The following is a 144,179-nucleotide window of genomic DNA, read 5'->3' as shown; positions in this document are numbered from 1 at the left end:
TCAGAGATCATCCCAACCACTCATTTTATAGATGAGAAAACGGAGGCCCAGAAGAGAAGGCACTTGCCTAAGGTCACTCAGCACCTTACTGGCAGAGCCAGGAGAAAAGCCTGTGGCTCAGGAATTCCAACCCAGCATCCTTTAAAACAGCCCCGCTTCTCCACATTACTTTTCAGACATACTCGAGACTTTGATTGAGGATGGAAAATTGTTGGAATTTGGTCTTACAGATGAATGTATGGAGGCACCCAAAGGACAAGAATGCCTGGTGATCATTGAGTTCTGACTGTTGTCATTCTATGGGAGCATGGGAAAAATAATTTAAAAAAAAGTTCTTTGAGAGTTCTTTACAAGTAGTGAGGGCATGCTGACACTTCACTGAGAAGGTTCAGAACCACTCCCCTACCCTGACAACAGGACCTCAGTCCAGCAAGAATCCCTGCTTCTTTCCTCCATCTTCAGTCTTCCCCTCTCTCTCTGACTTTCCAGCTTACTACAAAACACCCAATCCTACCCACCCCAACTAAGGAAGAGCCTTTCCTTGACCTTTCTGCCCTTGACTTTTCTGGCTTATCACCCACTTCTTTTCTATAGCCAAACTTCTTTTACAAACCATTTCTACCTGTCACGTTCACTTTCTTATCACCCAGTCTTTTCTTAAAACGTTGAGACCTGACTTTTGCCTGAATGACTCTGCTGAAACTGTTTTTCTTTTCAAAAATTACTATTGCCTTCTGTGGTCCCATCATATTAATTTCTTAATGTATCCCTTGTAAAAAATTAAAAAGGAAAGAATAAAAATAACTCTAGCAAAAGCAACCAACATGTCAAGTGTTGGTTGACAGTGTGCTTGACAGTGTATATACTACTGCAGAACTGTAGTCCTCCAACTCTTCAATGAAGGTTGGGAGGGGTATTTTCTTAACTCTTCTTTGGGTCCAGGTTGGTCAGTATAATTACAAACTGTTTAGTTTCATTTTGTAACTCTTTCCATTTATAGTATTGTGACACTGCTTTCTCGGTGGTCATCGTTTACCTCCAAATATAGAAAAGAAATGGTTTCTCCTCTCCTCACCTGCAGAAACTAATTCCCTTCTTTTTTAGCTCTGTGTAATATTGAATTTTTTTGGAGGCAATTAGAGTTAAGTGACTTACCCAGGGTCACACAGCTAGTAAGTGTCTGAGGTCAGATTTGAACTTCGGAACTGGGACTCTATCCACTATAGGGTCAACCAAGCTGCCCCGATACTGAATTATGTTGATGACTATATTTCATCCACTGAGACATTGTCTTGGTTTCCCTCTTGCCTCTTTTACCATGATCTCTGCTCCATCTCTAGATTCTTGTCCCTCTTCCTGATCCTTTAAGGTAAATGTTTCCCAGGAGTTTGTCCTTGACACCCTTCACTTTTCCCTCCCCCTGGGTGGTCTTATTCTCACCCCAGACTTCAGTTATATCTGTGAAGAAATTTCACAAATCTCAATCTCTGTCTGGTCCAGTCCAGCAAGTATTTATCAAACAAGGCCCTGGAGATACCAAGAGAAAAGATGTGGCCCTTTGAAGCTCTAGGCGGTCCTTATTTTGACTCCTCCTTTCTGAAGCCAGACTATATCTTCTCCTCAGGGCTCTAAGGGTATTCCCCACCAGGGACTGCCAATTTCTTTCTAATACCATCAGATCAAGCCTTAATCTTGGTGTGTTCTCTCCGCTGTCAATCCAGTTACAGTGAGTATTTCCCTTATATCATCGAATGACCCAGTGATTAGTGCCTTGATATAATTTGATCAATGGACATAAGTTAACTTTTTCAAAGGGATATTTACTGAGAAGTTATACCAAGAACAGTAGTAGAACTTTGCCCCTCTCCTCCAGGGGATATTCTCCTCCATAGCACCTCTGCCCTAAGTAGGCTTAAACTTTAATTTTGTCACAAAGCACTCACCCTCCCCCCTCTAAGCTTCCTTCTAAATGCAGGATAGAGAGTCATCTCTCTAGAAAATGTTCCCTGGCTGTTCCTCTGTCTGTTCCATTTACTCTTTCAACCACCAATTATTTATTAAGCTTCTACTGATTGCCAGGCACTACTGGGCTAAGCATTAGGAATACAAATATATACATACTATTTACAATGGTGCTTTTTGGGGGTAGCAAAGAATTGGAAATGAAGGGGGTTCACATAATTGGAAAAATAGCTGAACAAGTTATGATAAATGAATATGTTGTATTATTACCCTGTAAGAAATTATAAAAAAAAAAGACTCAGAGAAACCTGGGAAGACTTCCATGAACTGATGCAGGATGATTTATATCACATTACAACATTGTAAAGAAAATTAACATTGAAAGACCCAAGAACTCTAGGCAATGTAATAACTAACCATGACTCATCCAAAGGTCTGATGATGAAGCATGCCCTTTGTCGCCTGACAGAGACGTGATAGATTTAGGATGCAGGTCAAGATCACCATTTTTGGACAGGATCAATGTGTAAAGTTGTTTTACTTGTCTATGCTTACCTATTACAAGGGAAAGGTTTTTTTATTGAGGAGGAAGGAGGAAGATCAGAAAAGAATGTCACTGAAGCATTTTAAAAATGCACAAGAAAGGACACAAGGAAGTTCAGTGAGAAATATAAACAAGCAGAAGAGCCTCAAAATTAAAGTATTAAAAATTTTAACATATGTTTAAAAAGGAAATAAGCAGCACTTCAAGGAGTTTTATAGTTTTCTTTGCAATTTTCTTTTGGGAGTCTTTGTATATAGAAATGTTTGTCAAATTCAGAACGAGATTTTGTTTTTAAATTAAGGGACTTTTTTTAAAAAGACCTCACTTGGAAAAGAGATGCCCCTCAATTGGGTAATGGCTGAACAAGTTGTTATATATGAAAGTAATGGAATACTATTGTTCTATAAGAAATGATGAGCAGGTGGATTTAAGAAAACCTGTAAAGATTTACATTAACTGATGCTGAGTGAAGTGAACAGGACCAGGAGAACATTTCACACAGTAAGAGCAACATTGTCTGATGATCGACTTTGATAAACTTGGCTCTTCTCAGCAATGCAATGATCTAAGACAATTTCAAAAGACTCAAGATAGAAAATACTATACACACCGAGAGAAAGAACTATGGAGTCTGAATACAGATCAAAGAATACTATTTTCATCTTTTTTGTTTGTTTTTTCTTTCTCATGGCTTTCCCCTTTTGTTTTGATTCTTCTTTCACAATGTGACTTAAGTGGAAATAAGTTTAATATGATTGTACATTTAGAGCCTGCAAAAGATTCCATGCCATTTTGGGGAGGGGGAAGGGAGGGAGAGAGAAAAAAATTTGGGACTCAAAATCTTATAAAAGTGAATGTTGAAAACTTTCTTTATATGTAATTGGGAAAAAATGCTATTAAAACAAGAAGGAAGGAAAGAAGAAAACAGCATTTATTAAGCACTCAATATGTGCCAACAAAAAAGACCTCATAAGGTCACCCCTGGTCCATTCCATCCCCAGCATTTAATCACCTAAGAGCAGTAAAGGATAAATGCATAGATGTGGAGAGGCAGGTTGCTATGTTCACACCCATGTGTCAACCTGGGGATGGGGGGGGGGGGAGATGAGCACTTGGCAGAAGGAAGTGGCTCCTGTCTCTGCTCCTACCTCTCTCTCTCTCTCCCCACCCGGAGGTTTTCAGAAATTATTGCCTCACTCGTTTAAACCCAGCCAGGAATAAAGTAACAGGGATAGCTATGGTCCATTATGACATTTTGAGTGCCCACCCAGTTCCAAATCAGCAGCCAATTAAAAGTCCCTTTCTTCACTAGACAGCAAAAAGTTACAGAATGCCTATATGTATTCTGATAGCAGCAAGCACAGTCTACTGTGCATCCTCAAAAGGAATAGACCCCAAAAGTCAGTCAAAAAAGAACCACCCTTACCCCTCCCCAAAGGTCATGTTCTATTCGGGGGTGGGGGAATAAAAATGCAAACTGACAAGCACTTACATGATAATTTGAGAAGAAAAGAGAAAGAGGGTGCTAATAACTAAGTGCAGGGCATCTATGAGCTTGTTTTAAAAGTATTTGGACAGCTGAATTTCGATATAATTGGTTTCCTTTGTAATCCTATGTATCTTAGTTTATACATTTAAAAACATGGCTGAGCAGCAGTCGATGGCTTAACCAGGCTGCCAAAAGGGTCTGTGATACAAACATGGTGAAGAATCCCTGAGGGGAATCAGAAAAGGCTTCCTCTAGAAGATGGCACAGGAACTTAGCCTTGTAGTGGTTTTCAGAGGTGAAGGTAGGAGGAGGCACAATCGTGATGTGGGGCCAACAGAGATGAAATGCCAAGTTCTAAGTACAGTAAGGAGGGGAGTGTAGCAGGAATGCAGAGTATGTGAGGGGGAGTGATGTGAAACAAGTCTGGGAAGGGAAGCAGACTTCATAAGGCTTAGTATGGGGATGTGAGGAGATGGAAGTTTTTCTGAGAAGCCTGGACCTCTTCACCAAGTTCCAAGCCCACATTTCTAACGCCTTGCAGGACAACACCCCACAGGTTATGTATACCACAGAGAGCATCATTTGGAGTCCTCCATATTCTCTCTCTGGGATTCCATTCAATCTGGTAGACTTTTGTGTATTGCCTCCTATATGCCAAGCTGGGGGAGATACAAAGACAAATGAGAAACAATCCCTGTCCTCGAGGAGCTTACTTTTTTGCGGGGGGAGGGGATACAGGGAGCTTATAGAAGAATGCAAGCATCTGGAGGGCAAGGGCCATTCCATTTTTTTGTTTGTGTCCCCAATGCCTCCCACACTACCTAGGCTATAGGAGGCAACCAATAAAAGTTTGTGGATTAGTCATTTGAAATAATTAAGACATTGGGACTGTGCCTGTGATTTCACAGGGATAGGAAAATCCTACATGGGGAAATTCCCTCTAGGTCAGCACCTTCTCTGCCCTCCATCATTTTAGAGACCCACCTGGAGCAGCGAGTGGTTAAGTGACTTGCTCTGGATCACACAGCCAGTATATGCCAAAGGCTGGAACTAAACCAAGATCTCCCTGGCTCTGAGACTGGCTGTCCAGTCACTACTCTCTACTGTTTCTAAGGAGAGCACCAGGAAAACTGAGAAGGAAGTGAGTAGTGACAGTTGATTGCAGACAACTAAAGGATGAGAGGAGATGACCCAGACATGTGCTGATCCTTAAAGGAAGATCAAGATTTGAAGGGATGGAGATAGGAAGAGGATGAATGCTGGGCTTGGGCTCTTCCATGGGTTCGTGAAAATGCATGGAGGGAGGAGATGGAGGGCTGTGTTCTAGGAATGCTAGAACCTCAAGCACAGAGAAGAAAGCAGTGTGCTGGAGAGGTGGAGCAGTTAGTGGAGAGCCTTTAATCTGAGACTAGGTACAATGAAGGTGTTTGACCAGATTACTTTGGCAGCTGTGTCAATGATGGACCAGAGGTCATAGGATGGAAGAGGTGCCTAAGAGAGCAGCCCAACAGACCTGGCAAAGGGGAACTCATCATAGTAACTAGTACTTCTGGTAGCACTTTCAAGTTTTCAAAGTGTTTCTTGTGTCATTTCATTTGATCATCATAATCCTAGTAAAACAGATGCCATTATCATCCTATTTATAGAGGAGGAAACCAAAGCTCTGGAAATGCAAATGACTTGGCCAGGGCAATATAGCCAGTAATGGGCCGAAGTGGGATTTGAACCCAGGTCTTCCTGGCTTCACTCCAGTGGGTCACATTAGAGGTGGTAACATAGTGAGTGGATCTGAGATACTGGTGAGAGATGTGGTGGCAGAATCAATAAGACTTAATAATCATAGGTTGCAGTTCTATGGACATTAAATACATTTTCTCATTTGATCTCCAGAAGCCCACGAGGTCAGGACTGTCACTAATACTCATTTTACAAAAGAAGAAATTGAGGCACAAAGAGATCAAGGGACTTGTCCAGGGTCACACAGCTAGTGTCTGAGGCAGGATTCATTGGTCAAACTCACTATCCCCTCTGCCCTCAGCCATTTGGCAGCTGGCTGGGTATGAGGAAGGACAGAGAGGAAGAGGAGGAATGATTCTGAGCTTCTACATCTTGGTGATTAGGATGCTGGCAGTGCCTTAGCACAAAGAGGGAAGCCTGGATGGGCAGCAGGTTTAGGAAGGGGAGATAATGAGTTTGGTTTTGAACATGTTGAGCTAGAAAGGCCGAAAGGACATTTAGGAGGAGACAGCAGGAAGCTGATGGTGTGTGACTGGACTTCAAGAGAGAGATTAAACCACCAAATTGACCATGTCACGGTCTCACGTTTCTCATTTTATAGGCGCTGTCTTTATTCCAGGCCATGACCTGGCAGATTCTCATGGAGTTAGAACAATGGGGGAAGGGACTACAGAACTGCACAGAATGTCAGAGGACCTGAGGTTAGAGATGGAAGGGACTTTGGAACATGGATTGTAAGAAGGTTCCTCAAAACACAGAATGTTAGACCCCAGGATTTTCACATTGGAAGGGTCCTTAGCCCATGGAATATTAGAACATAGAACACAGAAGGCACTAGGTGACTGACTGGATAGAACACTGGACCTAGAATCAGGAACACCTGAATTCAAATCCAGCCTTAGACATATTAGCGATATGGTCCTGGGGAAGTCACTTAACCTCTGCCTCAGCTTCCTCCTTTGAAAATATGCACAATAATCATTCCTCCATCCCAGGGCTGTTGTGAAGAAAAAAAATGAGACAATTTTGTAAATTGCCTCAAAAGTCTGAAAGCACTATATAAATATTAATTGCTCTCAGACTCCTCATTAGGAGGTTAAGGTAGGAGCTGACCACAGGCATAAATACCAGAGAAAATAGAAAATCTAATACTCCAGCTGGGAGGAACCTTAGAAGGGAAAATTATACCCTTTAGAACCTAATCTGTCAAAGCTCAAAAGTCATGCAGTCTAGCCTCATTGTACAGCGGAGGACACTGAGGTCCAGATGTGAAATGGCTTACCCAAGACCACACCACCAGTTGGTGCCCAAGCAGTCTCCTTCTTTTAAGTCCAATGTTCCTGGTACTGCACACACCGTCTTGTTTTTTCCATTCCTTCCTGCCCTGGGAAAGCATCGTTATTGGGAACATTCACAATGGAAGCCAGTATTAGGAGTAGGTAACCTGGCAACCCATCTCTGTGGCTCTGAGGTCCCATATTTTCGTCAGCAAACATCCACAGGCCCCTGTGAAAGGGTGTTTAGTTTATTTGTTTATTTGACTAACACTCTAGAAACAAACAATATTAATAATAATATATGTTACAGTGCCTTGGGGTTTGGCGTCCAAGACAGGAAGACCTGGGCGCCAACGTTTTCTGACATCTTTGCTGGTTTACTATGGGCCAATTGCTTAACTTCTTAGGACTCTAAGTTACAGACAGGTAGCTTTTCTGTATTGATGGAGAGAGTTTCCACCCCAGGAAGTTCCCAACACCAATGAAATCTGGACCAAAATAATAATGATGACAATAATCTATAAGACATCATCCCTGCCCTCAAGGAGATGGTGACTCTGAGCCAACATTGTCCTGGGCTCCCAGAGTCCTTTCTTACCTGGATTTATTTCCCATGTTCTCAGCTGTTAAGATGTCAGAGGAGATGGATGTGCAACAAGGCATGGCTGTGTCTGAGGCCGGGCCGTCATCTGATCCTGGTGCGACAGCTTGGGGGGAGGTTCTGCCTGCCTTGGCTTGGCCCAGTTTCACCAACTAATGTCCCCAGCATGTGTGATTGTGATTGCTTTGGAAGGTGGCTGCGGGATCCAAGCAAGCATGCTGCTTGGCCTATATCCATGGAACAAGATGGGCTGGTGGTCATTTGCTCTGAAATGTTCCCCAGGGAACAGAGGTGGTAGAGACAAGTCAGATGCCTCTCGTTTGCTGCTATGGTATACAGGTCAGTGGATGCAGTTTTAAGCCACAGACTTGATAGTTAAGTTCTCCTTCAACAGTTAGCACTTGTTCCAAAGGTCAAAGTTTGCCTGGGTGTCTTCTCCAGCTTACTTTGATCTCTCCTCATTCTGACCTAGCGATGTTCTTGTTTATACTAATTCTCTAACATCCCACGTGCTTGTGGAGCAGAAAGACAACAACACCTTCTTTTAGGAGTGCTGCTTTCTGACCAACTACTCTCTCACCATAGGATTTCTGGGCTCACACTAGCCCACAATGCCCTGGTGACTGTGTTACATATTTTCAGCAAAGAGAAAGTAGGGGATCATATGGGACTTTGGTGTCACAGAATGATGTGTCCCTGAAGAGTCTACTCCCTTGGGTAGCTTTCTCTATTTGGCTGTTCTGGTTTTCTCCTTGTGTGCTGGCCTATATCCTAAGCTGCCTAAAGTTTGGGCCACTGAGCACACTTCATGGATGGGCAGTGATTTTTTTTTTTACTGGATGAGTGTATTTATTTATTTAATATTTTTAGTGTTCAGCATTGATTTCCACAAGAGTTTGAATTATAAATTTTCTCCCCATTTCTACCCTCCCCCCACTCCAAGATGGCACATATTCTGATTTCCCCGTTCCCCAGTCAGCCCTCCCTTCTGTCACCCCATTCCCCCCAATCCCCTTTTCCCTTACTTTCTTGTAGGGCAAGATAGATTTCTACACCCCCTTGCCCGTATATCTTATTTTCCAGTTGCATGCAAAAACAACTTATTTTTGAACATCTGCTTTTAAAACTTTGAGTTCTAAAGTCTCTCCCCTCTTCCCTCCCCACCCACCCTCCCTAAGAAGGCAAGCAATTCAACATAGGTCACACATGTATTATTATGCAAAACCTTTCCACAATACTCATGTTGTGAAAGACTAACTATATTTTGCTCCCTCCTATCCTGTCCCCTTTATTCAATTTTCTCCCTTGACCCTGTCCCTTTTTGAAAGTGTTTGCTTTTGATTACCTCCTGCCCCTGTCTGCCCTCCCTTCTATCATCCCCCCTTTTTATCTCCTTCCTCCTTCTTTCCTGTGGGGTAAGATACCCAGTTGAGTGTGTATGTCATTCCCTCCTCAGGTTAAATCTGATGAGAGCAAGATTCACTCATTCCCCCTCACCTGCACCCCCTTCTGTTCCAATAAACTGCTTTTTCTTGCCACTTTTATGTGATTGTGTTTTATGTGATTATGTTATTCTATCTCTCCCTTTCTCCCTCTCTCAATATATTCCTCTCTCATCCCTTAATTTGATTTTATTTTTTTAGATATCATCCCTTCATATTCAACTCACCCTGTGACCTCTGTCTATATATATGTATATTCCTTTCAGTTACCCTAATACTGAGGTCTCATGAATCATACACATCATATTTCCATGTAGGAATGTAAACAAAACAGTTCAACTTTAGTAAGTCCCTTGTGATTTCTCTTTCTTGTTTACCTTTTCATGTTTCTCTTGATTCTTGTGTTTGAAAGTCAAATTTTCTATTCAGCCTCTATTTTATTGAAAATCCATATTTTGCCTTGGAGCATTATACTCAGTTTTGCTGGGTAGTTGATTCTTGGTTTTAATCCTATCTCCATTGACCTCTGGAATATCATATTCCAAGCCCTTCAATCCCTTAATGTAAAAGCTGCTAGATCTTGGTTTATTCTGATTGTGTTTCCACAATACTCAAATTGTTTCTTTCTGGCTGCTTTCAGTACTTTCTCCTTGATCTGGGAGCTCTGGAATTTGGTGACAACATTCCTAGGAGTTTTCTTTTTGGGATCTTTTTCAGGAGGCAATCAGTGGATTCTTTCAATTTCTATTTTACCATCTGTCCCTAGAATATCAGGGCAGTTCTCCTAGATAATTTCTTGAAAGATGGTGTCTAGGCTCTTTTTTGATCTTGGCTTTCAGGTAGTCCAATAACTTTTAAATTATCTCTCCTGGATCTATTTCTCCAGGTCAGTGGTTTTCCCAATGGGATATTTCTCATTGTCTTCCATTTTTTCATTCCTTTGGTTCTGTTTTATAATATCTTAATTTCTCATAAAGTCACTAGTTTCCACTTGCTCCAATCTAAATTTTAAGGTAGTATTCTCTTCAGTGGTCTTTTGGACCTCCTTTTCCATTTGGCTAATTCTGCCTTTCAAGGCATTCTTCTCTTCATTGGCTTTTTGGAGCTCTTTTGCCATTTGAGTTAGTCTATTTTTTAAGGTGTTGTTTTCTTCAGTATTTTTTTGGATCTCCTTTAGCAAGTCATTGACTTGTTTTTCATGGTTTTCTTGCATCACTCTCGTTTCTTTTCCCAATTTTTCCTCTACTTCTCTTACTTGCTTTTCCAAATCCTTTTTGAGCTCTTCCATGGCCTGAGAGCAATTAATATTTTTCTTGGAGGCTTTTGATATAGGCTCTTTGACTTGACTTCCTCTGGCTGTATGTTTTGGTCTTTTTGGTCACCAAAAAAAAGATTCCAAAGTCTGAGTCTGAATGTGAGACCATTTTTGCTGCCTGTTCATGTTCCCAGCCAACTACTTGACCCTTGAGCTTTTTGTTGGGGAATGACTGCTAGTAGAGTAGAGAGTACTTTGTCCCAAGCTTGTTGGGCTGCACTGCTGTTTTCAGAGCTACTTCTACACAGCAAGCTCTGCCACACCAGTTCTCCTTCTCCCCCAAGAACCACCAACCAGGATTGGGGCCCAGATCTAGGCAGGGCAAAGCAGGCTTTGCACTCCTGCTCTAATCCACCACTTAATTCCTCCTACCTGGTGGGCCTGGGGCTGGAAGCAACTGCAGCTGTAGCTCTGGAAGCAGCCACAGAGCTGCACTGCCTCCGCTGCTCCCTGAGGTGGTGGCCCACCATGAACTGCTTTCACTCTGTCCCAGCAGCTTTTCCCACTAACCTTTTCTGTTGTCTTTGGCATTTGTGGTTTGAGAAGTCTGGTAACTGCCGCTGCTCAATGATTCAGGGCCCTACAGCCTGTTCTTTCTGGCTCCTGGTCTGGTTGCTCCTGGCATGGCCCATGCTGGGCTGTGCTCTGCTCTGCTCTGCTCCCAGCTCCATGCAATAGACCCTTCCCAGCAACCATCCAGGCTGTCCTGGGCTGGAGCCCTGCTTCCCTGTGCTATTTTGTGGGTTCTGCAGCTCTAGAATTTGTTCAGAGCCATTTCTTATAGGTGTTTGGAGGGACCTGGGGGGGCAGCTTAAGCAAATCCCTGCTGTCCAAGCCACCATCTTGGCTCTGCCCTGGATGGGCAGTGATTAAGGGTATTACATCCTTCAGCCTTGGGATCACCTTATGACAGGATCAAAGATTGAGAGCTAGTAAGGGGTCTCAGCGTCTTCTAGTCCAACCTCCTCATTTTATCTGAGTAAACTGAGTCACAGTGAGGGAAAGGGACTTATCCAATGTCACACACATTGTTAGTGGTGGATTCATGATCGAAACCCAGGTTCTCTGATTCTGGGTCCTACACTCTTTCCATTGTATGATGGAGTACATTCTCCCTAGCATGTCTGTGTGAGAAGTCTTGGAATTCTGACAGTCAGAGGCCATGGGATCCTGACAATATCGTTCATTTTAGTATTTATTCCTGCACTATTTTATATGGTTATTTTAATTCAGTTTTATACAGGGTGTCCCACAAGCTTTAGAGCGGTTTTAAGCTTTAATAGCTACCAAATGAGAAGCTATTAAATCATAAAACTGTACAAAGCAGCCTGCATATATATAGTCTTATCTCTCCAACTAGAGTCAATAGGATTTTGGAAGGACTATATTGTATACTTCTTTTCTGTCCTACACACTAAAGCACATTTGAGTTAATCCCTTGAAAACCTATGGCACCGAATGAGTGTATCCATAAGCCATAGGTAAAAAGCCTCCAGTCTAGTTCAATAAGCATTTATTTTGTACCATACTTAGGTAGCCAGATGGAACAATGGATAGAGTACTAGACTTAGAGTCATGAAGACCTGAGTTCAAATCCAACCTTAAGCCGAATGACCCTGGACAAGTCACTGAACCTGTGTGTATTTCAGTTTCCTTATCTGTAAGATGGGACTAAAGACAGCACCTACCTCTCAGTGTTGTTATTATGAGGATGAAATGAGATCATATTTATCAAATGATTTGTTATTATTACTAGGCACTGTCCTAGCTCTGGTGACACAAAGACAAAATAAAAAATGGTTCTTCCTTGAAAGCATACATTCTGTACATAATGTGCAGATATTTAAATACATACATAATACTCTGAGAAGGAGGAAGAGGATACATTTACCTACTAATTCTCCACCTTTCTGCAGGCTGACTTCCAGCTCTACCAATCTATTGAAATTGCCTCCTCCTAGGCTGCCCATGCCCTCTTCATCGACAAATCTTTTTTGTTCATTCTCGTCCTCCTTCACCTCTCTGCTACATTTAACTCTGGATCACCCCCTTGAAACCCTCTCATCCCTCAGAGTCTATGATGCTATACTCTGCTTAATCTGCCTCCTTGACTACCAAGTGTCCTCTGCCTTCTCCCATCCCTTAAATGCAGATTTTTCCCCAATCTTTTGTCCTTCGTCATCTCTTCTCTCTCCTTTAGCAATTCTCATCTGCTCATAGCTTCGAGTTTCTCTCTATGCACATAATGGCCAAATCTTTATTCTGATCATAACCTTCTTCTATGAGCTGCAGGCCTACATTTCCAACTGCCAACTGGGCATCTTTACCTGGGTATCCCACAGGCATGTCCAATTCAAGATATCCATAGCAGAACTCTTTGTTGTTTCCCCCAAACCAATTCTTTCTGTCTTCTCTATTTCTGCAAATGGCACCACTCAGCTTGCAACTTGGGTCATCTCTGTCATCTTCAGTCCCTGCAACAAATCCGTTGCCAGCTTCCACAATATTCCTCAATCTGCCCTTCTTCTGTCATCACCCTAGTTAAGGCTATCCCTGACTATTGTAATAATCACCTGGACTATTATATTAACCTCCTAATGGAGTTCTCCATCACTGGTCTCATCCCTCTCCAAACCATCCTATATGGGTCACTGGTCATCTTGCCAGTGCACAGTTCTATGCAAAATACTCCCTTATTCAAAAACTCTCAATGGTTTCTTATTACATAAGAAATAAAATTTCATATCTTTAGCCTAACCAAAAAAAGTTAGACGTCAGTGGGGAGAAAAAGCAGAATGGATTTGAAGAGCCCATAAATTAGGCAATAAGCCTTGGTTACAAAATTGTTCATGAAATTATCCAACCTTACAAAAAATCAACTTTAGTGTTGGACTCCATATTTGATATTGGCTTTTGCAGTAGTGAACCATCTGTCCCAGGAAATTTCATAGGCTGATTATAATTTGTGAAATTATGTCTTTTGAATTACCAGGTGGAGAAACATTTCCTTATGTTGCTAATTCACTGGTTGATTTCATCCTGCAGCCCCTTAACATCCATCGAATTGGAGTCTGCATCGATGTCTCTTTAATCATCTTGTCTGAGATCATACTGGGGCTGGGAATCAAGCTCACTGGTCTGTTAAGTAGGATCCCAGAAGGGATCCTGGCAGCCATCTATTTCAACCCCAGTCTGCACAGGAATCCCAAAGGGTGGTCATCTGGCCAACTGTTCTGGTTCAGTTCTCTGGGACCAAGCAGAACCAAGCTGATCCCTCTACATGACAATCCCTCAAATAATTAAAAGGCAGCTGCCCCTCTGTCCAGATATTCTCAGCTCTCTCATCCAATCCTTACTGCAAAATGGAGAACTATGAAATAGAAATCAAAGGATGTAAAGGATGAGGGTTTGCTAAACCCACACTTTCTGAACAGTGGACAGCTTATGGTGGAAAGAGTGATCGATTTGGAGTCTGAGCCACTGGATTCGAATCTTGGTTTTGTCAGTTACTATGTGGATGACTTTGGGCAGGTCGCTTCACTCCTCAGGCCTCAGTTTCTTCACTATTTCCTGCTACGTTTTGTTCCATCGATCGCTATCTTTATTCTTTTTCTAGTACCATTTTTTATCATTATTGCTTTATGGTATACTTGTTGAGGAATTACTTCCATCTTACAACTGGGGTAACTGAGGCTATGTCTTACTCAAAATAACACAGTCAGTACCCGATTGAATAGGGACAAAGGACAGCAAGTCTTCTAGGCTACTGCATTATAAAACATGGGTTCCCATTGATCTTTTCATCCGGGAGATGGAGATCTGTGCAATCTGCAAACCTGAAAGTAAAGATTACTCAAAATGTCCTTCTGCTCATTAACCAAATGAACACAAGGAAGGTGCCCCACTGGGCCAATGACCTCACTGGGTCTTCATCTGCTCATCTTGTGTTTAGAGTCTATAGCAGTATCTAAAGCTGTGCAAGAGGGGCAGGCTTAAAGACTCTAATGCTGGCTTGGCTACTTAGTTGTGTGAGTTCCTGATAGTCACTCCCCTTCTCTGATGTAACTTTACTCCAATTTAAAATGAATGGGTTAGCCTAGGAGAAATTGGAATTTCTTCTAGCTCTAAATGCTCCATCCACAGGTCTGAGTCTAGACTACCCACCAGCCCTCCCTTAAGGATGGTAAACAACATTCCAAAGGACTAGCTTACAGGGAAGCAGATGTGGGCTCACCGCAAAGGGAGATTCCTTAACAATTAGAACCCTCAGCAATGGCATGAAGAGTCTTGGTAGGGAGGGGGAATGGCTTGCCATTGGACATCTGCAAGAAGAATCCTGCTGGTAAGGCTATAGATAGAATCCCATTTAGGTATTGGATGCCTCAGATCATCTCTAAGCTCATCTTCCCTTTCTCTCTTTGCCATGGCCCTGCTCTCTGACCATCTAGACCCCATTAAAGCTTGGACTCCACCTCTGTATCACCTAGTTCTGATAATTGATCTTTGCTCTTAAGTCTTGCTCCAGTCCAGGACTCCACACCACTTCCTGTCTCCATGAGATGCTCCCACATAGCCACAATTCCACAACCTGTTCAGCATTGCATCATGTGTTGTTTTCCTCCATTAGAATGTAAGCTCCACAAGGACGGGAAATGTCTTGCTTGCTTCTCTCTCTCTCTCTCTCTCTCTCTCTCTCTCTCTCTCTCTCTCCATCTCTCTCCATCTCTCCCCATCTCTCTTTCTCTCTCTGTCTTTCTCTCTCTCTCTGTGTCTCTCTCTCTTTCTTTCTGTATCTCTCTCTTCTCTCTCTCCTCTGTCTCTCTCTCTCTCTGTCTCTGTCTCTCTGTCTCTGTCTCTCTGTCTCTGTCTCTCTCTCCTTCTCTCCCTCTTTTTCTGTCTCCTTTTGTATATCATCTTTTAATCTGTAATTATATGGTTTTCCTAGTCATCTTGGGAATTAATGAAACTTTGTGTGAATTTAGGTAAAAGAAATCAGATAAAAATCCTTTGAATTCTTATTGTGATGTGATGATCCTCTTGGCTTGCTATTAGAAGGTATATTTTAGCAGATCTTACCAAGCTGCTTGGGACTAATACCAGGTGATGGATGGTTTGTCTCTTCTCCAAGGACTAGTCTAGTTGAACTCAAATCAGTTTGTCACCATAATGGCTGTAAGATCAATTTTTATCCACAGAAATTCACAAAAATTCTACTGAGGCATGAAGGGAGGGGCTGGTTGTGATCCACTTGGGAAGCAGCACCTGCACTGAGATTGCGGATCCCTGTGGCACTGTAACAGTTGGTGTGGGCTAGGTGTTTCCTTCATGATGCTAGAAAGGCAACAGCAGTTGCAATGTGCTGTGTTTCCTTATAGAAAAAGCAAGTTGAAGATTAATTAACCACCTAGTGGATGTAATGCATACTCTAGCCACCAGGTGGCACCACCTTCCAGCCAACAGCTCAGTCATTTTGTCTGAAGATGTCCAACACACAGGGTCGGTTGCAGTAGTACCCTCCCTCATTGTTCGCCAGATGGTGCTTAGTTACAGACTGTTAGACTTCTCCATCCCACTGGTCTGGATCCTGTTCAGGCCCTGGCATCTAGGTGCTGGTGGACCCAAGTGAATATTGACCTAGGGTTATGGGGAAAACATTTTTAAAAATCACCCTGAAGTATTGAAAATAGGGAAATCTTCAGAAATGCCTTGCTTTTGACTAACCACCCTCAATCATAAGGCTGAGACGATGGACATTTTAGTGTGTAGGTGGTTTATTAAAACAAAGTTAAATAACTGAAAATGATGGCATATTGTTAAACTGAAAAGAAGCTAGGTCATCAGCTGCACTGTCCCTCTGATCCTCCTTCCTCACTCTCCTGGAGACAAGGGCCTGGAGACAAGGATTAGAGATGGAGTTGCATGTGTTTAGAACTCAATGACATCGGCTCGGTAAGCAATCAAGAAAATGGAATCAGGGACAGGAAATCTCTGTCGGTTAGAAATAGCCTCTTTCAGTCTCCCTAGGAGCAGGTTTTTATGACAGCTGCTAGTCTGTTCATGCACATTACAATCCATGGTACTGGGCTGCTGATTACTATCTCCCACCTTGGCTCCATTGCACTTTGACCCCATTGCCACTCCAAACCTTTGCCATGGTTACTACAGCTCTCCAGGATGTGCCCTAGCTCCTCTGTTGTGACTGATATCACAGTGGCCATGCCAGAAGCCACAACTAGCAAGCAGATGCAATTTGTCTGTCCCACCTGCCCAACTCTCTATCTCAGTGACCTCTCTCCTCTTCTGGCCATGGGGAGGGAATGGAATCACATAGTTAAGGAGTTAAGGGAGGAAGGTCATGCTGCAGGCCTACACTCTTACCCTGTCTCCTGACCTCTCACATGGCTTCCTCCTGATTTAAAACACTCATGTGATCCTGCTTTTTGCATAACCTGGTGACTCAGTTTCCTTTGTGTCAATGTCAGAAAACCTCAAACTCTAGAGTTGAAACATATCACAAGTCTCTTTTTGGGTTTTAGCGATGCCTTTTGTCTTACACCATAATCATTCCAGATGTATCCTCTCTCTCATCCTCTTAGCACAATGTCTGGCACATAGAAAGCATTTAATAAGTGTCTTTTCCTTCATTTATTCATCTAAATCTTGATAGTTAAATATATAGATCAATCAACCAGCATTGAATATAGTATAGATGATACGGTGGGGCACACTATGAGGCATCTAGTGTGGTGGCTAGAACATTGTACCTGCAATGAGGAATATCTGAGTTCAAATCCTGCCTCATACACTAGCAACATGTCTAACCTTGGGCAAGTCACTTAACTACTGTCTGCCTCAGTTCTCTCATCCATAAATGGGGATAATCATAACACTTGCTTCCAATAGTTGTTGTGAGCCCCAAATGACATAAATGTGTAAAGTGAAGCTTAAAGTGCTATGTAGATGCTAGCTTCAATGTGGCCCAGTGTCATAGGACCTGAAGAGTCAATTCTGAAGTTAGAATGATCAGAGTCCTGCCTCTGATAAAATCTATATGTGATGAACAACTCACTTAAGCATTTAGTGATTGTGGAGGGAATTTGCACACTTAGAGTTTCCTACATAAATACAATAACCAGGGTTGCTCAATAATAAAGTGTGTGCATATGTTTTAGCAAATGTTTAGTTTTATATAAAAATGTGTGTTCAGGAGAAAAAAAAAGATGAACCAGTCACATGGTGAAAATGAGAGATGACTGCTGGACAGCTCCACTGGTGTACTCTTGATGTCAAGAGACAGGGAGGAAGGCCTCCAGCATGTTAGTGGACCCTCCCAGTGGCAAACCTATGGAAGGAGATGGAGAAGAGTCCCACAGGCTGGGGAGGTAGAGATGGTTTGTGGTCTGCACCATTGGTGGGGATGTCCCACTCCAAGGACTCAGAGCTGGAAGGGATGCCAGAGATAGTCACATCAAGCCTTCTTTACCTGAAATCCAGGGATTTGTTTTCTTCCCTTTAAAAAAACCTGATAACAGTATGTCAGAATAATAATTTCCTTTGTACTCTGCTGTATCTTATTTTACGTATTTAAGAGCATTACCCTGAGGAGGGTCCATAGGTTTGACCAGCCTGCCCAGGGCAGCTAGGTTGTACAGTGGGTAGAGACCTGGATCTGGAGTCAGGAAGACTACAAATGCCAGTGATTATTGTTGTTATGGGATCATGACACAAAGAATTTTTAGAACCCCTAAGTGAGATAAATACCCACTCTTTTTTTTTTTTGGAAATGGAGGTCTAGAGGTCACAGAGGTTAGATAAGTGTGAGAGTCAGGATTCAAGCCCAGGTCTTCTGACTCTATGGTCAGTCACTTTTCCACTCTACATTCATGGGATCACAGCTCCATTAGAATATTGGAATATATATATATATATACACACACATACATACATATATAATCAACATGCATATGTGTAAATATTATATGTACATGCATGTGTGTATATATATTGTATGTGTGCATATACATCATATATACACACATGCATTTATGTGTATGTAGTTGTTAGAGAGTGTTTTAGCTTTAATAAACTTAAAACTGGGCAAAGATTTTTGTATTGAATATACATATTTTATATACTCATGTTTTTTATTTATAGCATTTCACTAACACTTCAAGGTGCAGACAGCTCTTTCATACAACACCCAGGGAGATGAGGAACACAAGCATTTCTCCTATTTTTCAGTTAATGAAATTGTCACCCAGAGAGGTGAATCGATTTGGTCAGGGTCACACAGCCAGGGAGCACATTGATCATGGTGGCTAAGATTGTGGAGCATGCAAGAGCGAATAGCGATAGTTTCATGTCTCTGGCAATTTTGGCTGTGCACTAGCATGATGGGAGTTGAGCCGATCTAACCTTAGTACTGGAGAAGAGATGAGGGAATACATTCCCTCCTTTCATCTGAGACGTAAAGGACCATGGGTGTGGACTACTACATGCATTGTCAAATCCGGTCCTCAGGTTACTTGTTTTTGCTTAATCCTTTTTCTTTTTTGTAAAAAGGAGGGTTACTTCCATAGGGGAGGAAGGGGGAGTGGCAGAAATGAAATATATCCAAAAACGATCCCCTTACAATGAATATAATTTCCTTTAAAAAGAAGAAATTGAATTGGTCTGTTATGTGGAAGTCATCTCCCGCTGACACAAGTGAAATGATAACTCAGGAATCAGCTTTATTTTATCTTTAATTACAAAGTGCCATCTCTCCAGCCCTCCCCACATTTGCTTTCCTTGTATTTGGAAGCCTGCTGCAGACCTTAGAGCAAGCCCCCTAGGTGGGCTCTTTTGATGCAGGAAATAGTTTGAAAGTTTCCTCCTAGAAGTCAGCCTGCCTTGACTCCTGAATGGAGTCTTTGTAAGCAAAGGGAAAAGGAATCGGGGACAAGAAAGCCTTGGGAGACAGAGCGCTGAGGTGTGACAAAGGGAAAGGGGGCAAAGAGCAGGGCAAGGTGGAGAGGAAAATGAAAGAAAGGGCCATAGGCAAAGAAAAATGGGGAGACTAGGGAAGGTGACGTTAATGTCTGCATTTTGGGTCACCTTATGTTGATCTGGTGTTAATACAGCTGGGCCCCATGAGGAGTTATCCTTGGTTAGTTTGGTACCAAAGGGCAGCACCAGGAATGAAGGGTGAAGAAGCAATTGTTGAGAAGAAGATTTAAGATTGGGAAAGGGAAAACTGCTTAATAATTCGGAGTATCCAGAAGTGAAAGAGGCTGGCTGTGCCTCTTATTCTGGGGCGAGCAAAGGCTGAGTAGCTATGTGCCAGGTACATGATGATGGTGATAGTTTATCAGGTATGGGTTAGACTAGGTGGCTGCTGAGGTCATGGGATCATAGATAAATAGCTGTAAAGGACCCCAGAGGTCATCCAGTCCAACCCCCTCATTTCCCAGATGAAGAAATTGAGACTCAGAATTTAAGTGACTTGACCAAGGTGGCACAGATAGTAAGAGGCAGAGCTGAGTTTGAACTCGAGTTATCTGCCTCCAAAACTGGCCCTCTTCCTGCTACCCCCACCCCTCCTAGTTCTCTTCAACAGGACCCTTGGCTAGCTATGGAATTCTCTGATACACTTATTCAGAGGTCAACCTTCTCACCACACCAGCTCTCCAGTACAGCAGATATACAGCCAGAAGAACCTCAAAGGTGTGCCTTGGTTGTCACTGAGCCCCATGTCCTTTCTTCCCCCAAAATAGACTCACTTTTGACTTAGAATTCCTGACAATTTTCTCCTACATCAAATGTTGGAAGTGACAAACTGGAAGGGAGCAGGGTGCTCTAGGGAGGAGGTATATGGTATAATGTTAGGGCTCTCCAACCAGTTGCGAGGTTGATGGAATGTAATGATAAACAGGTGGGGCTGGCTGAGTAACAACCTAAAGTGGAGGTGTCTAACACACAGCCCACCCACTACATTGCCACCGCTAACACTCTTCAGTTCATCCAAGCTAAAATGTGATCAAGAAAATTAACAAAACTAAATGAAACACAATAGAAAAGAGATAATGTTAATATGTGATCTTCTAAATCAATATGTCGCCTTTGGGCATCCTTGTGTATGGTTTAATGACCCAGCTTCTATCTGAACTTGACCCCATTGTCCTCAGGTTGCTAGAGAGGCTGTATGAGACTCACTTAAATCTATGAAGAAGCCTGGCCTGCAGCCAATGTGGTGGTATTCTGTGGATATACCAAAGCCCAGGGGCAGTGTGTGTGTGTGTGTGTGTGTGTGTGTGTACATGCATGCACATGTGCGACCGCCACACACAGTCTCCAAGGGAGGGATCCTATGAAGAACACAGGGAGACAAGCCTTTGGGACAGGACTTGGGAATGCCCCAAATACAGTCATATCCTCTGTGAACCCTGGTGCTTCTCTGGAAACTGAGGCACTCTCCAAAGGTATTCTTAAAGACTTCTTAAAACTTCTTAAAGACTCCACAAGAGCAACAGCTCTAGAATTCTCTCAGCGAGTCTCATTTTCCCTCTTTTGTATATTCCCTACTATTTGCTTACCTCCTTGGTCCCTTAATGGAAACGTAAACAAACCTGTGGCAAGTACTTGGATCTGTCCTTTTACCACACTGCTGACAGTTAGCTGCTGCTGAAATCCTGAGAGAGGAGGAAGAAAAAAATAAACAGCATACATTTGGTATTGTTGTTCAGTCATTCCTGATTCTCCGTGACCCCATTTGGGGTTTTCTTGGCAAAGATACTGGAATGGTTTGTCATTTCCTTCACCAGCTCATTTGATAGATGAAGAAACTGAGGCAAATAGAGTTAAGTGACTTGCTCAGGGTCACATAGTTAGTAAGTGTCTGAGGACAGATTTGAACTCAGGTCTTCCTGACTCCAGGTCCAGTGCTCTATGTACCGTGCCACCTAGCTGCCCCAAAGCAGATATAGAACCACTGTCTCAAATTACCATTACTGGTGTTCCTAAGGAAAGAAAACGTTAAATCGTGTTCACTAGCCTTGGAGGCAGAGGTAGGGACATCTGGCAAGAGAAATGGCCAGCGTGAGGGAGAAAGGATCCCTGCACTCAGGGATCTGTGGGGCAGAAAGGCTCAGTAGCCTTAGCCAGGGCACAACCCTGTCTCCCACTCTGAAGCTGTCTGAAGGCAGCTTATAAAAGCAGAGCTGGCCTGGCTTCTGAAACCATGTTTCCTGCTTGGTAGATAGCACTAGGCTCTTAATAAATGCTTGTTGACTGATTGTTGGATTGATCGGTCTTTCTACTGCAGAGCTGAGTGTGTTGTCAGGAGAGAATGAGAGATACAAAATAACACTCCTCTATTGAATCTGGTTACCTGGTCAATTTTTCCTCTGTGCCGGTGTTTGTATTCCCCAGCATTGTCCCTGGGGAGAGCCTTCTGTAGTGGGCTGAACTGGAAGAAAACACGGAGAGAGTGTGGGGGTGAAGAGAGACTTCAGTTCAAAGCCACCTCCACCATTTATTACTTGTATGCCCTTTGGCCTAGCATTTAACCTGAATTGGCCTTGGTTTCTTCATCTGTCAAGTGGAAACGATGCCATTTTTATTAACTGCCCCACAGGACTGTTGTAAGGAAAGCCTCTGGTAAATGCTAAAGTGTTCTAGAAATAGGAACTTTTAAAATTATTATCATGTAATTTATATGTTATGATATATAACATATATGTTTTATATATAATAACTCATTATTATATGACATAACTTAAGGTGAGTTTTTGGAGGTCTTAAGACAGATCATATGCCAAGAGCTGGCCAGCGATAACTAAGTCATAAGTTCAGTAACAGCTGCATTCTTGAGAGCACATAATCATATAATTTCATAGATAGAAGGGACCTCCAGGCCAATCCATACCTCACCAAGATTCTCCTTTGTATCATATACAAATGTTGACCCAGCATCTGCTTGAAGGCCTCCGGTAAGTGGGAGCCCAATCTCCCTGGAGGCAGACTATTCCACTTTAGAACTGCTCTAAATTATTGAAAGACTCATGAAAGAGAATTGCTCTTGGGGAAGGAAGGTTGGAGCCCAGTAGAGACCTACACCTAAAGGGAACATCATGAAGACTTGACGAAGCAAGAAAAAACAAAATTCCAGTCATCAAGAGAGATGAGTTTACTGGTGTTTGAGCCCGCTCTCTCCGGGGATCTTATGTATGCACCCTTGCTTTAGTGAGATGTTTCTATTCTATCTCTCCTCGATATACCCACTTATTAAATACCCTATCTAAAAGCTAGTTCTTGCTAATAAATGAAGGGAAGCACACTAATGGGGGCTTATGGGTGACAATACTCCATTGTACCCTGAAGGCAGTAGCAGTCAGCCACATTCTAGGGTCCCAATCTGCTATTTCTACTGGGAGTTAGGGAAGCAGCCTCTTCAAGGGGATAAAACACAACCAATTGTGTAACCAATGGATTTGACAAACATGCTGTTTATGCCTCAGTTGGTTAGCCCTTAAAATAGTTTCCTCAGAATAGCTTTGTGAGGAAGGTTGTGCAAATAGCCTACCTTCTTCAAAAATTTGTTAAAAGGAAAGGGTTTTTTAAAGGAAAATATCAATGTAGGCTATCATGATCGTTCATTTTACAGCTAGGGAAACCCTTCCACATATACTGAGCATTCAATTGTGTCACACTATCCTCCTTTTCTCATATCTTAACTGCTAAGTTTCTTCTACTTCCCGATCACCTTCCTTCAGAATGATTTGCATAAAAAATGCACAATATTTGGAAAATTGCCCATCCAGGAGTGAGTCAGGAAGATTTGCAACCTCCATCTTTCCTGCTGTAGCCAAAGCAGTAATGCCTTTCCCTTCCCCTGGGCTCTCAAAGTTCCTGGTTTCTATTGATTTGAAACCTAAGTCAGGTAAATGTGGTTCTCTGAGAAGCATCCAAGAGACTCTCCAAATCCATCCCTGGGCCCCGGCACAAGGGAATATTTTAGAAGCTAACCTAATAGCCAAATATTCCACTTTGGTCTTATCTGTGAATCTCCACTTCATCTCTAAATTACATTGGGCTCTGGGAATTGTCTGTAAATTGGCCTTGCTCTGGCCTGAGTCACACATCGGTTAAATCTTAAAAGCTATGGGGAAACGAATCCTGTAGCATTTTCCTATTGGCCCCAACAAGAGCCGACCATTTTGCGAATTCAGCTAAGGCCTTCATCTTGTCGATCTCCTTCAAAAGCCAATCTATTTACCATCAGGATTTGAGCAGTTTTCAGATGCCATGCTAGGACAAAACAGGCCAGACCCAGGCATTCTTGGACTGAGGCTGGGGAAGGAAAGCTCTGTCTTGCCAAAGCATGGTAAGAAGTGTTAGGGCTAGGGAATCTGAGTCAGGAAAAATAGGTAAAATTAAAATGGTGATGGACTTGCTCCAATCAAACTGGCTTTCCCCACTTCCTTCTTGTCTTCCCCTCCTCCCCCTACTAGAATATAAGCTTCTTGAGAATATGAATTGTTTCATCTGTTGTATTTCTATCCCGAGTACGGCAGTGAAGTGTCTAGGTACTTAATAAATGCCCGATTGACTATTCCTCATACAAAGTACCCCATGACTCACCTCCCTGCCTTTGAACTGGATTTTATCCTTGACTCTTCACTATCTTTCACCCCCAATGTCCAAGCTGTTGCCAAGTCCTGTCGATCTCACCTCTGCAACATCTCTCTAATACACCCCCCTCTCTCTTCTGACGTTGCCCCCACCCCAGTGCAGGCCCTCATTACCTCTGCCTAGACTATTGCACAGCTGTTGGTGGGTCTGCCTGTCTTGAGTGCCTCCCCGCTCCAACCAATGCTTCATTCAGCACCAAAGAGATGTTCCTAAATCCCAGGTCTAATCATGTCGCTTCCCTCCTCAATAAACTCCAGTGGCTCCCTATTGCCTCCAGGATCCAATACAAAATGCTGTGTTTGGCCTTCAAAGCCCTTCATAACCTGTCCCTCCTACTTTTCCAGTCTTCTTATCCCTTATCCCCCAACAAGTACTCTTTGATCCTCCTGGCTGTTCTACAAACAAGGCCCTCCATTTTTAGGCTCTGAGGGTTTTCACTGGCTGCCATCCACCCCGACCCGTGCCTGGAACATTCTCCTTCCCCATCTCTGTCTACTGCCTTCCCTGGCCTTCTTTAAGTCCCAGCTAAAATCTCACCTTCTACAGGAAGTGTGTCCCCACTTCTACTCATTCTACCACCTTCCCTCTCTTACATTTATCCTGTATATGACTTGCTTTGTATGGATTTGTTTTGCTTGCTGTCTCCCCAATTGGATCATGAGTTCCTTGAAGGCAGGGCTGTTTTTTGCTTCCTTTTGTATCCCTAGTACTTAGCACAGTGGCTGGCACATAGTAGGTACTTAATGTTTATTGACTGACCGATAAATTTAGCTCAAGAAACACCTTCTACATGTAGACCCTCATCCCTCAACAGTTAGTACCCTCCCTTTCTTTACCTCAAATTCATTTTGGATTTATTCCATATAGACATACACATGTATATGTGCACATCTATGTATGTGTGTATACATACACATTCGTGTTGTCTGCCCTATAATGTAAGCTTTCTGAGGGCAGAGCCTTTTTCATTTTTGTCTTTGTGTGGTCAGTGCCTAACACAGTGCCCAGCCCATAACAGAGGCTTTGGAAATGCTTGTGGATTGCTGATTGTATGAAATTAAATTTAACTTTTATTAAGTGCCTACTAGGCATAAGGCCCAGGGATGTTAAATGACTTATCCAAAGTCACTTAGGATAATGGGACTGGCCGGAAAAATCTACAGGACAGAATAAATGAGACATTTTGGTGGTATATTTGGAAGCAAAGTACAGGTCATATTCTGCCTTAAAATGAGAAAAATCTTCCTAACACTTGGCACTAACCAACAATAAAACAGAATGCCTTGCGAAGTAATGAGTTCCCCATCACTGCAGGTATTTCATTTCCACTGGATGGATAACTACTTATGGTACATAAGGTGGCAATAAATTTTCGAGTCAGGAGTTGTACTAGATGACCCCTATGTCCCTTCTAACTAAAACTAAGAGCTTAATGCAATGAAATAAGCATTTAATAAGTGTGTACTATAGGCAAGACCTTCTTCCTAGGGCTTTTTGTTGTTGGTTAGTCCTGTATGACTCTTCATGACTCCTTAGACCATAGAACAGCAATACTGTCCATGGGGTTTCCTTGGCAAAGATATTGGAGTGTTCGCCATTCCCTTCTCTAGTAGATTAAGGCAAACAGAGGTTAAGGGACTTGTCCAGGGTCACACAGCTAGTGAGCATCTGAGGGCAGATCAGAACTCAGGTCTTCCTCATTCCAGGCCAAGCACTCTATCCACTGAGCTACTTGGCCTCCTTAGCACTAGAAATACCCAAATCGATATGATACAGACACTGCTCCCAAGCAGTCATTGATAATTTAATGGGGAGAAGGACAAAGATGTGAATCATATGATACAAAGGAGCCTGAAATATGGGCAGAGGGTAGACCCAGGAAAAAGTGCTTGGGGAAATTGGAGGAGGGAGCAATTATGTACCTGGAGGGGTCATATGATGCTTCACGGAGGAGTTCAAAGGAAGGGAATGACTTCAACAAATCAGAATGGGGTCATTCCAAGCATAGAGAATATAAATGAATGAATGAATGAAAACAGAAAAGGTCAGGGAAGATGAAGTATCGACTCTAGACATTTGGATAGGAATGTAGAACATGTACACCCCCCTTCAAAGTAGTCCTCTTGGTGAAATAAACACTTATAGCCATAATGTGCCCATTTCACAGAACTCTCCATTCAATTTTCAGGCGTATTCTTTTGAATGTCTTTAGTGAGAGTAGATCTTTATCTTTTGGGGATAGAATTAATTTGTGGAAACAGCCAAGCAGCCGAAACTTTTGTAGCTAAATCTCAGGAAAGAGGCTGAGTTGAAACAGAGCATGGAGGCTGGTTTTCTTGAGTGAGTCTTCCAAGAGAGGGTTTGCAAATGTCTTCTGAGTGAGCTCAGCCTCGTTAGACTCAGTCTGTGGGTGTCCTGGGGCACTGACTTTGAGGGTTGCAGGGGAAATTCTGGTACAATTTTCACATAAATAGAATCATAGAATTTCAGAGCTGGATAAGCCTTACTTTAAGATCAAGTATCCATGAAGCAGCATAGTACAGCGAATAGAGCTGCCTTTGAAGCCAGACGGATTTGGGTTCAAGTCTTGCCTCTGACACCTGTTGATCAAATGGCCCCAAACAAGCTCCTTAATATCTCCATGCTTTTGGTGACACCAACTTGAGAAGAGGTGCTGAGCAGCATTTATAGTAAGCATTTCTTCACCTGAAAGTTCCTGACACCAATGAAATCAGTTTGGTCCCTATCCTTATTATCTGGGAAATAGAGTTTCTGAGAGATAAAGATGCTAGGCTTGAACTCAGGTCTGCTGACTCCAAGGCACAGTACACCTCCTATTCCTTTGTTTCTCTGCATCAACAAGCACACCTACTGTATGCCAGGCACTGGGTTAGGTGATGAGTCTATGGAGACAAAGAATGAAGTGATTCCTATGATCTTCACGAGTATAGAGAATGTTTCATTCTCTGCTTTTCCAAAGGCATTCTATAATTGACCCTGAGGGTCTTCCCCTCCCAGTTTGATTTTTTTAATTAAAGGGGCCATCCCTTGACTCACTTCTTAAAGAGGCCTATTCACTGAATGGGCATTACTACACTGTAAGTGAGTACTATTCTCTATGCCTTAGCCTAAAAGGGCCAGGGTCTCCCATTGCATACTGGGCCATCTCCAGTGGTCTTGATGAATATCTGGCCACTGGACCCAGATGACTCTGGAGGAGAAAGTGAGGCTGGTGACCTTGCGCATTCTCCTTCACTCAAACCCAAGTCAATTGCAAGTCATGTCATCATCTCCCCAATGTCATGCTCCTCTCAGAGAATGAAGGACAAACACAGTATTTTGCTTACAAGTCTATCCAGAAAGAGACAGAATGTAAGTTTCCTGAGGGTATTACCTGTTTTGTTTTCTCCTTCTGCATCCCCAGTGCCTACATAGTACAGCCCCTAGGCACTCACCGACATATATTTTGAATTTAATTCGTTATAACCTGTAAAGTGTGATAGAAATATGAGTCCATATGGTCACAGGATTCAGATACATAATAATAATAATAATAATTAATAATAAGTGATATTTCTGTAGCAATTTAAGGTTTGCAAAGTACTTCTTATTTAATCCGCTCAAAATCCTGCAGGGCAAGTGCTATTACTGTCCGCATTTCACAGATGAAAAAAAAAACTGAGGCTCAGAGAAACTAAATAAACAAGTGCCTTGGTTCAGAGGTTCCCAGAGCTCTTAAGTTTCTGAAGTGAGAAGATTTAGGAGTCCAAAAACATATTCACCGTCATGCTGCCTATCAACGTTTGGTAAAGATGATCTCATTTGATCCTTGCAGAAACACCGTAAGCTAAGCATTAGAGGTCTTGTGATACCGATTTATGGATATGGAAATTCAAGTTCCTAGAGGTCAATGACTTGCCCAAGGTCACTCAACTTGTGTGAGAAGTGGGAATTCAATCTAGTCTTTCCTGACTTGGGAACCAACCTCCTTTGTGTTGTCGCACACTGATGTAGAGCATATCATTATGGGAATGTGTGTCTCAAGCTGGAAGGCTCCAGAGGCCATCTTATCCAACTCCTTCATTTTACAGATGGGGAAATTGAGGCTCAGAGATATTACATGACTTGCCCAAGGTCACCAAGGTCACAGAATTATAGACTTTGTCTTTTCTTTACCTAGATTGTTATTGTCTTATTTTTTCTTGTCTTGTTACTCTAGCTAGCGTTTGTAGTACTTTGCCCAGGAGAATTGATGCCAATGGCCGTACTCATTTTACTCCTGATCTCACTGGTAAGGATTCTAACTTATCTCCATACAAATAATGGGAGCTTTTGGTTTGAAATATACACTGTTTATCATTTTAAGGAAAGGTCCATTTATGTGTTTTTTCCTAATTTTTTTAAACAAATAATTGTTCTATATTGTCAAAGGCTTTTCTCACTTCTCTGGATATTTTTCAGGCAAGGGAACCTTAGTGCAAAGAGGTTGACGTGACCTGCCCAGGTCACCTAGCTAAGAAGTGACAGCCAGCATGTGAACCCAAGGCCTCTGACTCAAAACCCAGCTCTTTTAATGCCATAGCCCCCCACCCCCAGTTGTAACCCATCAGGTTTCTTTCTTCCAGGAGCAGCATCCTGCTTACAGGAGAGGCCAATGTGTACCTGTTTTCCTGTGTGCTTGAGCACCAGAGGGAGTGCACAATCCCTGTGCTGTCAGAGAAGGGACTTGATAGTGGAAGCTTTCACATCCTATTAACGTATATCAGGGATATAGGAAAGGTTGAGCATTTACTTACCAGTTAAGCGGCTGGACTTTCTCAGGAGAAGCACTCTGTCATGTCGAAATGACTTCTAGGAATAAATCAAATTTCCCTGTGTACTTAGGGGAGAAGGAATTATTGAAATGCCATCCCTGCTGGTAGAGGCAAGGAACCTGCAGTCTTGGTGAGAAGCCACCAGGGGGAGCGTTTGGCTCATCCCTGAGCGGCTGATCAGATCTAGCAGAGGTTGCTGCTGCCAGGTTTTCCAACAATCACAGTACAGCTCGCTCTCTCTCTCTCTCTCTCTCTCTCTCTCTCTCTCTCTCTCTCTCTCTCCCTCCCTCCCTTTCTCTTTGTCTCCCCCCCCCTCTCTTTCCTCTCTCTCTCTCTCTCTCTCTCTCTCTCTCTCTCTCTCCCCCTCTCCCTCTCTCTCTTCCCCTTCTTTCTTTGCTCTTTCTCTCTCTTTTATCCCTCTCTCCCTCCTCCCATCTCTCTTCCCCTCTCTCCCTCTGTGTCTACCTCCATCTCTCTCTTCCCCCTATCTTTGTCTCTCTCCCTCTCCCTCCCTCCCTCCTCCTCCTCCTCCTCCTCCTCCTCCTCCTCCTCCTCCTCCTCCTCCTCCTCCTCCTCCTCCTCCTCCTTCTTCTTCTTCTTCTTCTTCTTCTTCTTCTTCTTCTTCTTCTCTCTCTCTCTCTCATTTTATGGACCACCTTATGAATTATTTGTAGGTCCAATAAGAGGCAATTATCAACACTTCCTATGATTTCAAGAGTAATATATTCTGACTTAGAGACCCTTGCCTTTTATCCAAATGGCTCCATGGACAGACAATGAAAGCAGGGCATGGTGAAACAATGGGGATCCCCAATATGAGGGTCTGATCCCTGGCCCCAGTGTGTATCAGAGATCTGCCCTGAAGGAAGTGGTAGCTTAATGATATTGAGAGGGGAAGGGAGAAACATAGCACTAAACCAGGGGAGATTCTTCTTGGATCAGGCCTGTCCAACTGAGCTAAGGCAGAATAATCAGGCAGAGGCCTAGCTGAATTGATGAAAAGTCAGAATTATAGATTTTGTTTTGGGAAAAAAGAAATGTGGTTTTATTATTTTCAATTACACTCCATTCATTAATATAGCCTAACAGCTAACGAGGCTGCCAAGGAGAGGTCTGGCTGGATCCTGCTTTAACACACTCATAGAATGACTGAGCTGCAAGGGCCTTGAGACATTATCCATAATACATCCTCCTCTCCAGTCATTTTGTAGACCAGGAAACAGGCACTGAGAAGAGACCGATGGCTACATACCCAATGGAAGCACCAGGGATAGCATTCTGGTCTCTGACCTCTCTCTGTCTCTCTGGACACTGATCTAGTGTCCTTTCTGAATGGACATTCACTGTATGTGGGGGTAGCTAAGGGCTTGCAGCTTTTTATGGGCAGCCTGGCATGGTGGAAAGCATGCTGGTTTGGGAGTCAGATGACTTGGGTTTGAATCTCAGCTTGGCTATTTTCTACCAGTGTGACATTGGGTGGTCACTTTGTCCTGTGGTCCTAAGTTTCCTGATGTGTTAAATGACTAAATGACCTCTGAGGTCCTTTTAAGCTCTAACTCTATGACCCAAGGATTCTATTCTCCTGCATCTGTTCTCACAAATCTTGTTCACACTGCCAATTTGCCCCGCCCCCCATCTCTGTCTAGAAATCTAGAAAAAGAGGTTGTGCCTGAATTTCTAAAGATTCTGAATTTGTGAAGCATTTAGGGGTTTATCTTTCCTCCTCACCCAGGAGTTCAATGTACCACCAGTACAATGAAATCACCAGTCCCCTTTACATTTAAGGTTGCAGTTTAGCACAAAGAAAAGTGACAAGGAACATCTATTTTTGGCCTGGGCACATACCTATTTGGGGCAGCCTGGCACATCAGGACATCTTTTGGCATCCATTGGCCTGGTACTGTGAGTGGTTGATGAGTCAGGCTGGTAATGGAATAGGAGGCAGAGATCAAGACAGAATCCATCCAGGAAGCTGCAGAACTTTCAGTCACCCCAAGCTGGTTGTTGCCGCAAATGCCATTGTCAAGCTCACTCTTCCCTCAGCAATGCCATATGGCCAGGGATCGTGGAACATCCTGATCTCAGCTGAATTCCAGCGGCAGGTGTGGGCTCTGGTGAGGGGCATGGTGGATGTGAGCAGGCTACAGCCTAGTACCCGTGATGACTTGTTATCAGCAGGCGAGGCATACCACAAGGTCTTATTTTGGCTGTGTACAATGAGAAAATGTGGTAGGTCAGTTGCAGGGCAAGACTAAGACAACAGATGGACAACTTAAGTGTCATATGGGCAGCCCTGAGATGATTATAGCATAATAACTCATGTTTCTATAGGGACAGGGAATAGAGCTGTGATTCCACTGATATCTGGAACTCCCAGCTAATGGAACTCCCATCTACTAATGCAGAGCAGCACCTTGTCTGCTACCCATAGCCTACAACACCAAGAGCTTAAGTGATTTGTCCAGGGTCATATGGCCACTAGGTACCAGGGGTGGGAATTGAACCCAAGCCTTTTGGTCTCCGAGACCAGATTTCCATCTACTCTGGCATGTTGCCTCTCAAGTCAATTCAATGAATAGATATTAAATAATTCTTATGGGTTAGATGTTATGTTCAGCGCTAGAGATAATTACCAAAATGAAGTGGCACCTACCCTCAGGGAGCTTGTGTTCTAACAGAAAAATAATGAAAGTATTTTAACCTTTAGGGAAACCTCTAGCTGGTTGGGTTGATCATCTCTAGAGAGAGCTCAGGGGCAATCATGGACAAGAATCACCCAAGCTAAGAAAGCATGAAGGGATTTGGGTCTGTATCAGTGGATGCAATCTCGAATCCAGCAAAGTCTCAGCCCATTTGGATTAGAGGTTGCATCAACGAGGGTTTCCTCTCCTCGTGAACCCACGCAGATGAGACTTGAAGGGATCCAAGGAAGACTTGAGGCAGAGAGGAGGAGGAATGTTCCAGGGGTGGAGGATCTTGTCCTTCCCAGCTCTGACGGTGTTTCTACTTCACTTCAGAGATTTTCTGCAGGCCGGAATGTCTTGTTTATGATGACACTGGTTTACAGGAGAGGAAGGGGAGAGAGGCTGGCCATAGATAGAAGAGGGGGCCTCAGGTAGTGATCTGCCTGAGTTTGGAATCAGACCCCACAGCTGCTCCTCCATCCATGGCCTCATCACCATTCTCAGTACGGGGAGCTCCTCCAGGCTGATTTCCCTCCGTATTCACAGGCCAGCACTTTCTGACTCATCAGTTTAGATTAAGAGCTGGAAAGCCTATCAAGTCTAACCCCATCATTTACAGATGAGCAAACTGAAGATTGGGTAGCAAGGTGGTACAATGAATAGATCACTGGACCTGGAGTCTGGAAGACTTGAATTCAAATCTTGCCTTAGATCCTTACTAGCTGTGTGACTCTGGGCAAGTCACTTCACTCTGCTTACCTCAATTTTTTCCTCTGTAAAATGAGCTGGAGAAGGAAATGATCCAGTAATCCAGTATTTTGGCCAAGAAAACCCCAAATGGGGTCCCAAAGAATCAGACACAAGTGAAAAACAACAGAAATTGAAGAACAGAGAGGTTAAATGACTTACAGTCACACCACTAGTAAGTTCTTAAGGCAGGATTTGAACTCAGATCTTCCTGACTCCAAGTTCAGAGCTCTATCTGCTGAGTCACCTAGCTGCCTTATGAGCACTTCCACCAGAAAGAGAGAAGAAAAAACTCAACATCAGTATTCCTTCTTGTTAGAGGTCTACGAGAAGAGATTTCTTGTAGGATGTCGGGTCCTGGAGGGACCAGAGAGCATAGAATCCCAGATCTGCCAAGGACCTTTGAATACAGAAGCTGAAAGTTTGATATGGCTTTTGAACCAACAATTTTTCAGAACTGGACGGGACCTTAGAATAGGGAATGTCAGAGCTGGAAGGGACTTTTACAGAGAACTCATGAGAGGCAGGTACTCACATGGTGGTCAGAAGAAGTGATACAAGGACACTCTGAAGCTCTCTCTGAAGAACTGTGGAATCGATTGTGTGAATTGGGAGACACTGGCAAAGGACCAGCCAGCATGGAATGCCCAGTGCTCTGTGAGCAAAGCAGAACCACAGTAGCTCTAAAGAAATGTGATATGTGCAGATTTAGAGCCTTCTCCACTTCCAATGCTCATGTGGATGATTTGTGCCAGCCCTGTGGTGGAGCCTTCTGAGCTCACATTGGTCCGATCAGACACAGTTGGCCATATTCTACCTCGGTCCCAACATAGTGATGTTGTTTGGTCCTCATTGATACTGAAAGACAAGAAGCATTTTCTCCTGGGATTGCCCCCCTGGCAGGAGCATAACTAGCACCAGGTCACTTGGGCTTTGCCCCAGGGTGCCTCCCCTTCCTCCCTGAAGTGGCTGCCATTACTTTCACTTTCTTTGAGGCCCTCTCTAGGTATGAGACCTTCCTTCAAACTCAGGCCATCTCCACTGCCCCAACCCATGGGCTCTATCATCTCTGGAGGGATGCTCCAAATATCTTGTGTCCTTCACCCCCCCAATACCTCTGCCCCAACTGAATGTGTGCCACGTACTGAAATTCCTCACTACAGCTCTGTAACTTGGACTTCCTCTCTCTTTAATTGCCTTTTTAATCCAATAATGTCCAGAGAGGCCAGGTGACTAGCGGAGAGAGCTAATTAGATTTAGAGTCAAGTACCTGGCTTTGAATCCTTCTTCCTTCACTAACTACTACCTGGGCAAGTCACTTAACCTTCATTGGTCTCAGCTTTCTTTTCTTTGACATTCCTTCCAGCTTTAGGTTTGTTATATGTGAACTTATGGCTTCACGGCCTCAAGAACAGTCTGAGAAGCAACGTAGTCCAATAAAAAGCAAAGTGGGTTTGGATCCAGAGGGCCTGGGTTCAAACCCTGCTTCTTTTATGTACAATCTCCAGTTCCATTGGGTGAAAGGAGTCCCTTTGTCCTGAAAATCCTGACCCTATGGTCCATGTTCCATGTAGCTCAGGAGAGAATTGGGTGAGCCAAAAAGGTCTTGCCCAAGATAGGGGTCAAATCCCCAGGACTGTGGGATTATCCTGTGGTGTCCTGTGGGTCCCTTCTGTTAACCACCCCGGGACATTTCATCATCTTCCTCCATTAGGGATCCTAACATGGTTCCCAGGGCAGTAAAGCAGGGTGGTCAGGGCCACTGCTGCTTGGATAATCACTCTGCCTCCTCATTGTGTGCTCCATCCACATTGTTGGCCAGCTGACATGCCCCTTCTACAGCGTATCTATCACTGCCGAAAAGCTGCTTTCTCAGATGTTCTTTCTTAGATCAGTGCAACCAACAGCCTGTTTTTTGACAACTGCATCAGCCCTCTGGCTCCCTGGTGACTGAGGGCGGGGGATGGGACAGGCAGGGCCTATATTTTTCTGCTTCAGACAGTTTAGTTTGATGAAAAGGTTTATGTGACTTGACAAGCCAAAGAGGGAAATTGTCAGCCCCCAAATGCCATTGGGCCCAATGGTCAGGATGGCCTCCCTGGACGAGAACCCCGCCTCGGAGGCTCGTGGGTAGCCAAACCCACCTCTGTGGGCTGCGGTGCGCTGAATAATCCATTGTGAGGTTCAGATTTGAAAATAAGAAGTCAGCAGTGAAATCAGAAGAGAACAGCCCTCCCTGGGGATGCGGGAGGCTAGAAAGCATTTTCCTGTGTGCAGGAGCTCAGTTCACAAAGAAAGCTATTCTCCTTTGAAAAGTAAAAGGGGGAGAAACACAGAATGCCTTGACCTTCCACGTCTACTCCGGGTAGCTTGTCAAGTCCTCTCCATACCTTAAATCCTCAGATGGAGTGCAAATATGAAACAGTCACCCAGTGACACCTGGGACACCCATGGAGTCTGCATGGGGGAGGGATATGTGGAGATGTCTCTGTTCATGCCGCCCAGAGGAAAATGGAGCTCCAGTGGAGCCCAAGGGGTCATTCTCTAGTGGAGAAGGAAGGGGCATGCTGTCTAGTCTAGTCTAACCCAGTCTGGCTGACTGAGAGATGAATTATCTTGGACGAGCAGGAGAAATCCATCTTGGCTGCAGACGATGAGGTAGTAAAGTTCCTTCCCAGTGAGCCTGCAGCACCCAATGTGGAGACGAGTAGGGATTTATGGACGAGTTGAAGGTGGCTTTCCAAATGCAGGACTCAGGCAGTTGCTAAGGAGGACACACTCAGATAGGCATGTGGCTATTGTGGGGGAAGGGGAGTGAGTACTGGGATGGGAGAAAAGGGAATGATTTTTTGCACCCCAGGAAAAAGTGAATATGGGCTACCCCCAATCCTGCCATGCCATTACTGGTCATCTACACAAAAGACAGCAAAGACAGAGGGAAAAGTTCTGTCCACATAAGACTATTTTAGCAGTATTTTTGGTAGTGGCAAGCAATTGGGAGAAAAGCAGACACACATCAATTGGGTGATGACTGAAAAAATTATGGCATATAAAAGAAATGGACTATTATCGTGCGGCAAGAAACAATAGATAAGAAGAATGAGAATTCAGAGAAATAAGTGGAGATTTGGATGAATGGATGAAGAGTAAAACAGAACCAGGAGAACAACATATGGAAGGAAAGAAGGAAGGAAGGAAGGAAGGAAGGAAGGAAGGAAGGAAGGAAGAAAAGAGGGAGAGAGGGAAGGAGGGGATGAAGGAAGGAGGGAGGGAAGAAAGGAAGCAAAGAAGAAAGAAGGGAGGAGAGGAAGGAAGAAAGGGGGAAGGTGAGGAGGGAGGGAAAGAAAGAAGAAAGGGGAAGAAAGAAAGGAAACACATTTATTAAGCACCTATTATGTGTCAGGCTATGTGTTAAGTGTATTACAAATATTTTTTCATTTGATTCTCACAACAGCCCTGGGGTAAAAGTACTATTATTATCTCAAATTTACAAATGGGGAAACTGAGGCAAACAGAGGTAAGTGACTTGCTCAGGGTCATGCAGATACTAAGTATCAGAGGCTGGATTTGAACTCATATTTAGTCCAACCCCTTCATTTTACAAACTTGTCAATGGAAGCCCAGAGCAGCGATTTGCTCAAAGTCAAACAGACTTTCTGGTTGAGTCAGCATTCAAACCCATGATCTCTGACCCCAAGTCCATCACTTCCTAATGTATAGCAGAGCCTATCAGAATGACTTGGGGAGTGGGGAGAGTGTAGACAGTCCCAAAGCGCATCGTTGGCGGTTGGTGATGATGGGGTGCAATCACATGGAATAGGAAGGGAGAGCTTGGCAGGGCATGGAAGGGCAGCATGAGGTCATTGGGACTTTAGTGTACCATACATTGTTACAGATGTCTGGGACAGATGCTACACAGAGACAACGAGGGGGGCCCAAAACAGAACCAGGAAGTGACCAAGCTGAGCTTCTGGAAAATTGCACAGCATCTGTAAATCATTCCAATTTTCTCTGTGAAACAGAGACTCATCTTTTTAATAACCATGCTATTTGGGTGTTTCCTTAAGGCTCAAAGTCATGAAATACCAAAATTTTCAAAGATGGAAAGGTGAAGGTGGTACCCCAAAATCAGTGGTGAGACTCATTGTTGGGGTAAGTTGCAACACATTATCATCTAAGTATTACACAGGGGAAGGGGAAAGGAATAAGAAGAAAGGAATAAATATTTCTATAGTACCTACTATGTGCGAGGCACTGTGCCAAACACTTTACAAGTATTATTTCACTTGACCCTCACCAAGCCTGGAAGGTAGGTGCTGTTATTATCCCCTATTTTACAGATGGGAAGACTGAGACAGATAGAGGTGAAGGGACATGCCCAGATTCACACAGTTAATGAGTGTCTGAGGCTGGATTTGAACTCAAATCTTCCTGATTCCAGGCCCAAAAGGAAAGAGAGGTGGTAGAAAAGATTTCATAAAGGCAATGTGTGGTCAATTAGATTGTAAAAAGACAGAAGTATGCAGTAGTATAGGATAAATGCAAAGACGTGGCCCAGTCCCATAAGAATCAGTCCAGGAACACTAGTGGCCAGAATTCATTAAGGCTGGTGAGGAATGCTGGGTGCTGAGGTCTCTCCCAGAGCTGAGAGTCTGTTCCAAGGTGCATTCCACTCTTGATGTTCCACATTTAAAGGCTCCTCCTAGCTCTGATGTTCTATGTGTTTATGCCCCTCCCATCCTGATCTACTGAGGCCCCTTCCAAATCTGATATTCCATGTTGTAAGATCCATACCAGTTCTAATATTCTTTGTTCTAAAGTGCACAAGGTATAATCAATTCCTGCATTTGGGAGACATTATCTAGCATATGAATGAATGGATGGAAAGATATATTGATGGATGGATGGATGGATGGCTGGCTGGCCGGATGGATGGATGGATAGGTGGGTGGATGGATGGATGGGTGGATGGGTGGATGAATTCTTTCTCCTGTGTGAAAGACCCTGCAGTATTTGGCATTAATGCTGAAATGCCTTTGAAAAAGAATAAAATCCAGGTTGATGTCAGGAAAGTGAAGGCAGACGTATTTTTTTCTTCCAGGCAGCTGTAGCAAGACATTAAAATTCACCCAGGAGTCACTAGAATTCATTCAGCTGGAACTGAGACCAGCTAGGAATGTGACTGACCACATTTGTTTACAGTGTGCTAATCCCTCTCTGTTTTTAGTTCTGCACAGAAAGACTTCAGGAGAAATGTACTAAGTCTAATTACAGACTGTCGGCACTGAATATCTCAGGGGAAAGCATGTCCAGAATAAAAGTATTACAATGGTATATATGTTGGGTTGTATTTTTTCTATCCTGGGTTCCTGGGTTCATACTGCCTTAGCTCTGAGGAATTTCCTAGGCCAAGGTAGGAGAACATTTCCATAAAGATTAACTCTGTTCTGTGTCCAGGGGCAGGGTCAGCCTTACCTGTTGTTAACAATGAACATCATAGTGGAAGAGTCCAGTTGGGGCTGTTTACTGAAGATGAATGTCATGGGCTTCACTTGTAGCTTTTCAGAGAACAAACAGATATTTATGCTATCATATTATGATATTTATGCACACTGTCTCAAATGTTAATGTACCCTGGTCAAACCAGCCTATCCTCTGCAATCGCCCATGGGTGAGAAAGCCAGAAGAAGCTAGCAGGTATGTCTTGGAGAAGTTTATAGCAGCTTGGCTCTGGTAGTCCGGGGTTTTCATTCTCATTTTTCTTGGGTTTTAATTGTGTGGCTGTGGCTGCTGTCCTTTTCAGAAGCAGTCAAGAGCCTGTGTGATCTATCCATCCTTCTTTATGTGTCTCGAATGGTCAAGGTCTACACAGATAAGGAAACTGAGTCTCAGTGTGAGGGCCATAAGACCTGTAAGAGTCAGAGCTGAGTAAATCGGCAGACATAACAAAGGATGGGAATAGCCAATGTTGCCAGGACACAGACACATTAGTGCATTGTTGGTGGAGCTGTGAGTCAGTAAAGCCATTTTGGAAACAAATTTGGAATTATGAAAATAAAGTGCCTAACTGTCTATACCTTTTATCCAGAGATTCTGCTATTAGGCATACACTATAAGGAAATCGTCGATTAAAAAAATGTCCCCCCAGAGATGCTAAAATATTTGTAGTAATGTGTGTGTGTGTGTGTATGTGTGTGTGTGTGATATCAAAGAACTGGAGTAGCTAACAAAAGCAAGTTTTTGTCTTTTGGATTTTTGAATCAGACCAGTTATTGCAGTGGCTCATTGAGGAAGCGGCCTCCGTGCTGTTCAACTCGCAACTTAGAATTTTAAGAAATGGTCTGAGGCACTGAAGGTGTGAACGCCTTGCCTAGGTCACATAGTCAGCATATGTAAGGCCAAATTCGAACCCAGGTGTTCTGATTCCAAGACTGGCTCCCTACCCAGCCTGCCAAGATGTTTCTGCTTTCACGTAGATGCTTTTTCAGCGTTCGACTTCCCTTCGTCCTTCCCTTCAGTCAACCAATCAGTCGACAGGCACTCAGTAAGCACCTACTATGTTCTAAGAGCTCCTGGGTCTTCGGACAGGCAGCACGCCTTGCCCCTGATGCTCCTGTGGACCCCTTATAAAGCCCCAGTACAGACATCAACAACACCATGACTGCAGACAAACATGACATACAGAATGTGCTAGGCGATAACTCATGCCTGCTGGGAATTGGACATGAACAGTGATGCCTTTTCCGAATGGATGACCTTTGCTTCTGCCACTCTGCTCTTTGTCCCAATCTATCTCTAACAGAGCCCTGCAATTGAAAGCAAAACCCAGGGACTCAAAGGGGCTTTTTATAGTGTTTGACATTCACCTCTGAATACACGGTATTGATGCACCCCAGAGGGAGTAGGGTCCCGAGGGAAGAAGAGCTAGCCTGGGGGTCAAGAGACATAGGTTCCAAGCCCACCTCTGTTATCTAGGGACTGTGTGACCTTAGGCATGTCATTTACCTCTCAATGGCCCACATCCCCCGTATCGTGCATTTCGTGTGAAATGCCTTCTTCCTTTTCTCTCTTCTGCCCAATTTCCATACTATGTTTCCCATTCCCTACCTAACCCATCCAATTTGCCTTCCATGTCTTCTAGGAGCAGCCAAGGCAATATTCCTACAGTATAAGGCTGACCTTGTCACTCACCTGCTCCACACACCCCCAGTTCACCACCCCAGTGTCATCCTTGGCTCCTTATCCTACTTCATTCCACACCACCAATCACTTGCTTAATGTCACGACTCCTACTTTTTCAGCCTCTCCTGTATCTGTCCCTCCTTCGCACTCAAACGACCATGACCTTAGTCCAAAGCCTCATCATCTTTTCCTTAGATGACTGTGACAATTTTCCAGTTGCCCCAAGCCTCTGCACTCTCCCATTTATCCTTCCACTCAGCTGCCCAAGTGATTCTCCTGAAGCTTAGAACTGACCATGTCACCTCCATCCCTCTACTCAGTAACACCAGGGGCTCATAATTACCTCTGAAACCAAACAGAAACTTCTCTGTTTAAAGTCTTTCACAATCTGGCTCTAGCCTACCATGCCACCTTGTGCTATATTACTCTCCTTCCCTAGGTGGATAGAGTGACAGATCTGGAATCACATTTAGCAGAGTGCCTGGTACATGTTAGGTGCTTTGTAAATGCCCGCTTCCTTCTTTCCTTCACAAATTCTATGGTTCAGCCAAATTTCACTGCATTTTTTCTCCACTTGCCATGCCTTTGAGCAGGCTGTAACTTGTGCTTGGAATATGCTCCTTCCTCCTCACCTCTTAGAAGTCCTAGATTAGTGCCTCTACTTCAAAATCACCTTTTATTTGTTGGATATATTTTTATATCTATATATCAAAGAAGTTGTAGGTTTGGCTTCTATTCCTACATCTTGTATGATCTTAAATCTATGTGTTGATAGGATTTAAACCCCTTAAAATGGCAGGATATGTTTGCATAAATGGCTTTTCCTCTATAATTCCCTTCTCAGATGTGTTTCTGCTTCTCATCAGATTTAAATCCCAAGACTCAGGTGTTTATGTCTCTGGAATACTCTTCTGCCATGTTGGTCCCCTACTCCCATTGGTGAGTTCCTTTGGTGGCCTCCATTTAGGGGCTGCCTGCAGACCCGCCATGTTGTGTTTTCTTCCTGGCTATTCTTCTCTGGAAGGAGGTATCTCTTCTACTGCCCACTTTTTAGCTCCTTTTGCTCAGTTGTCTTCTTCCACTAAAATGTAAGCTCCTTGAGGGGCAGGTATTGTCTTTCTTTTTGCTTATTTACCCCTACATCTTAGGAAGGGTCTTGGCGTATAGTAAGTGCTTAATATTGACAATTCTTGCTTTATGTAAGTTTGAATTATGCAAATTTGATTTTACATAAGGAATTCTGAAAGAGATCCACATTAAAAAAACAAAAACAAAAATGAAAAGAAACTCACCTATGTTAACTTTACTGTGGCTCTCTCCCCTCCTGCCTCTTCACTCTATGCTGCATGCCGCACCACTCCCCCACCAAAAAAAAAAACAAACAAACCCTCCAAGTGAAAGCGAACAGAAGCCCAGAGCTGATGGGGGTGGGTGCAACTTGGTTTGAGACCTTTGCGCCTCTCCACCCACCAGTCCACAGGTCTGCCTTCTGTCTGTGCTTGGGTAGCACCTGTCTATCCCTGTCCCCCATCCGATCTGGATTGAAGTCTCACCTCTGACACTTACTTACTAAAATGTTACTGGCATTTACTGTGTGCCTCTGGGCAAACTTTTCTAGGCTTCACGTGACTGTTTAGGATGTCATAGATGGGTTGTAATTTACATTTACATTGGTAGAGGAAGTTCTCACACTGAGAATTCATTGCACTCACAAATTATGAGACCTTTTGCATATTTGTACATCTTCTGGGAATAATATCAAGGTGTCATCCAAGAATTTTAAAGCCCTTCCAAAGCATCTCATCCATCCCCCTGAGTGGGCCAATAAAGGAACTGAGTCCTAAAGAGGCAACTGACTTTTCCAAGGTCACCCCACAAGTTCATGCTAACAATAACAATCCCTACTGTCTCCATATGCTTTACAGTCTACCAAGTGCAAAGAGTCTGCTAGGTGGGGCCATGGATTGGGCCGGAACTTCAATCTGGCCTCAAACACTTACTACCTTTGTGACCCTAAGCAAGTCCCCTAGCCTTTGTCTACCTCAATTTCCTCCACCGTAAAATGGAGATTGATAATAATACCTCCCTCCCAGGGTTGTTATGAGGTATTTGTAAAGCACTTGACACAGTGCAGGCACATAATAAGTGCTTAAAAATTCCTTCCTTCCTTCTGAGAGAAATGATTATTAATAACCAATTACTTGGGGAGATCCAGAATTCCCCCTTTTTCAAAAGCCTTCATTTTGAAGCTCAGTGTCTGATGGTTGAATTAACATTCTCCTCAGTGTTGTTCAGACCAACCCAACATTATAAGGAATTTCATCTAAGGTGGGGAAGCCCATCGTGCCGTACACAGATTTGAGTGGGGATAAATTCTTTGAATACATTGCCCACGGCTGGACAATTTAGAAGTAAATGGCATAATCCAAGTTCATTAGAATAGGTCCAGCCCCTCATTGTAATATTCATTCTCTGCCATTACTTGTTAACCAATCAGAGTTGATTGCCACCCTCAGGAACACCCAGCCTTCCAAGGGAATATAGACTTCTAGTCCACTGTCATGAGAGCAATCTTTGGCATTTGAGAATGAGACCCTTTTATTAATAAGGTGCTAACATTATCAATGAAATGATTAATTACCTAGAAATTATGTCTCTTGAACTTTTTAAGTCATACTTCCGCTGACCATGTGAGCTGTGTAGCTCAAGGATTCTTATCCTCATTTATAAATGAGGAATCTGACACTCAGAGAGGGCCAGTAGCTCATTGAGTTCACACAGTTGGGGATGGCAGAGTCAGGTCTTGAGCCTTTTTTCTGTGACTCTTAAGTTCAGTGGTCTTTCCACAATATCAACCTATGTATTCATAACTTGGACTCCTGCAGTAGACTCCCACGTGCATAGAAATTCCAGCCACCCTCAGGGCTGATAATCTGCAAGAAACAGCTGCCAGCTGGGCCCAAATGAGGACACAGAAGACCTTTCACTTGATTGCAGTAGGTTATTGGTGGCCTCTGATCTGATGTGATGTACAACTTACATATATGCATTCAAGTACAGCCTGCAGCTGATGTCAAGAAAAACTTCCTAATGATGAGAAATGTCTAAACATGAAATGGGCTGCCTTGAGAGATGGTGAGCTTCCCCTTTTTGGAAGTCTTCATACAGAGGCTTAATGCCCACTAATTGGGTTCCTTTTGTGTATGAGTTGGATTAAATGGCCACTGAGGTACTTCCCAACTCTCAGAATCTGATTCTGAGGCATAGACCCTTTTCGGAAGCAACAGTGGGGGTGGGCGAGTGGGAAGGAAGTTACATGAGACTTATTTAGGTTCAACAGCAAACAAATCAATGAAGGCTATCCTAAAGTGGGATGAGTTGCCATGAGAGGTGGGGGATTCCATTCTCTCCCCCACCCCGGAGGTCTTCAAGCAAAGACTAGATGAACACTCATTAGGTAAACTATAGCGGGGATTCTTTTTCAGGTTGGTTGGACTAAATTCTCACTGAGATCTCTTCCAACTTTGTGATTCTATGAATTCAGCAAGCATATACTAAGCATTTATCTTGTGCAGTGCACCGTCCTTGGTTCTGGCGTTATGAGGATGAAAAACTCCCTTGTCTCTGCTTCCAAGGAGCTTACTACCTCATGCTTTTCAGATTAAGACACTAAAAAAAAAAATCAAATTTACTATAAACTGGCTTCCAAATGATTCCTCTGTATTGTATGGAATTCCATCGCTCTCCATATTGGGTGGTGATATATGAGCCAGCATGGTTTCATCAAGAATGAATCATGCCAGACTAACGTAATTTCCTTCTTTGAAAGGATGACTAAAATGAGTAGATAAAAGGAAGACAGTGGCTATAGTTTACCTGGATTTTACCAAAGTGTCTGATCATGTCTCATACTATTCTTGAGGAGAATATAAAGATATGAATTATGTGATAATACAGCTGGATGGATTCAGAAACTGGCTGGATGGCTGCACTCAAAGAGTTGTGGTTGATGGTTTTATGTCAATGTAGCAGGTGGTCTTTGGTGGAGTACCACAGAGACCTGGACTTGGGCTGGTGCCCAGGAACCCATTTTTATCAGTGACCTGGTTAAAGACACAAATTTTGTGCTCATCAGATTTGCAGATGAAGCTGGGAGAGATAGCTAACACTCTGAATGACAGTCAGGAACCAAAAATGAGTTAGAAGTGTGATTGGCCATCAAAAGGGCTAATGGAATTGATGGGGTGCTTGGTGCTTGTGCTCGGACCCTAATTCTAACAGCCTCTGCTTGGGTGCCTGTGCCTGGACCCCAATTCCAAAATCACATCCAGTTCTAGAATCACATCTCTTCCTAGCTTCAAAGCATTGGCCCTAGCAGTTCCTCTCCAGTTCAAGGGCAGCATGCCTTAGCAAAACACTTTAACTCTCCTCCTGATACTGCAGCCAGCTGCACCTATAGAATTTATTGGTCCGAGTCCCTGTGTACTGCTGATTGGCTGTGCACTGGACCATAACAATATTTACTACTTACTGACCTTACTGATACATATCCTAGACATAGTCATATGTATACTCCCTTACATTCATCTTGTCTAACGAGACATTTGATGGAAGCAACCTGGATATTTTCAGCCAGCTCTGACTGACAGTTGATTTGGTGACGTTTCACCATCAAAACCACACCCCCAAGTAGCCCCGCCTTGGGCTATTTCTCAGTGAGCTCTGGGTAAGATACCTGCACAGTAGATACAAAAAGTGCATGTTCCTTTAAGGACTGACCACCCCTTAACCACTCCCTAATCCCACCTGAAAACACCTAATTGACATGTTTCACCCCTAAATCTTGTATTTAAACTTTCCCTGCACCCATGTAAGGTTGCAGGTTCCCTAAGAACTCCGTAAAGCGTAATAAATCTTTGCCACCTTAGCGTAAAGAATGTTTGACATTATGAATTCATTCCAGATGGCCCCAACTCTCTCCAGTACTCGGGTCCTTGAGGGGTACTCCTCCTCAATGACCCTATCTGGGAACTCCAGTCTTGGGGTTCCCAGACCTCATCTCCCTCAACCTTCAAAAGAATCTTGGAACACAGCTTGTGGCAACAGGAGAATCCCATTGTACTCTGCCCTTGTCAAACCTCATCTGGAGGGCTGTGTTCAACTCTGGGCACTATGGTTTAAAAAGGAGAATATTCAGAGAAAGGCAACCAAGATGAAGAAAGACCTTGAGTTTATGATCTATGAGATGCCATTTACGATTAGCCTGGGGAACAGAAGACTCAGTGGGGACATCATAGCTGTGTTCAAGTATTTGAAGGACTGCCTGTGGAGGATGTGATTAAACTACCTTTGCTTGTTCCCAGAGGGCAGAATAAGGAACAATGGGTAGAAGCTGTAGAAGTCTTGATGTAAGAAAAAAAATTTCCTAAGTTAGAGCTGTCCCAAATTGGAGGGGGCTGCCTTTGGAGGTGGTGAGTCCTCTACTCAACGCCCACCCCATCCCAACTTGGAGATCTTCAACTAGTGGCCAGACAACCACTTGTCAGGTGTACTTTAGTAGAGATTTCTTTGTGTATGGGTGGGACTAGAGGCCTGCTGACAACCCCTCTAACTCTTCAGTTCTATGTTTCTGTGATGTTTGTGATTAAGCATTACATTATTGCTTGACCCTTCTACCCACAGGAATCTCTGTGTTCCTTAGGGCAAGTGGATGCCTCCATGAATCCGCCCCAAAGAGTAAGGGGGTATGCGTTATATGTAGAGCTCACTAATTCACATGTATGATCACAAGATTTAGAGAGGAAGGGAGCCTTTGTGATTGCACAGTTCAATCAATGATGCCCTCAGCTAACTGAAGAGGCAGCCATGGCCTGCAGAGGAGAAGGGATTTTCCAAATGACCCAAAATCCAGCCCTTTCCAGTGCAGCTCATTGGCTTGAGGTTTGAGCCAGCTGGACACATCCAACTTATCTGACTCAAAGGCTAGGTCTGGTTGTGTGACAGATGCCCATCAGTTAACCACTTTGAAAGTCCAGGTACTTATTCAAAACTTTTCAGATGCCATCATGGCTCCATTTTTCTGCCTTTTATCTGGACAGTTTCAATTAATTCAATTCAACAAGTTGTTTCTGTGGCAAACACTGTGTTAGGCATCCAAGATACAAAACCTGTCCCTGCCCTCAAGGGGCTTTCAATCTATCAAGGATGATAACAGGTACACAGAGCAGCATACAAAGTTTTAGGTGGAGGAATTGGACGTGTGGGGGCTTTGGGTTTGCTTTGCACATTGGCTGTCCCACTGAAATGTGAGCTTCTTGAAGGCAGGGTTCATGTTTTTTTTTCATTTATTTGTACCCCAGGACTAACAGCTCAGAATCTGGCATTTGGTAAACTCTTAATTAAGGCCTCTTGATGGATTGTGTGTATAGGGAATTTTCATGTGAATAAATTCCCTCTATTGAATTCAAGTCAGAAACTTCACTGCAATTTATGGCTTTAGAGGGTTTTCCAGAGCATCAGAAGGTTAAGTGACAAGTTCAAGGTCACAAAGACAGCATGGATCAGAGCGGGGATTTGAACCTAGAGAGACCAGCTCTCTATCCACTACATCACACTGCATCTCCACATAAAATATAGAGACAGCAAATCCAAAGTGATTTTTGGTGTTAGGAAGAGCAGAGACACCTGTGAGAGAGAGAGAGAGAGAGAGAGAGAGAGAGAGAGAGAGAGAGAGAGAGAGAGACAGAGAGAGACAGAGAGAGACAGAGAGAGACACAGAGACAGAGACAGAGAGAGACATAAAGAGACACAGAGAAAGAGACAGAGAAACAGAGATAGAGAGAGACAGAGAAATAGAGAAACAGACAAAGAGACAGAGGGACAGGGACAGAGACAGGGAAAGACAACAAGACAGAGAGAGACAGAGAGACAGAGAGAAGACAGAGAGAGACAGAGAGAGAGACAGAGAGAAAGGGAGAGAGGGGGAGAGAGAGAGAGACAGAGAGAGAGAGAGAGAGAGAGAGAGAGAGAGAGAGAGAGAGAGACAGAGAGAGAGAGAGCGCAGACAGTCTTTTTGGACTTTCTCTTGTTCAGACTTTTGCCCTCCTGTGTTGAGATAACCCCATACCTTTGGCAAGTAAAGTGGGTTTAAAATTCTCTCTTGCTCAATGGTTATACCACTCACTGCTTTCCCAAAAGCCAGAAGGACAAGAGTCTTTAGTGAGCTTGGGGTACCTAATGAATCAATTGTCCCATCAATGATTAACTTTGGGAGGCCAGGCCAATGTTTTCTGGTAAGTCTCTATTTAGTGGAGACTTTTCATGGATAGGCCCTGTAAAATTATCTTCTTAAAAGAGAAACAAACCTTAAACCTCAATACCAGTGTAACAGACCCACTGTTCAGCCTCTTCTACTGTCCTTTAGAGCAATGCGGCCATGGCTCCTGAATGGGATAATGTCCTTAATCTTCCTTGTCTTTTGCCTGATATCAGACCGGTACCTCTCAGCAGCCCAGGCTAAGCTCAGGAGGTAAGTGAACTTAACCTCTCCCCAATATTCTATATATAATTGTCTCATCTTTGGTCAAGAGAAGAGCTTGAATGTAGGCCAAGTGTCATGACTATCAGGTTTATGTAGTGTAGGATAGAATAGGTGTTCTTGTCCAAATTACCACTAGTGTTCCATTTTAGGAGCTGTTTTTTTTCTACCAAAGGTGTCTGGAGTAGAGACAATATTTTGATGTGTATGAATTAATTCTTGACCAGCTAATGTGATCCTGGGTTGAATTAAGAGCTTATAGTGTCCTGGACTAGCGCCATGATAGTACTGCTGTACCAGAGGTTCTTAACCTTGGACCCCCAAGGTTAAGAAGGAGTCCATGCAGGGAAATATTACAATTCTATTTTCACTCATTTCTAAATGAAATTTAGTATCTCTTTCAATTATTTCAAAACATTGGGGTCCATGGGCTTCACCAGACTTTCACAGGGTTCTGTGGTACAAAATGGTTAAGAACCTGACTCTACCTGCTTGGTCAGATCACATCTGCAATATTGTGCTCTATTTAGGGGTCCTCATTATAGGAAGGCAATTAATCAGCTGGAGAATATCAATCATTTATTAAGTACTTACTATGTGCCAAGCCTATATGAAACTCCCAGGATACTAAGATTGTAATGTGACACATCCAGAGGAGGGCAACTGGCCCACTGAAGGGTCTCCAGGATTCTGCCTCTGACACTACCTATGCCACCTTGGGCAAGTGAGTTAACTTCCTAGGCTTAACTTTTCTACTTTATAAGTTTGTTTAGATGGCCTTTGAGGTTTCCTTCAGCTTTAAACCTTGGATCCTGAAGGAATGCTACATTGGTTTTTAGCCCACAATTATACACAAATTACCTCATTTGAGCTTCATAACAACTCTGCACTGTTATTATCTTTACTTGACAGATGAGGAAACTGAGGCTCATTGAGTCGACTTTCCTGTGGAGTCTTATGGCTAGGAAACGTCGAAGGAAGGATTAGAACCTAAGCCTTAACTGACTTCAGATCTGGTGCCCTATTAATTATGTCTCACTGCCTCTTGCATGAGGATCATTGGGGGATTGGGGGATTCCATTAGCCTGGAAGAGAGAAGATCCAGAGGTGATATGAAAACTGGTTCAAACACTTAAAAAGACTGTGTCATGTGGAGGAGTGATTTGAGTAATTTGGGTTGGAACTTGGCTTCCTAGCTGCCCACAAAGCAGAGCTGGAAATGATGGGTAGGAATTACAAAGAAGATAGAAGAAAAGCCTTCTACCAACTAGAAGAATCCAAAGGGGCATTGCATTGCCTGGGAGGTAGGGGGTTCTTTTTCAAGAAGAGCATGAAGAACTTTCTCTTCATTTTGCCTGGAACGCACTTGCTCCTCACCTCCATCTTGAATATTTAGTAGTTTCCTCAAAGGCTCAGCTCAAAATTCTACCTTCTCCATGAGGCCTTCCCTGATCCTCCCAGATGCTTATGTCCCTATCTTATCTTATCTTGTATCTATTTTATATCTTTGTGTAGCCACACATATACAAATGCATACACACACATACATACCTACACACATACATACACATATGCATACATACATACATATTGTCTCTTCTTTTTAAAATTGTTTTCCACTTAATAGTAGTTTGCAAAATTAAATTAAACTTAAAAATACTATGCAAAAATAATTTTCAACATTCACTTTTGTAAGATTTTGAGTTCAGATTTTTTCTCTTTCCCCTCCCATCTCCTCTAAGATGGCAAGCAATCTGACATAGGCCAAACACGTACAATCATAGCAAACACATTTCCACATTAATCATGCAGTGAAGGAAGAATCAGAACAAAGGGAAAAACCACAAGAAAGAAAAAACAAACAAAAAAATAGTCAGATTGTCTCTTCTGAATGAATATAAGTTCCTTGTAGTTAATTTGGGTTTTTATTATAATAACTACAAAGGATATATGAAGGAAGACATTATCTGCTTCCAGAGAAGGAACTGATAAATAGAATTATGTATAGAATGATTTTACACACACACACACACACACACACACACATGTGTATATATATATCTATATATACATATATGCGTATTTGTGTGTAATAGTAGCCATCTTCAGGGTGGGGGTGGGGGGAGGGAAGAAAAAAGGAAAAAATAAATTTAGATGATAACTTTATTACATATTTAAAAGGAATAGCAATTTGTATGTAATAGATGTACAATAACGTACATGATGGATAACAATGTACATAAAGATATGCATAATAGATTTGCAGCTTCATGTGCAATCATTTTTTATTCTACTATATTATGGAAATACTTGTTTTATTTCATAAATGAAAATTGAAACTAACACAATTAACAGAGAATGTAAGTTCCTCTCGGGCAAGAACTGTTTCATCTGCTGTTTAATCAATGTTTATTGATTGACTGTGATTTGGGGATTCATGTCCAGGCTTGGATTGTACTATACTGACTTAGTTGCCCTTTCAAAGCCACCACCTGAGATTCTGTGATTCTGTCATTGCTTTGTGCCCATTTCTTTGCTTTGAACATCCTGATCTGGAGTCAAATTCTTCTGTTTGTTAGATTCATATTGGTAACATACGGCACACTTATTTATGCTTTATACCTTACAAAAGCGGGTGCGTGCGCACATGCACACACACGCACACACTCATACATTTTCTCTCATCACCCTTGCAATGACTTGTGATATAAGAAGTGCAAGTATTTTTAGTCCCATTTTTAGGTGAGTAAACTGAGAACTAGATTGGAGGATTGACTTGCAAACGACATGCAAATTAGGAGGTAGAGTTGAGACTTGAACCCAGGGTTTCTGATTTCAGTTCCAATGTTCTTTCCATTACACCAAAACCTTTCACGAGATAACATTTTGCTCTGATTCGGTCATTCCATATTTCTTATTTAGGACATTTTAAAAGTAGGGACTTTGCTTCAAATTGAAGATTTCTAAATATCAAGCAATATGACCAAGCATTTATGAAGCACCTACTCTGCACCAGGCTCTGTACTAGGTTCTGGGGACACAAAGACAAACATAAAATGGTTCCTTCCCTAAAGGAGTTTACAGTCTATCAATTAACCAATCAGAAAGTCTGTTATAAAAACATAAAGATGGCCTCAGAACCAGGAAGATCTGAGTTCAAATCCTGCTTTAGACACATACTGACTATGTGATCTCAAATAAATAATTTAAACTCTTGGCACCCAGGGCCATTCTCTAAGACTCTAAATTATAGACAGGGTGACTACTTACATTGGTAGAGAGTATCCTCACCTGGGAGTTCTTGATACTGTGAAATCATGAGTCTAATCCTATGTGCCCGGCACAGTGCTGGGCTCAGGGGATACGGAGACAAAAACATCGAGCCGTTCTTGCTCTCCAGGAACTTGCCTTTCCTGGAAATATTCTATTTAATCCATCAATCAATATTTATTAAGTGCCTACTATGTGCCAGGCATTGTGTTGAGCCCTAGGGATACAAAAAGAGGCAACAGATGGTCCCTGCCCTTGAGTAGCTTACAATCTAGTGAAAGAGCTTAACTCTAGGTGACGTTTTTCTGGCGTTCTACAGTAATAAAGACAAACTTTCACAAGTATCATGTCACCTAACCTCACAGCTCTGGAAGGAAGCGAGGCGAGTAGAGATTCCTACCCCAGAGTGGCTGAGTGGTTAGTAATAACCAGCTAACACATACGTGGTACTTTACAAGGTTGTTTTGTACGTGATATTGCCTCTGATTCTGCGAAGGAGACCTGTGGATTAGGTCTGGTATCATCGAGAGGAGAGATGTTAAATACCTAGGATTACAACACACTAGTAAACTAGTAGCAGTAATAGTGGTAAGTTTAAGAGCTAGCATTTTAAGTTTTGCAAAGCACTTTACAAATATTGTCTCATTTGATCCTCACAATAGTATTGGGAGATAGGTGCTAATATTATCACCATTTTACAGATGAAGAAACTGAGTCAGATGGGGATTAAGTGACTAGTCCAGGGTCATGCAATTACTAAGGATCTGAAGCAGGGTTTGAGTTTAGATCTTTCTGACTGCATTTAGCACTCTACTCATTAGGATCCTATCTCCCTTTAGACTGTAGAGCAGGGATTAGACCAAGACTCTTCATTTTAATGTCCATTGCATATCACATATATGCTCACACACATATGAATTTTAACTCTAATATCATTATAGTTTTTGTATTTTATAGTAAGAGATATCTCCTTTTAGCAACAATTCAATAAAAAAAAGGAGCCCATTTTCTACAACATTTAATTTGCAACTTGTATTTAAAGCAAATACACTTTAGGAAAAAAAAATCAGAAAATTCATCATTAATAATTAGAAGATGAAGGCCAGGGAAGCCGTAGTGAGGGAAAACCTTTTCTGAGATACACTTAATTATAAAAGCTTATTATTGTAATCCCTTTTGAAAATGAACAAAGAGTCTCAATATTTGATGAACTTATCAAACAAGACAGACCCGGTGAAGAGGCACATTTTAAGTCCAGGCAGAAGGAGAACCAATTAAAGACTTCGCCCAGTGCTGCACGAGATAATCAGCAGCTCCTTTGTGAGGGAGGAAGAGAACTCAGGCCGACTTAGTGTAGGCGTGTGGGGCCAGAGCTGGTCTGGAGGGCAGCCTGGCTGATCCTTTTGGCCATCTTTAATGGGAGAAAATGATCAGTGGAACCAGTGGGATTGCAGCCATCGATGCGGCTCTTTTCCATTGCCAACATGCTTATAGCAATCAGGGTTCTTCTCCTAGAGTCCTAGGAGCAAATTCGAGGACAGAGAAAGTAAGGATGCAGAGTACAGCATCTAGGAGGGGACTTAGACTATAGACTGAGAGACCTATCCAGGGTCATGCTGCTAAGTATTAGAGGCAAGATTTAAACCCACGTCTTCCTGACGCTAGGTCCAGCTGCTGTCTCTGTTTGTACAGAGTTGTTTTCACGTTGCTTTCCCCCTATAGACCCCTTGAGGGCAGGGATTGTTTTTTGTCTTTCTTTGTACCCCCAGTGTTTAGCACCATGGTGCCTGGCACACAGTAGGGGCTTAATAAATGCTTGTTGACACGACTTGGCTGTCTCTTGTAGTTACATTCAGATTCCCATGTAAACAGCATGAAGAAAGGGAAGGGAAAGAATATTGATTTTTGTTTTCTTTCAGGCTCATTGCCTTTGAAGGTTAGCTATGGAAGGAGGGGATAAGACTGTGCTTGAAGATTGTATCTACACTCATTCAAGGTCTTTTCCTTGCTGACTTTGGGGAACAAATGCTTTTTGAAAACTTAACTTGGCCATGCAGTATGACTATGGATTTTTTTCTGTCAAATCCTTTGTATCATCTTGACAATTTCATTGTGTAAATGTTTATAGATGCCTTCATAGGGAAGGGCTCGCTGTTCCTCTTCTGCTCAGTGGCAAGCAGGGGGTAAAAATGGAATGTGTATCTTAGCCAATGGGGTGGGGAGACACATTTTCTTAAGTTGTCAGAACATTTGCTTTCTTTGAAAAATTTTTGCCACTAAACTACACTTGGTGGGGTTAGGATGTGAAATACGATAAAAATTGATAGTACGATTGGTAATGGGAACAGTTCTGAACTCTTAAGTCAGGGACTGACACTTAGTAGCTGAGTGGTTCATGTGCCAGTCCCTCCCTCCGATCCCCAGCCCAAACCTGTGAGGAAGCTGGCAGAGCCATTCTTAAGCTCTTTTTACTGATGAGAAAACTGAGTCGGGAGTCGGGAGGGTTAGTCACTCAGATGGTAACAGTAACTTAAATAATGGTCATTTCTGTAACTTAAAGCACTTTAGGCATAATATCTCAATGGACCCTCAGAACAGGTCCAGAGAGAAGTATTGCATCCTGCAGGACGTGGGGTGTGATCTGAGCCTTGAAGAGACAGAGGCAGAAGCCCCAGTTCCATCAGCTGATTCTTATCACCTGTGTCCTGGGGGAGAAGGCTGGGCGTTTGGGGAGGGACTCAGCCGCCAATGTCAGTGACTCCCCAGATAGTCCGCTTTCAGCTTTGCTGGTTCTCTGTTGGGGATGGCTTCTTGTGTTTGCCTTTGTGTAGACATCATGTCACAAAGCTTTTAAATCCACAGTGACAAAGTTTCATTCCATCTAAGCTTTTGGTTACATCCCTTAATGCTCTTTTCCTCATTTCGACATCTTAATGGGGTCTCCATAGACTTGAAATGACATCCCGACAATTCTACTTGAATGTGCTGAAATATGCCAAAAAGTAATTCCTCCCCACCTTATCAGATTATCAGCTTATTCTTAATTTCTTCTTTCCTATGGTAACATATTGCAGTGGGAAAAGTGATTATCTTGGAGTCACAGGACCTAGGTTCAAATCCCAGCTACCCCATTTATTTCTTTTTTTAAAAAAATTTATTTATTTATTTAATTTATTTATTTAACATATTTAGTTTTCAGCATTGATTTTCACAAGAGTTTGAATTACAAATTTTCTCACCATTTCTACCCTCCCCCCCACTCCAAGATGACGTATATTCTGGTTGCCGTGTTCCCCATTCAGCCCTCCCCTCCGTCACCCCACTCCCCTCCCCTCCCCTTTTCCCTTCCTTTCTTGTAGGGCAAGATAAATTTCTACACCCCATTGCCTGTGTATCTTATTTTCTAGTTGCATGCAAAAACATTTTTTTGTTTTTGAACATCTGTTTTTAAAACTTTGAGTTCCAAATTCTCTCCCCTCTTCCCTTCCCACCCACCCTCCCTAAGAAGTCAAGCAATTCAACATAGGCCACATGTGTATCATTATGTATAACCCTTCCACAGTACTCGTGTTGTGAAAGACTAACTATATTTTGCTCCTTCCCAACCCATCCCCCTTTATTGAATTTTCTCCCTTGAGCCTGTCCCCTTTCCAAAGTATTTGTTTTTGATTACCTCCACCCCCATCTGCCCTCCCCTCCATCATCCCCCCCCTTTTTTTAATCTTCTTCCCTCTTCTGTCCTGTGGGGTAAGATACCCAATTGAGTATGTATGGTATTCCCTCCTCAGGCCAAATTTGATGAGAGCAAGATTCACTCATTCCCCCTCACCTGCCCTCTCCCCTCCTCCCACAGAACTGTTTCCTCTTGCCACCTTTATGGGAGATAATCCACCCCATTCTATCTCTCCCTATCTCCCTCTCTCAATATATTCCTCTCTCATCCCTTAATTTGATTTTATTTCTTTTAGGTATCTTCCCTTCATCTTCAACTCAACCTGTGTCTGCTCTCTCTCTCTCTCTCTGTATATATATATATATATATATATATATATATATATATATATATATATATATATATATATATATATATGTATATATGTATATACACACACACACACACACACACACACACACACATATATACACATACATATATACATACATGCACATTCACTTATATATATATATACATAAACATATATATATATATGCATATTCCTTTCAACTACTATGATATTGAGGTCTCATGAATCATACACATCATCTTTCTATGTAGGAATGTAAACAAAACAGTTCGATTTTAGCAAGTCCCTTATGATTTCTCTTTCTTGTTTGCCTTTTCATGCTTCTCTTGATTCTTGTGTTTGAAAGTCAGATTTTCTATTCAGCTCTGGTCTTCTCACTGAGAAATCTTGAAAGTCCTCTATTTTATTGAAAATCCATATTTTGCCTTGGAGCATGATACTCAGTTTTGCTGGGTAGGTGATTCTAGGTATTAATCCTAGCTCCATTGACCTCCGGAATATCGTATTCCAAGCCCTTCGATCTCTTAATGTAGAAGCTGCCAGATCTTGGATTATTCTGATTGGGTTTCCACAATACTCAAATTGTTTCTTTCTGGCTGCTTGCAGTATTTTCTCCTTGATCTGGGTGCTCTGGAATTTGGCAACAATATTCCTAGGAGATTTCTTTTTGGGATCTATTTGAGGAGGCAATTGGTGGATTCTTTCAATTTCTATTTTGCCCTGTGGCTCTAGAATATCAGGGCAGTTCTCCTTGATAATTTCTTGAAAGATGACATCTAGGCTCTTTTTTTGATTGTGGCTTTCAGGTAGTCCAATAATTTTTAAATTATCTCTCCTGAATCTATTTTCCAGGTCAGTGGTTTTTCCAATGAGATATTTCACATTGTCTTCCATTTTTTCATTCCTTTGGTTCTGTTTTATAATATCTTGATTTCTCATAAAGTCACTAGCTTCCACTTGCTCCAATCTCATTTTTAAAGTAGTATTTTCTTCAGTGGTCTTTTGGACCTCCTTTTCCATTTGGCTAATTTTGCCTTTCAAGGCATTCTTCTCCTCATTGGCTTTTTGGAGCTCTTTTGCCATTTGAGTTAGTCTGTTTTTTAAGGTGTTGTTTTCTTCAGTGTATTTTTCAGTATTTTTTTGGGTCTCCTTTAGCAAGTCATCAACTTGTTTTTCATGGTTTTCTCGCATCCTTCTCATTTCTCTTCCCAATTTTTCCTCTACTTCTCTAACTTGCTTTTCCAAATCCTTTTTGAGCTCTTCAATGGCCTGGTACCAGTTCATGTTTTTCTTGGAGGCTTTTCTTGTAGGCTCTTGCACTTTGTTGACTTCTTTAGGCTGTATGTTTTGGTGTTCTTTGTCACCAAAGAAAGAATCCAAAGTCTGAGACTGAATCTGGGTGTGTTTTCACTGCCTGGCCATATTCCCAACCAACTAACTTGACCCTTGAGTTTTTCAGATGGGTATGACTGCTTATAGACTAAAGAGTTCTATGTTCCATGTTTGGGGGGGATGCGTCAGCTCTGCCACACCAGCACTCCTCCTTCCCCAAGAACCCCCAACCCAGACTGAGCTTAGGTCTTCAGCAGGCTGTGCACTCCTGCTCTGATCTGCCACTTAATTCCTCCTACCAGGTGGGCCTGGGGCCAGAAGCAACAGCAGCTGTAGCTGCCCCACCTCCGCTGCCCCCGGGGCTGGTAGCCGAACCTCGAACTCCTTCCACTCCCGCAGCTTTTCCCACTAACCTTCTCCACTGTCTTTGGTGTTTGTGGGTTGAGAAGTCTGGTAACTGCTGCAGCTCACTGATTCAGGGCGCCAAGGCCCCCTCCACCCGGCTTCTGGTCTGGATGGTCCACACCACTCAGGCTGGGCTCTGCTCCACTCTGTTCCCAGCTCCCAGCTCTCAGCTCCCAGCTCCCTGGTCCGTGTGGGATAGAACTCACGAAGAGAACATCCAGGCTGTCCTGGGCTGGAACCCTGCTTCCCTCTGCTGTTTTGTGGGTTCTGCAGTTCTAGAATTGGTTCAGAGCCATTTTTTATAGGTTTTTGGAGGGACACGGCAGGGAGGTCATGCCAGTCCCTGCTTTCCAGATGCCATTTTGGCTCCACCCCCTGTCCCATTTATTTCCTGTGCACATTTGGTCATTACCTTAGTTCCTTGGGACTCAGTTTTCTCATCTGTAAAATGAGACCATTGAACTAGGTGACACCTGTCTAGCTCTCCATCTATGAGGCCAGGATTGTTTTGGTTTTCCCTTCCTCTCTTGAGGGTTTAGCACAATGTTTGGCACGATATCCGTAAAGTGCTTTAGCCTAGTGCCTGGTGCATAGAAGATGCTGAATAAATGTTTGTTCCCTTCCCTCTTCCTGGCTTAATAAATGCTCGTTGAATTGACTTGATTTGAATATCTTATGATCTTAAGAATAATAATTATGGCTAGTGGTTATAAAATACTGTAAAGTTTTCAAAGGGCTTTAAAATTTTATCTCATTACAACAGCCCTGAAAGTGGGGACGCTGTTATAACCACCATCTAACAAATGAGGAAGTTGAAGCAGATAAAGGTAAAGTGACTTCCCCAGGGTCACACAGCTAGAAAGTATCTCAGGCTGGATTTGAACTCAGGTCTTCCTGACTCCAGGCCCAGCGCTCTGGCCATTGTGCCATTTACCTTAGGATTATAGGAGCTACGGTAGCTAGCTGGGGCAATGGACAGGGCGCTGGAATTGGAATAGGGACTTCAGAGCTGTGTGACCCTGGGCAAGTCCCTGAACCCTGTGTGCCTCAGTTTCCTCATCTGCAAAATGGGGATAATGATAACTTCTAACAGATTTGTGAGGATCAAATGTTATTATCCAGACAAAGGGCATCACAAACCTTAAAGTGTTTATATATATATATATATATATATATATATATATATATATATACACACACACACACATATATAGTGTTATATATAGTGTGGTATATATATATAAAGTGTTATTAAATATATGAATTCTGTCACCACCACCATCATCATCATTATTAATTTAGAGCCGAATGACCTTAAAGGCCATTTAAACCTGACCCTCTCACTGTACCGTTTATGCCCAGATCTCAGCTCATTCCTCTGGTTTTAGAGTCGTTGCTTTTAGAGCGGAGGAGGAACTTCAAAGAAGGTGCTCGGACCACAGAGAGTGCTGGGCCTGCAGTCAGGAAGACCCGAGTTCAAGTCTAGTTCCCGATACTTACTAGCTATGTGACCCTGGAAAAGTCACTTAACCGCTGCCTCAGTTTCTCTAACTGCAAAATGGGGGTAATAATAGAAACTATGTTGAACGGTTGTTGCAAGGATCAAATAAGACATTTGTGAAGCACTTAGCAGTGTGCCTGGCACATAGTAGGTACTTAATAAATGCATGTTTCCTCCTCTGGGAAGTCACCGAAATCAAAGGCTATTTCTTTGGCTAGAATGTAAGCCCTCTGAGGGCAGGCTTGCTTTATTTTCAGCTTTGTGTCTTTTATTAGCCAAATGTCACCATCTTTTTCAGTCTCCATGCCTTCTTCTTTTAATCTAAAGAAGGGAAATGACAGTCCTTTCATAGGGATCAGTGTTCAAGGCAGAAAGGGACCTTGGAGATTATTTAACCTAATTGCTTCATTTTATTTTAATTTATTTTCATTTAACTTTATAGTAACATAATTTCTTTATATAAAGCCAACATATTTTTATTTAAAACTAATAAAACGCAGCAGGGAAAGTTTCTGACTTCTTCCTCCCTTGAGTAGGCATCCTGCCCATTGTCTGCTACATTTTCTCTGTGCCCTAACTGGCTAGGTGATCACTTGGCTGTGATCATGACCTGGGGAGGGGGGCGGTGGTCACTAACTGCCCCTGGCCTTCTGTTCTTTGTTGAGTATAGTATTATAGGAGCACAGAAGGGACCTTAGAGATGCGACCACACCGATGAGGAAACTGAGGCACAGAGAAATAACTTCTCCAGGGTGACATAGTAAGGAGCAGAGTTAGGATTTGAAGCCTTCTTGCCTCCTGGTCTAGCATTCTCCCCACAGCATCAATAGACCATGCTGTTTCATATCTAGCCCCCCAGATTTGCATCTCCACTATTTCTTAATTTTCACCACCCTCCTCTCTAGAGAACACATCTTTTAAAATCTCAGGCTCCAAGAGAGTCCTAATTGACCTAATTTGTGAACTCCCTATGCTTTTGAGTGGAATGTTTGCACACGTATGTACACACACACACACACACACACACACACACACACACGCACACTTCTCTTTCCTATTTTCCAATTCTCTACTCCAACCACTTGGCTCAGGGTCCTGTACATGATAGCTATTTAATACCTCAGTCACCTACTCAGAAAACATTTATTAAGCATCTACTGTATATGAGATACTGGGGATTCAAAGGAAAAAAAGAGGAAGTTCCTGACCTCAAGGGGCCATAGTCCTGTTAGGAATTTATGAAGGGATGAAATAATGAAATAATAGGTGAATTAATGAAAGAACAAATAAATGAACGCATCAAAGAAATTGCGATTCTGGTGACTCAATACAAGCAAATCAGCTTAATTCCTCCCAAATAAACCCCGAGACGCAGGCAGTCGTAATCTGACTTGTGTTCCAGAACAGACATATGATAGGCCCGAGACAGGAGGTTCTCCATCTGAAGTGGAAAGAAGGTCGGTTTTGGATTCTAACCTGGGTTTGAGTCCCGGCCCTGCCACTTATTGGGTGTTTGATCTCCGCTGATTATCTTACCATCTCTAACCCTCTGTAAAAGGGGAATAAGCATATTTGTATAGCCTCCCTCCCTGGGCAGTTGTGAGCAGAGCACTTTGTAAACAAAGGGCTAGGGGGAAGGGAGTGGTTCATCATTCATTAAAGGACATACTGTCACGGGTGCGCGCGTGTGTTCACACACACACACACACACACACACACACACACACACACACACCCCTCAAAAGCATGCACACATTCCACTGTTAATGAGCCTAACCTTTCAATGGCCCACTTTCCTCTCTGCTTGGTCACTTGTTCTCACCTACAGCAGCAGCCCTTGATTTCTTGCATGTTCTCACTGTGGCCTCATGGGAAAATCCCGTGACTTGCAATCAAGAAGACCTTGTTTTGAATCAAGCTCAGCTACTTCTGAGCTGCACAATCTCTGGAAAGACATTTCCCTCTTGCATGCTTGGTATCCACATTTATGAAATCATGACAATCCCACTAGTTCCTCATGGGTCATTGGGAGGCCAGAGAAGAGGATGTGGGTAAAGAGCTTTGTACCGGCAAAACTGTGGATAAATAAGCCATATGGGCTGTGTACAGTTTATTTGCTTATTTTTATGGCTATCAAGTCAAGGAGCATTTATTAAGCACCTACTGTGTGACAAGCATATGCTAAGGACTGGGACTAAAAAGAAAGAAAAGGAGTCCCTGGCCTCAAGTGGTTCATAATCAAATCAACGTGCAAGCAACGGTATACACACTAGAGAAATGAGAGAAAAAGAGGTAACTGTCGTGGGAAATTTCTGAAAGCTCTATTGACTTTGCTTTTTTTGGGGGGTGTCTTTTCTCTTTAGGAGAATAGGGAGGGCAGATCAGCCCTCAGCTCCCTCCCCAGTTGCTTGTCAGCTTAGTCAATGGTCAACATGGACTGAATGCTTTCCATGCCTGGGTAAGAAGGTAAGAATTCTGATCAGTATCTAGTCCATTGGACATGTTTTTGTCTTTACAGATAATAGAATCGTAGAGGGGGCCTAAGAACAGAAAATGTCAAAGGGGAAATGAATCTTAGAACATACACTGTTAAAAGAAACCTAAGAATATAGAATGTTATGGATGAATCCAGAGTATTAGAAGAGAGCAGAGGACATTGGTGCTAGAAGGAATCTTAGAAAATAGAATGTTACATGTGGAAGAGGCCTTAGAACAGTGAATGTCAGAACTAGAAGGGACCTTAGAACAGGGGATGTCAGAGACAAGAGGGACCTTAGAACAGGGGACGTCAGAGCTAGGAGGGACCTTAGAACAGGGGATGTCAGAGCTAGGAGGGACCTTAGAACACAGGATGTCAGAGATAAGAGGGGCCTGAAAACGGGGAATATCAGAGCTGGGAGGGGCCTGAGAATAGGGCATGTCAGAGCTGGGAGGGACCTTAGAACATGGAATATCAGAGCTGGGAGGGGCTTTAGAATAGGGAATGGAAGAGCTGGGAGGGACCTTAGAGCATAAAACACACTGAAGGGACCTTAAAACAACAACAACGTTAGCATTTTTATAACAGCTTCACAAACATTATCTTCTTTGATCCTCACAATGGCCCTAGGAGGTAGGTGCCATCATTAGGACCCTGAGGCAGACAGAAGTTAAGTGACTTACCCAGAGTCACAGAGCTAATAAGTATCTGGGACAGGATTTGAATTTAAGCCTTGCTGACTACTAGAGAGGAAGGTAGAACATAAAATGCTAAACTTGGTAAGACCTTAGAACATAGAATGTTAAAGCTAGGGTAGGATGGGGTCCTTAGAATGTAGACTGTTAATATTCAAAAGTAAAGTACCTCAGAATAGAGAAGGTTGGAAAACAGAACAAAAATGTTAATGTAGCCTAGGTTAGTTCTGGGGTACCCTAGTCCCAACTCTCACTGGGGTGCCCAAGACTCAACTCACAGATGTTGAGGCAACAAAACTTCAGGATTGTAGGGGTATGGCTCAGAGGTCAGGGGTGATTCTCTAATGCCATTGGCTCGATTGTGCTTCCCCCAAGGTTATTGGTTAAGAATTAATTTAGTAAGCCAGTCTTAAGAGTAGGGTTGAAAGCACTACCCCTGTCCCCCCAGCTTCAGAGATGTTAAGGCACCTATTCAAGGTCACATTGCTAGGAATCTGGGTCTTAGATCGAGGTCATCTGAATTCCACTTCTATCTTCTTTCCATTGTACTTTGAAGCATAGAAGTGCCAATATGTGCCATAAGAATTGTTATATTGGGCCTCCTCTAACTGATCTCTATGGTCACTTCCAAAGCTAAAATTCTATGGTTCTTCTTTATTATTGAGACTTAGCAGAGGAAAAACAAACAAACGATGAACCAGTGGGAGTGGTTCATGAGATTTTCTGGCTCGGACAACTTTTCTTTGACAATTTTAAATGTCAGAAAAAGGCAAGAGGATTAGTTTTGAATTGGGCAGGCATTTAGCTCTAAATGGCTCTTTGCATTTTGTTAAGGGTCCAAGTTACTAGACTGGTAGATGAAGCGAATGCCATAAATACAGTTTACCTAGATTTCATCAAATCGCTCATGCTATTCAAGTGGAAAGGAGGAAGAAACGTGGATTGAGTGATAGAATAATTAGATGCATTCAGAACCAATTGAATGGCTGGACCTAGAGTGTAGTCATAAGGTTTCATGTGAACTTGGAAGGAGATCACCAGTGCAGTGTTCCAGGAATCTGGGCTTTGCTTTAGACTGGTTAACATTTTCATAGATAACTTGGATGAAGTTACAGAATGCATGCACATCAAATTTGGCAGAAGACACAAAGATGGGAAGAAACATTGATAGACTGAATGGCAAAGCCAAGATTCAAAAAGATGGTGACAGGCTAGAACATTGGGCTGAATTTTAACAAGATGAAATTTAATCAGATCAAATGTAAAATCTTACACTTGGGTACAAAAATCAACTCCATAGGTTGACTTAGATAACATTTTATCTGGAATAAACGAATCTGGGGATTTCAGTGGATTCCATGATGAGTGGGGTTCCACAATGCTGTGTGGTCGCCAAAACGTGAATCTTAAGATGCATTGAGACAGACGTGGTGTCCAACACTAGTGAAGTGATGGCATCATTTTACTTGGTCCTGGTTAGACTACATCTGGCATACTGGGTTGAGTTCTGGATGCCATATTTTAGAAAGGGTATTGATGAGCTCAAGAATGTCCAGAAAAAGTCAGCCAGGATTGTGAAAGGGACTGGTTATGAGGATTGGTTTAAGAAACTAGAAGGGGGAGGTATTTAGCCCAGAGAATAAGATAATTAGGGAGCTGTAATAATTATTTTCAAGTATCTCAAGGGCAAGTACTTGGCAGATGGATTGGCTCTAGTGTGGCTGGCAGAATTGGGAGCAATCCATCAATCTATAAGTATTTATTATGCACATACTACATGCCAAGTACTGTACTATGTTCTAGAAATATATATTTGATTCTATTCAACTTCCACCCATTCTATTACAGGTTATAGGATCATTTTAAATGTAGAGAAAGAAAGGCCTCAAAGATTTGACCCATTCATTTGATAAATGAGGAAACTGAGTCCTCAGGAAGTCAAGTGACTTGCCCAATGTCCCCCAGCTAGTAAGTGACAAAGTCAAGATTTAAACTAGGTCCATTCACTCCAAATCCATGTCCTACAACCCTAAAGGACATATAGAATATCTGAAACTTCCATTATAAAAATAACTTTGTTAAAAATTCTCATTTTCCTCTGACTTTCTAAACTACTTTTTCTCAATTGTTGCCTTTGGAGATAACTTAGATGAAGGGCTTACACTTTGGATCATAATTGAATCATTTTTTCCTGGAGCTAATAAGACTGACCTTTCTTTAGAGTGACATTTTTTGTATATATTAAGCTCTGGTCATGATTTCAGTGGAATACAGCCAACGTCCTTTTGCACAGTAATGTTCTTGCTCTCAAACTACCCCACCAGAGATAAGCATTTGGGCAGAAGAAACTAGCAATTTGAAGAGGAAATTAGGTTTCAGAATGACAGAATCTTAGAGGAGGAAGGAATTTCAGAAACTTTCTAGTCCAAATAATACCTGAACAAGAATCTTTTCTACAACACCCCTGACCCATGGTCAGCCAGCCTCCACTTGAAGACCTCCAGTGATGGAAAACTCACTACCTCTTCTGGTTGCCCATTTCACATTTCAGTGGCTCTGTTTGTAAGGAAGGTTTTCCTGGCATCAAGTCTAAATTTGTCTCATTGCAATTTCCAATCCGTGCTCCTGGCTCTGCTTCTGGGGTCAAGGAAAATAAATTTGAAGTTTTTACCATATGACAGCCCTCCAGATACTTGGCAAAGGCAGTTATCTTTCTCCATTCCCCCCACCCACCCACCCAAAGCATTCCCAGGCACTTGAATCGATTCTTATGATTCATGATCTTGAGTTAGAGCAGTGGGATGAAGTGGATGAGATGACACTGAATAACAATAAATGTAAAGTCTTACGTACAAAGTCTAAAAAATCAATGTCACAATAGAATATGAGAGAGACATGGCTAAGCATCATTTCATTTGGAAAAAGATCCGATGTACCTTCCATGAGAGCTAATAGTATGATATGGTAGCCAAAAAAGAAAGCTAAGATGATTTTAGACTGCATTGTGTCACAGAGAATCCAGGACTAGGGAGATTCCTCTGTACTTGGTGCTCACTGGGCCACATTCATGTGGGGTATCATATTTTTAGATGCCACATTTTTAAAAAAAATGCATTGTATTGATATCTTTTGCTTTTGTATTGCTTAAATTTTCCCCTTTATTCCCTACCCTATAACCTTATAACGAAACATTTTTAAGAAAGCAAAAAAACAGAAAAAGAGAAAAACAGAAAAGAAGAGAATAATAGTCAGTAAAACTGATCGATATTTTAAGAGTATCTAAAACAGGAGAAGGGGAAGGGGAGGGGAAAAGGAAGGGAATAAGCATTTATTAAGCATTCATCTGGGCAACACCATATGGCATATACCGTGCTACAAGATTTACAGAGGTTATCTTAGTTGATTGCCACAACCACCCTGCGAGATCGGTCCTATTATCACCCCCATTTTATTGTGGAGAAAACTGAGGCTGAGTGGGTGACTTTTCCCAGAGTCACATAGTTATTAGATTTCTGAGTCTGGATTTAAACTCAAGTCTTCCTGACTCCAGGACCAGCACCTCAGTGGGTCCATAAACTTGGATGGGAAAAATTAAATATTTTCTCTAAATTAGCTGAAATTTGTCATTTCCCTCTACCATGAATGTAGGCAACAAACATGATTCTGAGGAAGGATCCATAGGCTTCACTAGATTGGCAAGTGGGCCTAAGACGCTCCCCAGCCAAAGTAAAGAGCCCTGGTCTAAAAGAAGGTAACCAGAATGGTACAAAGTGCGAGCGGTTATAGAAACTAGGGATTTTTAGGCTAGAGAAGACTTGAAGACTTGTCTTCTTTTCTCCTTTCTCCAGACCAATCCCAGCACATTCTCCTCAGCCGCCATCAGAGAAGGAAAGAGATCATATTGTTGCCCCATGGGATAACTCCCAGATCTGACTCCTCAGCCAACTAAAGGATGAACCTGGGGCCTGGGAGTAGCTGGGCATGGGCTGAAGTGAAGAGCAGGGTCCTCCATTAAACATGTTTCGGGTCAGGAGTGTAGTGCAATCTAGAAGATATTTATTCACTCAAGTCAGTCGACAAACATTTATTTAGTGCCTACTATGTGCAGGCGCTGTGCACAGATTAAGTGTCTATTCTATGGAATCAATTAAATGCATATGATGAATGCTCTTTGAATGAATGAATGGTCCATATAGAAGTGTTTCACAGTCCTCTATCACACAGAATAAACACGATAAACATTTTCCATGATGTATGTTTTCAGGTGTGTTGTGTGACATCCTATTCTTCTCACACAGTTGGAGAAGGAATCAGAGACAGAAAGAATTATTCTAGACTCTTGTGCCCTGCAGGAAATGTTCCCCACCAGGAGCTATGTACTCCTGTCCCTGACCATCTAGTTCCCCAGGAAATAGTCTGTACCTATTCTATCGATTCGGTAGAGGGATCTTTCTGGGCCATTGCCCGGCCTTGGAGGGAGGGAGGAAGGCCAATAACCCAGCGCCTATACAGGGATCAGGCCTTTATTTATCACAACAGGGACAGGGAGTGGGCGGGTAATTAAAATCTGCCCACAGTCCCAAATTGGCCATTAGTTACAACCTCCTACTACACAGGTTATAAACCTTTTTATCGCGGCTGCTTAACTAGGAGGCAAATGGATGGCTTTGAACTTCACCTCCTCTGCGGTTCTCTGCTTACTTGGCTAATGAGCAGCTAAGATGCCAAGAGGCGGACAGAGGGAGAGAGGAGGAGGGGACAACTGCACCATTCACCCACTGGGCCCCTGCCTGGGAATCACCCTCCCAACAGGCATTTCTGAAAGTGTCCCTAGAAAGGTTCTCGTGGCAGGACAGTCTGCTGGGTAGAAGAGGATGTGTAACCCATCTCTGCTGAATCGCTCCTTTCGTTATCACTAATTATAGCCGTAGTAATATCATTATAACAATAGCGAATCACTGTCAGTAAGTTCAACCCTCAAACATTTATTAATGTTTGTACAGACCATGTGCTATGTACAGTCACTGTGCCGAGCACAGAGGACTCAAAGAAAGAGGTTCCTGTCCTCACAGAGTTCACATTCTAGAGCTTCCATGGAATACAAATCCACATCCCACTGTTTTCATTCGGGACAAAAGTCAGTCATTTTCTCTACTCGAGCAACAGATCCCCAAGCACTAGACGTAAAGAATAATAGAAGGCAGTGATCGTTTCTCTCTAAGAGATGGAAAGATTGTGATAATAATGAACCAATGGTAATAACAATAACACAATAGCCTAAATGTGTATAGTGCTTCATGCCAGTATTTTAGTTGAGATATATTTACATATAATCTATAAATGAATGGTGTTGTCTCTCTTTGGGTATTTATGGGAGGGTCCAGCCCCCAGCCCTGTGATTTCATTCTTCCTTAACTTCCTTCAAGACCCAACTTAAATCCCACCTTCTACGGGAAGCCTTCCCCAGGCTAAATGAATTCGAGGGCCTTCCACCTGCTAATTATCTTCTGTTTATTCTGGCTCGTCGGCACATAGTTGTTTGCTTGTTGTCTCCGCCATTGGCTTGTGTGCTCCATGAGGGCGGACACTGTCTTTTGACTTTTTATAGAGTTAAGTGGGAAACAGCGGTTCATTCTGTGGCTTGTCCATGATTAGACAGCCAGGATGTGTGAAAGGGAAGATTAGAATTCAGGGCTTTCTGCTGCTGAGCCTGGCTCTCTAGATCTCTGTCATCATCCTGACTCTCCATAACAGCTCACATTTATCTAAAGAGGTGGCATGGGGTAGTGGGTTGTGTGCTGGCCTCAGAACCAGAAGTGCCTGGGTTGGAATGCTACTAAGTAGGTTAATTCTCTCCTCTGACTGTCAGTTTCCTCAGTCCAAAAAACGAGTGTGTGAGTACAGCTGTCCAACCTGGCTCACAGGTTCATTTTGAGGCTGAGTGGAGGTAGTCTATGTGGAAGACTCAGCCGACTTTTTAAAAAGTACAATATAACCATAATGCGTCAATGTGGTGCTAGGGAAAGAGAAATGGCCTTGGAGTCAGGACAGGCTCCGTTAGTCCCAACCCTGCCCCAGGCTGGCTATGTGATCATGGCTCAGACATTTAACCTCGGATGCTAAGTTGCAGAAAAGCTGCTAATAATATGCATCATTAGAAGAAACCACAAGTTCAGATGAAACAGAGAGATAAAGAAATGTAAATGCTCAAATGAGCTATGATCCAGCCGGGTGGTGCAAGAGCGTTGGGCCTGGAGTCAGAAAAACCTAAGTTCAAATCTAGCCTCAGACACTTATTAGCTGTGTGATCCTGGGTGAGTCACTTAACTTCTCTCTGCCTCAGTTTCTTCATCTATAAAATGGTGATGATAATAATCTCATTGGATTGTTTTGAGGATAAAAAGAGACAGTATGGATAAAGTGCTCTTTCTAGCTGTCATCATCATCAGTGTGTAACATACCATGGTCTGGTTTTATTTTGTGTTTTGGAATGAAAGTCCACATTAATGAGATCATCTGAGTGTTTGAATTTGCATTAGCAGACATACTTTTTATACCTGTATCTGTCTATGAGTTATTATTCCATAGTACTTTCTGCTAACAAAGAACTGTATACCCATTATCAAAAAGCCAGTGAGATCAACAGTACAAACACAAGAAGCATTATCCCCTATTTGACCTACCCAAGGTCAAAAAGCTAAGAAATGATGGCGCCAAGATCGGAAGCCAGGCTTTCTGACTTAAGGACCAAGAACTCTTTGAACTACAGGGTCTCTCAGACATTTACTGGTTGGTTCCTTGGGTGCTTACATTCTGCCACCCTGGAATACAGTTCAACTCCAGAAATGTTTTCTGAGCCCTCACTCCATACGGAGCACTATGCTAGGCACAGGGGGTGGGGATACAAAGACCAAGACACACTCCTCTGGAGCCTCGAGGGGCTCAGGTGCCAGATGAGGACCATTTCTTGGGGATGCTTGGTTCAGAGACTCCCTCAACTGAGGCCACAATAGTCTTACAGAGCTGTAGGCAGGGAAATGCAAAGAACCCTCATTCTAGAGTCAGAAGGCATGGGTGCAGATCTGCCCTCTGTTGGTTATCATTTGTGTGATGTTGAATAAGTCAGTTACCCTCCCTTGCCCTCTGTTCCCTTCTCTGTAAAATAAGGTAGTGAGAGTTGATTACCCTGAGGTCCTATGCAGCCCTTGACCTTGATCCTCTATGTTGCCTGATGTTCAGAGGGAGGGTTGGTGACTTGCCCATGTCATATAGCTGGGAAGCATCAAAAGCAGGATTCAAACCCAGTTCTTTTTGCCCTCATGACCAGAATTCCGTTCATTTTCCCATGTTGCCTTGTTACTAAAATTATCCTTGCAGGAATAGAAGTTGGAGGAATTTTGCTTGTTCTCTTTTCATGTATTTCATGAGTATTTGCTTCTCCAGTTCCTTCAACTAATGTCTAATCCCTCTCCTGTCCAACTAGACTCTAGGCTCACTGAGGGCAGGGACTATGTTTTAGTCATTTTTGTACCACCTGGAGATCCTGGCACAAGATAGTATATTGCAATACTAGTTGAATCATTCCTGTTGTAAAATGAAAAGATGTAGAGAAATTCCTGGCTAAAAATCTGGTTTAGCATCGATACAGAAATCTCCTACAACCGTCCAAGTTTGGTGGAAATGTGTGTGGTGGTGACCTTTGGGATGAGGCAGCCTGCACCAGCACTGAAAGCTGTACAATGAAAACCCAGTGTGGCCACGATTTCCAGTGTAAGGAATCAGGTGAGTGGGACACAAAGAGGGCTGAGCAGGTACAATGCAGCCTCTATGTGTGTGTATGGTACATATATACACATGTATATATACATGTATGTAGTATGTATATGCACATATACACACATACATGTATGTATGTGTGTGTGTGGTGGGTGTGACAAGGAGAGAGAGAGAGAGAGAGAGAGAGAGAGAGAGAGAGAGAGAGAATAGATAAAGCATTTATTAAGCACTTACCATGTGCCAGACCTTGTGCTAAGCTCTCAGGATATAAAAACATAAAGCCTAAATAAGCTTTTTTGCAACATCCCCCACCTATGCTGCTTCCCTGCCTCCCCACCCCATTGCTTTGGTTCTACCCTTTGGGTCAAAGCTGAATAAAGCATAAAACTAATTCCTCTTCCACAGGACAGGCCTTGGAATACTTGAACATAGATCTTCTCTTTCCCCCAACCTCCAGAGTTTTCTTTCTCCAGACTTAGCACCTCAACTTCATTTGGCCAGTCTTCATATGTTATAGACTCAAGATCCTTCACCAGCCTGGTTTCCTCTCTCCAAATACTCTCCAGCTTATCGATGCCTTTCTTGAACTGTGATACCCAGAACTGACCACAATACTCCGAATAAAGTCTGAAGAGACTAGAGTCCAGTGGGACTTTTACCTCATTGTCTCTGGAAAGGATCACTAGCTCTCTCCACGCAGCCTCAGCCCAAGATCACATCAATTCTGGGGCTTCCACATCATGCTGCTGACTTATATTGTCCTCACAGGTCACTCAGACACCAGAATCCATTCCAGAACAGCTACTGTCTAATGGGAACTTCCATGTGTAGCATGTGTGACAATGATTGTTTATGCATGAGTGTAAAATTTTACGTTTATTTCATCATAGTAAGTTTAGCATAGTGCACTAGCCTATTGAGACCCTTTTGAATCCTTTATTGCGCAAGCTATCCCTCCCAGTTCTATGTAATCTGCAAATTTCATGAAGATACTATCTATGCCTTATGCAAGTCACTGATAAAAATGGGAAACAGCCCTGAGCCCAGCACAGATCCCTGAGGTCCTTCACTAGAGACCTCCTACAAGGTTGATGTGGAACTATCGACAGCTACTTTTTGAAGGCAGCCATCCTCATTTCTGAATCAGTTGTGAATCTATCCTTTCTTCTCCCATTCGTCCCACAACCTTCTTCAGAGGAAGGCTGAATCAGAAGTCAAGAAGTTTTCCTTGGTTGACAAAACAAAACAAAACAAAAAACAACTTCTTAACAACCAAAGCTGGCCAAAGTTTTTCATTTGTTTTTTGTATTCCCAGTACCTTGAGCATTGGAGGTATTAATGAATTTTTGTTGTATGAATGAATTAATGAATGAATGAATACTGGAGTGGGTTCTCTTAGGAGGTGATGGTTTCTCTCTCACTGAAGGTCAAACAAAGACTGGATTATCACACTTTAGAAAGGTTTTAGAGAAAATTCTTGGCCACATATGAGTTGGACTAGATGGCCCCTGGGATTCCTTCCAGATCTAAGATTCTAAAATTCCAATCTTCACAGTAAGCTGTGATCTCTCTCCCTTAGATTTTATGGAGCTCTGTCTGTGCCTTTCTAATGCACCTATGTCATTTTAATGTGAGTGAGACATATTGGGATCCCTGGCTTATCTTCTGTCTGTTTGTCTGGTTTATTCTTATTCTTCTTATTTCTGTCTGATTCTTATTTGAGTGACATGTATTTGTGTCCCTGTCTGATCTGTCACTACCATCCCCACCCCCAGCTCCACCCTTATTAGACTATTAGGTCCTTGAAAGTAGCTGTAAACCTTTTAAGGAATCTTTTAGCAGAACACATATATAGCATGGGCTAAATACATAGCATGGGCTGAATGTCACAGACAACATCAAACATTGAGGACTTACAGCTTCTGTTGTGTGGAAATTCTTCCCCCAATGCAAATTGTAATCCCCACCTCTGACTTAATAGATGAATCTTAAGCAGTTGCCCAGTCTCGGAGAGGTTAAGTATTTTGCTCGTGGTCATAAAGCTAGTAAGTGACAGATAGGGTTTGAATATTCCTTTCTAACTCTGACTCTACTATGGCACCTTCCTCTCTGGAAACCATGAGTGTAGATCAACTCTTCATTTTCAACCTGAATTCTCTTTATTCTATTTAAGTTAACTTTGTTTCCTTAGCTCATAATAATTCTAATTACAACCAACACACCCAATAGCTCCTCTTGGGCTTTCCAAGTGCCCTCTCTTTTCACTCATGGTAGAAAGATGGTTACCCACGGAAGCATTTGTTGGTTTGTCTCGAAGAGGGGGCCACCCCGTGACTCATTTCTTTTAGGTCGTTGCATCAAGAGGCGCCTTCTATGCAATGGAGATCGAGACTGTAATGATGCATCTGATGAGGAAGGCTGTGAAGATGCTGGGATCCTCAGAAATGATTGCCTGGAATTCAACCCCATCCCTGGATCAGAAAAGGCAGCGCAAGGGTGAGTAATGACTGCCAAGTAACTGTGACTTTTTAGGCTATTGTAAGTATGCTTTCTGCTCTGGGCCTTTGGGTTACAGGGGTCCTCCCCACTAGTGCTGGGGAGAGAGGCCGATCAATGTAACCAGATGAATGTTACAGATGAGGGCACAGGGAGAGAATATGTATGCTTTGGGTGTAGAGGCTTAGGTCTGCAGAAATTGACTAAAGGGCAGCCATGGTGCTGGGAACAGATGCCATCCCCAAATACAAGCATGTGCCTCTGTAATGGCAATGATGATGATGATAGTTCATTTACATAGTACTTTCAGGTTATAAGAGTGCTTTTCACATGTTATTTCTGTAACTTCAAGACACGTATCAGATGTGAGGGGAATCTTTATAAAATGGCAAAAAAATGAGACAAGTAGGAAAAAATCATAGCATTTAGAACTTAAAGGAACATTATAGCCCAGACCTGTAGTGAGTCAGGATGGCTGGAAGGAGAGAGTCTTAAACTCGGGAGTCAGAGAGATCTAGATTCAAATCCTGCTTCAGACCCTCCCTAGGTGTGTGACTCTCAGTATGTCAGTTAACAACAAAAGCAGCTAACATTTAGATGGCACATTTAACTTTGGAACAAACTTTATACACATTGTAAATATAACTATAGTGAGAATTTACATAGCACTTTAAGGCATGCAAAGCACTTTAAGCATGCTATCTTTGACCCTCACAACAATTCTGTGACACAGATGCTATTATTATCCCCATTTTAAAAATGAAGAAACTGAGGCTGAGAGAGATAAGTGATTTGTGCAGGACCAAACAGCTAGTAAATGTCTAAAGGAGATTTGAACTCAGATCTTCCTGACTTGAGATTTGGAACGCTATCCATATACTACCTAGTTGCCTCCTACATGTTTACCCTCCTTTTCTTCATCTCTAAAATGGTTATAATATGCTTCCCTCACAGGATAGTTGTGAGGATCAAATCAGAGAATGCATAGAAAACACCTTGCTCGTACTAAATCCCTATGTCAATGTCAGCCTTGACAGTTTATGTTCTAGCTTCACTTCCGCCCTAGTAGTCTATGCTCTAGGGTTCCTTCTAGGTTCACAGAGTCCATGAGATTGGACCTTTGTCTGGGATACTGCCAACATTTTTTTGGGAAAATAATATGAAGCATCAGACCATCCAAGATGAAATACTAGAAGATGCCTTTTCTTTATAGGTTTAACATTCTGACCCAAGAAGAAAAGATGAATGTGTATGATCCCACATACTTTGGGGGCTCGTGTGAACGTGTCTACAATGGAGACTGGAAGTCCCTCAGATATGACTCTGTCTGTGAAAATCTCGATTATGATGAGAAGTATTTCCGTAGGCCATACAACTTCATCAAGTACCAATTTGAGGTAAAGCAAGTTTGGTGGGAATAATGAAGAGGATGTTGGTGATGATGATGATGGTGATGATGATGGTGATGGTGATGGTGATGATGGTGAGTGATGATGATAATGATGATGGTGGTGGTGGTGGTGATAATGGTGATGATGATGGTGATGATGGTGATGGTGGTGATGATGGTGGGTGATGACAATGATGATGGTGATGATGATGGTGATGGTGATGGTGATGATGGTGGGTGATGATGGTGATGGTGATGGTGATGGTGATGGTGATGGTGATGATGGTGGGTGATGATGATGATAATGATGATGGTGATGATGATGGTGGTGGTGGTGCTGATAATGACGGTGATGGTGATGATGATGGTGATGATGGTAGTGATGGTGATGGTGATGATGATGGTGATGGTGATGGTGATGTTGATGATATTATAGGTGAAACTTAGGGGCAAGAGTTGTAAAGAAGCAAATTTAGATTTGTCATTAGGAAAGAAAACATCCTTACAATGAAAAATATGCAAAAGTTGAATGGGCTGCCTAATCTACCAACAAGCACGAATGAAGCACCTTCTTTCTGCCAAGCACTAGGCTAGGTGCTAGGAATACAAGGACGGAAGTGAAATAGACTCTGCCCTCAAGAAACTTGCATTCTGATAGGGGAGGTGACATGCACACATATAGATATATAAAAGATACATGTATATTGACAGGTATGAACAGTCTTCAGGAAGTCACCAGTTCCCCAACACTGAAGGTCTTTGAACAAAAGTCAAATGATTAAATTCTTACTCCAGGTGAGTCATTGTATTAGGCACTGGAGATTGAAAAAAAGGCAACCAGTCCCTGCTCTTATTTAGCTTTCTAAAAGAGAGAATCCACATGTATAGGTGAATGGTAGCCAGGGAAAGGGGTTTTAGTTTGGAAATCTATAGGAATGATAAGTGGAACCATAGGGATTTGAGTCACACACTTTCCAGGAAGAAGGGGCAGAATTGCTTTGATCATGGTTCCAGAGACAGAAAAGCAGGTGTGACTAGCGCACGGTCACACACCTAGTCAGTTTCTGAGTTGGGACTTGAATTTAGGTCTCCCCAACTACAAACCCAATGCTGTTATGCTATACTATGCTGCCTCTCACACTTACCTATGTAAATGTTTTCCCCTAGTAGAAGCCACTGGAGGGCAGGAATTGTTTCATTTTTGTCTCTGTATCCTTAGAGCCTAGTTCAGTGACAGGCACCTCGCAAGTGCTATGTGTGTTGAACATGAATGGAATACCATTAAGTAGGGAGCCCTGAGTGTTGGTTGGCACTAAGTGTCTGTCTTTTTTTTCCTTTCAGACCCAGGCCCAACATGATTTCCACTCACATTTTTATAGTCATGCTGAAGAGCTAACCAGGGGCCTACATAAGGAAGAATTCAGTTCTTCTAGCGTCTCTGTTGGAATCCCCATCTACTCTGTAATCCTGGGCCTGGGATTTTCCTGGGCATCTGGAAAGGGTTCCCTGAAGAACGTGACTGTGTATACAGAGAAGGTAGGTATTCAGACTCTCAGGTCATTGCCTCTTCAGCACCAGCCTTCTTTTGGGACTTGCATTCACGTATTACCTTAATTGCATTAAGAAAAAAAACTACAGTACTGATTGTCCCTCAATTTGCTCATGTAATTGGAAATGTCTGATCAGCCGTAATCCTGTTTGTTTTTCTTATTATAGTCCTGTACTCAAAATCATCATGATGGGAATAATTGAGTTACAAGACTAAGGACTCATACCATCTCCCCTCCCCAGTCCCCAATCCCTTCCTAGTTCACTGTGGAATGAAGCTTATTAATGGATGCTTGGAATGATAAAGCAGCCATTGGAAGGAGCACTGGACCAAGAGTCAAGGGACCTGGCTTTGAGTCCTAGCTCTGACCCTTCTTCCCTGTGTGATAATTCAGGAGATATAAATGAAGAGAGGGGACCAGATGATCCCTAGTCCCTCCATGATCTAAATCCTATTATCCTATGTTAGAATAAGTAGTGATTTAGACACTTTCTCTGTGTATCTGTAAGGCAGAGATTGTTTCATTCTCACCACTGTATCCCTCACACTTAGCACAGTGCCTAGAATTTAGCAGAAGCACAAACCATAAACGTTTATTAAATGTGCACTCTGCCAATCACTGTGCTGGGGACTGGGGATTCAAAGGCAAAATGAAGTTGTCCTTGCCCTCAGGAAGCTTCCATTATATGGCGGAGATGACATGTATATATCATTTTCACTATAGAGGAAAACTCACCTTGGTTTCCCCTCCATTTTTTTTGGTTTGCCTCTATTTTGTCCTCTTTTTATTTGTCCTCGTTTTCTTAAGCATGGAATGGCTGGAAAATGGCAGTATGAGTAGGAGTTCTTATTTATACCCCAAATACCTGGGATTTCTATGGATAGCACTTTTAAGTTTGTGAACTGCTTTTCATAATTATCTCATTTGAGCCTCATAACAACCCGGTGGGGTTGTTGCAACAAGTATTATTCTCCCTGTTTTACAGATGAAGAAACTGAGGATTAGAGAGGCGAAGTAACTTGTTATTGGTCATGCAACTAGGCAACATCAGATGAGGGATTTGAACACAGGTCTTTCTGATAGCAAATCTAGTACCATGCCAACAATGTCCCATGGTCCCATGCAAACTAGCTGTGTGAGCCTTGGACAAGTCATTTACCTTTTCTGAGTCTCTGTTTCCTCATTTGTAAAGTTAGGTGATTGGACCAGATTTCCTTCTAACTCCACTGTTCTATGTCCTAAATATCTCTTAGATCTATCATTAAAAGTTGTAACACAGTAATGGAGCCTCAATCAGCAGGAAACTCAGATTGTCTCTAATTTAATCATTCCTGAACAAGAATTTGCCCTGCAATATCCCAGCATGTGGTCACACAGTCTGTGCCTGAAGACCTCTGATGATGGGGAGCTCACTCAGCCCATTCCACTTTTGGACAGCTTTCAGTGTTGAGGCATCCGTCACTCCCCACCCAGACACCAAGCCTACATCTGCCTTTCTCTACTTTCCACACACAGTTTTGCACTTTGAGGTCAAAGCAGAATAAATATGACCGCTTTTCAATATAATAATTCTTAGGCACTTGAATATAGCTATGGTGTCCTGCCCAAGTTTTCTTTTCTCAAACCTAAACATTTCTATTTCCTCTATTTGCACCTTCACAACTATTCCTTATGTAGGACTAAATGAGATAATTTATATATAAATGATTCGTAAGCTTTAACCACCCTAAAAATTTCAGTTGTATTTCTCAAATTAATGTATGATATATATGTATGTGTGTACATATATAAATATGCACCTATATGGAATATAAATATGCACCTATATGGATATATACATATATACATACATACATACCCAGAGTTTGGTAAAATGGAGAGACCTGCTTTCCTAGACAGGAAGTTCTATGTTAAAGTTCTAGCCCTCACACATCATATAGGCTGTGTGACTCTGGATAGGTCATGGGACCTCTCTTTGACTCTGAGACACAAAGTTGAAGAGCAGGTGCCAATCTTTATTGGTAGAAGGAATTTCTAGGCTGAAAGTTCCCCATACCAAGAAATCATCAATTTGGTTAAGAAAATGTATAGTGAAGGGTTAAAATAAGAAATGAGGGTCTTCTGTTGTTGAAGCACCCATGTTGACTCTTAGCAATGTGACCTAAGGAGAGTCAGCACCCTGGAGAGTAACATAGATTATCAGAGCCAGAAGAGACCTTAGGAAACTTCCAGTCCAACTCCCTCATGCTTAATTGCGTTAAAATTAATGAAGAAGAAAGTAAGATGGAGGAATGCCTGGGTCAGACTTATTTGAATGGGAGGTTCATCTCGGGGAGTCATGGGGAAAATGATGGAAGTCAACCTTCTTATCAGGCTAGCTCTGTAAACTTTACATTACAGTTATGGCTTTCCAGTTAAAATGGAGAAGTGAGGGGTGAGGAAGAAGCATCTTGGAGAGTGAGCCATGTGTGGGGTTGAAGCCACCTGGCAACCATTCTAGGGTGCTTCAGGGTGGGGAAGGTACAAAGTGGGGATCTCAGAGCACTTCTGAGTGTGTAAAAATTTCAAGGACATCTAATTTTTGTTGGTCAGGTCATTCCCTTCACTGACTCAGATAACAAAACCCCCAGAATGCTTTAGATGGGCTTCAAGAGTCTTGTGGCCAAAATACTCATCACCCTTGTAGTTAACCTGGTGATGAGTTTTTCTGCTTAGCTGGTCATAGCATCAGAAATGTAGAGCTTAAAGAGATCACCCATTTCATAGATTTTGGAGACTGAGGCATAGGCAGTTGCCCATGGCTATCCAGTTATTAATCATTTGAGGTAGGATTTGAACCCCCATCCTTTGACTCCAGAGGCAGTACTCTTTCTATTGTATCACAACCGTTTGATCAACTATCACTTATTAAGTACTTATTAAGAATCTTCTACGTGTCGGGTGCCGTGCTGAGCACTTGGAAATTAAGACTAAGGTGAAATAGTCCCTGCCCTCAGAAAGCTTACAATCTCACCAAGGGGCAAAATCTGCATATGCCTGTGCATATACGAAGTCACTACAAAGAAATTCGTGGAGGCCGTCAGTAGCAGCTGGAGGGAATCAGGAGGGACCTCACCTTAAAATTGAGCTGAGCTTTGAAAAAAAACTTAGACTTCCGAGGAGGGAGTCCCCAAGTGTGGTGATAGCCAGTGAGAAGGCAAGGAGGTGGAAAATAGTCTACATTGTATGAGGAAGAAGAAGCTCACTCTGGTACCATGGAGAGCACAGGAAGGGAACTACTATCCAATGAGGCTGGAAATGCAGGAAGGAACCAGGTTCTAAAGGGATCTAGATGCCCAATAGAGGAGCTCATATTTGAAGCTGGAGGTGATAAGAAGCCACTGGAGTTTACCAAGTAGGGGAAGGACATGGTCAGAGTTGCACGTTAGGAAAATCATTTTGACAGTGGAGGGGAGAATGACCTGGAGATGAGAGACTTCAGACAAGGAGACTAACTAAGGCTATTATGATGATACTGGAGTGAGGTGATGAGGGCTAGAAATGGAATAAGGGTTAGAAACAGACAATTTAATACCGAATATAGATGAAATAAAGACAAAGTCACTTGGGGTGAAAGGGAAGAACTAGAAATTCATAAATAGAAGAGCTAAACACTTAATCCCAGGTTTTCTAAGTCTAATAGCTCATATTTATATAGCACTTTAAGGTTTACAGATATTATTATCTCCTTTTCTTCTCAAATATTGTTCAAATATTATCTCTTTTTATTCTCACAAGAACCTGAGATGTAGGGGTATTATTATGTTCATTTTACAGATAATGAAACTGAGGCCCAGAAGGTTAAGTGTTCAGAGTCACACAGCTAGTAAATGTCTGAGAAAGAAATTGAACTCAGGTCTTCCTCATTCCAGATCCAGGGCTCTATTCTTTGTGTCATGGAACTGCCTCAACAACTATGCTATTTGTCGCTCCAAGATACCATTGTGTAGAGCAATGGAATGGGAGTTTAAAGACCTGTTATAATATATTCATAAAGTCATCTGACCTTAGAGCTGGAAGGAACCTCAGACATCATCTACTCCCACTTTTTACAGATGAGGAAACTGAGTCCCATGGAGGTTAAATGACTTACTCAAGGTCATTGAGTAATGTCCAGAGCCAAAGCACTTTCCACTGTACCACACTGCCTTTCCATTCCTTGTGTCTTTCCTCTCCCCAACCCTCCAGCACCTGGGATAGTTTGATGGACATAGCAGGTATACAGCCAACGTTCATTGAGTAAACAGGTAATATGGTAACATGCACAGCATCCCTATTTGTCTGTCTCCTCCTCCCCCCTTCTGCTCAATCCTCCACCATCACTGAGTTTTCTGTTTGTTTGTAGGAATATGGCTTCATCCGAGCCTACACAAAAACCCAGACTGCTCACTTCAAGATGAGGAGAGACGACATTGTCCTGGATGAGGATATACTTCAGGCAATCACTGAACTCCCTGACCAGTATGATTACGGCACATACGCCAAGTTTATCAATGACTATGGCACCCACTACATCACCTCTGGGGCCATGGGAGGCATCGCAGAATTTATTTTAGTCGTCAACAAGGAGGTCATGAAAGAAAAAAGTGAGTAGCCCAGAATACAGGGCATGTTGACTGGAGAGTGCTATTACTATATGTGAATATAGCAGGGTTTTCAGATTTTACTTACTGAAACCAAGGGAAACATTCCAACGTGAAAATCCACTGAGTGTTAGTAGCATGCACCTATTGAAGCTGAGGGAGGGCATATTCTATCTAGACACACTTTTAAATTCAGCCTTAATTTTGGACTCACATAGTAGCCACATTTGTCCCCTTCTCACCAGCCATACAATGGCTTTAGTTCAATTCATCCTCACCTCCTCCTTGGTCTGTTGAAGAGCCCCTTAGCTCTTCTTCTTGTTTCTGACTTCTCCCCTCTGATCCATCCTTCATACAATTGCCAGAATGGGTCTTTCTAAAGCACAGGCTTGATCAGAACATGCTCAAGAATCTTCAAGGTTCCTTGTAACTACTAGGATGAATTAAAAAATCCTCAGCATAAATTTAAAATTGAGTAAATCAGGTTACAGCCTCCCTTTCCAGATATTTCTCATTACTTGGGTGGCTCAGTGGGTAGAGCACTGGACTGGGAATCAGGAAGACATGAGTTCAGGCACTTACTAGCTGTGTGACCCTGGGCAAGTCACTCAACTCTATTTGCCTCAGTTTCTTCATCTGTAAAATGATCTGAAGAAGGAAAAGGCAAATCACTCTAGTATCTCTGCCAAGAAAACCCCAAATGGGGTCATGGAAAGTCGGACACAACTGATAAACAACTTAATAACAACTCAGAAATGTTGTCAGGATCCAAAAAAAATAATAGAGCTTATTCCAAAAGTCAGTGCAATTTTAAAGTTTTAAAAGTATTTGTAAGGGGTTTTGCAAACCTTAAAGGCTATGCAAATGTTAGTTCTGATTATTGCAATTATTACCTTTCATGCACTCTCCGGTCAAATCAAACCAACCTGCTCGCCATTCTCACCTCCATACGTTTTCATGGTCTCTTTTCTGGAATTTGGCAAGCACTCCCTCCTCATCTCAGTCTTTTGGAATCCCTGCTTTCCTTCAAAGCTCATCGTCGTTGTCACCTCTTATGATAAGCCATTCTCTATCCTCCTAGAACACAGAGTTTTCTTCCTTCTCAAATCTATTTCCTGATCTTTTCCACATTGTTTTAGACCTTGAACATAATGTCATCTCTTTGAGGGAAGGGACACACTCATTTATGTCTTTCTATCCCCAGCCCCTCGCACAGTGCCTGGCACATGCTTACTAAATACTTGTTGAATGAATGAGTTCTCCCCCAACTCACTATTGGTTTACTTGTTCCCCTGCCCGACTGATTCTCATCATTCCTGTTGGCTAGGCTCTGTCTTCAGTATCTGAAATCTTTTCTCTATCCATTAGAATGCCAACTCCTTATGAATAGGAATTATTTGATTAATATACTTGTATCTATAGCAACTACCTCTATGCCTAGCACATAGAGGATAGGGAGTAGCCACTGTCTTAGGGAACTTGTGGAAGAGGAACCTCCCTCTATCAATGCATGTCAGCACCATCTCTACAACTCAGCCTTACAGACTTGCTTAGATCAGTGAAAAGTTAAATGACCTACCCAAGATCACACGGTCCAGGTGTGTCACAAGCAAGACTTGAACCCAGGTCTCCCTGCCTATGAGGTTGACTCTCTAGCACCATATGTGTGTGTAAAAAGATATACATATACATATACACACATATGCATACACATGTACACAGTACACATATCTATCTATGTATCTATCTGTCTATCCATCTGTATCTCAGTTGTTCCCTTATAGGTTTCAATGCTGAGGCTGACCAATATATTCCTCTTCCTCTTTCATTGTGTCGAGCTTTGTTTCCTGCCCCCATGCCTTTGTCTGAGCTGTTCCTAGAATCTCTCCTCTGTCCATCTAAAATACCCTTATTGTTTTTTCTTTTATCTCTTCAATCACTAACCTACTTATGTATTCATTTATTCTTTCATTTATAACATTCATTTAAAAAAACAGCTTGAGTTTCAAATTCTCTCCCTCTTTCCAATACCTTCACCCTCCCATGGAGAAGGCAAGCAATTATACGTGTGAAGTCATGCAAAACATATTTGCATATTAGTCATGTTGCAAACAAACAAAAAAAAACAAGAAAAATAAAATGAAAAAAGTATGCTCCAATCTGCACCCAGAGTCTATCAGTTCTCTCTCTGGAGGTGGAGAGCATTTTTCATCATGGCTCCTTTGAAATTGTCTTGGATCATTGTATTGATCAGAATAGCTAAATCTTTCATATTTAATTATGGTACAATCTTGCTGTTATTGTGTACAATGTTCTCATTCTGCTCATTTCAGTTTGCATCAGTTCATAAAAATCTTCCCAGGCTGATCTACTCCCCCCGCCCCCATCATTTCTCACAGCATAATAGTATACCATCACAATCATGCACCACAACCTGTTCAGCAATTTCCCAATTGATGGACACCTTCCCAATTTCCAGTTCTATGCCACTACAAAAAAGAACTGCTATAAATATTTTTGTACATATGGGTCCTTTTCCCTTTTCTTTGATCTCTTTGGGATACAGATCTAGCAGTAATATCATTGGGTCAAAAGGTATCTACATTTTTATAACCCTTTAAGCATAGTGCCAAATTTTTCTCTAGAATGATCGGACCACTTTATCACTCCACCAACCATACCTCATTGTATCTATTTTTCCACAGTTCCTCCAGCATTTGTAATTTTACTTTTCTGTCATGTTATGCAACCTGATGATACCTTAGAATTGTTTCAATTTGCATTTCTCTAGTCAATAGTGATTTAGAGCATTTTTTCATGTGACTGTTGATGGCTTTGATTTCTTCTTCTGAAAACATCCTGTTCATATCCTTTGACCGTTTATCAATTGAGGAACGGCTCTTTTTTTATAAATTTGGCTCAGTTACCTCTATATTTGGAAAATGAAGCCTTTGTCAGAGAAACTTGCTGCGAAATCCTGCCCCTGCACCCAGTTTCCTGCTATTTTTGGCTGCATTGGTTTTGTTTGTACAAATCTTTTTAATTTCATGTAATCAAAACTAATGATTTCGCTTCTTGTGATCATCTCTATCTCTTATTTCGTCCTAAGCCCTTCCTTTATTCATAGATCTGACACATAAATTTTCACATTCCTCTAATTTACTAATGCTATCACCCTTTACATCTAAATCACTTACCCCTTTTGACCTTATTTTGGCACAACCCGTACCTGTTAAGGCCCAGCTGTAGCCACACCTCCTCCTGACTGTTGGACCCGTGTTGACCATGCCCTTCTCTGACTTCTTCCTGCACTCAATCATTTAATGTTGGTATTTCTTATTTCTAAGGCATTACCTATTGGTAATGTTGAGGCCTCAAGTAGATGGTGAGCTCCATGAGGGACAGAATCAATATTCCCAGAGAGCTTCAAGGTTCACAAAGCACTTCACATACAATATATTGTCTCATTTGAAACTGGCCAAGTCCTGTTGTTGTTGTTGGTCAGTTGTTTCAGTTGTCTCTGACTCTTTGTGACCCCATTTGGGGTTTTCTGGCAAAGATATTGGAGTAGTTTGTCGTTTTCTTCTCCAGCTCATTTTACATATGGGGAAACTGAGGCAAACAGGGTTAGGTGATTTGCCCATGGTAACACAACTAGTAAGTGTCTGAGGCTGGATTTGAACCCAAGTCTTTCTGACTTTAGGCCTGGCACTTCCCATTTTATGTCATTGAGATACTGTTTTTTGATGTGGCTTAGTATATAGCAAATCACCCTGGGAGACCTGGGTTCAAGTCTTGTCTGTGTGACCCTGGGCAAGTCATTCCCATCCCAGACAGCTAAGCAATTCCATAAATTTCAGGGAAGTTGCCTTGGTAGTTGGAGTTCTGTTTTTTTTTCATTCTCATTAGGCAAATCATAGACTCAGTCCCTATTTACACATGAAGGCTCAGAGATCTTGACAAACCCAGGGTCACAGAACTAGTCAATATCAGAGGTTGGATTTGAACCCAGGACTTCCTTACTCCAAATCTATAACTCTGTGAAGTGTGTCATGTCAAATTACAGAATCTCAAAGGTGGAAAGGACCTTAGAGTCCATATAGTATGACTTGAAAAATACCTGGATAGATAATTCCACCTGTGACATTTTTGATGCATGGTCATTGGGTCTCCCTTAGAAAACTGCCAGGGATGGGGAACTTCCTACCTCCCACAGCAGTCCATTCCATGCTTTGACATACCATCCCTAGTGTTCATACACACCCATCCATGCTGCCTCATTTGATCTCAGGACACTCTCAAGTGTGGTTGGGTCAAGTATTTTTATCCCCTATTTTGTTTTAGGATCCAACCTATGATTTCTCTGATAATGGAAACTCCTTCTATTAATACAGATTGGCCCCTGCTTTGCAACTTAGAGTTGTGAAGACTTGCCCCATTTCTTTTTAAAATAATTCATAATTTAATAGCACACAGAAAGTTACAAGATATTTTCCTCATGATAGCTCTAGGAGGCAAGTCTTACTGCATCCATTTTTCAGATGAGGCAACTGAGGCTCAGAGGTATGAAGAGTCTTCCCCTTTACCCTCCCCTCATGAAACCAATGGTAAGTGGTAGATCTGAACCCCCGCCACAGGACTTAGAACTGGAAGGCGATCCATTTTTACAGCTTTGTAGGAGAGGTAACTGAAAGCCAGAGAGCAAGTGACTTACCTAAGGTAGGAAGAATCAGAGCTGAGACTCAAAGCCAAAGTACAAATTTTTTTTCTACTCTGAGGACAGAGAATGCTAATCTAGGATCCTTCTGTAATTCCCATCCCTTTCCCCAACTGAATGGTGCCAAATCCAGTGTAGGGGTGTGGCAGATGCCCAGTGACCACTAGACTGGCCCAGAAGGTGTGACCAGTCCAATGATAAGGGCTTTCAGGCCCCCTGGGGGCTGTTGCAGAATCAGTGGGTGAGGCCCTGGGTCTGGGGCCAGAGGATGAGCCCTTTCTCCTCTCAGAGATTTTGTCTCTGCTATGCACAGTAAGGCACCGCAGAACCAACCGGGCCTCCAATTTGGTTAATATTTAAAAGGAGCTAAATAACAAATTGTCCCTGGGATAATTACCTCAGTCCTCTGTTAATAGAAAACCCTGTGTCGATAATGGGCCAATTTGCTGTTTGGGAAGAGCTGATTTTCTATAAATCCGGAAATTTCGTGCTGCTTTCCTATAAATATGGAAATGTGCTAATCATCACCTCATCTGCTTGAGACCGTTAATAAATCAGAATGGCATTTGCATATTAACCTGCAAAGAACAAAACACATCTACCTTCTTCCCTTTGATAAATAGACTTTCAGCAGGCTCCTCTGTCCCTCCTTCCCTTTCTCCTTTCCCACTTCATCTGGTTCTCTTTTCCCTGTCGGTCTCATCATCTCTGTCTCTCCCCTCTTTCAATGACTTTGTCTCTGGCATTCCTCTCCTACTTGTCTCTGTGTTTTTTTCTCTACGTGTCTCTTCTCTATGACTCATTTTTTATGCCTCTGTCCTTCCTCTTCTTCCTGGCTCTCTCTCCATTTCCTTCTCTTCTTCCCTTGTTCCTTCCTTCCTTCCTTCCTTCCTTCCTTCCTTCCTTCCTTCTTCCCTTCCTTCCTTCTTTCCTTCTTTTTTTTTCTTTTTAAAGCTCTCTGTCTGTCTGTCTTCTCCCTCCTGTCTCTCTTTCTCTTTGCCCTCTGATTCTCTGTGTCTTTGACTCTCCTCCCTTCTCTGCCTCCTGTTTCTCCATTTCTCTCTGTCTAGTTCTTTCTGTCCCCCCCATTATGTTCTCTGGTTTTCTGTCCCCATTTGTGTCTTTCTCCTCTCTTTGTGTTACTCTTTCACCGTGTCTCTGTCTCTCTTCTCCCCTTCCCTCCTCTCTTCTGTTTATCTCTTTCTTCCTTCTCCTATGACTCTCTTTCTGCTTCTTCTCTGTCACTGTGTCTCTGTCTCTGTATCTCTCTCTCTCTCTCTCTCTCTCTCTCTGTGTGTGTGTGTGTGTGTGTGTGTGTGTCTCCCAATTCTCTGCCCCCTCCTCCCTAGCTAACCGGCTTTAATAATATTTGCTACAGTCAATGACCTTTCCCCAAACCTTGTGTAAGAAGACTGGCTGCTTTCAGTGACCTTGTGCATTGCCCTGCTCACTCCCCCAGACTGCTTCGTTGCTGCCCTCATTTCCAGGCCTGGCTCTCCCTTTGATTCCTCAAAGGCTGGGCCTAGGCAGAGAAAGACTGAAAGCAAAATGCATCCCAAAAAGCTCTGGGGAAATGTTTTGTCCTTGGGCCTGCATCAGATCTCCATGGGTTTGTCCCCGAGGATGCATGAGAGGCTGTTTTCTTTTAATGCATCTTTTAGAAAAAGCACTCCCCCTAAAATACAGGGGGAAAGTGCAGAACAGAAGCCAAGAGAAGGGTCTTGATTCATGTGAAGGCATCTGTAGACTTCAGTGACAGCAGAGTATGTCTTTAGTGTTTGAATGACAGCCTTCATTTTTTTATCGACAGAAATCAGCAAGGAGTCTGGTACTAAGGGGTGGGTTTTTCTTCCCTTTTAAGGTTTTATCAGCAGAGGAATATTGGGGAAGCCCTTACCTTAGCTGTCATAGAAATCATGATCATGAAAGCAGAGAATTGTCAGAGTTGGAAGGAACCTTATAACAGAGAATATCACATCTGGAAAGAACCTTGGAACCAGGGATTTTAGAGCTGGGAGGGATTTTAGAACCTAGAATGTCAGTGCTGGAAGGGCTATGAAAGATACTGTCTTTATAAACTCCATCATTTTCCAAAAAAAAATTAAGGATGAGACAGATAAAATACTTCTTTAAAAGTCACCCAGGGAATTAGCGGCTGCCAGAAATCAAACCAAGGACTTGACTTCCAGTCCAAAGCTGCGTCCACTGTGCTATAACAGATGCTCTCTGTTATTTTCACACTATCCCTGACTATTATGTCAGACTGGAGGATCCCAGAATCTGGCCAAGCCTTCCCTCTCATGCTTACAGAGTAAAGTCATAGACAAGGAGACAGACAGGCCTGTACTAGGAGACACCTAACTCTCCTTAAGGCTCTCCAGTCCTGTGACTGCAGTGATTCTAACTGCTCCCCCCAAACATTTTTTAATTAGAATTACCCATAATACTCTCCTCTTTCATTGGGGTTCTCTGGGTAAGAACACGATGGTCATGTGGTTATCATCTTGTCGGTTTATTAGTTGACTAATGAATCACAGAATTATGGAATCTGAGAGTTGGGGATGACCTCAGGGGTTATCTAGTCCAAAACATATGTGAAACAAATTCCCTCTTTTCAGTCATGTCTGACTCTTCATGCCCCCATTTGGAATTTCCTTGGTAAAGATGCTAGAGTATTTTGCCATTTCTTTCTCCAGCTCATTTTACAGATGAGAAAACTGAGGAAAACAGGGTAAAATGATTTGCCCAGCATCACACAGCTAGTAAGTGTCTGAGGCCAGATTTGAACTCACAGAGATGAGTCTTCCTGACTCCAGGCCTGGTGCTCTATCCACTGTGTCACCCAGCTGCCTAAATTCCCTCTTGAGCACACCTAAGGAATGACTGTTCAGCCTTTGATTGAAGAGCTTAAGGGAAGGGGAACTCGCTACCCCCCCATCATATATCTGAGCAGTTCTAATTAGCAAGACGTTTCCCCTGACATCCTAATGGTTTGTCTTTACAGCTTTCAATCCTTTGCTCCTGGTTCCTCTCTCTGGAGCCAAAAAGAGCAAAGACAAGTATCGTATGTTGACATGTCTTGTGTCCTCCACACTTGTTCCACATCAGGGATTATTCACCTTTTTTCTGTCATGAAGACCTTTGGCAGTCTGGTGAACCTGATGGAACATTGCTTAGAATAGTGGTTATTTATTATTGAAGAAAATGACAATTTAAAAACTTCATCCAAATTCACGAACTCTCTGGAATCTAACCATAGAAGTCTGGGGGGTTAGATCCTCCTTTCTCAGATTCCCTATAGCCTAACATAAGCCTGAATTGGGAAAAATGTTTAATGTGAATAATATTTCAGATTTATAGTATGTTTCAATATTTACAAAACCCCTGCTTTTGGAAGCCTTGTGAGATAGGTAGATTTTGCCTGAAGTTCTAGCCTGTTGAGATCTTTTTTGGATATTGTCATTCATTAGGTGAGCTGTGACTCCTGGTTTTGCATGACCTGTGAAACTGATGCAGTGTGCCACCTGTATCTTTAATTTGAGTTACTTGTAGATACTAAACGGCACAAAAGACCAAACACACATTCCTGGAGAGGAGCCCTCTTTCTAGATTGACATCAAAACAATGACTACTTTTGGGTATAACTACTCAATTAGTTCTGATCCACCTAATTATATTATTTCCTAGTCCGGTAGTCTCTAAATATTTTTTGTTCAGACATCACTGGTACTTAAAAAAATGTGGTCAAGCAATGGCTCCGATGTGTGTATATTTGTTTATTTCTAAACTGTTGGCACATAATATAATACTAAAAATTACATGCATTACAAAACTTATTCAAAAAGAAATATTAAGAAGGATACAATAAAGAAGTAATTCTCTTTGATTCCAAAGTCATTAGGTAGTTTACTGGAGTTTACTAAGTGAGGGAATGACATGGTCCGATCTGTACTTAGGAAAATCACATTGGAGGCTAAGGGGAGGATAGACTGGAATAGGGAAAGACTTCAATTAAGGCCACTTACAAAGTTATTACAAGAGTCTAAGTGAGTGATCATGAGGTCTCCAATGGAGGCGGTAACTGAGTGAGTGGAGAAAAGGGGACAGATGGGATAGATGTATAGGTAGGAACAAGAAGTGATCACTGATTGGATATATCGATGTAGGGTGAAGGGAAAGGGAGGAGTCAAAGATGCCACAGAGATTGTGAAGACTTGGATGACTAGCAAGATGATTATGTCTTCAACAATAATTGGTAAATTTTGAAAATGAGTGGGTTGGTGGAAGGAGATGATAATATAATGAAATCTGTGATCGAGATCCCAAATCATCTATGTTTGCTCGCACTTTATGACTCATGAGCCGTGAAAAGGGCTGAAGAAAGATAGGACTCTTATACACTAATTGCTAATCCCAAATGCAGAGCATGCCCTCAAAGAAGCACATGATACAGCCACAAGATGATGGGGAGGGGTCCAGCCTGACAGGGGGGTTGCCAAAGGCACCTGTACCACTTTGTTGAGTAGGAGTTAGATTTGTTTACAACTTCTCTGAGGAGCTAACACCCAACTCAGAAACTGAAAAGTTGTATGCTTATACATCAGAGAGAAGGGGAAACAGGGAAGAGTATTGGGGAATAAAGGTAGGTGAGCTTGTGTTGAAGATGTGCCCAACAATTGGGGAGGATCAGATGCAATACTTCTTTGCACCTACTGATTGGTTGATCACATATCTCTTTATTACTTTTAATTTATTACAATTACTAAGGGGTCAGGCCAAACCTTTACATTAAACACCACTGATGAAGTGACCATCTCCCCACATTTTCCAAAAATAGTGTGAGATACTTTCAAATGTTTTGTTAGAATCTAGTGAGACAATATCTGAAGTGTTCACCTTATCTGCCAGTTTAAAAATGTGGCAATAAAAATTGAGGCTCATCCATTCTCAAGAGAGTCATGCTTTCTCTTTGTGATGATCACTTCTTTAAATTACTCAGTAACCATCCGCTTAAGTCAAGTCGACAAGCATTTTAAGACCTACTATTTGCCAAGCATCATACTAAGTGCTGGCAATGCATAGAAAGGAAGGAAATTTAAAAAAAACAAGCAGTCCTTGCTTTCAAGGAGTTCACATTCTAACAGGGAAGACAACATGTAAACAACTATGTACAAACAAGAGACATATAGGATGTATTGGAGGTCATCTTAGATGAGAAAACACTTAAAAATGAAGTGCTGGCATTAAAGGGCAGGAGAAACAGGTGAGGAGGGACAGAACTCTAGGCATTGGGGACACTCAGTGAATATAGCGTAAATACCCAGAGTATCTTGGGTGGAAAACAACCAGGACACCAATATCACTGGATCATCACTGGGCACATAACACACACACACACAGACACACACACGCACACACTCACACATACGTACACTTGCACACATATACACACACACTCAAACACACACACTCACACACACACACACACACATACTGGAGTTTGAAAACTGAGTGACATCTTGGGATTTGTAGTTCAGAGAACAAGTATTCCTCTCTCAGACTTGAGAGCTACGCTGGATTATTACCATCTTTGAGCTAGAAGACAAAATTGACTCACATCCTGAATTTCTTAAAGACAAACAAACACACACACACACACACACACACACACACACACACACACACAGAGTTTGAGATACAGATTAAAAGGAAGGAGGGAGACTTGAGTACCTGAGCAGCAGCAGCTCCTGGAATCAATCTCTCAAACCTCACAAGGGACTTAATGAGCTGAACTCAAAAGAATCAATGGCACAGGGCAACAAATAAAAGGAGAAAAAGAAAGGTTGAACTCCAGCAGAGAAAGGAGAGATGAAAGAAGGCCATGGGTCCCCGAGAAACATCAGAGCAGAAGGTATGGGTTGGCATCACCAGTTGTACCCACTTTCTCAAGGACTGAGGGAAGTTCCAAAAAAAGTCTGCATTTTCCCCAACTTCCCTTCTCATTGATTTTCCAGTAGCATATTCTGCTTTCTTATTTCCATAAATATTTCTGGTTATCTGAATTTTACTTCAAATATAAAGAGAGCAGGGTTTAGCTAGAGATAGACATAAATTTTAATTATGGCAGCCAGCCAAATCTGTCTAAATGCTGGGAACTTTCCTAGGGGCTCTGAGCTTTTGTAATTGTAGCTCTTTGTTTGATATAAATGACATAAAGCAACAGAAGAGTAAACAACCTGCACCTGAAAGGACATCATATTGTGACTGATTAAATCTCCAGAGACAAATCGCGTAGGGAGGAGAACGCAGTGATGAGAGCCACCCAATTACACCTTCCACAGGATTTATGTGCACTCTATCACTAGTGTTACATATGCTGGAATTTTGCCAGTAATAGGAGTAAAGCTCACTGATCTATAGGTTGTAGAGTATAGTCTCTTTCTCAGTCCCTTCCAATTCTAAATCCTTTTTCAAAACCAGAAAAAAAATCATTCCCACCCTTGTAGCAACTCTCCCATTCTCCATGATCTTTCCAATATCCCTGACAATGGTTCAGCAATCACATCCACCAGTTTCTTCAATATTTAAGTTAAGGATGGAGCACATCTCACCCAAATGCATTATTCATGCTGTCCAGGTGACTTCATTGATGTGCTTTCCTTCTATCTTTTTAATTATCTTGAGTGTATACTTCCTTTTAGCCATTTCCCCCCTCATCCTTTCCAGTCCAAAGATGGCTCTCCTTGGGGAGAGAAAACCAAAGCAAAATAAAAACTGAGCAGCTCTGCCTTCTCTCTCTGGTCAGTGGTTATCTTCTTATCCACCTTGAGCAATGGCCTTAGTTCTTCTTTGATTTTTTGTATGTTGTCTCCTCCAACATGGATTTTTGAAAAATATTTCCTGTTATACTTTGCCTTCATTACCAATTTCAGCTAATTCTGAGACTGGTCACTGAAAAATAAATCAACATCATCTAGTTTTAGCATTGGAGATAGCCTCTGTGTCCATCTAATTCACCTTAGAAATGAACAAGTGTCCCTGATGCTTCATACCCAATAATGAAAAGAAGCTGATGTAGATGAACAGGTCAGATATGAGACAGCATCTTGGAACTACAGACGAGAGTTAGTTGACAGGTAAACACCAAAGATGGATGACCAGCTTTGAAAAAGGCTTGGCAAGCTCTCACACCAGGGGTTCTAGTCCTCCCTGAACATACCATACCTTCCACAGTACTTACGCCTCAGTAAAACTATCTCAGTGGGTGGGTAAATTAGGTTCATGGTAACTGACGTACCTCAAACCCATTGGTGAGTTAGGGGATCTCTACCCCAAGCATGTGAATACTTCCCCTTATGGAATGGGCAGAGGAGAAAATTTGTTTCAACAGCCATGAAGTTGGCTGAAGAAGATGCTGTGGTACTTGGTCAGATGTCAAAGACACCAAGGTCACCCACTGCATCCCAGGCTGTCGCCAGTTGTTTTGACTTTTGTCTTGCCATGGAAGTTCAATGACTCTGGGAGAGAGAATGATGCTGATGACTTTGTGCAACTCTGCCTCACTTAAATCCAAGTCAATACCTCATCCCATTATATCATTGGTCCTTTTTGAAAATGAAGGACGAAAAACAAAGATCAGATAACTCATAGGTCTGCTTAGATTTTTTTTTTGAGGAAGGAAGGAAGGCGACAAGCATTTATAAAGCACCTGCTCTGTTCCAAGTACTAGCAGAGATTTTTACAAATATGATCTCATTTTAACCGGATAACAACCCTGAGAGTTAGGTGCTGTTATTATCCTTATTTTACAGTTGAGGAAACTGAGGTAGATGTGCATTAAGGGATTTTTCCTGTATCACACAGCTAGTAAGTATCTGGGTTCCAATTTGAACTGAGATCTCCCTGACTTGAAGCCTAACCTGCTATCCACAGTACAATTTAGCTGCCTCTGGGTACCTATAAAGAAAACTAAACTAAGGGAAAAAAACCTATGAGTCACTCAACAAAAACCATTGATTAAATACCTACTATGTGCCACACATTGTGCTTGGCTAGGGATAGGAAGATAAAAGTTAAATGGTCCATACCCTCAAGGAGCCTGCATTCTACCTGGGGAGACTCACCACTGAGTGAATACAGGATGTGTGTAAAAAATACACAAGTGATAGGAATTGAGGTGGGGTGGGGGATGTGTACTAACAACTGGGAAAATCAGGAAAGGCCTAGTTAGGGCTGGTCTTTGAGCTGAGGCTTAAAGGGCACTAGGGTTCCAAGAGATGGAGGTGAGGAGGAAGATTATTCTAGGTGAAGACACAGCTTGAGTTAAGGTAAAGAGATGGAAGATGGAATATTCCCTATGGGCAACAGCAAGCAAGTCAATTTGGCTGGAACATAAAACTCATGAAGAGGAGTTATATGCATTCAGCTCAGAAAAATATATTGGAGACAAATTTTATTTTATTTTTTTTCAAAATATTTTTAAAATGTATTTATTTATTTTTAGTTTTCAGCATTCACTTATACAAGATTTTGAGTTCCAAGTTTTCTCCCCATCTCTTCCCTACCTCCATCCCAAGATGTCATGCAATTTGATATAGGCTCTACATATACATTCATATTAAACCTATTTTCACATTAGTCATGGTGTAAAGAAGAATTAGAACCAATGGAAACAAAAAAAGAGTAAATGACGTGTTTCGATTTACATTCAGACTCCATAGCTCTTTCTCTGCATGTGGACAGCACTTTTCATCATGAGTACTTTGATCCTTGCATTTCTAAGAAGAGATAAATCTATCAAAGTTAGTCATTGTAAAATATGGTTGTACCGTTTACAATGTTCTCTTGGTTCTGCTCAATTCACTCAGCATTGGTTCATATAAATCTTTGCAGTTTTTCTGAAGTCTGCCTGCTTATCATTTCTTATAGCACAATAGTATTCCATTACATTCATATACTACAACTTATTCATCCATTCCCCAACTGATGGGCATCCCTTCAATTTCTTTGCCACCACAAAAAGAACTGCTGTAAATATTTTTGTACATATGGGTCCTTTTCCCCATTTGTATGATCTCTTTGGGATACAGACCTGGGATTTGTATTGCTGGGACAAAGGGTATGGATATTTTTATAGCCCTTTGAGCATAGTTCTAAATTGCTCTCCAGAATGGTTACGTCAGAACACAACTCCACCAACAATGAATTAGTGTTCCAATTTTCCCACATCTTCTCCAGCACTTATCATTTTCCTGTTTTGTCATGTTAGCCAACTGCATAGGTGTGATGTGGTACCTCAGGGTGGAGACAAATTTTAAAATCCTCAGATGTTAAACATGGTTTTCATTTTATCCTAGAGGCAATAGGTATCCAATGGTTTTCTTGATAAGAGAAGCGATGTTATTGCTGTTTAGTCGTTTCAGTCATGCCTGACTCTTCATGACCCCATTTGAGGTTTTCTTGGCAAAGATACTGGAGTGGTTTGCCATTTCCTTCTCCAGCTCATTTTATAGATGAATAAACTGAGGCAGATAGGGTTAAGTGATTTGCCCAGGGTCATACAGCTAGGAAGTGTGTGAGACCAGACTGGAACTCAGGAAGGTGAGTCTTCTTGACTCTAGGCCCAATGCTCTATCCACTGTGCCACCTAGCTACCCAAGAGAAATGATAGGGCCATGCTACTACTTAAAGAGTATCAGTTTGACAGCTGGCTAGAAGAAGAATTGGAGAGGAGAGAGAGTGTATGGAGGAAAACTAACCAGGAGGCTGCTACAAAAGCCCTGGTGAGAGGCGACGAAAGCCCGTACTGTGGTGGTGGCTGGGGGAGCAGAGAGAAGGGGCTGGATGAGCAAAATATCGAGGAGGTGAAGTTGATGAGATTCATTGAATGATGAGAAATGAAGAGTAAGAGAAAGGGAAGGGTTGAGGATGACTCTAAGGTCACAACATGGGTGACTGGAACAACAGTGCTGTCTATACCAGATGCAAGGACTTTAGGAGGAGGGGCAAGGGTAGGGTTATGATGATGAGTTATTTCGGCCATATAGAGTTTGAGATGCATATGGTACAGGTGGAGATATCCAACAGATGATGGAGACGTGGGCCTGGAGTTCAGGAGAAAGCCAAGTTTTGGATATGTAGATTTAAGAGTTATGTGCCTAACATATATAACCTATATCAAATTGCTTATAGTCTTAGGGAAGGGGGAGGAGGGGAAGGGAGAGAGAAAATTTGAAACTAAGGATTTTGTTTAAAAAGTGAGTGTTAAAATTGTTTTATGTGTAATTGGAAAAAATAAAATACTATTTAAAAATGATTATGTCCATAAAGATGACAATTGAACGCATAGGAGCTGATGAACTCAGAAGTCTCAGGGCAGGAGTGGATCTTTGAAAAGACAGAGGGACATAGATGGTGACCATACAAATGAGACTAGGAAGGAAGGTAATGGGTGATAAATACAAAACTTATTTAATAAGAGGGCCCTAAAGGAAGATGAGGAGGAATCAGTAGTGATGGAAAGAGGTGTTAGAAATGCATGAAAGAAGGGGTGATTGCTGGAGCAAGATCCTAGGGAGGTACAGTGGAATGGAGTAACAGGCATAGGGAACAGAATGGTACTGAGTGAATAGTAACCAGGCACTCTGCTAGGTGCTAAGGATAGAAAATAAAAGTGAAACAGCTCCCACCCTCAGAAAGCTTATATTCTATTTTCTCCTCCAGTCTCATTCCCTACATATTCAAATGTCTTCTCTTCTTTCCCCTCAAATACATTCCCGTCCCCAACTCTTCAAGCAGATCTCTAGTTTCCAGCTTCAGCAAGAAGACTGAGGCCATCTGACATGAGCTGCCTCAGGTTCCCTGCTCCATTCTTCGTAACTCCTCATTATCATTGCTCAATCTCTCCTCCTTCCCTCTATTCAGAAAATATGTAAGCTTTGTGTTACTCTTTAGCTCACATTTAGGTCTCTATGGAGACAACTGCCTCAGATTCTAGAGCTAACCCTGTGAGTCTCCAATGCTAAAACATTAGTTCAGAAGCCCCCACTAGAGTACTTTCCACTAACAATCAGTAGAAGCAACTAGCTCTTAGCAAATGAATTTACTAAAGTGGTATGTTAAGGACAATTGCTACAAAGCATTATTTCCATCAACAGGGCACACCTTCCCATAAATATATATGGTGTCCATAGGAAGACTAGGCTCAAACTGAGAGTACAGTAGTAATGAGGCACACATGTAGAAGATATTTATGCTAAAACTATTTATAGCCTCTAGTGCTGCAGGTCCCGGAAGCCCTTTCTCCCTTCACGGAGTCATCATGAGGCTCCCCCGTGATTCTGTCTGTTGCTCATCTGAGTTCCCACAGTCCTCTCTTCATGATCTGACTAAGGGCTGGCTCTGTCTTGAGTTTATAGCCAGCTCTCTTCTCTGCTGCCAGGAATCAAGTTCCTTAAAACTACTTTCTCCTTTGGGCGACTGTCTCTCCTTCCTGATGGTTCAATAGATGTGGGGGTGGGGAGGAAGGAGAAGGGGGAAATTTGCTTCTTCACAGCCAGGAAAAGAGAAACATTTGTCTGCCTCCAGAGGCAGCCCCCAGGTCCTAATCTTTCTGATTCTAAAACATGAAATTTGCTCAGGGTTTAGCTATTCAGAGTACCCCAGGGAGAGGCTCATTTGTTTGGTCAGCTAATCCTGTTCCCTCTTCGACTCAACCAGGGAGTGTTCGAATCTCATAAAGAAATTGCAAGGTGTAAAACCTTGTTAACACATTAAAACCTCAATCTTGTGTGACTACATCAGCTGAACTGGGAGAAGGAATCACTACCTCTTCCATACAGAACGATAACCAACTGTGCCTTTTTCATCTGGCTGTGGTATCGCTGATTGTTCTCTCCCTAAACAGTGAACTACAAAATGGATGTTTCGGCAGGAATTCTAATTAGACAAATAGGACTATTACTTTCATTCAGAAAACTTGAACTTCCAGAAAAGAATGGAACAGCATGGGGGCCACCACAGGAGGCACTCTGTTGGCATGATGTGGGCAAAGCCTGGGGCATTCAATAAATGTTTGTTGAATGAATGAATGAATTCATTTTTAAGAGCTCCCAGGAATGTGCTTCCTATCGACAGAAATTGACTGAACATAAACACTATGTTTAGAATCAGACTATGTCTATATCATGGCAAATGTTTTCTAAAATGTAAGTTTTTTTTTTCTTTTTACTAAAATTTGTTTTTAAGGCAACAATTTATAGATACATGCATACACATATAGACATACACCCAGTGGTGGGATTCAGCTGGTTCACATTGGTTTGCTAGAACTGGTACCTAGTTTTAGGTTGGGTTTCCCAAACTGGTTATTAGCAGGGGCGCAGCCTGCACCTGCTACTTCGGTGGCGAGGGTGGGGCCTTGTCTCGAAACCAGTTGTTAATTCATTTGAATCCCACCACTGCACACACCCATCCACCTTTAGAGATAGAGCTATTTATCTAGATAGATATGTACGTATATAGATAGAGATGCGCACCTACATGCATATTCAGATAGAATGTGAGACCTTGGACAAGTCATAGAAATTCTCAGTGCCTTAGATAAGTCCCTAAACTTTGAGTTCCTGAAAAGGCAACAACCTGCATTGCAAGAGGGAATTTCTTCTCAAGAGAGTTCCCTATAACAATGAAATCATAGCAGTCCAGACCCTATCTATATATTATGTATGTGTGTACAAGGATGTGTATATCTATATGTGATGTTCGTGAACACACGTGTGTATGTGTGTATATTATACATATAACAGCTCTGCTATTAAATGCCACGGCTAGTAAGGAGAGGGGAGAGAAAATCCTCTCCTCATTCCCAAGAGGTCAATAATTGGATTCTTCCCTGCTTGTTGGTTTCTGCCTTGGCTGTCTTACACTTCCTGTACTTTTAAGGGTCATCCTAAGGTGGCCAATCATTATCTTACAGACGGGTATTCATCTTGAGTAAAGGGATACCAAGATGATAAGTTTGTAAGCACATTAACACCTCATCATCTGTGATTATGCTCTGTGACTGTATCAGCAGAGTTGAAGGGAATGGAACCTATCCTCTCATAAACATTCCAACTTGGAAACTGTAGAATTCCAGAATTTGAACAGCAAGCAATAAATATTTGTTGAAATGAACAACACAAAATTTCTAAGCCCCTACTGTGTGCAAAACGCTGTCTCTGTAGAGGAGATAAAAGTTTAAGTGATATATAATTCTTGCCATCTTAGATTACAGTATGTTAAGGGATGACACCATCACAGTCACCTGTATTACATAATCGATCCTTGACACACTGGCCAAATTGAGATTCCCAAAATGTTCTTCTAACCACGTAACTCATCTACCCTAGATACCTCATCGACTCATTGTTTTTAAGTAAAAATAAAACTCCTCTATTTAGCACTATGATCACCATTCAAAATCTGACATCAGTCTGTCCTTTCAGGTTACTCACACATTATCTCCCAACCTAACGTATATAGGATATTACCTATATATGAAATTCCATCTCTCATCTCTTTGGTTACGTACAAGCTGTCTCCCAGGCATGTTCTCTCTGGAACAAAGGCCTGTCTTTGTAAGAAAAAAATACCCTTTTGGTAATGTTGTTTGGTTATAAATCATGGAATGGAACACTGAACAATTAAAGTTAAAAAACTACCCAAAAGAGAGGTGCATGCTGGTTGTGACTAGGTTGCAACTTATTAAAGACAAGGACTTTTGAAGAAGTACAAAGGATGTCAAGGACATAAAAAGGGCCACTCAATAGTAGCAGTTGGGGATACTTGAGGCACAGTCCATGGGCTCCATTGCTACACATTCAGTGTCAGGAGATGCAGAGGATGGCTTCCAGCAGAGGGGGTGGATACCCTATGGAGGATTAGTGGAGAAGTTGGGTGAGAATCATATGGACTGCTGGGTTTGGTTGGTCTCTGTTGATCACAGAGCCCCATGCTGGTCAAAGACATGGAGTCTGCCCTAAAGGTGCTTTCATTCTAGAAAAGCAGATGAAAACCTAATTGACAATTTTGGGAGAAAATGTGTGGTCTTGACTTTAAATGCTATTATTATTGATAGAACATATAAATTAGCATGGGCTGCAATATCTAGGGGAGGCTTCAAGGAGAAGGTGAGGATGGAGATGGGCCTTGAAGAACAGCTCAAATTTGAATAACAGTTCATATTTATATCTGAATAGCAGCCTGAAATAGTGGAAAGAAATTCTTTGTTTGAGTGCACAGGAAAGAGTCTTGGGCTGGGAGACAGACTGCTAGGATTTGAGTCCAGCCTCTTCTACTTGCTATCTTGGGGGTAGTTTCTTCACATCTGAGCCTCAGTTTCCACATCTGTCAAATATGGAGTTAATAATACCTTGCAGTATGAACCTCTCGGAGATCTTGTATTTTCTTGAATTTTCAAAGATCTATCAAATTTTGAGGTCAGATGGCTTATCTAAATTCAAATACTAACTACTCAACCCGAGCAAATCATTTCATCAGTCAGGTAATAAGCATGAGGTATCTGCAAGGTGCAGTCACCATGCTGGGTTCTGTGCATACAAATACAAAGGTGAAACAGGCCTGTTTTGCCAATGTTTATATTGTATTCTTGTTTTATAACATAAAAATATCCTATTAGGGAAGATAATATAAGAATATTCAGAAAAGATCCTAACTAGGAGAAGAGATTTGTTTGTTGTGTTTTAGTTTGGTTTTGGCGGGGAGGAAAGCACTAGGAGCTGGAGCTACCAGAAAGGATGTGAAGGTGGCACATTTCTCTGAGACTCGGTTTCCTCCTTTGCACAGTGGTGATAATAATACATGAACTCTCTACCTCACAGGCTTGCTATGAGAAAATCTCTATTTGAATGTGAACTATTGTATAGCTCTGATAATCTCACATCCATTTCTGTCCTCGAGAATCTCACTGAAGTCTCATAATTGTGTGAGTTCAGCAAGCAGAATGAAAATTAATATGACCATTTCACAGGTGAGAAAACTGAGACTCAGTGAATGACTTATACAAGAGTGTAGCCCTAGTAAGGGTCACAGCTAGGATTAGGCCTCAGGGATTCTGCCTCCAAGTCTGATGTTCTTCCTACTTCAGGTGGGCATCACTATGTGGAGGGGAGGGTGGCATTGCTGTGAGCATTGATCTGGGGGTAGAGATGAGCCTCCTCTTTGGGGACATAACTGGAGTATGGAAACCGAGTTGGGAAACTGTGGAAAATAAAACCCTAATACCTACCTAGGGTATCACAAAATTGGAAGGTCCTCGCTCCGCTATCTCTCATCTGAGATTCTTTTCTTTAGAAATATAGTGCAAAGTCTGCCTTCACAGACTCAGAGATGGGCAGGGGGAGCCTACAAGCAATTGCATTTTGGGCACAATGTCTGCCAGCAGAGAAAGTACACAAACAGCACTGAGTCCTCCCCATCTCCAAGGCCTATCTCCAGTTACCATGGCGATGAAGCCACTGAGCAATGGACATATTGATTGTAGGTCTCTGGAAGCCCAGGCCATGGCCCCAGTTTACATGATGTTGAAACCAGAGCTTTAACTAGCATGCGGTGAATGGTTTTCTCTCAGGATGCTGATATGGGAGAGGATCATGGCTCATCTCACAATCACAGGGCACCTGGAGTACAACTGATTTCAACTATTTTCTCTGGGGTCTTATGTGACATGCCACTACTGGTACCCGTCTTCCCCCAACTGCTCCCCCAACTGAATGTCCTCTAGGTCATGTTCTTAGCATTTTCTGTGTCCTGAATCCTTCGGCAGTGTGATGAAGTCTATAATCCGTTCCCAAAGCAGAGCTTTTAAACACATTAAATAAAATCCATAGTCATAAAGTGAACCAATTATAATGAAATATAGCTATCAAAATATTAAAAAAAAATAAGTTTATGGGCCTCATGTTAAAAATGCCATTTTCTAGGCATAGTTATTGCTAGTTGGGGTATAGGGTATGTTCAGAGAAGCCTAGTATCTCTGGTGTCAGGGCTGCCGAACCCTTCGCCAGACAGCTTTCCACCTTTGGTGACTACCTGATTCACTTAATGCTCAGCTATGGCTCCAAAAAGCTGTAGCACGCACAGCAGCCACACCTGGGTAAACTGTTTTGGCAAACATGCAAAAAACATGTTGAGGGTAACCAAGGGCTCTCAAACCCATCGATGAGTGAGTGGGGTGTTTATCCCACTGCACATGAAGACTGCCCGAGGTGGAATGGGAGGATGAGAACGGTTTGTTCCAACAGCCATGAAGGCAGCTGAAGCAGGTGCTGTGGAGCACTTAGAGCTTGGTTGGACATCAAAGACAACAAGACCATCCACTCCATAGTGAACCATCATGAGTCATCTTGACTCTGTCCTGCCACTGGACTGTGACAACTCTGGAAGAGAGAGTGAGGCTGATGACTTCACGCAACTCTGCCTCACTTAAATCCAACTTATACATGAATTGAAAGACACTACCCATACCATTTTACCATTTGTACCTATCTCAAAGTCCTGTGGGGACAGCAAGAGATGAAGCAGCAGGCGTGGATACAGTGGGAGTGGTAGTCACAACCCTGTACACAGGTGGCCCAGGCCACAGGGTCATCATCTCACTGGAAGGAGCTGTGGGATTTGGCAGCCCCCTCAGTATCAAAGCAGCCTTTTAAGGACTACATCGCTTACCTCCTGGTGTGAGGAAGGGGCTAGAAAAGATGCCCTAAAAATTATCTGCTTACCCAACACTGGCCTGTTTACCATGGCAGGCAAGGATCCCACCCTGCAGTTGAAACACAAAAAAAATGTACAAAAACTTCTGCAAAGACCATTCCACTCACCATAGGTACATGGAAGGTATGCGCACTTACGAACAACACAAAATCTGATAGACCTGAAAGATGAACAGTTCCTGTTATGAGAGAACTCAGCAGGTATCATGCCCAAATAGCAGCCCTGAGTGAAACAAGGCTGGCAAATGAAGTCCAGTATACTGAAGGGAGAGTTGGACACGTTTTCCTGGAGTGCTGCAGTGAAGGGGAGCACAGCTGGCAGAGGTTTTGCAATGAAAACTAATCTAGTCAACAAGCTTGTGTGCCTCCCAAAAGGAGTGAATGACAGGCTTGTGACAATGTGATTGCCACTTGAAGGAAAGCACCACACCATCATCATCAGTGCCTGCGTTCCCTCCATTAAGAATCCTGATGCGGTCAAAGAAAAAAATTGAAGACCTGGAGATCCTCGTCATCGATGTGCCAAAAGAGGGCAAGCTTATAATTCTTGGTGACTTTAATGCTAGAGTAGGTTCAGAGTACCACACATGGCGGGGAGTTTTTGGGAGGAATGGAGTCACTTAGAAGACTTGGACATCTCATGACCTTTTCATCACCATCACTGTCTTCCCTTTACCAAAATGCAATAAAACTTTGGAATCCACCCTCACAGCAAACATTGGCATTTAATAGATTAGGGTGGGGAACCTGCAGCCTCGAGGCCGTATGTGGCCCTCAAGGTCCTCGGGTATGGCCTTTTGACTGAGTCCAAGGTTTACAGAACAAATCCTTTTATTAAGGATATTTGTTCTGTGAAGTTTGGATTCAGTCAAAGGGCTGCACTTGAGGACCTAGAGGGCCACATGTGGCCTTGTAGCCATAATGGCTTTTGTTTTCTTTGAATGGCTCAGCTTGCCTCATTGAGCCTCTGGACACTGTGGCTTGCTCTTCCGGGGCAGGAGGCCCGGGGAGCATGCCGGGAAGCAGACAGCTTCCTGTGTGAGGAGTCATGGGGCTGGCTGAGGGGAGGTGTTGGCGGCTATGCTAGGGGGAGGGGCCAACTCAGGAACCAATCGGCCCTGGTCATTAGGGCGGAGCTTGATGATGTCAAAAACCCTATAAGAGGGGAGAGGACAGCTTGAAGATTCTTCTTTTCCTTTTCCGGTTGGAGCCAGCGACAGTTACGACAGTTACGTCAGTTACAGCGACCGTTACATCGTCAGTTACAGTTGCAGCTTCAGTTACAGACACAGACACAGCTGAGGCAGGAGCTGCCAGTAGCAGAGCTGACCTACGGGAGGAAGCTGAACAAAGACTTCAGTCCAGTGGGTAATCTTATTACCATCAAGGGGAAAACATGATTTTGCTTTACGCAATCATGTTTCTCTGTAGCCTCCTGGTTACTCTTTCAAGGCGTACTTATTGGGCCTGGAAGATTTCGATCAACATATCAAAATGGGGCTTCTGGTTCATGGGTTGGTTACTGTGGAGCCTAAATAAATGTTTTGATTCTTCTGCCTTCTACTTTGAGAGTTTCTTCTATCCGGCGATTCCGAACCTTTCAGACATGTTTATGATCCTCTTTGAGATTATAAACTCGGCCCTCCTGATACAGGCCTTGAGGCTGCAGGCTCCCTACCCCTGTAACAGACTATGTCATTGTAAGGAGAAGAGACTGACAGCATGTGAGAGTGTTGAAGGCCATATATGGTGCTGAGTGCTGGATTGATGATAGACTTTTATCCTCTCCAAACTAAATATGCATATTCAACAAAAGCAGCGGCCTCAAAGATGACTACCAGAAGACTTAATGTCAACAAATTACAGTGCTTCTCTGAGCAGGGACAGTTTGTTGTTAACTTGGAGGGAGAGTTGAGCCAACATACAGTTGGCAACAGTGGAGCAGAAAAGGAGTGGGGAGATTTTAAAGGGTTGTTGTATAGCACTGCATTTGCTCATCTGGGTCAGAATACTCACAAACACCAAGACTGATTTGATGAAAATGATGGGGAGATTCAGAAGCTACTAAGTGAAAAATGAGAACTCCATACAGTTTTACACTGATAGTAACAATCCAAAGTGCTTTCATGATGCCTTGAAAACTATTTATGAGACAAAAATGTATGGTGCATCTCAACTACTCAGTGCTGATGGAGCCACCTTAATCTGTGATAAGGACATGATCCTGGAGAGAAGGGCTGAATGCTTTCAAAGTGTTCTCAACAGACCATCATCAATCAATGCTGAAGCCACTGGCAATTTACCTCAGGTAGAAGTCAATCCCTTGCTAACCAAATTTCCAGCTGAAGAAGAGGTTTTGAATGCCATTGGGCTCCTTTCCTGTGGCAAAGCACCTGGTGCTGAGTCTATTCCAGCTGAGATTTACAAGGTAGGGAATCCATTGCTCATACAGAAGCTGACTGAAAAATCTGGGTTATATGGCAAGAGGAGGTATATTAGGAAGGCAGAATTTATGATTTCAAAGAGAATCTCATATGTGCCTAAAAGGTCCAGAACCGCAGGATATAAGGAATTCTCTAGGCAGAAGGCAGGAGAACTAAAGCATGTATTTACACTCCACAATAACAAGCCCACAAACCAGCGTCCCCATTTTGACATTTTCATCAAAAGCTTCCAGGCCCAATAAGTCCGCCTTATAAGAGTAACCAGGAGGCCACAGAGAAGCGAGATGGTATAAGGCAAAATCGTATACATGCTTCCCCTCTACGGTAAGAAGATTACCCACTAGCCTCTAGTCAGCTCTGCTACCGGCAGCTCAGCTTCGCCTTGTAGGTGTCTCTGGCTCCAACCGGAAAAAGGAAAGGAGGATCTTCAAGCCATCCTCTCCCCTCTTATAGAGTTTTTGACATCATCAAGCGCCGCCTGAACGACCAGGGCCGATTGGTTCTTGACTTGGCCCCTCCCCCAGCGCAGACCACGCTAACACACCTCCCCTCAGCCAGCGCCACGACTCATCACACAGGAAGCTCTGGTCCTGCCCCGGAAGAGCAAGCCCCAGCGTCCAGGGAAGCTCAACGAGGCGAGCTGAGTCATTCAAAGAAAACAAAGTCCATTCTGGCTACAGGAAGTTATTCCCCAGGAGTTCAAGAACACCTCTATTGGCTATCTCTATAAATGCAAAGGAAATAGATTGTCTTGTGACAGTCTGGGGTGGGGGGGAGTGGAACTCTCTCTTAGTCATTGCTGGCAAGATTCTTTCTAGAGTCCTCCTTAATAGGCTGATCCTTCACCTGGAAGACGGGCAACTACCTGAGAGTCAATGTGGCTTCAGAAAGGGCTGAGGGATAGTTGATATGGTGTTTACTGCTTAGCAACTCCAGGAGAAATGGCAGGAGCAGAGCAGAGTCTGTATACAATATTCATTGATATGACCAAAGCCTTGACATTGTCAGTCGTGAGGGCTTATGGAAATTATGACAAAATTAGGTTGTCCGGAGAAGTTCATCAGCATTGTGCATCACTTTCATGATAGCATGCTCATCCAGTTTCTGGATAGTGGATGATTCTTTCAAGCTTTTCCAGTCACCAGTAGAGTCAAACAGGATGTGTGCTTGTTCCCGTGCCTTTTAGCATGATGTGCTCAGCAATGTTGTCAGATGCCTTCAATGGGGACAAACATGGCATCAGGGCCAGCTACTGTGGTAGAACATTCTGAGCTCATATTGGTCTGATCAGCTGTAGTTGGACACATTGCAATTTGACTCTGACATAGTGAGGTCATTTTAGTCCTCTTTGAAAATGAGGCTGGCAAATGAAGTCCAGTATACTGAAGGGAGAGTTGGACACATGTTTTCCTGGAGTGCTGCAGTGAAGGGGAGCACAGCTGGCAGAGGTTTTGCAATGAAAACTAATCTAGTCAACAAGTTTGTGTGCCTCCCAAAAGGAGTGAATGACAGGCTCATGACAATGTGATTGCCACTTGAAGGAAAGCACCACACCGTCATCATCAGTGCCTATGCTCCCTCCATTAAGAATCCTGATGAGATCAAAGAAAAAAATTGAATACCTGGAGACCCTCATCATCGATGTGCCAAAAGAAGGCAAGCTTATAATTCTAGGTGACTTTAATGCTAGAGTAGGTTGAGAGTACCAGACCAACCAAGCATTGTTTGGTGGAACAGTGGATAGGGTGCCAGGCCTGAAGTTAGGAAGACTCACTATCCTGAGTTAAGGCTAGCCTCAGACACTTGCTAGCTGTGTGAGCTTAAGCAAGTCACTTAACCCTGTTTGCCTCAGTTTCCTCACTTGTAAAATGATCTGAAGAAGGAAATAGCAAATTATTCCAGTGTCTTTGCCTAGAAAATCCCAAGAGGGATTAGTAAGAGTCAGACATGACTGAACAACAAACACATTACTCTGAAGCTACTATTTTAATTCTAACTTGAACTGGCAGAGGGGGTCCCCAGAGGGAAGCTGTTACTTCCCCCTTCAGGGTTCTAAGGGTAGTCAATCTTCAGGGGTTGGGATAGTTTTCTATTCTCCCCTCCCCAGTGTTTCCTCTTTCACATATTATCTGTTGATATCAATTAGCTAGCTGGATTAATTAGCTTTTAATTAGGGGTATTTATTAAACTAGTATCACAAGAATGCTTGTACAAATAGTCCCCCTCAAAAGTCTGTGAAACACTCTCAAACCAGTACATCCAGAATCCAGGGGAATATGGGCTCAAAGTTAGAGCACATGTGACAAAGGAGGTAACTCCACTCCTGAAGATCTTTTTTTGTTGAAGTCCTTGAGATATTTCCTCTTAGGCATGACACAGTTTTCTGCTGGGCTCCCTGTGTGATCCTTAAAGGTGTCATTCTTTAGTGTGTCCAGTTTGTCCTGGGCACTTCTCCCAGAAACCTCCCCCTACTGTCCTGGTGATGCTGCTGAGATGTCAAATCTTTCAACCTTCCAAATTTTACAAAGTCATCCTCTGGGAGAAGGACCCACCATCTGCAAGAGACCTTTCCTTAATGCTAGTACATTTCCTTTGATACAACCTTCCATCTACCCTGTATATACCTTTTACATATAGAGTTGTTTCCGTGTTGTCTCCCTCACTAAAATGTAAGGTCCTTGAAATCAAGGGACTGTTTTTGCCTTTTTTGTATCTCCAGAACTTAGCACAGTGTCTGGAACATAGTAAAGGCTTGTTGACTGGCAAGAATAGAAATGAGAGATAAGCGTCTCCTAAGCCTTCCTAATCCTTTCCCTCCTGCGGACTCTCTTTTTAGGCAGCCAGATCCTCAAATTCTGGGAGAATTAGTTTGCTATTTTATAAGAGGCCCCTCAGAGTATGACCAACCAGCCAATCTGAATATACATTCTGGATTGTGTCATTTCACTTAATCCAATGACCTTCATTCCTTTCAAACTGATCAAGGACTTTTGTCCTGTTAAAATGTTTCTGGTTGATTGATTCAATGGAGGTATCTAGACCCTGTTCACACCTAGTTCATACCTCTATTTGGTTATATTAAAGATGTTCTCACCTAACAAAGGTGTGGAGCTAGAGTATTTTGTTAGTTACTTCGGCTGAGAGGGGGTGATTATTTGATTGATTCAGTTGACTCTCCACCCTCTTTACCTTTACTTTTATCTATGATTTCATTAGTCAGATAACTCCCATTACCCAAGCAGATCAGCAAGTCACTTCAACATATAGTCTCAGAGTTGCCGAGGGTATTGAAATACTCATTGTCTTGTTCAGTCAGTGTTGGAGGCAGGACTTGAATTCAGGTCTTCCTGACCCCAGGGTCCATTAGTTTTCTTCCATGCCTATCTATATCTATATGTATCCATATATCTGTACACAATATACATATATGTATTTCTACACACACACACATACACACATATTATTTCCACATCAGGGAGAAGTCTAGAACAATTGAAAGCTCTGGGCCATTTCCCAAATGCCCTCAGACTACTGTCATCCTTGCATCCAAATGGAAGGTGTGTTCATTAATATTCCCTTACATGTTAACATTAGGGTACTGGATCCTGAAATGGGGGAGGGATTAGAGCAAAGATTAGATGCTCAGGAGAGGGACATGAAAGCCATATGTCAACTGGATATGTCAACCAGGGAGTGGGTCATAGGGCAGTTGGTGGGGAGGTGAGAAGTGTGTCCCTTGGACTATGATGTTACCATCTGGGATGCTGCCCGAGGGGACCCACTCTCTGGAGACAGTACGTTTGTCTGTGATTTGGGGAAAAACAAGGCAATGGAACAAAGGGAGACAAGTAGTCAGAGCAGCTGAAAGGCTTGTGTTTATTGTGAAGAGATAAATAATGCATCACACCTGCTGCTTTCCACCTGATGGCTTTTAATCTTAGCAGTGACAGAGATTCGCCTTGTTTCAGCTTTCCAGTAGGGGAGGTTTTTGCAAGCTTGCTGAGCCTGCCTCAAAGCCATGTTTATGTAACAGATCAGCTCCACCATTTGAACTACAGGTAAATCAGGGTCTGGAGAACTGAAGCAGCAGACACATCTGCTCAAGGAATCAGGATTCAATATCATTTGGGACTCATTCCTCCAGTCTAAAGTTTTACATCAGAATCATAAACCAGAGAATAGTAGAGAAAGAAGGGACCTTTGAGCATCAAATGTCAGAACTAGAAGGATCTTAGAACAGAGAATGTCTGAGCTGGGAGCTAGACTTGGGAGCAGAGAATGTCAAGGCTGGGAAGGAGCTTAGAACAGGGAATGTCAAAATTGGAAGAAACTTAAAAATATAGAATGCAACAGGCAGGAAGGATTTTGTTAGCTTTTTATGAGACTAATGATTTAATTGGTGTAGGGAGACCCTGGGGAGTAAATTCCTATCCCAATGTAGGTCAGCACTTTCTTTGCAACTTATTATCTTTTGGGGGCATTGAGCAGTTAAGTGACTTGTTCTTGTTAAGAAGTTAACAGGTGAAGTTCTTGCTCTTGTGTCACTTGCTAAGTGTATGTGCCAGAAGTAAAACCTTCCTGGAGCTCTTCTTTAGCATGTATCCAGTTCTCTGTCCATTACGCCACACTGCCCTGGGACATCAAATGTTAACACACTGAATGTTAGAAGGGCCCATCAGACAACATAAGAGTTGGAAGAGACCCAGATACCATTAGTCTAAGTTATTTTTACCCCAACAGGTGGTCGTTCAAATTGTTTCTGAAGACCTAAGGGAGCTTCTGAGGAGAAAAAAGTGAGGACTAATCTGGCATGGACCCTGATTTTGGAAAGAGTACATTTAAAGGGTTCAGAGAAAGGAGAAGTGGAATCAAACAGTCTAATATCTTGAAGGGGAAATTGGCCTACGAAGTATGGGAAGTTCTCAAGAATGAAGTCTAAAAACTCAATGAGAAATGATTTTCGTAAGGATAAAAAATGGTAGCTGCCTCAATTCCGAGGCAGGGATGAATTGGGAGCTCATAAATCAACTCATTTTAAAGGAACACATGTTGGTGTTACTTGAAAGGACAAATAGCTGAAGATAAAGAGAAAAAAAGTGTGTTTCTGGGAGAATGAGTCAGTGTTGAGTAGCATTCTTTATCATTTGAGACTGGTCATTGTATTGACTAGAGATTTTAAGTCTTTCAAAATTGTTCATTATTGTATAAATTCTTCTCCTGGCTCTTTTCACTTTGCTTTCAATCCATTCATACAAATCTTCCCATTTCTTTGAACCTATCTCCTTCATAGTTTTATGGTAGAGTAGAAGTCTATTAGATTCATATTAATGACATATTTTTTGACACGGCTAATGCGGGAATTCGTTTCAATTGATTACAGGTATTTGTGATAAAGGCTTTGTTTTTATTTTCAATGGGCAGGATTAAGAGAAAAAGACAACAAAAATAGTTGACTGAAAAAATAATTAAAATGAAATCTCAGTGCTGGAAGGGACCTCAAAGGCAATGAACTAATAAGTGGTCATCCAATTGCCTTGTGAAGACTTCAGTGAATGTGCGTTCGCCACAACTTGGGACATCCCTTTCCACTTTGGGATTACTGTAATCTTTAGCAAGTGTTTTACTGACATCAAGCCAAAATCTGCCACTATTCACTTCTATTACTGATCCTAGGTCTGTCCTCTGGGGCCAGGCAGAACAAGATTAATCCCTCTTGCAAGTGACAAATCTTTCCCAAGTCTTCTGCTTTCCATCCAGGCCAGATCCTTCCACTTCCTTCAATTGGTCCTCAGATATCAGTCACTTCACCATCCTGGCTGCTCTTTTGTGGATGGCCATAATTGTGCAATAAGCACAATGTCATCCACATTCAGGAGCATCAGGAGGACCTCACCACCCTTAGTCATCCTTTCTCCATTTGGCCTCCTTGCAGAATATCTTCATGAAGGTGACAAATACCTTTGATGTGCACATGTCTCCATGCATGCTTCCTTGGTTGGTATTGACAATCAGAGGGGCATGGAACAAAGGAAGCCCCATGATTATATCTTACAAACTAATTAGTGCATGAGAACTCCTTGGAGGAATAGAGATATTTTAAAGCTGCATTTTGTTCTACCAAGTCAAATGCTCTCAAAAACCCCAGAACAACGGTAAATACAATGGAATCTCATGTTCTTTTCTTGAGTTTGGGACAGTGGAGGGGTACTGGATTTGGAGCCAGAAAAAATATGAGCTCAGATCCCACTGCTGACATGGGCTAACTGTGGGAATTTAAGCAAGTATTTCTCTCAGCCTCAGTTTCCTTAGCTGTAAAATAAGGGTCTTGAATATGATGAACTCTAAGGTCTTTTCCAGCTCTACAACTTTGATCTTAAGATCAATCATTCCATTAAGAAGATGTGGAGATGTGGACTGCTGCGGATAATAATCAGTGAAAGCCTGCTTCTTCCTTTCTCATATTTTCATCAAGGATATTCTCAATCAAAGCATGTCTACATCATTGTCATAAAGATTTTATAGAGATGAAAAGGATGAGAACAAATTTATAGACTCACAGGTCAGTAGTTACTGACATTTTCTCTTGATTATCTTTTAGGGCAAAAAGAATACTGCCCTGATATTTTTCTACAAATGTTTGGTATCTTTCTGTCCTTTGGCTGTCTTGAAAATCAATTCTTTGATGATTCAGAAATGTACTAGTGACTTCTTCCGTGTCTACACGACTCGATCCAGGCAATTCTCCTCACTTCATCTTCTTATAAACAATCTCTATTTCTTGAAGAAGATCAGAGGCATTAGAGTTCAAACATGTTGGTTCCATAAATGAAAATGTTTCTTGCTGCATTCAATGTGGGAGGAAGCCAACTCCTCAATTTACTTCTTCAAGGAAAATATATGTATTTTCCTTCCATTTGGTTGTAACTACTTTTGGCTTCTGGTCTCATTTATAGCAAAGTTATCAGTATTTGTATACTTAACTTCCTGGCTCATTGGACAAGGATCTCACACTTACAGGATCAGCAATTAAATTTAAATTTATAGATATTCTAAAAACCATTCATTATGTCTTCTATCCCACTTCCCATTACTCTGTCACGTTCTTTGTAGAAATTCAAGGGACTGGCACATGACTGAGAACTAGTTTGTATTCTTGCCTTCAACAACAGTTGAAAGAGTCACCATCTAGTACATTTCCCTTTTGGTCATGAGTCTGTCCATACATTGTGACTCAGGTCTTTGAATAGCAGACCCAAATGGTTACTGGGCCTATACTCAATCATTTAATAAATCAATTAGAAAACATTTATTAAGCACTGACTGTGTGCCAGGCACTGTGCTTATTGCTGGGGATACAATTGAAATAATCTACTTGTCCCTCCCATTAGAATGTAAAGTCCTTAAAGGGCAGAGTTAAGAGGGTATACATTCCAGCCACATGGGATGGCCAGTACAAATCAGTGGAGTTGAGGGGTACAATGTGTGTATGACGAGAAGAAAATTGGCCATTTTGACTGAAACCCAGAACAGGGAAGAGAGTCATGTACAACAAATCTGGGAAGTTATTTGGTGCTAAATTGTGAAGGGCTTTAAGAGCTAAATAAGAAGAGTTTCTATCTGATTCTAGAAGCAATAGGATGCTGCTGGAGGTTACTGAATAAGGGAATGACATGGTCAGATGTGCTTAGAAAAAGTATAGGCAGGGCTGTGTAGAATGGTCCTGTGAGGTGAAAGACTTCAGTCAGAGAGAACGATTGGAAGGCTGATGCAATAACATAGATGAGAAGTGATGAGAACCTGGACTAGAGTGGGGTCTATGTAAGTGTAGAGGAATCTGATGTGAGATTCTGTGAAGGCAGAAATGGCCAGCTTTGGCTATTGATGGGCTATAGGGTGAGGGAGAGTGAGGAGTTGAAAACAACACTGATGTCACAAACCTGGGAGACAAGAGGGATGGTCGTGCCTCTGACAAAGACAGAGAAACTGGGAAGAAGGAAAGATTTGGGGGGAAATATGTTGAGTGAAGGTTTGGGCATATGGAGTTTAAGGGACCTGCTTGATAGGACCTAATGGACCTTGCTCTCAGCAGGTACAGCCTCGGAGAGCTTGGGTTGTCTCCATGTTGTGATTAGATATCAGAGCAGGTCTTTTCTGGGGATAAGTGGGATAATGAATCACATTTTGAGGCTGGGAATTCAAATATCAGTAGCCCAATTCTACAGATAAGGAAACTGAGATTAAAGTGCTTCAAAATACAGAAAGCACTTCCTCACAACAGCCCTGTGAAATGGGCAATGAGAGTATCTAGTTCAATTTTACAGATTATCGGGAAGTTGGTTTTTTGAAACAGTTTTAGACTGATTAGCTTATGTGCTCACAGTCCTAAAGCCAAGAATTGTGCCAACCTGAATAGAGTTCTTCTGATCTCAAGCCTGGTACTCTTTCCACTACCCTCTTCCCACTCACCACATATACACATCATGATTGGTCATTCATGTTTGTAGTTTGGACTGAATTCCCGCCCCCCCCCAAAAAAATTTGCCCATGCTCTCTGCTTGCTATTCAGATATGAGGTCATGAAGAGTCAAAAAATGACTGAACAACGCACATTTCCTAACCCCGGACCCAGAGCTCTGTCTTTCTCATCACTGAGCTGCTTAATACATGCTTGTTGATTGATTGAGTTCGGGGTGCCCTGCATGGAAACTGACTGAGGGGGTGAGAAGTTTGTAGGCTATTGAAATACTCCATAGGACTGACTGAATCTTGCTTCAATCATTCAAGGGATGACTCAGTAATAATAATAATGATAGCTAGGATTTATGGAGCACTTTATGTGTGCTTCTCATATAGCCCTGAAAGAGAGTGTGTATCATTGTATCCATTTTATAGATGAGAAACTGAGGTTGGAAGAGGTTAAGTGAGTTGACCAGATTCATGTCCGAAGAAGGATTTGGATTGAAGTTGTTCTGGCCCCAGGTCCGACACTTGATCCATTTTGCCGTTTAATTACCCAGTAGAATTTCAAGTGTCCCAAACAGACTTCAGGGACAGATACTGGGAAAGTATTAACAATCAATGAAACAGCACTTGGTAACTACTTACTCTATTCCCAGCACTGTACTTTTCACTGGAGATGCAAATACAAAAAGCACAAAGATCTCTGCTCTCAAGGAGGTGACATTTTAGTGTGGAAGACAATGCACAAAGGGAAGCAGTGATCATGGAGGACTATTAATAGTCATCAAAAAACTTATGAGGAGGTCAGGATGGTAAGTGTGGTCAAAGGAGATGGGGTTGATACAACCCATCCAGGAACAATGACCCATTTAATCGGATCAGGGTTCCTGGTTTCAGAACTGCTGGGAGAGGAAAGAACAGAAAAAAAGTGGCAAGAAAGATGGCAAGAGGAGAAGGAAGGAAAGTAGGGATTGAAATGCATGGCTAAGTCTCCCAATCAAGATGCCAGAGGAAAAAAATATTTCTCTAGAATAGGGGAATTTTTCATTCATGGTCAAATAATATTATGACAGTAGTTGCCCACTGTGCCCATTTTTAAGGCCACTCCTGCCTCTGTCGGGGCTGCCACTAGAACCAGTCACATGAGTAGCCAATCTCTACCAGGACATAAGAGAACCTTTGTTCTCTTAGCTCTGCCGCCTCCTTGGATTGGAGTTTTTACCTTGCTGTTAATTAACTAGTTGAGTGACCGGGAGCAAGTTACTTCTTTCTAGGATTTAGTTTACTTGCCTTCTTAATGAAGAAGTTGAATTAGATGATTTCCAAGGTCCTTTTCAGCCTTAATATTCTATGTTGTAACACTCTGTATCTGAAGTCTCTGACAGCTCTGACGTTCTCTGTCCTAAGGTCCCCTATGAGCTCTGACGTTCTCTGTCCTGAGATCCTGTGTAACCAAAATTCTCTGTTCTCAGATCCCTTGGAACCCTAACATTCTCTCTACTAACATGCTTTGTTTCGAAGTTCATTCCATCTCTCACCCACTCAAGTGTGGTCTGTATGATGTTTGTTTGAACTGACAGCTTATTATACCCATCCACCGACCTTTTGTGAACCTAATTACCCACCAGAAGCCTCCTAACTCAATTAACCAGCTGGTAACAACTTTAATTCAGAGACACTCCACTATACCACTCACCTCAGCAATCACTCGAGTTTCTGCCAGGGAGCACATCTCACCCACTTTTGTTTATAACTGTTGAAATATTTTTAATCAAAATAATTAAATATGCTAAGTTTCCCTCAATTAGTAATACATTAAAAATTAAAAGTGCTTAAATGAAGGCTGGCAGAAAAAAAAAAGCCTTTTGCCTGGAGCTGAGCGCTGGTACTTAACCAGTCCCCTCCTCCTGGAGCTGAGAGTCTCTCGGATCTGATTCAAGCACTTCAGAATGTTGGTTTTTCTTCATCCAGGATTTTTCCAAACAATAGCACAAAACATTTTAGTGCTTTTAGGGATCGACCCAGCAGCCCCTGGCATGAGGGAAGGAGAGGGAGCTTGGGAGCTCTCTCAGCTGATAAGCTATGTGACCTTATGCGAGCTCTCCCCTCTCTGTGGGCCTCCGTTTCTGGATCTATCAAATGTGGAAATTTAATGTAGTGTTCTCAAATGTACCATCCAGCTCCCCAGTTGGATGCTACTCTAAAAAGGGAAGTCGTGTTAGAATCAACAACAAAAACAGCTAAACTTGCAGTTAGGAGAGCAGAGAGAAGTGCTCAGATCTTGGTCCTGATATTTCTTACCTAAGAGACTGTGGGGAAGTGACCATCCTTTGTACAGTTTCCTCATTCATAAAATGAGGATAATGATGTTTGAAAGTACCTACCTCACAGGGGTCCACACACTATTGGTAATCTCACCAACTCCCATGGATTCAACGATCATCTTTGTGCAGACATCTCCCAATCAAATGATCAGCATTAATTAAGTATCTATTAAGTACTAGGCACTGAGAAAAGTGGGACAGCTAGATGCCTCTGCAATAGAGTGCTGGACCTACAGTCAGGAAGGCCTGAGTTCAAATTTGATCTCAGGCAGTTCTTACTAGCTGTGTTACTCTAGGCAAGTCATTTAATCTTGTTTGTCTCAGTTTCCTGATCTGTCAAATGAGCTGGAGAAATGGCAAACCACTTCAGTGTCTCTACCAAGAGAATCCCAAAGGGAGTTGTTAAGAGTCAGACATGATTGAAAATGACTAGACCACAACAACTTTTGTTATGCCATCCAGTAAGCACCGAGCATTAACTATACATCAGATACTAGGAGAGGTGCTGGAAAGACAAAAGCAAAGCAGATACTGCCCTCAAGGAGCTTACATCCTAGAAGAGAGAAAGTTTCCTCATTCATAGAACAGAAGAATGGATCTTCATTTTCCCTTTCAGGTCTAATACTCCATGATTCTAACCCCCCTTCTGATGCTGAAACTATGGCCCAGAAAGGGGATCAGGCTCCCCCAAAGTCATCCAAGTAGTAAGTGGCCAGATCTTGGGTTGAAACCCAGGTTTTCTGATCTCAATTCAATGCTATTTCCATCAAGGCTTAGACTTGGAACCAGAAGACCTGGATTCTCTTCCTGGTTGTGGCATAGCCTAGCTAAGTAGCCTTGGGCAAGGCCTTTCCTTTCTCTGGCTCCAGTTTTTTCCTCTGCCAAATGAAAAGGTTGAGCTGACTGATCTCCATGACTCCTTGTAGTTCTCACAATCTAGGAGTCACTCAGCTTGTTAAGTGTCTGATATAGGATTCAAACCCAGTTTTTCCTCACTCCAAGGCCAGTACTATCCACCACACAATACTACCTCTCAATTTCCATTGGTTGTTCCAATTCCTTCTCTCCAGCCTGAACCAAACAAGTCTAAACCTGCTTTCAAATGATGGCACTCAGATATTTGAAGATCTCCCTCATATTTCCCCAGAAATTCTCTCTTCGCTAACTTAAATGCCTCTAATTCATACAGTTGGTTCTCATATACCATAGTGTTGAGTCCTGTGAAAAATCATTCTAGAAAGTAATTCAGCCATTTTGGTATAAGAATATAAAAGCTGCCATTTTGGGTCAGTCAACAAGGTTTCACTAAGGACCTACTATATGCCAGGCACTGTGCTAACTGCTGGACATTAAAATAAAAGGCATAAATAGAGTTCCTGCCCTCAAAGAACTTATAGTCAACAGGGGGAGATAACAGATGAATAGCTATGTGCACATAAAGTATATACCCAGTAGATAGAAGGTAATATTTAGAGGAAGTGGAACCAGGAATGGCCTCCTGTAAGAGGTGTGCCTTGAGCTAAGTCTTAAATGAGGTGAGTGAAGGTAAGTGCCAGAGGTTTGGAGGAAGAGCATTCCAGGCTTAGAGCACAGCCCGTGCAAAAGTACGGAGTCAGGAAATGGAATGTGGTGTTCAAGGAAGAGATCGTATAGTTGGATTGTAGAATGTGGGAAGGAGAGCAAAACATAAAAAGAATGCAAAGTGAGGGGCAGGGGACAATTTACAAAAGGATTTCTATTTCTTCCTGGAGGTAATAGGGAGCTCTTTGAATTTATCGAGTAGGAATTAGTCACAGGCAGAGGTGTATTTTTGATAGATCACTTTGGCAGCTGAGTGAAGGATAGATTGGAGTGGAGGGAAACCTGAAGCAGGAAAACCCATTAAAAAGCAATTGCCTACCCCCTTCCTGATAGGGAAAATGGTTTCAAGATGCAGAATGAGACATATATTATCAGACACAGCTAATCTGGGAATTTGTTTTTCTTGACCATAAATATTTGTTTAAATGGCTTAATTTTTCCTTTTTAAAAAGTGGGGGTTCAGGGAGGGGTTGCTATGGGTTGCCAAAAGAAAAAAGAAGAGAGCCATTGCTGCATTTCAAAATGCCAACTTTAATTTAGAAAAAAAGAAAAAAAATCATAGACAAAACAGGAAGCCTGAAAGAATCACAAACAGAATAGTTTTGAACATTACATGTGTAATTTTGTACATTTTTTAAAGTGAGCTAGATATAATAAAGGTACACAGTTTTCTGACCAACCTTTTTTTTTTCCTTTTCTTTGTTCTACTATAAATGTGAAAACGCCCACTTTGATGTTTAAGTTTAAAGTAAAACAGAAGGCTATTTCAAGAGTCCAGGAAAGAAGGGGTGATGTCCCAATCTAGAGTTGTGGCTGGTTGAGAGGAGATTTATCAACTAGGAATGCATAAAGGAGTTGACCTGAGGAATAGAGTTCTTAACCCTAAATGAGCACTGAGGTTTTGAGTCTGGGTGTTAGGAAGAGGCTCAGCAACATGATCCATTGAGTACAGTGAGAATACAGTTGCTAAGAGAGAGCCCATGAATTGGGCTTAGTTGTCCTTGACATCAACTGTAAAATTCACATTCCCCATAGTTTTTTTTGTTTTTAAGTAATATGACTCATTTATGCTGGATGACCTCCCCTTTTCTACCTTACTCCCCCTTTTCCTTTTCCTCTCCTTTCTCTCTCTGCCTCTCTTTTTCTCTCTGTCTCTCTGTCTCTGTCTCTCTGTATGTATCTTGCTCTCTCTTTCTCTCTGTCTCTCTGTCTCTCTCTGTCTCTGTCTCTCTCTGTCTCTCTCTCTCTCTCTCTCTCTCTCTCTCTCTCTGTCTCTCTCTCTCTCTGTCTCCATCTCTGTCTTTGTCACTGTCTCTCTCTCTGTCTCTTTCTGTCTCTGTGTCTGTTTGTCTGTCTGTCTGTCTAGCTATCTCTGGCTCTGTCTCTCTTCTCTCTCTTTTTTTCTTTCTCTCTTCTCTTCCCTTCTCCTTCTCCTTCTCCTTCTCCTTCTCCTTCTCCTTCTCCTTCTCCTTCTCCTTCTTCTTCTTCTTCTTCTTCTTCTTCTTCTTCTTCTTCCCCTTCTCCTTCTTCTTCTTCTTCTTCTTCTTCTTCTTCTTCTTCTTCTTCTTCTTCTTCTTCTTCTTCTTCTTTTCTCTCTCTCTCTCTCTCTCTCGCTCTCTCTTTCTCTCTCTCTCTTCCTCTTCCCTTCTCCCTCTGTCCTTATTCCTTTCATTCTCTTTCTCCTCCTTACATAACAACTTTTTTTTCTTTTTCTAGAGGTGACTGATGAAGCTATAAGTTCCTGTTTTGGGGCATCCCTGGGTATCCAGTACAAGGTGGTTCAAGGTCAGCTGTCAGGCTTAGGATGTGAGAAACGTGGAGATGGATCCTTGAGTAAGTCCCTTGCAAATGCCTTAATCACTTACCATGAATGCCAGTTTTCCACATTGTCCATTACCTCTGGATGTCCACAGAATCAGTATCTCAGCATTGAAAGAGCCCTCAGAAGGCATCTGGTCAAGTCACATCTATACAAGAATCACTTTTAATAAACAGGTCCAACAAGTAGACAGCCAGACTTTTAGGACATTCAAGGAGAGGGAACCTACTGCTCTCCAATGCAGCCTCTTCTGCTGTTGGAGAGCCCTAATTTCAATGAGTTTTCTCATTTGCATCAGGCTCACATCCACTTCTTGGCAATGTCCACTCTTGCTCCTAGTTCTCACCTCTGAAACAAAGCAGAGTAACCCCAATCCTTCTTCCTCACAACAACGCTTTGAATACTCAGGCTCTTAGGATTATAGATGTAAAGCTGAAAGGGGCTGCAGAGGAGTCTGGTCTAAGCTTGTCATTTTACAAACGAGTGAAGTGATGAGAAGGGAAGTGATTTGTCCAAGGCCAGATGGCTAATGAGTGGCAGTTAGAATTTGAACCCAGGCCTTCTGACTCCATAGCTCATGTTTGTTCAATCATACACTGCCTCTTAAGATAGCTTTTGAGCTCCTCTAGGTCTTCTCTTCCCTAGGCCTAATGTCTCCAACTTCTTCACTCTTTCCTCAGATGGCATGAGCCTGAGCTCCCTCACCATACAAGCCACACTCCTCTGCACTTTATCTCCACTTTATCAATGTCCTTTCTAGAATATGATACTCAGAGGTCTGGGTCTTCTTTTTCCTTTCCTTCTCCTATCTAATCATTTACAAAGTCCTGTCAATTCTACATTCATAGACATCTATGAATCTACATCCAATGTCCATTACCACCAGGCTGCCAGCAGGGTGAAGAATTCTTTGACCACAAAAATCCTTGAAGCTAAGTTACTAAGTCAATGTGGGGATTATTGTCTGTGTTAAGAGGAAGTGGCCAAGCCAATGAAAGTATAAATCACTCAATTAATACGCATTTATTAAGTACCTACTTGGTGCCAACCACAAATCTTTGAAGTGTTAAGCTGTAGTAGTATGCCCTTACCCTCTGGGAAGCTTTGTGAGGGCAGGGACTATGGATCACTGAAATTTTTGTATCTCCCTCAGTGTCCCGCACAATGATCTGAATATAGTAGGAACTTAATAAATGATAGTTGAATTTAAACTCAAGTTCGCTACTAATGGAGCTGCCCCAGAAGCTTCTCTTGGTCATCCTATCTGATGACTGAATTAGATTCTTTGGCGGCAGTGTGAAGCTGTGGTCAACAGCTATACAAGGTGAGGAACTAAATAATTGCAATGAATCACCGAATGATTGATTCAGTTTGGATCCAATTTCAAGAGTTTAATTGACTTAAATCACCCCAGACTCTGAAGCCACACTTAGTATTTCCTAAACAATAAATTCTTCCTCGATTCAAGGACCTTTGGTTCCATCAGGATGGGTCAGTCTTTCCCAGAAACAGATCACAACCCCTTAACTTATCTAGTAGATAGTTTTTGAGAACTGCTACGCCTAAACAGAACAAAACAAATCACTCTGCAGGTAATTTGAGTATAAGCCCCACCCCCTCATCTCTCATCTTCTGGGGCCATAGGTACATAGCCCAGTACTGGATCCCTACCTGCCTTTCCAGTTTAGAAGGAAACGTCAGAGCTCAGGTCTGATGCCATAGCCTTTGAGAAGATAGAATCATCATAAAAGTTGAATCAGTCATAAGATTCCACCTCTCTGTAATTCCCACCCCACTGCCCCTAATTCTACCTTCTGGGTTCAAGAAAATCAAGCCTCTCTTCTATATGACAGTCCTTCCTCAAAATAAATATTCCAGGAGAACTGACCAGCTGGAAGAAGGGGCTGCAGGGTAAAGGGATCTTCCAGGTGAGAAGGCTCCTGGGGAATGGTGAAGTCTGCAGCATCAGGAGCAGATCCAGGCCAGAGGACAGTGGAACTGTCACCTTCCTAGTCACAAAGAAAGGCCTATAGGAGCATAGTAGGAATTCCATACACATGTCAATATAAAGCCACAATCCATTAGAAAACTCAAAAGGCATGGAATAAATACTACTTATACATGATAAGGTGGGCATCTTTGTATCCAGGCTGGGATGTCCTCAGCTGGGGTTCCTAATATTAATGGGAATAACAGCTGATATTTATAAAACATTCTAAGATTTGTAAAGTGCTTTCCATATGTTATCTCATTTAAGTCATTGCAGAAGATAGACATAGTTATTATCCCCATTTTATAGGTGAGAAAATTGAGGCTGATAGAAGTTAATACATTTGCTCAGGGTCACACAGTGACTGAGGCTGGATGTGAATGCATGTGCTCCTAACTTAAGTCCAGAGCTCCATGCTCACCTGGGCTTCTAGCCTGACTGACTCTGTATATAAATCAACTTTGCATTTGTCAGTCATTAACAAACATGTATTGCTTGCTATACACCAGGTCTTGGGTTAGGTACTAAGGAAACAAGGGTTTCCAGGCCAGCGACTTCTATCTGAACTGCTTCTCTTGGCCTTCATAGAGCTAAATGCTTATATCCTTTCTGGAGCTCATGGCAACACCAGATTGAGCCATTCCTATACTGCGTCATGCCTATTTGTTGACACAGTTCAGTCCATGTGTGTAGAATCTCCTCTTGGGTCCAGTCAGATGAGTGATCTCCTAGAGAGAGGCTCTATCCAAGTAGAGATCAGGGGCATTCCTGGATGGGATTCCTCCATTGTCCAAATCAAATATCGGAAAATTCTGAGCAAACAGCAGTAGATTCTATGTAATTACCCTTTCATCACAAACCCATTTAATTCATATACCTGTTATAACTGTCATCTTTGTAACAGTAGCATGAGGGTCTTAGCCAGACTTTGTATCTTTCCGCAGAGCATAGTGCTCCACACACAGTAGGTGTTTCACTTTTTTTTAAAAAAAGAATTCATTGATGAATCGTTTTTCATTGCACAAACCCAGAGCTTAGCTATTCTCTCTTTGGGCTTACAATGGCATTTTTCTCATACCACTAAGCACTCATTATATTCCATTTTCTATACAATTATTTCTATTCAGATTGCCCCACTATGAGACTCTAAGTTCCATGAGGGCAGTGCCTATATTTTCTCTAATTTCCCTTAATTCCCAGCACAGTATCTGCAGACATTGGGCACTTAATGAATTTTTTAATTGAATAGAATTCACATTAAGTGAATTAAATTCTGTTTTTCATGTCATGGCAGAAAGGGACTTGAAAGACATGGGCGTTAAGGACATTATAACACGCGTGCGTGGTGGAACTGCTGTGCCAACCTCTGGCCTTTCCAACAGCTGGACAGCTGAGACATATCTTTCCTGGGGGAGGTCGTTAAAGGATAATCCTGCTGTTATTGATTTCGAGGTAAGTCTTTTCTCAGTTGAAGAAACTCCACGGCCAGAAGGAATGAAAGTGAAGCAGACCAAATCATTTCATATTTTTTATTATGAGCCCATCAGAGAACAAGATTAAATGTAACGGGGCACTGACCTGGTAGCCTCCCCTTTGCTTCACCACAGGGAGTCAATTTCTCACCCAGAGCCCCTGAAGTGAGCTAGACCAGAAACTTCATATCTGGTCACTGCCTGGATCCTACTCAGAGGGCCTTGGGAAGTAAGGCACTGATAGTTAACTCCAAGAATGTCCTCAGGGTTGGATTACATTCAATCACTATGCTTCTCATATCCAAAGGAAACATGATATACAAATGAGAAAAGGTTTGTCTATCCAGCTGAGTGTCCCATTTAAAATCTGTCCTGATTAAAGCTTTTGAAGGATAATATAATCGAATATCCAATTCTCCTATTTTACGTTTTTTTAAATGTTTAAATATGTAAGGGTGTACTTGAAGATGGCAGGGAGGCTAGCAAGAATATAGCCAAAAAGTCCAGTGAAGCATGGTTAGAGATGGCTAGAGATGAGGTACTCATCAGTCAGAGCACTGGGACCCCAGTGCAGGGCACCAGAGATAAAAGGGTTGAGTTCTGAAAAGCACCATTTCTGATCTGGGTATAAAGGAGGCAAGTGGCCTTCAGGTGACATTTTTACCCCGTGCTAGGTAGGTGGTGGGTTTCTGCTTAACATTATGTTTAGTCATATGATGCATTAATTGAAAAGATTTCGAGCAGGATGAGGAAGTAGAGAAAATTCCTTTTTATTGGATGTTTAAAAATTAGTGTAATAATTTAATACAAATATCAGCAAATTTTAAGTGTTGTGCTTGGGTGCAATATAATGACCCCTGAGTATATATGGTTCCTTCTCCTTTGGCTTTAAGGAAATATTTTTTGTAGCTTTTTAGATGGGCAGTGGTGTGATCAGGCACATTCACTCCGAGGCCCCAGTTAGGAAATTTCTTAACATTTAAGCAGAGGTTGTGCTTTCTACCCAACTTTACATTTATCTCTCTCTCTAGTTAACCCCTGGCCTCTTTGTGATAAAGTCTAAGTTCCATTTTTATTAGAGTGGAAGTCACAGGAAGGGGAAATTGTGAAAAAGGTGACCTTTTCTTGGGACTTCTGTTACCTTGATCTTCTGCTCCAAGATAACTGTAGAATCAACAAATTTCCTCAATATCTCCCTTCTCGGCCGCACCTCGGTCCTTCTCTTATCTCAGAAAGTGTGCTAATATGACATGCTCCAGCCTTTCAATTCCAAGCCCTCAGAAACTCTCCCTCTGGTTCTAAAATAGTTTCTTCCTTTTACACAATTTCCTTAGAGTGTGATCCAATCTCTCCTCCAATGCTTTGATTGGCTAAAGAAGGTATACAGGCCCCATTCAAATTCCCTACCTGATTCTTTGATGTATACCTTACAGGTATACATGAGAGGGAAAGCAGTGTGGAGTAGAGTTATAGTGAACCTTAGAGCCAGAAAAACATGAGTCTAAGTCATGCCTCTGATATATACTGGTTATGTGACCTTGGATAAATCATTCATTCTCTCAGTGCTCTAGGCAACTTTCTTAGACTATAAATTGCAGAAAAGGTACTGACCTGCATTGGTAAAGGGAGAGTATTTATTTAGCCTTTACATAAGTGAGGCAGGATAGCATAGTAGTCAGGAATACTTGAGTTTCAGGGTTTTGACTCATGCAACTGATGGTTTGTGACCATAGGCAGGTGACTTAACAGTGTACCAGGCAACCCCAAGACTGGAATTGTACTGTATTTACTGATTTGCATTGATGGAAGATATTTTCCTACACTGATGGAATCTCAGCTCTGTTTCCAAAATAAACAGACCAAAACTCACTCCAAATGGTACTGTCATGCTGTTTCTTTCGAGGTAAACAAATATATCTAAACCAAAGGTCTGTTACAACAGTCACCTTTTAGTGACAAATGAATGGAAAGCATTGTATGTGGTAGAAAGAGGTAGGATGGATTAACCTTAATTTTGTTTCTCTGCCAATAATTGAGAAACTGATTTTTCAGGCACCTAAAATTTATAGAGGTGCTGGAAATTGGTATCACTGAGGGATGAGTGATTTGGGCCTAAACTAAAAACTTCATATCCACAGTATTCTGAAAACTTCCATGGCCAAAAGCCAAATTTTGTGCCTTCCTTGAAGAAAACTTCAAGGTAAAGATTGAGAATTATGGTTTAGTTGAACAGTAAATATATCACTTGCTGTGTTCCCAAGAAAGATTTAAGGGTCCAGTGAAGAGGAAGACTTGGAGGAGGCTAAAAGTAAAGTATGTTTGTCAATATGTTCAGAGGGTAGCTGACTGCTGGGGTGACTGGCTTCCTGAAAGGGTCACTGGCTTCACTTCTGTGTTAATCGATCCATCTAGGTGCCAAGTAACATTCAAGGTGCTAGGGTACACAGAAAAAAGAAACAATCCCTGCCTCTGGGGAATTTGTATTCCACTAGGAGAGATGATATGTACATGTATGAGCATATGCCAACTATACGTACAATCAATTAAAACAATTTTATTTATGGTGAGAAGGTGCTTAAAAGTATGGGAATCAGGAAAGACTTCCTGTAGAAGGTAGAGTATGGTCACACCTCAGAACTTTATGTCTCAGGTGGGAGTTTAAAAATGGATTCACTTATAAATCATATTTAATCCCAGGGCACTCACCTGGACTGTTCAACTCATAAACAACCCCTACATCCTTCTGGCCTCCAGCAGTATCTGAGGACAAAGAGGGTCTCTCCATGGTAGATCAAAAATGTGCAATGTCTCTGCTGGCCCGATGATAGCCATCCCTCAACAAAAATAGGACATGAATAATGTGCTCCCTCAGTAATGGGGGTCAGACCAGCAGACACTACAGAGTTCTGATTTCTTGAAGGATCAGTTCCTGTGAGTATTCACTTTCAGCTAACACACCCAGAGCTACAAGACACTGAAGGAGTCCTAAACATGCTGAGGTAAGATAGAGTAAGAGATGATGATAACTGATATTTCTATAGCCTTTTAAGGTTTCCACAGGCCCTTCCATTCCTTATCCATTTAATCTTCACAGCAGCTCTAGGAGGTAGGTACTGCACGTATTATTGCCCTACGACTCAGGCAGGTTAGGTGATTGGTTCGTAGTCACATATAGCTAAGTCTCAAAGGAAGGATTCCAACCCAGGTTTCTCCTCTCAGTTCAGTTCTCTTCCTACTATATAATGACCAGCAGTCATCAGGGCCCCTTTGCTGCCTCCTATGAGTCCATACTGCTGCCAGAATAACATCTTCCTACTTCTGTCATTATCAGGGTACTTTCACAGCTGATAGTGACTGTAGTCCAAAAGCCGAGTCTCTGGCGCTAAGGGCTAAAGGCAAAGTTCAAAGCCAGCTTGCATAAATCACCTCTCCCCAGATCAGCTGCTGCTCCTGTCAAAATAGACACAGGGCTGATGTTATATAAAGCAGCACGAGGAATCTCCCAGTGTAGCTTTTGATGCTTAGACTTCTTCTTGCTTGGTTGGGGAGTTAGTACACTATGGGTGAAAGTTTTTTTAATTGATTGATTAATTTTTAGTTTACAACATTCAGTTCCACAAGACTTCGAGTTCCAAATTTTCTCCTCCTCCCTTCCCTCCCTCACCACACCCCCCGCCAAGACAGGGTGCAGTCCAAAATAAGTTCTATAAATACCTTCACATTAAACATATTTTCACATTAGTCATGTTGTAAAGAGGAATTATAACCAATGGAATGAACCATGAGAAAGAAGAGACATAAGAAAAAAAAGAGAGAGCAAATAGTTTGCTGCACTCAGACTCCATAATTCTTTCTCTGGATGTGGATAGCTTTTTCCATCATGAGTCTTTTGGAGTTGTCTTAGAAACTTGCATTGCTGAGAAGGACCAAGTCTATCAAAGTTAGTCATCGCACAATGTGTCTATAATTGTGTACAATGGTCTCCTGGTTATGCTCTATGGGTGAAAGTTGATGCTGTGTATAGATAAAGCAAAGAAATTTGTGAGAGACCTAGAACACCAAAGAAAGTCTGCCCCCATAAGATCCACTGTATGGTGAATGTTAGAGTATTTCACTCGATTATGACCTTAAGCAACGTTTCCAGGAAGATACATCTTGTTTTCTTTTCCCCTAGGGTAGCATGAACCTCTGGTCAGCATCATTCTGGTACATGAATCTCTGCTTGAGCAAGATTACCAAGGAGAGCAATTCATGATGATAACTGGTATTAGCTATCTGGCTAGATTCATGAGGCAGAGTATCGTTCCAAGGTCCCACCACTCTCGAGTGAGAGCCAACTGGGAAGAGATACTCCCTTATCCAGGTGTAAGCTTGTCAGATGGGCCCACAAGTCAGTATCATGGCCAGCAACTTACTGTAAGCTTCAGTGGCTGATACAGCTTTGCCACGATACTGATAAATACCCTAAAATCAGAAGTAAAGCTTATAATAGCCTTTACATATATGAAGGAGTGCCAACTAGGAGATGGTTTGGACTTGTTCCATCTGGTCATAGAGAGTAGAACCACTGGAGGAGAAATGGGTGAAAGTTATAGATATATAAATTTAGACTTCATGGTACCATAGGGACTGATTCTGCATTTTTCTTTATATAAGGAGCTCATGATGAGTAATTTCATCTACAAATGCAGACTGGCACCTTCCCATCAACTTACAGAGTCAGAGAATTGTTTAGAGCACTGTAGGTTAGATGACTTGCCTAAAGTTACACAGCTAATATGCATCAGTGGTAAGATGCAGTCAGGTATTCCTGGCTCCAAGGCTACCTCTCTAAAAACAACTCTTAATATCACTATGCAACACTTGAATAGAAGTAGGAGGTTTTACATGACTGGAGGCCTTCAATCAAAGGTGAGATGACCACTTACTGGAGATGTCATAGAGAGGATTTTTATTTTAGGGGGGTTCATCTGCCATCCAGCTGATGTCCTAAGCCTCAACATTGTCTCCAATAACTCAAGTTCCAGCAATATTGAATAAATTCTGAAATTTGCTCTCTCTTAATATCCTCCTGGTCCCAGTACTTCTCCCTGCCTCTGATTGGAGAGTGTGGAGGGTGGACATTAGAGAGCTCCTCTATGGTCTTCCATTTAAAGAGGGGGATCAGAGCAGCCACCTCATCATCTCCCACATAGCTGTAGGTCTTCATCTTTTCCCCCTCACTAGGTACTCTTCCCTTTTCATTTTTTATGTGTTGTCTTTCTCATTAGATGGGCAGGGACTGTCTTTTGCCTTTCTTTGTATACCCAGTGCTTAGCAGAGTGCTTGGTACATAGTAGGTCTTTCATAATTTTTTTTATTGACTGAGGAAGGGCAAATGAGTTAGATTAGATTAGCACAGAGGGTCCTTCTAATCCTGTAGTTTTATGACATGGATGGCATTAGAGATTACAGAATCAAGTATTTTATAGATGAGGAAACTGAAGTTTAGAGAAATTCAATGATTTGTCTAAGATCAGCCAGAGAACTACTTGTGGGTAATGAGTTTTCTTAGCTAAAATTTTAGGGAAAAAGGGAATAATCAGGTAAGCCTTGATGGAAATGGAAGCTTGAACTTGACATTGAAGGATGACTAAACTTTATTTGGGCAGGTAGACAAAAGAGAGAAGGGTAAGTCACCTCACCTTCCTTTGGCTTCAGTTTCTCTACCTATATTTTTAGACAAAGGGATGGTTTTGAATTCTGTCTTTCTCATTTCCCACTTGTCTGACTCTGGATAAGTCACTTCAACTCCTTGGGCCTCAGTTTCCTTATTTGTCCGTGTGTAAAATGAAGGGATTGGACTAGAAAACATCTCACATCCTTTATAGCTCTTAATCAGGGATCACATGGTCAGATGATTCTGTAACTTGGATTGGAACCCTGACTCTGCTACTTCTTAGCTGAAGTCATGACTGTTCACCTGCTTAATTTCCTTATATCTAAAATGAATGTGCTGGAATAAGTGAACTTGAGGGTCTCTACATTCTATAATTGTTCTCCCAATCTTACCTTCCTCCTTAAGATTTTACTCCCATCATCCTCTCCTCTCCTCTTCTCTCCCGTTCCCTCCCCTCCCCTTCCATCTCTCCTTCCCTCTCTCTTCTCTCTTCTTCTCTCCTCTCCTCTCTTCTCCTCCCCTCTCCTCCTCTCCCCTCTTCTCTTCTCCTCTCCTGTTCTCCCCTCCCCTCCGCTCTCCTCTCCTCTGCTCTCCTCCTCTCTCCTGTTCTCCCCTGCCTTCCCCTCCCTTACTTCCCTTCCCCCCTCACCTTCCCACAGCAAAGCTGAGCAAACAATGGTGGGGGAAACATGATGGAAGTAACTTGAGCTCCCTTTGACCCTCAACCCCATTAGCAGGGTAAATGGAAAATTGTCCCACAAGCTGCAGCTGGCCCTGGAGATAAGAGGCTCCATTAGTGAGAAACATCTTTTCCTAACTGCCACCCTTGCAGCTGTGGGGTGACCCCATTTCTTCTGCAAATTCCCCAGCAATCAGTGGCCAAATTCTCTGCAATCTTCCTGGAAACCAATTGGCAGCCTCTCAGTTGGCTGTCTAAGCAGCCCTACGATTCTACAGGTGGCTTCAGGCCACTGCTGGGCTGCCCTGTCCTCCTGGAATGTTCCTTATCTCAGCCCTAGGTTTATTTGCTCACGGTCTTTGTGCAGTTTCCCAGGGCTCCATTCAAGGTCATCAATAGTTGTCCGCTGATGTTCTCAGCATCCCTTTGGTTTTGCAAGAGGAAAGTTTCTCCTCGTTTCAGGTCATGTCAGCCAACTGTGCTTGGCATTGAGATACATGGGCTCAATTTCTGCCTTGACCACTGGCTAGTTGTGTGGCTTCAGGCGAGTTCCTTCTCCCCTCACTTTCCCCATTTGTAACAAAATAGTTAGACCAAATGATCCCTAAGATAGAAGCTTTCCAAAGAAGAAATTAAAGGTTACACAACCGTATACAGTGACCTAGAAGGGACCTCAGAGGGTTCCACCTAGTTCATCTAGTTCCACCTTCTTTTATTGGACAGATGAGAAAACTGAGGTGCACAAAGGTTAAAGGATTTGCTCAGGGTCACAATGTGAAAAAGTAGCAGAGCTAGAATGTGAACGTGGGCTGTCTGACCCCAAACCGCACTCAGAGTATCAGAGGCTTGTACATGTAGAGCTTGAAGAGAACTCAGAGGTCATCTAGTCCAATCCCCCCCCCATTTTACAGATGAGGAACTTGAGGCCAAGGGAAATTAAATTATTTACCCAAGATCACACAGGCAGTAAGGAGTCCAACCAGGACATGAACTTAGATCCTGTGACTCAATAGCTAGTTCTTTGATACCATGTGTCTTTGAGTTAGAGGCAGCTAACTGTACACCATAGTACATAGAGCATTAGGTTTGGAATCAGAAAGACTCATGTTCATGAATTCAAATCTGGCCTCAGACATTTACTAGCTGTGTGACCCTGAGCAAGTCACTTCACCTGGTTTGCCTCAGTTTCCTCATCTGTAAAATGAACTGGAGAATAAAATGATGAACCACTCTAGTATCTCTTCCAAGAAAACCCTAAATAGGGTCATGAAGAGTCAGACATGACTGAAATGACTGCACAACAACAATGTCATGTGGTATAAAGGACCCTTCTGAACTTGGGATTAAGAAACCTGGACTCCCCACATGGCTAGTTCCATCACATAGTGCCTTGTGACCTTGAGGAAAGTCACCTTGAGTCAGTCTTTCCTCACACACACATAGTGGGAGGATCACAATATTCGTAGCGTCTGTTTAACAGGTGAGGAAACAGGGTCAGAGCAGATGAGTGATTTGGCCAAGGTCCCATAGTTAGTAAGGTCAATGGTAAGACTTGAGTTCCAATTTTTTGTGTCCAGTAATAGGGCTTCTAGTGTACCATGCTGCTTCAGGTTATTAGCAGCTGGATGGTGCAGTAAGCCTGGAGTCAGGAAGACCTGAGTTCAAATCTGGCCTCATACACTTACTAGCTTGAGCAAGTTACCAAAGCTCTTTGCCTCAGTTTCCTCATTTATAAAATGGAGATATTAATAACACCTCCCTCAGTAATTTTGTGAGCAGCAAGTGAGATAATATTTGCAAAGCACTTAGTACAGTGTCTGGCACATAGTAACTGTATATAAATGTTGGCTATGTATTGGCTAGTGATGGTTGGCTAGTGATTGTGGTAGTAGTAGTAGTAGTAGTAGTAGTGGTGGTAGTAATACTAGTAGTAGTAGTAGTAATACTAGTAGTAGTAATCCAAAACCATTAAGCGAGGAGAAGATAGTGGGAGCCCAAGATCACTGTTTAAAATATTTGACGGGTTATAAAGTAGCAGAGGGAGTACAGAGGACCCCATGCCTTACTGAGGCTTCCTAAGGCAGAACTGGGATCAATGGGTTTATGCCCACTCTACCAATAGAAAATGGATTTCAGCATGATAGAGAAATATTGAACAACAAAGTTATTCCACATATTGGGCCCCAGGCCATAGCAGGACGTGTACAGGCATTGGAGTCAGGACCCTGGAGTGTGACTCCTGATACTATCTGCACGACCCCATTGGAGTCACTCAACCTCCCTGAGACAAATGAAGATGATCAAACATACAACAGACCTAGAATCTTAGGAGAGTTAGAAGTGACTTTAAACATGGAAGATTAAAAGCAGAAGGCCCTTGAGGCCATCCGTGTTTTAGTGGCCCCTGTACTTGATACATACTTCGTGCTTAATATATGCTTCTTGACTGATTTGCTGTTAAAGCTTCCCTTTTCTTGTATTTCTAGTAAAGCGTAAGTTCCTTAGGGAGGGACTGGGCTTCCTTTTGTCTTTGTATCACTAATGGCTAGCACAATGCCTTGAACATAGGAACCATTCAGTACTTGTTGAACTGAATTGAAGTGCCCAAGGTTCCTTAAGGGGTTTGAACTCTACTCTTCTGACTCCAAATTCAGTGTATTTTCTACTGTCCCCAATGCCTCTCCTGTTCCCAACAGCTCCTGCCCATCTTTGCCGTGTTACGCCAAAGTAACCTGGGCCACCATGAACGTAAATGGCAGAACATGAGGCGGGCACTGGATGAGTACCTGGCAGAGCATGACTCTTGTCGTTGTGGGCCCTGCATCAACAACGGTGTGCCCATCCTCGAGGGAACCAACTGCCTGTGCCAGTGTCCCCAGGGTCGGTCTGGCCCTGCCTGTGAGAGAATGCAGCAACAGGGTAAGTAAGGCGGACCTTTCAAAAGCTCTCCTGCCTCTCCATTCCCTTCTCTCCCTGCAGTGTAGATGAGCCCCCTAGATTCCAAGGATGGCTTTATGCAAAACATCAGAGTTACTCTGATTTTTCAGTGGTGAACTCAGGCTTGCCCTTTCCACTTTCTCAAAGTCTTCTCTGTGTGAGCATGCGCCTCCCTCTAGTACCCTCCTTCACCTAGCTAAATGGCTCTTTGAAACCCAGGTGGAAAAAACTCCTAAGGACCATAGATAGCATCCTAGCTCTGGTGCTGAAAAGAATCTTGGCATGTAGCCAGTGTACTCTCCTCCTGAGGCTCAGAGGAGGAAAGTGACTTTCTGAAGTTACATGGGTAGTAGTAATTCAGATTCACATGTCTCCTGACTTTAAGCCCGTGTTCTTTCCACCAAACTGTATTGTGTCCCCGATTTAACTCATAAAATTGGGTTGCCCCCAGCTGCACACCAGCCTAATTCAGGCCCTTATTGCCTTTCACCTCGATTGCCTCGCAGATGCTCCTTATACAACCACTTCCCTCTGCCTCTTACTTAATAACAATAATATTATTATTACTATTATCATATAGAATTGCAAGGAAATAGTTAAATCCCTCCCCAAATGCATACCCAGAGCCTTTACACCCGAGCCCCCAACGAGAGCTTTCCAAATGTAGAGAGGTCTACCTTAGGAAGCCAAGTCACGTGGAAATGGCTTGAGAGGCAGACTTTCCTCAGCCTCCTGTCCTGAAGCCCCTGCTAGCTCTTATGTTCTAAAACATTACAATCCTCTCATTTTCATCACCTCGGCCCCTTGTGTCTGCGACAAAATCGGATGAGAATAGGATTGTTTGGGAGTTGTTGTTTTTAATTGTCTTCCTCTGATGGGCAGAGAGAGCCTAAATATGTCCAGTAAAAGAACTGCAGGCCTGGCAGTGATACCAAATCAAGGACTGGAGCTGCCCAGAGCTGGCCAGTGGCCAGGATGGTGATATCCTGCCAGGGAACATGAAAAACAATGACTTAGGAGAGTTTCTACCTCAGTCTTTAGTAGAGATAACAAGGACAGGCTGAGAAAAGGTCTTTGAAGTGGCCAGATGCTGTATTCAGCAGAGACCAAGCCAAGTCATTCTACACACATAGTGCCAGCATCAGGGAAGGGAGGGGTGGGAGATGTGAGGGTATGGAACCATTTGCCAGGATATCGGGGTGCTCTTCCAGTGGCCCTGGTACTTCCTGCTGGATTTGCGTTAAAGGGATTGAGCTTCAATTGATTTCTGGCATCCAATATGGAGACTGTGCTAAGCAGACAATGTCCCTGGGAGGCCCATGAGACAATTAGATGCATAGGGATTTATTGGGGAAAAAAAATCTATGCTTGGAGAGGCAGAGCTGAATCATTGGGACCTATTATCATAGAATGTCAGAGCTGGGAGGGAACCTACAACCAAGAAATTTAGAACTATAAGGGACTTTAGACAGCCTTTAATCTAGTCCAATCATTTTATCAATGATGAAGGTGATGAAGATGATGGGGATGCTGACGAAGCTGAGGCCTAGGGAGGGTTAGGACTGGCCTAAAGTCACACATATTGTTAGTACCTGAGGTGGATTCAGACTCAGTTCATTGACTCCATGCTCAGTACTTCAGTACTCAAACTTCCTGGATTTGTTCTACTTGGTATATTCTCCTGGGGTGACAAGAAGAAGATGTGAAGAGAGAAATTCCTACTCAATGTCAGGAAAGCTTTCTAACATCTCTAACTGTCCCAGATGATTGGCCCATCTCAGGCGGTAGTGGGTCTTCCTCATTGGCCATCTTCAACAAGAGGCTAGCTAAGCCCCATTGCACATGTCACGTAGAAAATTGGCTCTGGGAGATGGTTTAAACTAAGTTCTATGATTCTGTGATTCCCATCATGTGGAAGGAGGTGAGCAAAGGCCCAGAGATGAAGAGTTTTTTTTCATAACTTCCCTGAGCTTTGTTTTAGAGACTCAGGACCTCTCCACTTCAGGGTTCCAGTAAGTCAGCAGTTGTGAGAGTCCCTCCTCCACATTGTCCAAGAACAGATACATTTTCCTTTGACACAAAACCACCTTATTTTCTTTTTCTTCTTTCAGGTTTGTTCTTTTTCTCTCTAAGACTTGCAATATTTCAGTGCCCCCATTTCTTCTTTTCAATTATACATAACCCATATCACAATGTCATAAGCAATTCACAGCAGACTCTGACATCTCCATACAGCCCAGCTGGGATTCCCCAGTGAGGGGTGGGGGAAGGGCTCTCTGGGCTGAAGAGAGATAGGTCATTCTGAAGCTTTGTACACTTCAAGTATTTAAAAAGTGTTTGTTTTTGAAGAAAGAGAGGAGGTGCCAGGAAGTAGGGTACAGGGCAAGGACAAATGCGGTTTATTCTGAAATTTGTCTAAGGAGATGCTCTGTCTTTCACAATTACCCTTACATGCAGATTGAGTTGCAGAATATAAAGTGTATTGATTCACACTTTAGTCTCAGCTTCTTCATCTGTAAAACAGGAATAATCTCTGTAGTATCAACCTTAAGTTAGTGAGGTCTCTATATAAAGTGCTTTGAAAACTTTAAAGTACTATATAAATTTCATAATTGTTGTTATCATTATTTGGATTATAAGATCAAAGATCTAGAAAGGACCTCAGAGGCCATCTAATCCAACCTCCTCTTTTTAATAGATGGGAAAACTGAGGCCCAAAGCATTTAACCCTCATCATGTAGTAATTTATCAGAATTTCAGAGTGGAATGGACTTCAAAGTTAGGGTTCAGGTGGCAAGATTGTAAACCCTAAAAATGGGCTTGGTTGGGAGCAGGTAGGTGTTGCCAGATGTAGGAGGGGGCATTCCTAAGCAGATCCAGATGCCCGGGAAAGGTCTTGGTATCCTCTAGCAATATGAGACTTGTGTGAAGCTTGGGTAGGGGGAATTTCTTTACCATGACCACAAACTGGTGGGAGGGTCTAACTTTAACTAAAGCAGCAGAAGAATGATTCAGTGCCCCGGTAATAGGTCAAGAATTCATGTCATCAAAAACTGTAGGCCTTATCCATCTGACTTGGAGTTGACAGTGGGAAAGGAGAACAGTGCTTCTATGGGTGTTAGAACCACTTAGCCCAAGGGACTCCATATGGGAGCCCTCATATAACATCAAACCATAATCAAACATGAACATCCACAAATAAAGTTTATGACTATCGTCCCCCTCCCAGCGGCTCCTTGAGGGCCTGGATTGTTAGCTTTTTGTGTTTTCATTCAAACCCAAGTCCTATGATTCTAAATTTAGTGCTCTTTACATCATAGAATATGTTAGAGTCTGACGATGGAGACTGGCCCACAGCGGGAGCAGCATAAATGCTTGCTGAATTAAATTGACTGAACCTAAAGGGGAATCTATTATCTGAATGGGCAGGGTTTGGATGGGTTAAGGATAGGCTGGAATTTATCTTTTTAGTAGAATGATAATATCAGTAAAAAAGAATGATAGCAATCAAGAAATCTCCAGGTGTTCACAAAGCACCTACTATGTGCTAGGCATTTCACTAGGTATTAGGGATACAAATACAAAGAATGAAGCAATTTTCCCCCATAAGGAGATTACTTTACATTTATATTATGGAACCCATCTATAACATACACAACAAATGGACATCCAGCCTGTTTTTGAAGGCCTCCAGTTGCAGGGAAAACAACCACTTCCCAAGGCAGCCCTTTCCCCTTTTCAATAGGTCTAATTTGAAAGTTTTTCTTTATAATCAGATGTAATTTGCCTCTAATTTTCATTCGTTATTGTCTGGGGTCAGGCAGGACAAATTTTATCCCTTTATCTTGTGAAAACCCTTCAAATACTTGAAGAAAGTTACCATATCCAGGCCCTGAGTCTTCTCTTCTCCAGGATAAACATGCATGTTTCCTTCAGTATATCCTCATATGACATGGACTCAAAACCCTTTATGACCCAGGTTGTTTTTCTCTGGATGTTCTCCAACTTAACTAAATCCATGCTAAACCACAGTGCTGAAAAAGCACCAACATATTCCACATCTGGCCTGACCATTGTAGAGGATGGGGAATGGTCAACTCCTCAGGCCAGATGTTTTCTCTCTTTGGATGTGGCCAATTGGTTGATTGTGCCATAGGCTCATATTGAACTTAGAGACCAATTTCTAATAGCCACATCCCCAATACTGGCAGGACTATTAATTTTCTCCCTGATATTTTTGAAGAAAGTACTCTGAAAGCTGTAGAGCCCTCCAGAAGTGTGAGTGAGACTTCTTGATATTTTCCAGAAGGCAAGAGACTAACTAACATGACCTTCTGTTCCCTTGGATTGATGATAATTTTTCAAGGCAGGGGAACCAGTTTTGTACTTGTAAAGATTTGCCTCCAGGGAAAATGTCACTGAGATGGTCTGCCTAAAACTTTGTTCCTCATCTTGGCACCCCTCCAAAAGAGAAAAGAAAAAAGGAAAATACTAAAAAGGAATGAAGCAAAGAAACTAGCAAGGACAGAGGGAAAGCATGAAGGAGAGGGAGTAAAGAAAGAGATAAAGAGATAGGGAGAAAGAAAGGAAGGAAATAGAGAAAAAAGATAAGAAACAAGGAAAGCAAGAAAGGGAAAAAAGGAAGGAAGGAAAGAAAGAAAGAAAGAAAGAAAGAAAGAAAGAAAGAAAGAAAGAAAGAAAGAAAGAAGAAAGAAAGAGAAAGAAATAAAAAAGAGAGAGAGAGAAAGAAAGAAGAAAGAAGGAAAGAAATAAAGAGAAAAAGAAGGAAGGAAGGAATATGGACTATAGATGTATAAAAAAAACATATCACTTTCCCTTTAGAAGACTGACATTTTGATGAGATAGGAATAGACCAAATGTATCATGGCTTAGGAATTATCAGAAAGGAGATTCAATCAGTCAACCAACATCTATTTATTAAACTTACTCTGTAGCAGACACTGTGCCAAGTCCCTGGGAGAGGAATTGTGATTTTATTGGTGTAGGTAACACCCTTTGTCAGTGCAACTCAACAGCTTCTCTGTAACTTAGTGACTTAGAGAGTTGCCTTGCACTTAGAGTGTAATTGCCTGGTCACACAGCCCACTTTGTCAGTCTGGACTGGGACTTAATTCTTCCTGACTCAAAGACTGGTTCTCTGTCCACCATTCCAAAGACAAAGGTGAGAAAGGCTTTGCCTTCAAGGATCTTACAGTTTAATGAGGAGACACTAGGTACATATTTCAGTATTTACAAGGTGGACTCAAGCCGATGGCAGGAAAGGGTGGAGAGGTCAGAATTGGCATAGGAAGCTGGAGTGTCAGAAAAGGATTCACAGAGCAAATGTAATGTGAGCTGAATCTTGAAGGAAACTTGGGGTTCTAAGAGCCCGGGAGAGGTGGGGGTTCATTGAGGAATGCGGGCAGCCAGTGGCCAGCCATGGAAATAGGGATCGAGTAGGGCTAGTTTGGCTATACTACAGAGTGCAGAGGGGAGTGCAACAAGACCAGAAGAGTAAGTTGGGCCAGGTAGTGAAGGGCTTTGAATGACATTTAGAAGAGCTTATATTTTATCCTAAAATAGCAAGCCACTAGGGCTTGTCAAGTTGGGGAGTGGCATGGATGCCATATTGTCAAACTGTTTTCTCTCACTCGCTTACAAGAGTGAGTGACATTTAGTGACATGACACCAGACCTCAGAGACAGATTATTTAGTCCCAGTCTCTCTGGGAATGTATTGTGTGACGCTGGGCAATCACTTTACTTTCTAATGACTCAGTTTCTTCATTTATAAAATGAGGATGTCATACAAGATGATATCTCACGTCCTTTACAACTCAGTCTAAGCTCTGACATTGAACATCAAGTTAATGAGCATTTATTAATCACCTACTATATGCAAAGCACTGGGATACAAAGAAAGGCAAAAATACAGTCTCTGCTCTCATAGAACTCCAAATCTAATGGGAGAAAACATGCAAAAAAGCATTCAGAAATGCCCTATGCTGAGGTAAAGACAAAGAACAGGGGAGATGAAGTCCAAGGAAGGAGTAAGTAATTAAAGCTATTGCCTTGGATGAGGCAACATGGTATAGTGGAGAGAGAACTGGACTTGAAATCTAGAAGAGCTAGACCGAAATCTAGAAGGGCTGGGCTGAAATCTAGAAGGGCTGGGCTGAAATCTAGATGAGCTGGGCTGAAATCTAGAAGGGCTGGGCTGGAATCTAGACAGGCTGGGCTGGAATTTTGTCTCAGCTACTCAATAGTTTTGTGATTCTAGCACGTTCCTTAAACTTTGTGTATCTTAGTTTCCCCATTTGTAAAATGAAAGGACTGAACTTGTTTTATAAAACCCCTTCAAGCTCTAAAGGCACTAATATAAAGAGTGCTGAGAAAGGCCTCTTGGAGAAGACATTTAGCTGACACCTGAAGTCAGGGATGTTGGGAGGCAAAGACAAGGAGGGAAACCATACCAGTCATAGGGGATGGCCAACAAAAATGATCTGAGTCCAGAGATGGAGTGACCTGTTTAAGGAACAAAGGAGACCAGTGTTACAGAATAGTCCAAAAGGCCTCCCAGAGAAGACCCCATAGAGTTAAGAGAACAGAGATTAAGGGGCCCATGGAGTAAAATTGTACAAGGAAAGTGGGGCCAGAAGAGATGGGAAGCTCAAAATTTCAGCAAAGATGAAATTCTGCAAACCAAACAAAGAGAAACAATAGCAACGAGAGGAAAGGGAGTTGTCTAAAGAGATTGATGTGAATGCACAGGCAACTTGTCAAGCAAAACTCTGATTTTAAAAAGCCACATCCAGAAGATGGAAGCGAGGGCAGGTAATGAAGGATCAATACAGAAGCACAGCATAGTACTAGAAGAAAAATGGCTGGAGCCTTGAGCCTTTGAAGGAGCCAGGAAAGCAAAGAAGAAGAACGACAACAAAAAAGGGGATTTAAAAAAATCTATATTGGGGAAGATTAAGGAGCAGATGAGAGTGATGCTTTTGGTGGATTGAATGGTTCTAGCTGATGATGAAGGGAAACTACAGCTGGTCAGCCCTTATTTTGAGTCTGTTTTCTCTGCCAGGAAGAATGATCTTTGGATTGGCAAAGAAAGAATCAAAATGGCTAATAGGGAGTTGATACTCATGATTAGCAAGGTCGGTAGTCAGAGATCCCCGAGCTTCCTTAAGAGAAATTAGATCTCCAGATGCAAATGAACTGTATTGTATAGGATGAAAGAGCTGACCAGTGTGGTGGCTGAGTTTTGGTCAATGATCTTTGGAAGTTCATGTAGAATGAGAGAGTGGAGAAAGGTGGACTTGTCCCAATGTCCAAAAAAGGGAGCATGAGATCCTAGAGCTAGAGCTGAAAGGGAAGACAGTGGCTACGTAGTCCAGCCTTTTCATTTAACATAGGAGGATACTGAAGCCTCAGGATGGGAAGTGACCTATCTGAGGTCAAACTGGTGGGACACATCAATGAGGGATTTTTGCCCTGACTCTCAAGCCAGTACATGTTCTCCCTATGCTATACCATAGACTAGTCTGGAAGCTACAGGTCACAGAATGTGGGCTCCCTTGGAGCAGTGGCTGTCTTGCTTTTTTGTTGGTGTCCCCGGCACTTGGAACAGTGCTCTGCACATAGTAAGTGATAAACAAATTCTTCATTCATTCATTAATTCATTCATTCAGTGATCTTGGCTTTAATTCTTGGCAAAATTCTAGAAATTCTGTCATTAAAGGGATGGTTAGTGCACATCTAGAAAAGGAAGCCATGATAACAAAAAGTTAGCCGTGGATTCTATCAAAAACATATCACCCCAGATTTCTTGCCTTTTTAGGCAAGGTCAGTAGAATTGTATATCTTTGTAAAGGAGAATGCTTTGGATACAGCATTTGATAAAGCCTCTCATGCTTTTCTTGTGAAAAAAGATGGAGAAGTTTGATGTAGACAGTTAAGGCTGGCAAAGTGCTTTACAAATATTGTCTCGTTTTATCCTCACAGAATCCTATAGGTAGGTGCCCATTTTACAGTTGAGCAAACTGAAGAAGACAGACTTTAAGTGACTTGTTCAGGGTCATGTGTCTAAAGCAGAATTTGAACTGAAGTCTTCTTGACTACAAATCCAGTACTCTATCCACTGTACCATCTGGATGCCTTCCATTCGGTTACTGTGATGAATTGTGGTTTATTGAATCACAGAATTTCAGAGGTGTGAGGAAATTCAGGACTCGTTTCATAGGTCATAAATCTAGAGTTGTAAGGAGAATCAGAAGTTATGCGGTCCAAACTTTTCATTTTACAGATGAGGATGTCAAGGGAGAAGTGACTTCCCTAAAGCTACACTGGTAACTCTAGAACTTGGATTTGAACCCTGGTCCCATTCTGTGTTGGTTGCTCCTGCAACCCCAAAGCTGATCAGTTTCGTCCAGTATGTGACTAGTCAACAGTCTCCTCACATACCATCTATTATAATCTCTTTTTTGATTTTGTATTGATGTATTTTATTGTACAGCACCTACAGTATCCAATTTATCCCTTCCCCTTCCCCTGACACCTCTGAGAAAAGCATCTCTCTCTAACAAAGGACTTATAAAGTGGGAGAAAAAAAACAGTTTAGAAAACTAACGTCATATTTTACGTGTTCTCTCCCCTCATTAGAGTGTGAACTCTTTGAAGGTGAGGCTGTCTAATTTTTTTCCATTTGTATCTCCAGGGGGTAGCAAGGACTTATGTTTGGAACATTTGTTGCTGTTCAGTCATTTTTTTAGTTATGTCTGACTCCTTGTGATCCTATTTGGGAAGAACAATGGATGGGGAGTGACCTCTCTGAGGTCTTGAGTGGTTTGCTATTTCATTCCCCAGCTTATTTGACAGATGAGGAAACTGAGGCAAACAGGGCTAAGTGACTTGCCAAGGGTCACGTAGCTGATGTCTGAGGCCAGATTTGAATTTAGGAAGATGAGTCTTCCTAACTCCAGGCCCATCATAACCTAACTACTAATGTAAATGACATCTATTGATATTTAACATATTTGAAATTAAAATGTCTTAGAATAATTATAAAAGTAGTTTCGGCTTCATGGACCCCTTGAAAGGGTCTCAGGAATCCCTAGAATTTCCCAGACCACATATTGAAAACCATTGAGCTAGTCCAATCTGCACTTCAGTGGTAATCCCTTTAAAAAAAAAGAAACCCCCCAAAACCCCAAAAAAGCAAAAAACCCAGAAGTAGTCATCTAGCCTCTTCCTGAAGCTCTCCAAGGAAAGGCACCTCTGCATTTGATGAGGTGGTCCCCTCTACTCTGACATCAAACTGAAATTTCTTTCTTTGTAACTTCTCCGAAATTGCTCCTGGTTCTGTCCCCTCTTGCTCTAGGGAAGCGAACTTTGATCACTAACTCATAGCATGTTAAAGCTGAGAGGCCTTTAGAGATCCTCTAGTCTGGGGAAGTGCAGTGCAATGTAAAGCACAACACATTTGGAGCTCTGGAACTTGCTACTTGTGCCACCTTGGGCAATTCATTAGCCTCCCAGGTCTACAGTTTCCTTCTCTGGACGGGATGGCTTTTGGACCTTTGTTTCAACTTCAGGTCTGGGATACCTAGCCTCTTCATCATCGTTGACCCATGACAGGACCATATTTGACTTGTCCTCTGGTCCAATAAGACTTCATCTGCAGCCCCTGATCTCTAAGGCCAGTGTTCTTCCTGCATAGAGATTAAAGGGGTCCCCAGGAGGGAGTGTGTGAATTTTCCAACTTGGCAACCTTTGCCTGTCTTTTGTGTGGGTTGTTGCTGGCCTCAGCTCATTATTCAAGATGAGTTTCTCTGCACCCTCTGAATTCCTTTATCTGTCTTCCATCCCCACAGTGCCCTTCTGAGTGCCTGGGCTGCAGCTGCAATTCTAATTTTGAGACATGGGTTATGAGCCAGCTTTCTGTGGCTCCACTCAGAGGGAGCTCAAAATGAACTGGGGGGCAGGGAGGCCAATAGTCTCAGTCTGATACACAGATACAGGCGCTAGAAGGGAACTGGAAGCCAGTCTAGGGGAACAGACAGGAGGCATGATGAGCTCCTGTGGAAAGAGGATTGGGCATGGGATGAGATTTGGTTTAATCTTTCTTGGAAATCTTTTCTATAGGAAGCCCTGCTGCTGGCCATTGGAGTTGCTGGAGTCCCTGGTCCCCCTGCCAGGCAGGCATCAAGGAGAGGTCAAGAAGCTGCAACAACCCAGCTCCCCAGAATGGAGGAGCCTTGTGTCAAGGATCCAGCACCGAGAGACAAGAGTGCTGAGGGCCTCAAGGAGGGTCTCTTGTCTGTCCAGGGTGCTGAATGTGGCCACCTCTCTCCAGTGCTCCTTATACCTAATTAGCAATAATAATAGTATAATAAATTCAACAAGCCTTGGAGGTTTACAGAGTCTATGCCTTACAGAAATCTGATGGGCCAGGTAGTACAAATATTATTATCATCCCCATTTTACAGGTGAGGAAACTGAAGCAAAGAGAGGTAAAAAAAAAAAAACAAACAAGACTGTATAGCTGGTAAATGGCAAATATTAGACTAGAACCTGTCTTCAGATCACCATTTTGCATAATTGCCAAATCTTCTAGGGTTGTGTCATGCCCATCTCAGACAAGGATTAATTAAAAGTGCCTACTATGTGCTACATGCTGTACCACCAGTGAGGGATACTAAGATAAAGGGATCAGTTACTGCCCTCAGGGATCTTATATTCTTACTGGAAGAGGTAAGATGCACACATAGAGGTGTGTACAGAAAAGATACAAAATGAATACAAGGTAGGCTGGAAGGGGCCCAGGAGCCCAGGAAGGTCAGGAAAGGCTCAGGTAAGAGGTGGGGCTTTGGCTGAAATACACACACACATATATACATCCATGCAGATGTAGATGTGTGTACACATATATGTATATGAGGGCGTATATACATATACATACACATGTATGTATATATACATATATTTCTATTTCTCCTGTGTCTGTATCTATATCTCTGTTACCTATGTATGTGTGTACACATGTATCTAACTAGATTTATTTCCTATCCATGTTCCCAGACCTTCTGTAATCTATCCATGGATCCCAGCTTAAGAACCCCTGGTTCAGATAGATAGGTGAGAGCCAGATCATGAAGATCTCTTGGTTTTAAATGTCCAACAGAGAAGTTAATATTTAATCCTGGAGGCAATTGAGGGTCCATGGAGTTCCTAGAGCAGGGGATGGGGGAAAGTGGGAGGTTGCAAAGTATTTGACTATATAAGTAAAAAAAAGAACATTTAGTTATGAAAGAGGAGCATCTAAATAAGATGCCTCAAGATTCTAATTATAATGGCAACCTATCTCGATAGCTACAAATTGAAAGAAGGACTGGGTAATGACCATATATGGCATGGTCTGGAAGAATGGATATGTAAGGCTACTGTAAAGCTTCCATTATCCAATGAGGTCATATTTGTAAAGTGCTTAGCCCTGTGCCTTGCACATAAAAGGTGCTTAATGCATGTTTGTTTCCTTTCCTTTATTCATTCAAAAGACATTTCTTGTCTCCTTAGGGTACTATGCTGGGCATATGAGGATGTTGGGGGTATGAGAAAGACCTGTGGGGTGGGAAGATCTAGAATTTCAATGAGACAGAGGCCCTGGCCTCAAGGAATCACTTTCTCCAAGACCACTTGCCCATTGTAAATGTGGGCTTTATAACGACTACACTATATGTTAGAACTCCCCTTCTTCACAACGGAGCAGGACAATGGAGTTACACAACAACCAGCCAATTAGAAGGATTTCTGAGGCTCAGAGCTGCTTGACATACCAGTGATCCTTTGTGAGTGAACTGTAGCAGAATTTGGACATGACTGTAGCTGCCAGAAACCACACAACCAGACTTGACCAGCTCGAGCACAACCTTGAGCAGCAGCTGCAGACTTGAGATCTTGCTTGGGACTTTCTAAACATCCTGCTGCCTGGCTCTTTGGGCCTACAGATGTCTTCTCCTTTAACTTCCCCTTCCCCTCCTGAAAGCCTGGAGTCATCCTATGATGGTCTCAGTCTCCTTTGCTGGATCCTTTTCCAGAACACACCCTTCATCCATAGGAATTGCTCAGGGTTCAGTCCCCTCTCCCCACACTACTTAAATTGGTGAGCTCATTTACTTCTTTACTACTTTAATTACCATATTTATGCTAATGATTCTCAAGTCTACTTATCCTTCCCCAACCTCTGCTCACCTCCAATATCTAATCAGTAGACATCTTAAACTCAACATGTCCAATACTGAACTCATCATCTTTGTCCTCACACATCCCTATTATTATTCCCCATTTCAAAGCTTCCCTATTTTTGTAGAGGGCATCACCATCCTGCCAAGCCCTCAGGTTTGAAACCTAGGCATCGTTCTGGACTCCCTACTTTCCCCCTCCAATATCCACATTGTTGTCAAGGCCTATAGATTTCACTTCTGTAGCATCTCTCAAATATGCTTCCTTCTCTCCTCTGACATGGCTCCTACCCTGGCACAGATTCCCATCACCTCACACCTGGAGTATTCCAATAGCCTGCTTGGGGTGGTGGTGGTGGTCCACCTCTCTCTAGTCTCGACACTCCAATCTATCCTTCATTCAATCACTAAAGTGATTTTCCTAAAGCACTGGTCTCATCATGTCACCCCCACCCTCCAATAAACTCCAGTGGTTCCCTATCACCTCCAAGATCAAAGACAAAATTCTCTGTTTGGCATTCAAAGCCCTATATAACTTAGTCCTCTGCTACCTTTCCAACCTTCTTACATCTTACTCCCCAACAAATAATCTTTGATCTATTAACATTGGCCTCCTGGATGTTCCATGAACAAGACATTCCATCTCTTGGCTCTGGGTTTTTTCTCTGGCTGTTTCCTATATTTGGAGTGTTCTCCCTCCTCATCTCTGCCTACTGGCTCCCCTAGCTTCTTTTAGGTCCCAAAGAAAATTCCACCTTCTTCAGAAAGCCTTTCCCAGATCCTCTTATTTCTAGTGCCTTCCCTCCCTTAATTATTTCCTATCTATCTATCTATCTATCTATCTATCTATCTACCTATCATCTATTCAACTATCTACACAGATATACATATACAAAGATCTATATCAATCTACATACATGCATATATATATATATATAATATATGTATGTGCATACAGAGAGAGAGACAGAGAGAGAGAGATTGCTTGTAAATATGTTTGTTTGTTTTCTCCCCTACCAGATTGTAAGCTTCTCAAAGACATGGACTTTTGCCTCTTTGTATCTCTACAGCTTAGCACAGTGCCTAGCATATAGTAGATACTTTAAAAGTGTTTATTGACTGACTGACTGCGTGGAACCATAGAAAGATTCATTAATACATCTTTTCCAGAGCTATGGTAGTGTTTATTTCATTATAGTTCTCATATTCTCAATCTGGAAATTTTCTATACTGATGACATCACATGTCCTTCCCCTATCCCTAGCTCATTGTATGAAGTGGAAAGACAGAGGAGAGGGGGGAGGTGGAAAGAATACACACGAAGAATCAGGGCCCCGGATGATTCAGTCACAGAGAGTTCAGGGTAATAAACGTTTGTTGAGTGATGGAGTCATTCATTAATTAGTAGAGGAAACAAGACATGCCTACAGCTGAGTACAGTAGAGATAGAAGTACACAAGAGATGAAAGCCTTTGAAAGTAGAGAAGGGAGAGAACTTTCATTTGGGGATCAGAAAAAAAAGCTTTTTGAAAGACAAGGCATTTGAGTTGGACCTTCAAAAATAGAGCATTGACAGATGAAGACAGAGGCTTTGGGCTTGAAGGTGGGAAGGATATTCCAGGGGTAAGGAAAAACTTTTCTTTCCAATTAATTATTATCTGAAGGTCCTAGATTGAGGAAGGAAATGAATGCATGAATGAATGAATGAAAAAGCATTTATCAGGCACTTACTCTGTTCCAGGCACTATACTAAATTCTGGGAACTGAAATACAAAAAAAAGTAAGATGAGGTAGAGGCAAATTGAAGGTCTTCTCTGTAATAATGAATTCCTAACGATGACTTGTGACCCTAGTCTGAATCTGTGTTTCCACTGACTCTAAGCCTTGTAACTCACCAGATTCATTGGCTAATAAATCATCATGCTCATCTCTTTTTAGAGCACTTGAAGGTTTACAATGCACTTTCCCCTTTGTCTCTGCATCGCCAGTGCTTAGCATATATAGAGTTTGAGACTGAACCAGGGACTGCTTTGGTATAGGGAAGCCCTCTCTACTAATGTAGGTCAGTGCTTTCTCTGAAACTTACTAATGGTAGCTAGCATTTATTAAGTGTTTTAAGTTTAACAAAGCACTATATATATATATGTATAGATATATATAATCTCATTTGATCCTCCCAACAACCTTGGAGCAATCAGTTGCCCTCATCGCCCTTATTAGTCTCATCTTACAAATGAGGAAACTGAGGCTGAGAGGTTAAATGAATTTCCCAACTTGTGTGAGGCAGGATTCAAATGCACGTGTTCCTGAGTCTAAGTTCAGAATATTATCTACTATGTCACCTTAAGGGCTTAAAGTCTTAGAATTGCTTAGAACACTTTGAGGTTACACTGACTTACTCTGAGTCACACAGTATATATCAGAGGCAGTGTTCGAACCCAGCTCTTCCTGACTCCAGTTCACTTTCATCAAGCATAGAGCGCTTGCCACATAGAAAGCATTTTATAAATGCTCATCGTGTGAATGAATGCATGAAAAAGAAGT

At 42.3% G+C, this 144,179-nt stretch overlaps 1 protein-coding gene across 1 annotated transcript; it reads left to right on the top strand.

The window, feature by feature from the left end:
- The first annotated feature begins 46,753 nt into the window (after nt 1–46,753).
- C8A (complement C8 alpha chain) lies at nt 46,754–140,919 on the top strand. The gene is made up of 11 exons (XM_036755951.1): nt 46,754–46,993; nt 59,899–60,001; nt 68,347–68,491; nt 70,834–70,981; nt 72,195–72,378; nt 73,713–73,907; nt 78,306–78,546; nt 116,558–116,674; nt 119,945–120,102; nt 129,157–129,379; nt 139,540–140,919. Exons 1-11 carry the CDS (start codon nt 46,893–46,895, stop codon nt 139,689–139,691), a joined length of 1,767 nt encoding a protein of 588 aa, XP_036611846.1. The 5' UTR covers nt 46,754–46,892; the 3' UTR covers nt 139,692–140,919.
- Nucleotides 140,920–144,179: the final 3,260 nt, after the last annotated feature.

Source organism: Trichosurus vulpecula, chromosome 4 (assembly GCF_011100635.1).
Source record: "Trichosurus vulpecula isolate mTriVul1 chromosome 4, mTriVul1.pri, whole genome shotgun sequence".
Taxonomy (NCBI): Eukaryota; Metazoa; Chordata; class Mammalia; order Diprotodontia; family Phalangeridae; genus Trichosurus; species Trichosurus vulpecula.
This window is presented reverse-complemented; position numbering and strand designations above follow the sequence as displayed.

Excerpts from the sequence above, each read along its gene's own strand:
- C8A (XM_036755951.1), top strand. The coding sequence starts at position 46,893 with ATGCGGCCATGGCTCCTGAATGGGATAATGTCCTTAATCTTCCTTGTC. Across the intron at positions 68,492-70,833 it reads TTTCCAGTGTAAGGAATCAG|GTCGTTGCATCAAGAGGCGC; the intron begins GTGAGTGGGACA and ends CATTTCTTTTAG. Across the intron at positions 72,379-73,712 it reads TCATCAAGTACCAATTTGAG|ACCCAGGCCCAACATGATTT; the intron begins GTAAAGCAAGTT and ends TTTTCCTTTCAG.